Genomic DNA, 113,201 nt, shown 5'->3' with positions numbered 1-113,201 from the left:
CCCAGGGCGGAATTGGAGGTCGGAGATCCCATATAAGTCACTTCAAAGTAGGGGCTATATGAGGGGTTGGGCTCGGCCTCTTTTCAACACAGAGCGGGCTCTATCGGGAGGTAGCGGCGACCCTCCCCTGTTCAGAGCAGGGCCATCAGGGGGTTGGGTGCTTCTCCCTGTCACTCCACAGAAGAGGGCCGGTCAGGAGGTGAGGGTGCTGCCCCCTGTCAACTCACAGAGCAGGGCAGATCAGAAGGGTTGGGGGCGCTGCCCCCTGTCACTCACAGAGCAGGGCCCATCAGGGGGGTTGGGGCTCCGTACCCTGTCACACACAGAGCAGGGTCGATCAGGGGGTTAGGGAGCTCCCCCCTGTCATGCACAGAGCAGGACCCATCAGGGTTGAGGAGCTCCCCCCTGTCATGCACAGAGCAGGGCCGATCAGGGGGTTGAGGAGCTCCCCCCTGTCACTCACAGAGTAGGGCCGATAGGGGAGTTGGGGCACTGCCCCCTGTCACACACAGAGCAGGGCAGATCAGGAGGTTGGGGTGCTGCACCCTGTCACACTCAGGGCAGGGCCAATGGGGAGGTTATGGCTCTCCCCCGTCACACACAGAGCAAGGCCCGTGGAGGGGGGTTGGGGCGCCACCCTCTATCACCCACAGAGCAGGGCCGATCAGGGGGGTTGGGGCGCCGCCACTGTCACACTCAGGGCAGGGCTGATGGGGAGGTTATGGCTCTACCCCGTCACACACAGAGCAGGGCTCGTTGGGGGGGTTGGGGGGGGGTTGGGGCACCGCCCTCTATCACCCACAGAGCAGGGCCGATCAGGGGGTTGGGGCGCTGCACCCTGTCACACACAGAGCAGGGCCCGTGAGGGGGGGGGGGTTGGGGCGCCGCACCCTGTCACACACAGAGCCGCAGGGGGATCAGGGGGATGGGGGAGCTCCCCCCTATCAGGCACAGAGCAGGGCTGATCAGGGGGTTGGGGCACCTCTCCCGGCACGAACAGAGCAGGGCAGATAGGGAGGTTGGGGCCCCCCCCCCTGTCACACACAGAGCCGCAGGGCGATCGGGGGTTTGGGCGCTGGCCCCTGTCACGCTGATCCCGGTGCCGGGAGGATATTACCCTTTTACTATATAGGATAGAGGCCTGGTGCATGGGTGGGGGCTGGCTGGTTTGCCCTGAAGGGTGTCCTGGATCAGGGTGGGGGTCTCCACTGGGGTGCCTGGCCAGGCTGGCTGAGGGGCTGAGGACTGTTTTCCGGCTGGCGGGTGACTGAAGCTCCCAACCGCTCCTTTTTTCTTTCTTTTTTTTTTTTTTATTCTGGGCCAGCTTTAGCTCTGAGGCCTTGCTGCTGAAAACATTGATACAATGTTGCGGTCAGGCTGGCTGAAGGCCAGCCGGTTTCTGGGGTTTTGTTTAGCTTCTATATTTGCAACATAGTTGCTTAGAGTTGCAGCTGAGAGGCCGGCAAGTGTGGGGAACGTTGGAGTCTGCCATCACTGGAGCAAGCAAGCCTCCCTGTTTGCTTCAGTGCATGGCTGCCCACCGCCATCCTGGCTGACAGTTAATTTGCATAAGGATATGCTGATTAGCCAATGGGAAGGGTAGCGGTTGTACGCTAATTACCATGTTTCTCTTTTATTAGTGTAGATATTATTTCATTGGTTTTCCATAACCATTTATCCCCCCCTATATATTTTATTATTCTTAAAAATTTTTTTATACTTTGATTTTTGGAATCTAAAGTTGACAATTCATAAATATGTATTTGAGATTCTAATTGTTCCCTTACATTTCAATTCCTCTTAATCACATTATTTTGGGTTCCTAGACAGCATACTTAAATCCTATTTTTAATAAGTGGGAGTAAAACTCTTCTATTTTAAGCATCTTATAAAGACTGTTTCCATTGGAAGTGAGTTTATCTGTTTATCTTTGAGCCATTATTTTAAATTCCTAGTGTTAATGCTTTACTATGTTTTATTTCAGAAATGAGCAGTATTTAATTGTGAATATCTGTTACTCTGTGACTCTGTTTGTTTTTTTCACCTCCAGAAACTGGCAGAACTAAAACAACAGACTATACCTTTGAAGAAAAAATTGGAGTCCTATTTAGATTTAATGCCGGTAATCATTTTTATGAATTAAAAAAAGATGTCTTTTTTAGTACACACTAAATGATCATGAATATAGTGAATCCATGCTTAAGGATTTAAAGTTCAAGCTGAATTTCAGTGGGTATACCCTCTGTAAGATTTTTGACTTTTAAAAGGATCATTGCATTTTTTCCCCCTTGAGCCCTAAATGAGGTGATATAACCTTTCCTTGTTTTGTTTTCCTTTAAAAGGATCCATCTCTTGCTCAGGTGAAAATTGAAGAAGCAAAGCGAGAATTAGTAAGTCCCATTTTTTTCTTCAGCTCTTAAAAAAGAAATAAAATAAATGCTGATAAGTTAAAGCTCCCTTCATCCTTCTTTCTTCTTCCTCAAAGCTAAACCATAGACCAGCGGTTCTCAACTTGTGGGTCGAGAACAATGAAAATACATCCTGCATATCAGATATTTACATTACGATTCATAACAGTGGCAAAATTACAGTTATGAAGTAGTAACGAAAATAATTTTATGGTTGGGGGTCACCACAACATGAGGAACTGTATTAAAGGGTCTCGGCATTAGGAAGGTTGAGAACCAGAGTTGCTGTGTATCATTCGCATGCATCTTTTAATACTTTTAGCATATGTATATATGTTCTTTTCCACAAAAAGAATACATAGTGGTCTTTTATGTCTTTAAAATTCTTGCTTAGATTGTCTTCGGTGGAAAGGGTGGGCAAGTGAGACATAGAATACTCTAGGCAAAAGGAATTGGCCAATGCTCAAGAGCCAAAAATGGAGGGCTTTTTCAAGTTTAGGGAAATGATGAGGCCCAGCTGCCTGGGAGTATTCAATGGAAGATAGGACTGAAGAAGGCCAATTGGTTTATGATGTAAAGGGCCTTTAGTATAAAGAGGGTGGGTTCTGTAGGAGACCAGGAAAGTTGCTGTTACAGGAAGTTACAATTACGGAAGTACATTGTTTAAGGAGTAAAGGTTAGGAAAATCTACTCCTGTATCATATACTAAATCATCTCTCTAAGGCTTTTCCCCTCTTTAGATGGTGATTAGAATGAAGAGTCTGAAAACTTCTGGGGCTTGGAAAAGGGGAGAGATGTTAAAGGGAATGTCTAAAAGCATGTTTAATATTTATACTAGTAATGTTGTTTTTTTAATTTGTTTTAATGGGGGTTTTTTATTTCCCTTATTTTAAATAGGGGTAGAAATTAGAGCACCTGGTTTCTGTCATTCTTTATAGTATTTTAGGTGTTCTTTCTTCCTTTAGGATACCATTGAAGCTGAACTCACAAAGAAAGTAGACATGATGGAATTGTGACCAGGGCCAAATAAACTTTGTGCTCCCGAACAAAGTAAATTAAATAGGACTTTAATCTTAAGATTAAAAACACCTTAAGAGTAATAAAATATATAGGGGGAATAAATGATGATGGGAAAAATAAAATGAAAAACATATATTTAAAAAGACTTTGTTTCCTCTTGGTGTTCCTTGATAACTTAATGTCTGTGTTCTTAGCTGAGATAATGTCACTATTGATGGGATAGTGGTTTCTGCTATGTATTGCATTTTTGTGCCCAAATACATAGTTCTCATAATAAAAATGTTGGTTTTCTATATTATTGGTGGTTCAGTGTCCTTCAGTGGCCCTATTAGGTGAATACGGTGACAGTTGTCATGTAGTCACTCATTAGGTCAGTTAAGCGAAAAGAAAAGGTTCTCTGACTCCAGTTGTTTTTCTTCCCTCTCCAAGGGTTTGCTTTCTGATCAGCTCACCTGCCTACCTCCAAATGTTAATATATGCAGGAATTTAATTTATGAAAAAGATGGCCTTTAAAGTCAGTGATGGAGACAAGCCAAATAGAGACAGACTCATAGATAGAGGACGGTCAGACAGCTCTGGGGGGATGGAGGGGTTGAGCTAAAAGAAAAAAGAACTCATGGACATGGACAACAGTGGTGATTGTGGGGGATGAGGAGGGTGCGTGGATGTGGAAGAGGGGATAAATGGTGATGAAAAAAATAAAATCAGTGGTGGACAAATGGGTAATTGAACACAGGGTGTTGAATCCATAGTCACACCTTATATCAGGAGAGTTACAAAGGATGAGAGATTTAAATATTTTAAAAAGTACAGGAAATCATGGAGGAGTTTTAATGTTTTGACTTTTAAATAATCATAGAGTCAGAAACATGACAAAAATCCAGGAACCATAAATGAAATTTTTGAAATATTTAAAATTCCTGCATGGCAGAATCTTTCATGGATATGACAATGTGCAGGAAAGAAGGAAGAGAATTTTTCACTGTGTACCTTTTTGTATTTTTAAACATTTCATATCATGTGATTAGGAAGCAATTAGTTTTTTGAAAATTATCTAAATGACCTTCAAAATTTAGCTGGTTTGGCTCAGTGGATAGAGCATTGGCCTGTGGACTGAAGGGTCCTGGGTTCAATTCTGGTCAAGAGCACATGCCCGGTTGTGGGCTCAATTCCCAGTAGGGGGCGTGCAGGAGGCAGCTGATTAATGATTCTCATCATTGATGTTTCTATCTCCCTCTCCCTTCTCTCTGGAATCAACAAAAATATATATATATTTAAAAATTTCTTCTTTTCCACAAATATGTGGCTAAATATAATACAAAAAAATTGCATTTTCATTTTTTGAAACTGTCCATATTCTTTAGCCATTTAGGTATCATGGTTTGGTCTTTTAATTTATAGGAGTTCCTTAGATAATAGCTAAATTAATCTTTTAGTCTACCAGACTGTATTCAGGATCCCAAACTTTCTTCGAGGCCCATTTGTGCCCTTCCTTGTCAGACCTACTTCTAGCAAGAACTGTATAACCAGGTAATATGTAGTGAATACTGAATTACCTTCTGGGGGAAACAAAGTCAGTAATTTCTGGCCAGACAATTCATATACGCAAATGAAGTTCCGTAGGGTTCAAAGATTCAAACATAACAGATGAAATAATAAGTATATTAGAAAAGCCACTGGGAGAATTTTGAATCTTAAAGAAGTGGCATTATGAGTAATAGGTATGTTTAAGTAATATACTGTAGGTCTAAAAGGTTTCAAAAATAAGAAGACAGATAAAACCAAACAAACAAAACTGAAAAAGGGAGAACCAAGATGGCGACATAAGGTATAAACCTGTACGTGCTGCCCCCCACAACCACATTAAAACTACAACTAAAAGACAAAACAGCTATCATCCAGAACCACGGGAAAGCTGGCCGAGTGGAAATTCTACAACTAGAAGGAAAGAAAAAAGCACATTGAGACCGGGTAGGAGGTGCAAAGGCACCAAGAGCAGAGGTATGGAGGCACATGCAAATGCGGGCTGCAACTGGGTGCGCAGTTTTTTTTCAATCAGAAGGGGATACAAGCTCCTGAATGCACTGAACTCGTTTAAGGCGAGACTCTGGGGACCCAGACTCCTACGAGGAGAAACTGGACTGTCTTGCAGCGGGTTGGAAAGTGAGGGTGGCTTTCTCGCAGAGCTGCTTGCAGGGATCATTGTTACTGTGGGGGAGCGGGACTCGGGGGATGCGGAGATGCTAGGAGTCGTGGAGACAGCTGACGACAGCCATTGCTGTTTGCTCTGCCCTGGTGATTCTCTGAGACCCCGCCCCACTCAAGTTACATCCCCATCCAAGCTGTGCGCAGCAGGGCAAAGGAACCGCCTGCCCTTTTGCATCCTAACCTAACAAACTGCAGCTGCGTCAGAGAGCTCCAAAACTTCCGAACTCCAAACAAAGAGGAGAAATCTGCTGATATCGCTGTAGCTCCTGCTGGGTGGACTCACACAGTGGTTGACTTGGAGATCCAGGAGCCAGGGTACCCAGTGGTCAGATACCAGATTTCAACTCCTCATATCCATAAGGGACACAATCAAGAGGCAGACTCAGTGAGCACCAAAGCCCCACTGAAGCAAGTTCTCCATAAGGGTGTCTCCAGCACAGCAGTTCTTCCACTATAGACACAGCGGGTCCTCGCAGTCAGCCAAAATGCAGAGACAAAGAAACATGTCACAAATGAAAGAAATGGAGGAAAGCAAACTACTGGACATAGAGTTCAAAACCACAGTTATAAGGTTACTCAAGAATCTTCTACAAACCTCCGAGGAACTTAGTGAGACCTTCAAAGATCTTAATGAGAATGCCAAAAAAATGGAAAAGGACCAGTCAGAAATTAAGCATACACTGACTGAAATTAAGAATAATATACAGAGATCCAACAGCAGACTAGGAGATCCCAAGAATCAAGTCAAAGATTTGAAATACAAGAAAGCAAAAAACACCCATCCTGAAAAGCAAAATGAAAAAAGAATCCAAAAATATGAAGATAGTGTAAGGAGCCTCTGGGACAATTTCAAACGTACCAACATCCAAATTATGGAGGTGCCAGAAGAAGAGAGAGAGCAAGATACTGAAAGCCTATAAGAAGATATCATGACAGAAAACTTCCCCTACCTGATGAAAGAAATAGAATTACAAGTCCAGGAAGTAAAAGAGAACCCCAAATAAGAGGAATCCAAAGAGGACCACACCAAGACACATCATAATTAAAATGCCAAGGGCTAAAGACAAAGAGAGAATCTTAAAAGCAGCAAGAGAAAAACAGTTAGTTACCTACAAGGGAGTACCCATACAACTGTCAGCTGTTTCTCAACAGAAACCATGCAGGCCAGAACGGAGTGGCAAGAAATATTCAAAGTGATGAATGCCAAGAACCTACAACCAAGATTACTCTACCCAGCAAAGCTATCATGTAGAATTGAAGGTCAGATAAAGAGCTTCACAGATAAGAAAAAGCTAAAGGAGTTCATCACCACCAAACCAAGATTATATGAAATGCTAAAGGATATTCTTTAAGAAGAGGAAGAAGAAAAAGATAAAGATAAAAATTATGAACAACAAAGTGACAACAAATAAATATCAACAAGTGAATCTAAAAAGTCAGAATAAACTGGTGAATATAATAGAAACAGGGGCATAGAAAGGGAGTGGACTGACAATTCTCGGGGGGAGGGGTTGTGAGGGGTGCGGGAAGAGATTGGACAAAAATCTTACACCTATGGATGAGGACAGTGGCAGAGGGTAAGGGCATGGGGTGGGGTGGGAACCAGGTGGAGGGGAGCTATGGGGGAAAAAAAGAGGAACATCTGTAATAATCTGAACAATAAAGATTTAAATAAATAAATAAAATAAAATAAAAAAGCAATGCACATACCTTAATTTAAAAAAAAACATACAAGTACTTTGCATAAAAATAAGACATCAAATTTAAGGACGGGGGTCCACAGAGCAGGGTTAGTTTAATTGCTACTGGTTTTCACAAGATAAAATGGTCAGAGTGTTTCTTGCTCTTATCTGGTTTTGATCACAGATTTTTTTTTCTTCCCAGCCCATTGAGATAAATTGGCAACCAATTTTCACTCAGCTTTCCAGCTTCTCTATCCCATGCCATTTATGACTTAGCACATTCCTCATGGGGGAAGACCCTGCTCAGCTCCTAGAGTTTCCCTTCTCTCTGGAATCTTGGATCCTCAAAGTCTAGCTGCCTGGCAGTTCTCTGATGCCTTCAAACAGAATTTTCTTTTTTCATTTTTCTAGCTTTTCTAGTTGTTATCAGCAAAAGGATTAATGCACCACATGCATTAATTACCACTTTAGTTTACATTCTTTCATAGGAAGCAAAAGTCATTAACAACCATGCTGTCAATCAGACAACTATATGACAAAAGCCCAAGCGACCATTACGGTGGAATGACCATAACGACCAGTTGCTATGGTGTGCACTGACCACCAGTTGGCAGACACTCAATGCTGCCCACTGGTGATCAGTGCGCTCCCACAGGGGGAGCATCACTCAGCCAGAAGCCGGGCTCATCGGGCCTAGGCTGGCAGGCAGATATCCCCCAAGGGGTCCTGGACTACGAGAGGGCCCCTCCAGTGCACGAATTTCGTATGGCATTCTGCTCAAAAGAACAGCTTGTTGTGTACCTGAGTTGAGTGGAAATTCTTCCACTAACAGGGCTTTACCTTTAAGCCTGGGTTCAGATTTATTTTATTTATCATGTCAAGTAAGCCTTTCTGTTCTGATTTTATTGAGTTTTTTTAAACTAATAAATAATAGATGGTGAATTTTTCAAATGCCTTTTCAGCATCTATGAAGATGCAGCAAAATAAAATAAAAATGAATGAGGTTGTGGTTGCTACCTCTGAGGCATGCCTGCAGTTCATCCATTCATTCAATACATATTTCTGAGCATTTACTGTGTGCCAGACATTCTGCTGAGCACTAGGATAGACAACGCTGGGCCCAAAGCGAGGTGATTCCCAGCACTCATGAAGCTTATAGCCAGAAAGATCCAGATCCAATTAACTACCTAAAGTCTGTTTTTTTTTGTGCCAACAAACACAGAAAAGAGGTATTACCTCCCACTCCCCCACCCTAATCCCAAACAAACTCAGTAATCTGATCCAGCAACTCATTCCTGTGACACCAAATCACTTACCTGGGTCTTGTTTGAAGGGGATGGGGCATTTACATATATAATTTTAGCCACCAGAGGGCAGTCATCTTTTAAAAATACTTTCAAAGGGGAAGAAAAAGGGCAAATCCAGTTTGTGAAAGGCTATACCTGGGGTTCTAGAGCCAGAGTGAAATCACATGGTGGGATTCACTCCAACAGGGGCTGAACACCAGCCAAACTCTCCTACTTCAGGCCTGGCTGCTGCACCAATTCATCACAAGGCTCTGGTACCTGGAGTGGAGGAGGATGTGATGAAACTTGACCAGACCATAATGAAATAGAGCAGAGGGTCTCCCAAACCAAACACTTCAGAGGAAGTTAGCTGCCCAGGAACCACCTTCCAGTTCTCTCTGAAGAGAGTTGGAGCACATGCATTGTGTACTGCCTCCTCCATTCAACAACCAGCTCTGTATTGGGCAGCAGGCAGGCTTGTTCTGGCTACAAAGTGAGGTCTCGCTTGCCCAACATTCTGAGAAAGCAGTAAGGACAGCCCAAGCCAAACAGTATCCAGTCAGGCTGCCCCTTCCCACTGAGAGGCCACCCAAGACTCCGGCTTCTCTAGATGCAGCGTGCAGCCCTGACCCGTGAGGTCCGGCCAGCATAGGTGTGCTTCCAGGGGCCCCAGCCCGTTTCCCTGGCCTAGGATGAGGGATGTATATCCAGCTTTTATTTTGTTGTTATTTATTTATTTATTTATTTATTTATTTATTTATTTATTTATGCATGCTCGTCCAGAGTGTTTGTCAAAGCTCCACATTCCCTCCCCTATCTGGCTGGGGTCTGAGCAGCTTTGGGAAACCGTCAACAAGACTCTCAGGTTCTTTCATTCCCCAGCCCCCCCCCCCAACCCCTCATCAATGACTGCAGAGCTCACATCAATGTGAAGAAGGAAAGGGGAAGAAAATAGTTAACATCTCAAAAACATTCTCCTTCTGGTAGCTTGTGAGAATGCATAAGACTTAGGCCAAGTCTGGCACAGGGCAAGAACTCAGTAAGTGGTAGGTACACATCCACATTCCTTCCTGGAATTTCTGAAGCCCCCAGAGTTCTAAAAAGCCAAAGGTCTTCCATAATTTATTTGGCAAAACCTAATCTGACCTGAATTCATTTGGTGACAAAATCTCACCTCGCACCGAAGGGTCTCGAATTCAATTGCCAGTCAAAGGTATATACCTGGGTTGCAGGTTCAATCCCTGGCCCTGTTTGGGGCATGTGCGGGAGGCAACCAATCAATGTGTCTCTCACACATTGATATTTCTCTCTGTCTCTGTCTCTCCCTCCCTTCTATTCGCTCTAAAAATTAATGGAAAAATATCCTTGGGTAGGGATTAACAACAACAAAAATCTGGAACATTCTGAATTCTGAAACTTAATTGGTCCCTGGGACCTATTTCTATGTGAATCTAGATTCCATATCTTATCTCTGCTACTATATAGCTGTATGACATTAATGTGATGGACAGACCCTTTGATGGCCCTAGGATTCATTCATTATTCATCCCTTGGAACGTGAGTGGGATCTGTGACTTGCTTCTAACTAACAGAATATGACAGAGGTGAAGAGATTTTGAAGATGAAAGATCTCAAATCAATTGTTTTATTTTATTTTATTTACTTAATGGGGGGATTGTCCTGGGTAGACACACCAAGGAAAAGCTTTTAAAGGGGGGAATAGGCCCTCCCTAAGATCAGGGACTCCCAGTTGTTGGCTCTGAATAAGTGCCATGCTATGAGAGGGCTGTGGAGGGAGCTATTTGGCAAGGAACTGTGGGTAGCCTCGAGTTGCTGAGGGCATCCAGCTGACCACCAGCAAGAAAATGGGGCCCTCAGTCCTGCAACTGTGAGAAGATGAATTCTGCCAATACGTGAGGAAGATTGGAAGAAGACCTTTCCCCACTTGAGCCTCTGATGAGATGGCAGCCCCTGCAGATACCTGGACTTCAGCCTAGCGAAACCCTGGAGAAGGGAACCCAGCTAAGCCAGGCTCAGACTCCTGACCCATAGAAACTGAGCTAATAAGTGTGTGTTGTTTTAACCCACTAGACTAGGGTCATCGGTTATACAGTATAGAGAACTAGTACATTACAGACACCCCTCACCCTCCCTGGGCTCCAGTTGCTCATCTATAAATTGGGGAGAAGGTTGGACTAGGTCACACCAAGGAGTCTAACTTTTGGAGACTGGATGATGCAGATGCTGGGCGTTCTGGTGTTGGGAGAAGGGAGAATGGTCCTGTAGGGAGTGGATAGAGGTGGGGCTGGGTGTTAGGGGTGCCAAGACGGTGTGCTATTGAGGCAGATGGAGCACAGTCAGAGACAAGTGCAGACACTGGGGACTCACCCTGCGTTCCCACTGACCCATCTGCCAGGCTGGATGCTGACCACAACTGGCACCGCTCCTGGCTGCAGAGACAATCAGCTTCCCAAAGCAGAAAAACAAGCGTCCTCTTTTCCCTGCTCTGTAAGGGAAACTGTAAGAGAAGCTCCATCACGCTCGGCACCCGCCCCCATGTCTGCCAGTTTAGGAGGGGGCGCAGGGCCCATTCTCAGCAGTCTTCATCTTGAGACACCTAAAGCTGGTGACCACAGGAACTGATCTGGGGAATTTGCAGGAAGCTGAGTCAGGGAGGGCATCAGGTTTCCTGTGAGCTCTTGGTAAACTTCTGCAGAAGGTGAGGTTGTGCTTCTTTAGTCTCCCACCAGTGGATCTGCCATGTCTCCTGCTTTCCACATCCCTCTGCCTGTCGCAGGGGTCCCAGACCACCAGCGGGTCCCAAAGGGGGAGCATCAAATGGCTGTCTTCCTCCCCCAAGTGCTCCCTCAGACACAGAGGACAATCTACTGGATGGAGGGACTGTCCTTTATGCAACTCCTAGGGGGAATGATCTCATTAAGTCTTGTTATGGGTCACTTCTATTTCAGGGAGAATAAATTTGTGAGACTCTTTCTATGGGTACCGAGTTAATTGAAACCTGAAGTAAGGGTTAGGGGGAGGGGGAGGCTTGGGTGGGATGGTAGAGAAAGCCTGAAAGGGTGGGGAGTGGGACTGGCTGAGTAAGGAGCTGGGAGCTAGTTGAAAGGAGGAGCTAGCTAGAGGGTCCATATGAGGAGAGCTGATAAAGGAGGGAGACACAGGCCATGGAGGGGGAGGGGAGACAGAACAAGCGTCCACTGCAGCCTGATCTGCTGAGCTAGCCTCCTAGCTGCCTCCCAGCCCTGCCCAGACACATGAGTCCAGACCAGCATGACGTGATTAAGGGCCTAGGCCAGGACATGGCAATAGAGATGGAAAAGAAGGAGATAGGAAAGAACTTGGAAACAAATTTGATATAGAGATGGAGGAGAGGAAAGATCCCAAGATGACCTTAAAAGATCCCTGGAGAAAGTGGAGAGGTGCCAGAGTACAAGCCCAGCAGTGGCCTAGGATTAATGCCAAGTTCACAGCTCCTTTGAAGAATCCCTCTTCATCCACTTCTGAAAACATGGCATTTCTTGTCTCTAGTCTTCTGACGCTTCAATCACTCATTCGTTCATGGGTGTATGCATAAATGCATGCAGCTAACATGAATTGAGTACCCACTGTGGATCAGACCCTATGCTAAACACTGGGGACTGCAAATATAAACAAAGACATTTCTTTTTTTTAATTTTAAAATATCTTTTATTGATTGATTTTAGAGAGGGAGAGAGAGGAAAGGAGAAAGAGAGAGAAACATCAATTTATTGTTCCACTTATTTATGCATTCATTGGTTGATTCTTGTATGTGCCCTGACTGGGGATTGAACCCACAACCTTGGTATATCTGGATGATGCTCTAACCAACTGGTCAGGACCTTGAAAATACCCTTCTTAGGCCAAGGGACTTGAATCCATTCAGAGCAGTTAGCTGCTCTCAGAAGTTCTTTTACTTAAATTACCTTTCAAACAGTTGTGCTGAGCTTTAGGACAGGGACTACAGAGAAGATATAAAGATGGAAGACAGTTTTGTGTTGGGAAACTTAAGTTAAATGAACTTGTGACCTTTGGTAATGCTGGAAGACAGGTGACAACTAACCAATTAGGTGGCTCTTGGCAGCTCTCTTCAACTTCTAGGACTGTATTCTTTCATCTGTAAGAGGAGGGAGGAAGGTTGGGTGATTTTTGAAAACTCTTGTATCTTTCTTTCTATGCTTTGTTTTATGGATGTGAAAGTGCTTTGAAAAGTTTGATTTGTGCATAAGTGTGAGATAGCCCTGTATTTCTGAAAACAGTAATAACTAATGTGAGTACACAGAGTGGATGTGGGGTGTGCCGTGGAACCTCCAATTGTACTCCTGTGTTTCCATGTGGAGGGGGCTCCATTGAGCCATGCTCCTAGAGTCTCTGTCTTCTCTCCTGGGAAGAAAGACCTCTCTGATTGGAAAGTCTGAGGGAAGGAACTGAGTGTGCTCTGCTAACACCTGCTGGGTACTTGCTATGGGCTGAATTGTATTTCCCCAAAATGTATAGATTGAACCCCTCTCTCCTCAGTACCTCAGAATGCGACTTTATTTGGAGATAAGGCCTTTAAAGAGGCAATAACATTAAAATAGGGTTGTTGGGGTGGACCCTAATCCATAATAACTGGTATCCTTATAAGAGCAGATGAGGACACAGACTGATGGACGGCCACATGAAGACACAGAGGGAAGGAGGCCATCTGTGAGCCCAAGGAGAGAGGCCATAGAAGAAATCAAACCTGCTGACACATGGATCTTGGACTTCTAGCCTCCAGAACTGTGAGAATAAATTTCTATTGTTTAAACTACCCAATCTGTGGTACTTTGTTATGGAAGCCCTAGCAAACTACTACAATACTCTCCAGGACTTGAGAACTAATACAATACTCTTTTTAGGATTTGCCTGCCTACTGGGGGTAGTCGGGGGGGGGGGGATATTCTGGGCTGTTCATAATGTAGCAAACCTGCTTTTGGGGAGAAGGGCTGAAGTTGTCCCAATCTACCTGAAGCTGGCTGAATATCTCTGCAATGCCCATGACATATTAGGATGTCCCTGGGGACTGCACCATGTCCATGGGGACATGTTTGCATCATGTCCTCTAATCTAGCTTTTATCTACCATAAAGGTGACATTTAAATGTTCGCCTATTTCCTATGTCTTATTTCTCAATTGTTTCCAACCTTGAGGAGAGGAAGAGAGAGGGCTATTTATTGCATTTCCACTCCCACTCCAGCAGGAAAAAAAGGAAAAGGAAGGTTTGGGGATTTTGTTCTTTTTTCCTAAACTTCTTTCTTACTATTGCCCTCACCACTCCCAAATGAGCTGTCTTCCTCCAAGTCCACCTGTTCCCTGGAGAATGGCTTCGCTCTTTGATTCTACTATGACGTCTGCCTAGAATGCCTTTCCTTGTCTTCTCTTTACTGCAAAATTCTCTTCATTCTCAAGGTCTTGGCTCAGACGTCTCCTCCTAGGTGAGTACTCCCTGGGGCACAGGCCAAGTTTGCAGCTTCCTTGTCTCAGCTCCTATGACTCTGGGCACATATTTCCATTATGTTGTCATATAGTCTAATATTAGATGACCTCCTATCTGTCTTCCCCACTAGGACAGGCTAGTGTGAGTGTGGAAGAACTTCCTCTGGTTCCATCTGTTCCCAGTGCTGGCATGCTTGGCTCCAAAGTAGGTGTTCATAAAGTGCTAGAGAATGAATAAGTGGCAGAATCATAGTTTGACATATTAATTTGTATGTTTCTCATAGTATTTTGCCCACTCTTCTATTTCAAGTGGACTGTCTGGTTGGTAATTTCTTGTCTCAGAAATTTGCGCTTGGTGCAAAGCAGAAGGAGCCCGAGGTCAATGACTCCTCCAGCCGTGGCAAAGATTTCTGCTCCCCATATTTAAGATGAAAACAGAGCCCAGCTACTCTTTCTTCCACTGGGCGTTGGAAAATGACATATCTGCATGGATAGAAGACTATATACTACCCTAACTTTTCAGGCATTTGGGTTCTGGGGGTCAGGGGTGGGGACAGGAAATGAGGCTTCAGCAATGACTGATGTGGACTTTGCTGCCAGGTGGGGACCTTAGCATAGAAATGAACTTGATTTACAGTATATAAAGAAAGTGATGTTTTTTGCATACTTGAGTTGGAGTGAGATAGGGTGTGTGGCTAAACAAAACTGCTATAACCAATAAGGGCTACAGGGACTATCAAGGAGATAGTAAAACCAACCCCCAATGGATTTATGTCTTAGAACCAGCAGAATCCAACAGGGTAACTAATTGCACCTAAAGGTAACCCTGAGTCTCATTATACGCTCATTGTAATACATTAGCATACAAAATGACACACCCTGTGCCCACCAAGACCCTAAAGAGAAAGCCCACAAAAGGTCACAAAATGGCCCTTCTGAGAAATCTCCACCCCTTTCCCAGAAAAATCTTTTTTTTAAAATATATTTTATTGATTTTCCACAGAGAGGAAGAGAGAGGGATAGAAAGCTAGAAACATCGATGAGAGAGAAACATCGACCAGCTGCCTTCTGCACACCTCCTACTGGGATGTGCTCGCAACCAAGGTACATGCCCCTGACTGGAATCGAACCTGGGACCCCTCAGTCCGCAGGCCAATGCTCCATCCACTGAGCCAAACCCGTTTGGCTCCTAGAAAAATCTTGAATATTCCTCCCTCTTATCGAATGCCCTCTCACTCGCCCTCGATTCAATGAGCTTCAATAAAAAAAGTAAATCCCATTAGGGAGGGGCTGCTCTGCCTGTGGAGTAGCCTTCTCTGTCCCACTGCCTCACTAGTAAACTCTCTTTCACTTTAAACTCGATGCTGGCTCTTATTTGAATTCTTTCCTGTGCAAAGCCAAGAACCCACAGTGGGTCACAGACACTCAAGTGCCCAGACCCCCAGAATGCCTGCATTCTTTTACTTTTTCTTTTTTTTTTACATCCTGATATGTTGTTCCCACTCCCCTTCTTTCACCCCAGAAATTTTGCCAAGGCCTGAACTGTCCCAGAATTTACTCTATTTTCTCTCTTTTTAAAAAATATATATTTTTATTGATTTCAGAGAGGAAAGGAGAAGGAGAGAGATAGAAACATCAACAATGAGAGAGAATCATTGATCAGCTGCCTCCTGCACACCACACACTGGGGATCCAGCCTGCAACCTGGGCATGTGCCCTGACCTGGAATCGAACTGTGACCTTCTGGCTCATAGGTCAATGCTCAACTACTGAGCCACGCCAGCTGAGCACTCCATCCTCTCTTTACCCATTGCCTAGAATGTGGCAGTTTGGGGAGTGTTTTATCGTTTTCTAGACTTATGGATGGTAATGTGTCCGCAGCATCCTGGGACAGGCCCAGAAGGGGAACCCTTCAGCTGATGGGTATTTCCTGCCAGAGACTAAAGGCCCCAGTAAAGAAAGTTCTACTGTTGCCTCAATGAGGATGGAGAATGGAAGGGCTGCTCAAGGTCAAGCTGCAACCACTGGAGGGAAAGGCACCCTGGGGAGGCTAGAGGAGAAGCTTCCAAAGAAATGAGCCCAGGTGAGATGGGGTGGGGTGCTGGTGGGGGAGGTTGTAGGGAATGGGAGGGATCCCTCCAGCCAGCATCAGGCCTACCTGCTGGAAGCAAATTCATAATTATGCAGGAAGTTCATCAGAAGGCTGATGGATCTTGGGGCTTCAGCAGGGCTGAAGATCTGCATATTATTACCTGCTGCCAAACAGGTGAGGGCAATTCCCCTAACCTGATGGTCCTTTGTTATTTAGCAGGCCTTACCTTTGATATGTATATCTGCTTTACTAAAGGGCAAAATGTGTGAATAACCTCTGGCTCCCCCATGCCTCCCAAATTTGTATTTCTTGTCTAGTTATTCATTTATGCGCAGCCCTTGAACACTTGCTGCGAGAAAGACTGAGGCACCTACCTCCAGAGAATAAGGTGTCCCAAAGAACAGGAGGTCAATAGATCTCTCTCTCAGACCCAACCGTGTGAGGGATCAGAATGAGTCACCCCAAGGTGTGCCAGTCTGGCATGCAGATTATTTCAAACTGAAAACAGTCAAGGTACAGAAGGCTCAGGAGGAAACTTTGACTGCTTCCTGCACGCTCCACACTGAGGATTGAGCCCACAACCCAGGCATGTGCCCTGACCAGGAATCACACTGTGACCTTGTTCATAGGTCGACTCAAACACTGGGCTATGCCAGCCGGGCTTAATTTTCTCCTATTAATCTGTTGTATGTCATTCAACCAGCCAGAAGAACTAAGAGGGGAAGGGGAAAATTGTGTTTCAGCCCAGGCCCGGGAAAGTGGAAGGGCCCTAGAGACCACACTCTCACAAAACCAGGCAGAACGATGCCATGGTTGACATCAGGACTTGATGCAATGATCAACTACTCCCTCCCTGGCCTCAGCCAATCAGTAGAGTCTCCTACTCCACTCACTCAGTCACCATGATGAATGATTTTTCCTCTATATCGTCCAACCTCTGGAAACCATCAGATTCTAGTACTAGCTTACCTATGACTCCAGGCTTGGTACCATTTCCTCGACTAATAAACCACTACTTTCTTTGCAGTACATTCTTGTTGACATTTGAGCTTTGATGCACGTAGGTGAACGAACCCTTTTAGTCTGGTAACAGAAACAGCCAGCGTCTCTCTCCTTAGCCCCTCTCTTGTCCCTGCCTCTCTCCTCTCCCTTGATGATGTGATGACACAGAGACCAAAGCTTCCCAGGAACTGTGTGCTGATGGAATCTCTGATTCCTCACACTCAGTCGGCCAGGGGACACACTGTCTCCAAAGTAGATGAGGGAGGAAAATATACATTGAGAGAAGAGAACAGCGAAGGGAAGAGGGGAAGCCCAGTCGGGACTGGGGAGGAAAGGAGAGAGGAAGAAAAGCTGTGGCTTGGGTTCCCCCAAAAGCAGAGTTGGATACAAGAGCTTGTACACCCGCAGTCGGTTTGGGGAAGTACCCCAGGAATAGGAGGGAGGGTCAGGGAAGAGCTGCACAAGAAAGGAGGGAGGGCCATTCCCAGGGTGCCTGTATTACCAAGTTAGTTGCCATGGGGAACACCTGGGGCGTGGTCCTGCTGTTTGCCTCCGAGGAGCTCTGCAGAACAGAACGGGCTGTAGAACTGTCCACCCAAAGGAAAGACCAGACGTTTCTCCACCAGTTCTCACGCTGCTGGCCATGGGTAACTCTGTGGCCCTTCTCTCTTCCAGGTTTATCCACTCCCGTCCCAGTGTCCCAGGAGGGAAGTTCCAGGGCAGGTGACATCAGCACATAGATGGAGTGAAGATATGAACTGGAGCACAATACAAGAGAGGAGCATGAAGAAGAAATAGCAAAAGAGAGATAGGAAGGAAAAGAGGGTGGTGACGAGGAGGGGAGGACAAGACAAACATGAATAGTCCTGTTTTGTGGAAAGATACAAGCAGGGCAGCTGGGGACCCTTTGCAAAGCTCCTGGGACTGGCTGGGGTAAGTTCTCAGTGTCCCAGTCTTTTCTGATGGGTATTTCCTCTCCCAAATGCTCCTTCAGACACAGCAGACAATCTCTTAGCCTCATACAGACAGGCCTATGTGCAGGGACAGAGTAGCCTTGGCAGTGACTGCACAACCCCACCCCTTGTAGTCAGGGGCGAGCTCTTTTGGGCCTCCCAGGAAGATAAGCTGTCCCCTTTGTGTTCTTGCCTCTTCCAGTTCAACAACATTGAAGTTAGGGTTTCTGGACACAATGATTATATAAGGGGATCATGACCTGTCAGAATGAAAGCAAGCATCCTACAGTCCTTGTGGCAATGGGCAATCCTGTTTGGGTTATGGCTGTCCTCCCTCAACTCCTGATGTTGGGTGGATTGAGGATATAGGCTTTGAAGCTTCTGAGGTTTAAGTGGAAATCTTGGGAAAAGAAGGGCCTTTTGCCCTTCTGGTGACTTGAAGGCCTCAGGGCAGAAACCACAGCAGAATTAAAAGGCAGAACAGCTCTACTAAGGACTTTAAGTGACACATTTCTCCAAAAAGTAAAATTAGTAAGAAAAGATACCATTTTTCTGCAAAATAAGAGGGTGATTTCTAAGGCCCCCTTCTTGACCTGATGGTTAATCATGGTTGCCAGTAAATGACAATTACTCAAGAGGAGGGAGGCCTTTGGAAGTTGGTTGAGGTTCTGCTGTCCCAGGGGCTTGCTTGCCCTTCTGGTAGGGCCCTCCCAGCCAGCTGGCTCCACACCGATTCTGTAAATCTCTGCTTTGTCTTTCTTCTAGGGAGCCCTGTCCTGTCCCCCAAAGCCTGGTGCCTTTGCACTGACTCTTCAGAGGAATCACATGAAATACTTTGCTTCTTTAGTTTGAGGTATTGTTGCTGCTGTCAGTCTATTGAAGTCCTTTGACAAATGCTTGTGTTGTTCTTATACCCAGAGCCTTTTCCAAATGATCATCACATTAAAAAACACAATAATAAGCCCAAGCCCCCTCCCCCAACATACATAAACAACGGTATTGCTAAGTCCCCCAGATATATAGGTACAGTAGTGAGAAGAGTCAAATTGGTGACAGTGTTGCAGAATTTACCAGGCAACCGGAAAACATACAACGGGTTACTCAGAAGATTCTGTCAGGAAAAACCCTTTATTTGCAGATGTACTAGTACAGTGACTAGGGGAGTCGGTTTCCAAAGCCTGAATGTGGAGGGTCTCTCCCATTTATCCCTTTGGTTTCTTCGTCTCCCCAAATATAGACCAGGCTTCTGGACTTTGGGATGGGGGAAGTGAGGTTACACCCAAAGGCCTGGCCTGGGTGGTGCCAGTGACCTCCCCTCTGGCTGAGCTGTTAAATTCTTGGTTTGTGGCCCTTGTGAACTGGGAGTATTTAGGAAAACAGATTATTGCCTAAGGAAGAAGCAGTGACTTAATTATAAGCTAACAAGAATGTGCATTAGGATACTGTTTACTGGCACAGATTCAGATTGCTAGCCCCCCCCCCCCCCCCCCCGCCCAGGTTGCCCCTATATTATCCTCAATAGCAGAGCAAGATTTGGTCCTAATTTTCCCATTTAGGGCATGTTATTCATTCATTCATTCAGAATTTATTCATAATCGCCTTGTGTCAGTCATTCATATAATCTCTGCAAAATGCTAACAATACCCACCCTCACTACCTTTCAGGACTGTTTAGAGAAGCTAATAAAATCATGCTCTGAAGTGTTCAAGGTAAACTCTATACAAATATATGTTGTTGGTATTAATCAGGCAAACAGATAAAAACAAAATTGGAGGGGTGAGGAATGAGAGCCCAAACCATAGCACTTGATATACCAATTCTATGAGAAAGACACCTATTCTGGGCCCTTGGGTTGTGCCCTGCACTCAAGGTATCTCTTCGTCTCTGTCCTTGGACACCCTGCTCTTTATCCGAGGCCCTGGTCAAAAGCCTCCTCTCCCACAAAGTCCTTCTTGCTCTTGGGGATAATTTCTCCCTCCTACATGTCCCTCGTCTGCCTCAGAGATCACCATGTTCCACCTGTGAACTATTGCAATTTGTTTCCATATTGATCCCTGTTGCTAGACAGACAATGTTGTTCTTGAGGGAGGTGACTGTGTTCTCTTCCAGGAACCCTCCCTCTGCCCCGTTAGCTCATATGACCTTGAACTTGTGTACTGTCTCGTCCAAGCTTCAGTTTCTGCCTTTGTAAAACTTGCCTATCCTTGCTGACTGTTGTGAGGATTGATGAAATATCACATGTGCACCTGTGTTAGTGGGCAGGCTTCCAATAGATGTCTTTTAAACGAAGTTGAATGGCATGCATACTTTGTTGGGCCCTCCTAACATGCCCATAGAGGAGGTGGCCACTTAATATTGCAAACGAGGGATGTTGGGACCATCCTCACCCAGTAGTATTTTCCCCACCAGGATTTGGTACCTGTAATATCACCAGGAAAGATTAATTCCTCCCCAAAGACACTCTTTTATGTTTCAGTACTACTGGGAGAGGCAAAGCATTAAACCAATCCACCTTCTGAGCTTTGGGTGATGGGAGCTTTGGCTGCCAATGAAAAGGTGGACACAGTCATAGGGAAAGAGGAATCTGAAGAGAGACTTGGAAGAAAGGACTCAAGGCTTAGCACTGGTCTTGTTTAATGCAACATGTTTATTTAAAACTAAATATAACATACTTATTGAAAGCCAAAGCTTTAGGATCCTGTGTAATTATTTTCTGACACCAATTCTCTGGAAATGACTGGGTATCCAACAATTCAGTTCAATTCGGACACCAGAGTTAATGCAGACGCCACAGGTTCAGGGCTCAGTCCCACCAGACGGTCCCACTTCAGATGCCAGTCACAAGTGTGATCCCCAGGCTACCCACACTTATGCTCTGCAGACTATAAATTTGGGATTGCCATGACTCCTCCTCAAGTTCTATACTTCTCTAGAATGACTCATAGAACTCAGGAAGTTACTTAACTTCTATTGTTGGTTTATTGTAAAGGATACAACTCAGGAGTAGCCAAGTGGAAAAGAAATGTGGTGGTGGTGGTGGGTTGGCACAGAGCTTTGTGCCTTTTCCAGGTGAACCAGACTCCCAGCATTTCAATGTGTTCAACTTGGAAGCTCTTTGAGCCCCAGCATTTAGGGATATTTTATTGAGGTGTCATGATGTAGGCATGGTTAATGAAATCACTGGCCATGGGTGATTGAATTCAGTCTCCACCCCTCTCCCCTTTCCAGAGGTGGGGGTGGGAATGAAAGTTCCAACCCTCCCATCTTGAGGTTGGTTCCTCTGGCAACCAGGCCCCATCCTGAAATCATCTAGGGGTCCAGGGGAAGGTAGAGGTCAGGGGACGTTCACCATAAAGTTGGTGTTTCAACGGCTCTGAAGCACTTACAAGTCCTTGAGTCCTTTCTTCCAAATCACAGTATTCCTTTGGAATGTGTCCTCTCTGCCACCCACAAGAAAGGCCCCTAGGGCTGCAGGCACTTCCCTTCTTTCCTAGTGCTTCCCCTTCTTTCTTCTCTTTGAGCAGTCCTCAGTTTTAGCCCTTTCCCCTCCCAGAGACCCACCTGCCTGCTGGTGTGGTCAGCCTGGGATCAATCACTCTCCTTCTCCACGTTGTCAGTGGGCCAGGGAGGGACGGCTTTCTGCTGATCTTGACTACAACACTCAGTAGAAGCCTAGGTGAGAATGTCACACCTGCTTGCCCTTTAGTGCTTAAAAAATGAAGCCCACACTCCTTACACTCACATTCAGCTTCCCACCTCCCTCTGGCCTTCTTGTCCTCTGCTGCCCAGCCTTGCCCTTGAGTTGTCATCCTCCAAACATCTCAAGGGCTTTTCCACCTCTTTCCCTTTCCTCTAGTGTCAGCTTCTCTGCATATTTGTTCTTTCAGTCACACATATTTACTGAATGTGTCCTGTCTGCCAGGCTCTATGCTGGATGTCAAGAGGACCACGAGGAAGGACGGCATGACTCTTCCTCCTAATAAACACCTGTCTCCAGGCTTCAAGTCCTCCCCAAGGCGTTCCCCAATTGCCCTCCTCCCAGCCGCTCATCAACTTGGCACCTGGCACCACTTCCTTGTTTTGACATCCTTTCAGGTTTCTATGTCTCCCCAGCTAGATGCTTAGATGGACTTCCTCCATGCACTTCCCTATACTGCATGCCTGCCCCAGAGCAGAACAACACAGTCTCCAGTGGTTCTCAATCTTCCTAATGCCGTGACCCTTTAATACAGTTCCTCATGTTGTGGTGACACAGGAAGGCAGGTGTTGTGAAGGGAACAAACTGCCATGATGGGCAGTGGGCCTGCTGGTTCAGATGGGGTATCCGAGGAGCCCTTGCCCCTCCCATCCCCGAGGTCCCACAAGGTGGGTGTTGTGTCATACAGAACTGTTCTTTTCATTGAAAAATGAAAGGCCAATACATTCTTGTTGAAAAGTTTAAAACTGTCTTTTGCTTTTATGTCCAGTTTTGATTAGAAGTTGGTTATAGACTTTCAATATAGAAGCAATATTAGTAGGATCACCTGATTGAAAAGAGGGACTTGGAGCCCAAGACAGGGGAGCCTCAATTATCCATCCCAGAGGATGGAGGGAGCTGAGGGAGGTGCCCCTCCCATCACCCTCGGCCACCAAATGGCTCCACGTTCATGACATCCTTCTGCCCTGTTCTATTCTGGTTCCACATGAACTTGTTGCTCTGGAAAAATGAATCCGTTGAGATGGCAATGCCCCTGTACTTGACCGGTGTGTTTGTGTCTGTGGGAAGTGCTAGCCTGGAGTGTCACCATCAGAATAATGGTCCTGTTTATAGAGCATTCTCTCTGAGCCAAGAATTGTACTGAGAGCTTTACACACATGACTTGTTTCACCCTCACCTCTCACGAGAGCCTGTGAGGTTGTATCAGGGGTCAGCTGCATTTGACAGGTGAGGACGCTGAGGCTCCGTGAGGTTATGGAACTGAGGGAGAACCAGATCCAAATTCAGATCTGTCAGATTCCAGAGCCCCTGGTCCTGACGAGCATGCCACCTTAGAATGCTTCTGGCTGGCCTTCCATATGAGCACGTAATGAAATCCTGTGGAGTAATGCTCTGAGGCAGAGCAAGTAATGTTAACTCTGGAAGTGGTGACTTGTCTGAGGTCACGTGGCCACCTCAGTGCAGAGGTTCATTCCTGTCCCCAGCCCCAGTTCAACTGCCAGCTTGAGGTGCTGGGAGATCTAGTGAGTGCTGGTTATGCTGGGAGGGGGTGGTTATGCCAAGAGAGGGCTAGCCCAGTTTTCAGCAATCTGATATGGAAAAGAAGAGGTGGCCCAGAGCCCAAAGATAAGGGTCCTGCTCCTCAGGCCTCCCCCCATTTTCCTCATTTAAAGAGTGATTCTAATAATAGTGTCCACCGTACAGGGGCCAATGGTGGAAGTAACCTGCTTGGTCAGGAGGGAACAGACTACAGAAGAGTCAAAGCAAGGCCAGTGACATTCTGATGCTGCTGCTCAGGTCACCATTTCTAACAGGCACCTGCTGCAGGCCCAGACCCATTCCAGGTGGTGCATCGTGAGCAAACAATAATGCTGACAGGCCTGGCCTTGGCCTCCAGGGCTTATAGCAGAAGTTGAGAGGAGAATGACCAATATGATTCAGTTGTAATACTGCAGAGAGGCCAATGGGTAGACATTTGTAGGACAGTGCCTGTGAGGAGAGGAAACTTGACAGAAATTTCTGTAGAGGCAACGGGTGAAGGGGGATGGTAAGGGTGGTGGTGATGTGGGTGGTGTCAGGGCTGGGCTGGGCTGATTTTATGGAGGTGGGGTTTCAGGAGCTGGGAGAGATGAGTATATGATGCACAGAAGATTCTAGGAGACAAATCCAAGGCAGCAGGAGGATCAACTGTCCAGCCCTTCTACTCCTACAGGGGGTAGAAGAAAGCAATTGCTCTTTTTAGCTATCTAAATATGGCAGTAATAGGGATAATAAGTAGGATATCAAATGCACCATCCTCTAGCAATATGCACAGTCCATTCACTATAGGGAATCGACTTATTGGCATTAAACAGGAACAGCCAAGATGGTACATCAGTAGTCAGGGTCCTACATCAGTATCTCTATAGCATTGACAAAATAAGACCGTCAGGAATTGTTTTAAAATGTAATGTACTAGTCCACATTCATTCATTCATTCATTCCAAGACTGACCAGCTATGATCTGAGTAGTTCTTTTCTTTTCTGTTTCTCCTGAAAGAGCCTGGGCTCCTGTGACCACTCACAGGCTCTCAAATCCCTTGAGGACGAAGGTAGCAGGGAAATAAATAAATAAATAAATGAACAAACAAACAAACGAGTGCAATAACCTACATAGACACAATGTGTATCTGGCACCCAGTATGTTCTCAGTTAATTTCAAGGAGGCAGCTGGTGATAGTGGTTGAGAAAGCAGGGTCTGGAGTTGGGCTGTGTGGGAGTCCAGTCTTGCCACTGATGTGTGACCTTGGGCAGGTCCCTTTACCACTCTGTGCTGCAGTTTCCAGCTTTGTCACCATGGGCTAGTCACGCCACCACATTCATAGGGTTGTGAAGGTTAAATGAATGAATCCATTGAAATGCATAGTCCAGTGCCTGGCATATAGTAGGTGTTCAATGAAAATTAGCTATTATTATAAAATTATTTTATCAGCTTATTCCTTTAGTTCGTGATGGAAAACTCCCAGGCATACAGGCAGTCGGAATAAATAAATGATCTGGGGGGAGCTTAAAGGCTGGGTCTAAAGGGGAGACTGACGCTAATGGGAGTATAGGGCCAGCGCCGTTTTCATAATCTCCTCCCAGGGACTGTCACACCAGGTCCCAGCACAGCTCCTGAAAATGTAAATACCTTTTACATTTTCCTCCTCAAACCCCATATTTAATTATCTCTCAAAATCCAGCTTGTAGGGAGCTCAGCCTCTTGGCCATACTTGAACAGTGTGGTTTGTTCTCAGCACCGCTTCTAGCTGCCCACTTCACCTTCCCTCCGGGTCCCGAGTCCCCCACGTTTCTTCCAACTCAGACCACGACACCCTCCCCTGGGAGAACTGCAAGTCAGAGGAGTGACTCTGGACTCCGCATGGAGTGCCCAGGTGGAATTTGGGGTGTCTGCAGCGCGCCTAGGGGTGGGCGGAGCGGCTCTCCCTGGCGCACCCTGTATCGCCAGCAGGTGGCGGTCTATCTGTGAGGCCTGCAAGGTTCCCGTCCAGAAACTTGAACGGGATGTTGACCGCACTGCGTGAGAAGAGTATAGCCGAGTATCCCCGCGCCGAGGTGGGCATCCTCGAAAAAGTGGGGAGAGAAAGCTGCTTCCTGTTGGAGTTACTCAAGCTTTCAGACGCCACGAGCTTCGCTCAGGAAGGCTTCAGGAGGGGTGAGTACGGAGCAGCGCACGGAAAAGGTAGCTGTCCTTTTCTTAGGGTATTGCCCATAGTTTGTACTGGCTGGCTTTTCGAACCTCCAAGAAAGATTTCTGGAACGGAGCTGCCTAATCAGGTGGAGGGAAATGCGGGGGGAAAATCCCGGGAAGCCGCTGACTGCGCGCCCGGCTCTCTGCAGCGGGAGGAGCGCACGCTCCTCGCCGCCAGATGGCGCTGTCTGGCTTGCCTTTGGCTTCCCGCTCCGGCCCCTGGAGATTCCCGCCGGTGCGGCCGCTCTAGCCGACCCCGCGGGCTCTGTGGTTCCGGGCGGAAGTGAGGCGCCGAGCGGAACGGCCTCTGGTGACATTTTCTCCGGGCGGCGCGGACGAGTGCTGGGACTAGGTGGTGGTGGACCCTGCGGAGGCGGCGAGATTCCCTTTGGCCCCGGCTGGGCTCTGACTGCAACTCTGCGCTCGCCGCCGGGGCCTGTGCTGAGGAGGAGAAGGCGGCAGTGGCCGTCGCGGCCCGAGTCACCGCGGCCCGGAGAGTCCCGGCCGGGTCGGTGCGTGCCCCGACGGGGCGCGCGGAGCGGACGCGGAGGTGCGGCGCCGCCGCGGAGCGCAGGTGAGGCGGGAAGGGGCGCGGGGCAGCGGCCTGGCCGGGTTCTCGGAGAGGGTCGGTGTGAAATCTGAGGGTATTTGCCCGCGGGTGAGGGATCTGCGGCGCCCGCCGGGTTTGTAACGGGCCCTCTGGCGGGCGCCGGGTGTTCGCACCGGGACTTGGCGGCAGCCGCGGCCCGGGGAGGGACAGACTAGAGGGGTTGCTCGCTCTCCCGCCCGCCGCTGGTGACCCCCTTGTCCTCCGGCTCGGCCGAGTTGGCGGAACGAGCCCCCCTCCCGTTCCCGGGACCGCTTGGGGCCCGGGCGAGGCGCGTTCCCGCCCGCGGCTCTGAGGGGAGGCTGGAGGTGCCGCAGTCCGTGGGCCGCGCGGCGGAGGGACTTTAGGGCCCTGGAGTTGCCTTCGCGCAACTTTCCGGCGCCCGGGCGGGCGGGGAAAGCGGCGGCAGCTCTGCCAACTCCGGGGCCCCGCGGCCGGTGCCTGGCGCCGACACCTGCCCCTGCCCCTGCGAGCCAGGCAGCCCGAGCGCCGCGGCTGCGGTGGCCTCGGAGGCAGGAAAGGCTGCCCCGGGCTCGGCGCCGGCTGCCTCCGGGCGCTTTCTTCCCGTCGGCAGACGCCTCTGGTCCACGGGAGGGATGCGTCAGTCTCCAAAATGGGTGTCTTCGGGTGCGTTTGTCAGCTTTATTTAGAAAACCGGCGAGGATGTGAAGTGACGAGCCCCAAGTGAAAGATCATCGTCTTCCCTGACTCTTCCCAGGGCGTTCTCTCCTTTCCCCCATAGCACTTCCTACGGTATGCCTCATGACGCCGACCTCAGTGCACTGTCGAAGCAGCAGCCCCCCCCCGCCCCCCCCAAAAAAGCACCAGCTTGCACGTCACTCGTTCTGCCTGGGAAATCGCCCCCTCCGCTGTCAGAGTAGATGCTCCCTGGTCGGAGGAGTGAACGTCTGTACGTGTTCTCCCGGATGGCACCGCTGGAGCGGTTTATCCTTGGATGTGCTTTGGTTTCTTGCTTGAACTTTTGCTTTCTGAATTCTTCCATCCAGTCGGATGCAGATCCCACCGATGGTGCTGTGTCAGGGTTGGCCCGCTTAATGACAAATTCTCCTGGCAGTTTTGCTTAGGCTTTTGTTGTGTCGTGTCGTGAGGCACATGCTAACAGTTTGAATCGCTCCCTCTCTTCTCCTGGGATATCTGAGGACGGAGGTTCCTAACTTTCTCATGTAGTTTTGCTGGTCCTGGCAATCTGGGTTCTTCCAGGCAGAGCGTTGCCTTTTGGTTTAACAGTCATTTTTAGGGGCCTACGATTGATAGTTGTTACCCGAAGTCCCGAGGAGTCACAGCACTAACGTTTTTTGTTGTTGTTTTTATAGGAAGTGTAATATTTTGGCAGAGTGACCTGGCTAATACAGTGTCTAGTTGAGTACTTTATGTTCAGTAAATATAAAATTATGAATTAAGTTTGAATTCAGGAAACTAGATGAGATTTACTGTGATAATCTGTATGTTACTTTAAAAAGAGCTTAAGTGAAATTTCTTGCAGTTCCATGAAATGAGAAATAATATTTTTAGACATTTCTAAATTAGATTCCTTTTCGCTACTACTATAATCTTAAAACTTAAAACGCATCCTTTTCATAATGTAAATATTATAGATGTAAACTTCAAAATAGGTGTATACAATTAGAAAGGGAGGAACATGGTAATTATACCTAGAGCATCAGCTAAATATGATTTCTTAATGGGAAAAATATTTTTCCTGACATCTTTTAGTGAAAAAATGGGAGGGACTGGATTTTGGAGCTGGAAACTTTCTCATTGTTAATTAGCTTCATATTAAGTTCACAGTGTAGCTCTTAATATTACTAATTCATATTAATCTTAAATGCATTTATGAAAGAGTCACTATACGTTGTTTTAAAGTCTTCATGATTTATCCAAGACTGATATATTAAAGATAAACTAAGCTTTAGGTGTTTTTTAAAAAATATATTATTTATTGATCTCAGAGGAAGAGAGAGGAAGAGAGAGATAGAAACATCAGTGATGAGAGAGAATTATTGATCGGCTACCTCCCGCACACCCCCACACTGGAGATGGAGCCCACAACCTGGGCATGTGCCCTGACCAGGAATTGAAATGTGACCTGGTTCCTAGGTCGACGCTCAACCACTGAGCTACACCAGCGGGCTAAGCTTTAAGTTTTAATTTAATGCAGTTTTCTTAGAACTGAGTGCATGTATGTCCTTTAAAGATTTCTTTCTTTTTCTTTTTTTGGTTAATCCTCACCCGAGGATATTTTCCCATTGATTTTTAGGGAGAGTGGAAGAGAGAGGGAAAGACAGAGAGAAATACTGATGTGAGAGAAACACATCAATTGGTTGCCTCCTGCACGGTCCTGACCAGGGTCCGCTGGGGAGGAGCCTGCAACCTAGGTACTTGCACTTGACCATAATGAAACCTGGGACGTTTGGTCCGCAGGCCGATGCTCTATCCACTGAGCCAAACTGGCTAGGGCAAAGGTTTCTATTTTCATAAGTGACATTGGTAGCTTAAGTCTCCTAACTATATGACTAGCAACTTCTGGGAGCTTGTGTAGTCATTATTCAAGGAGTCATTTTGCTGGGATCTTCGATTTTATATGATTTATCCAAGACTGATGTATTAAAAATAAACTAAGCTTTATATATGGGCAATTAAGATGTTTTTGCTTTTTGTCTTTAGAGTTTGGAATTGGTATATGCCAGAGACCTAAACCCTATGTTTGTAACTTTGGTAAATCACTTTAGAATTTTCTAATTTTTCTGCATGTAACTGGGGACACGTTTACTGAATTGACAATACTTGAGAAAACCTGTAACAGATGAAAAACGTACAATGGTATGTTTTCTTTTGAACCATACTGATTTCAGTCTTCTCTTATTTAGGAAAGAGTTTGGGGCCAAATAAAGTTTCTTGGGTAGCTGTAATTAAATAGTAAAAATGAAATAGATACATTAATAACCGAGTAGAAAGCCGAGACTATAGAAAGTGGGAAGAACTTTTGAGAAAACACAGACAACAAAACATTCAGGTGGCACCTCTTTATTCTTACAGTACTAACTTATTGATCATTTACTGTGTGGCAGTAGTACTCTAGTTGCTAGAGCTGTAGTGATGAATAAGACTGACAGGATCCTGATGGTATAGGAACTTACACATTTAAACCTGAGGTTTGAAGTAGATTTCAGGTGTGCATTCCAGGCTAAAGAACAGCAAAGTCATGAGTATTAATGATCTTGAATGGTTAAGTGTGTCCAAGTGCCTTGAGTTTACAGAAGGATAGGTAGGGTAGAAGGAGGTAGGGCCAGGTTGTGAGAGTAACAGCACCTTAGTCTGCTAATGAGTTATTATTTCTTTGGGGGGAAGGGGTGGAACTCAGGAGGAACATAAAAGATGAGATAGGCATTCCTGTTGAAAGATTTTTCTTTTTTGGTGAATTTCTTTTCTCTTTTTAAAAAATATATTTTATTGATTTTTTACAGAGTGGAAGAGAGAGGGATAGAGAGTTAGAAACATCGATAAGAGAGAAACATCGATCAGTTGCCTCCTGCACACTCTTTACTGGGGATGTGACCGCAACCAAGGTACATGCCCTTGATCGGAATCGAACCTGGGACCCTTCAGTCTACAGGCCAATGCTCTATCCACTGGGCCAAACCGATTAGGGCTTATATATATACTAGAGGCCCGATGCACGAAATTCCTGCAAGAGGCTTGGCCCCCACCACCAAGGTAGCTGCCTCTGCCTCAGCCCCCTCCTGCTGTGGTGGTCACCTCTGCCTCAGCCCCCACTGCTGCGGCTTCATCCGGAAGGTCGTCCAGAAGGATGTCCAGAAGGGTATCAGTTTAATTAGCATATTACGCTTTTATTACTATAGATGTGTGTGTTGATTTCAGAGAGGAAGGGAGGAGAGAGAGAGAAACATCAATGATGAGAGAGAATCATTGATTGGCTGCCTCCTGCACACCCCCCACTGGGGAACAAGCACACAACCCAGGCATGTGCCCTTAACCAGAATCTAACCTGGGACCCTTCAGTCTGCAGGCCGATGCTCTATTTACAGAGCCAAACTAGCTAGGGCGAAAGATTTTTCTTTAGCCTTCATTTCAGTGAGTAGACATTTTATGGTTTTATTATTTTTATTTTGGGTTGATTCTTTCAGTTATTTTTTAGTTGTCAAATATCTGTTAAATTTAAATTTGACTATTATCACAGAACTTTTTAAAATCCTTAGCCATTATCTTTAATTTTACCTACTTTACTCTTTAAGGACTCATGATTGCATTTAAGGGAAGTACAATAAACAGTGTTTTCAGCTTCTTGTGTGGGCAGTTTTTCTCAGTAGAAGTGGGATTGATGTTCATTTAGTCAGTTTTTTCACACTCTGCCTACATGTCCTTGTGGTAAAAGAAGGAGCAGGGTGAAACTAAAAAGTAAGTATCTTGCTTTCCCTGGCCAGTGTGGCTCAGTTGGTTGGAGTATCATCCCATACACCAAAAAAGGTTGTAGATTCAATTATCAGTCAGGGCACATACCTAGGTTGTGGGTTTGAACCCCAGTTATGGCACTTACAGGAGGTAACCAATGTTTCACATCTATGTTTTTCTCCTCCTCCTCCTCCTCCTCCTCCAAGAAATAATTTCTGTCCAGGGAACTCAAATGTAGTGATCTAGATGATTTTTAAGTTTCTTTCCTGCTCTAAAATGTAGAGAAGAAAAGTAGGAGAAAAAAGTACTGTATAATAAAACAGCTATAGTATGGAGTTAGTCTTTTCCTTTGTAAAATCATTTTAAATAAGGTATTGGAAGATAGCTCTTTTCTTAAATGGGTCTCTAAGCTTGAAATGATTGGAGTCTTCTAAAAAAAATTAATTTCTTTTTTTATTGTTTAAAGTATTACATATGTCTCCTTTAACCCGCACTCCCCCCCCCGCCCCCCCCAGGACAAGCCTCCACCGCCCCAGTGTCCATGTCCTGATTGGAGTCTTGAATGTTCTTTTTGAACTGCCAGTTCATTTACAAAATACTTTTTACTCTGCCTGGAATTCTTGTCAATGTATTAGTAAATCAGTTCTGATTGTTGTTCAAAGAGGAATGAAATTAAATCTGTTAAAACTTATACAAAAAAAACCCCAAACACTTATACAGCCATTCCCATGAATCTGGATGAACTAGGATGTGTTTAGGTAATATAGAAATTAAAGTTTTCATTAGCATGGTTAGCATTAGGGAAACAAGATATCAAAGCAATCAGTGGAAGTTGTTTTTTTACTGAGTTGACTGGTTAAAAAACAACAGCACTTTTATGATGTCCAGAGTTAGCGTTTTGTTAGTGCCTTATAATTACAGAAAGGTATTGTTGGGGAGAGGGAAGTTGGGTGTGGACTAAAACTCTAGGAAAACAGGACTGTTTTTGTTTCTGTATTAAGAACAAAAACCTCATGTGGTTAAGATTTTAAGTAGTATCCTGTCTGCCTTAGTTTTAACCCAGCATATGAAAGTATAGTGTATTCTTCAATCAACATTTTATCATCAAAGCTTTCCCATTATTTTTCTGCACTGTAATCCACTAAATAATTTGCCATGAGCCTGAGGGCATGTATAGTGGATAGATTTTTGGCAACATGTATTTTGGGGACCTCAGGTCCCAGCATGTGGTGATCCATCTTTATGTGTACTGTCTTCTGAGAGAGATACAAAATGGCCTGAACAGAATTCTAGGAGGAAACCTAGAACCTGTGTTTTAAATTATTCTTGATTTACACTATTGGTGCTTTTGAGTTTTTAGAAGTCCTTTCATTAGCCACTGTGCATTTTTTGCATTTGATAACACCCTTGCCTTCTTATTTGATGTTATTTTATACGCAGTCCTGGTACTGGGCCAGATACATGTCAGTAGTAGTAGTATCTGCCATATGAAGTGATTTGAGCAGCCATTATCACTCGACCTATTTATAGAGCTTATATCAGTGGAGAAAAGTTGGTTGGCAAGCAAGCAAAACTCTCTTCCCATGGTTGCAATCTCAGAATTTATATTTTAGTTTCGCTTAAGCCAGATCATTGAGCTGCATTAATTTTTAGTGATCCCTTTCTGTACACTAACTTTTAGCACTCCAGTTTCTTAACTCCTGAAGGAAAAAATACCAAATAACTATTATCACACTGAAAAATAATTGGGGCAATAATTTCTTAATATCATGATATTTGGGGTTCAGATTTCTCTACAGTGGGGCCTTGACTTATGAGTTTAATTCGTTCTGTGACGGAGCTCGCAATTCAAATTACTCGTATGTCAAATCTTAAAGTGAACAAGTGAGACACATGATGCTGGGCTGATGTTGTGGCGTTCACTGTGACGTTCGCTGCGCCAACTAGTGGTGGGGTATCTGAAGCTGGCTCGTAACCCGAATTTTAGCTCGCAACTCAAAGCAAAAAATCGGCCGAGAGACGGCTTGTATCTCGAAAAACTCGTTAGTTGGGACACTCGTAAGTCAAGGCCCCACTGTATTTTATAAATGTGTTTTTACAGTCATTCAAATCACAAATAAGGTCTGTGCATTGTTTTTTTTAAAAATATATTTTATTGATTTTTTACAGAGAGGAAGGGAGAGGGATAGAGAGTTAGAAACATCGATGAGCGAGAAACATCGATCAGCTGCCTCCTGCACACCCTCTACTGGGGATGTGCCCGCAACCAAGGTACATGCCCTTGACCGGAATCGAACTTGGGACCCTTGAGTCTGCAGGCCGATGCTCTATCCACTGAGCCAAACTGGTTAGGGCATGTGCATTGTTTTATAATCTATAGGTTCCCTTCCGTTTCTTATTCCTGGCAAATTATTTGTTGAATAAACAAGAGTTTTCCCAGTTTGAATTTGCCACTTACATTCCTATGGTGTTATTAAACACATTCCTCTGCCCCCCCCCTGGGTTTCTTGTTAATTGGTATTAGGTTTAGAGGCTTGATCAAATTTGGTTTCTATGAGGTATATTCTCTCTCATTTTTTCCTTTGAGGGAAAAATGCTTTATAGATGATGTTGAGTACTTGTATCAGGAAGCACATAATGTTTGGTTTTCTGTGGTGTTAGCAGCTGTTGATGCTTATTGCCTACCTCCATTAATTTATTACTCATAATTTCTCTAAATGCCTTTTATCATTCCTAGTTCTGAGTTTTTTATATTGTATCTTATTTATAGCCTGTTCAACCTCTTTGAGAGCTAAGTGAAGGGAAGAGTTGCTTTGGAGAAAAGAGCCATTTTCTATATTGTAATTCTGTAGTGTTTTTAATTCAGTCCTGATCTTTGGTTCCTGCGCTGTTCCACATTATCCAGGCTACAACTTCTCAGTGAAAAAACTAACCCCAGATCCTGACTCAAAATTGGGAAGATGTCCTTCGAAATGAGAATTTTTGTTTTGTAATATTGGTGTTTGTTTAAGATAAGAGTACTGTTGTCATTAAGTTAGTATTTATAATAAGAATTAAAAAGGGGTTAATTTTTATATTTCAAAAGATTTGGGAACATCACTGTTACAGATGCAATATAATCTTCTAGACCAGTGGTTCTTAACCTTCCTAATGTCGCGACCCTTTTATACAGTTCCTCATGGTGTGGTGACCCCCAATTTCATTGTTACAAATTGAACATAATGAAAGCATAGTGATTAATCACAAAAACAATATGTAATTATATATGTGTTTTCCAGTGGTCTTAGGTGACCCCTGTGAAAGAGTTGTTCGACCCCCAAAGGGGTCGCGACCCAAAGGTTGAGAACTGCTGTTCTAGACCTAAATATCTGGGGAGGTGGGGCTTAATTTTGTTTCTTAGTAAGATACTGCTCTTCTTCGGTTTTGTAGTGTCTGTTTTTTGCATCTTTATGCATAAATACACAATCATTTTATAATACATATAAATGTAAGGAAACAGCTTTATTAGACTATTTGCAGTGTGTCAATTTTGTCTTATGGTTTTACTAGAGGCCTGGTGCACGAAATTCGTGCTTGGGGGGGGGGTGTCCCCTCAGCCCAGCCTGCTCCCTCTCCAATCTGGGACCCCTTGGTGGATGTCTGGGACCGCGGGACAGGCGGCTTGTCCCTCTCCTGGGCCGCAGATGCAGGTGCAGCCCCTGGCGCCCGGGACTGTGGGGCGGGCGGCTTGTCCCTGTCCCGGGCCGCAGCCGGGGCGGGCGGCTTGTCCCTGTCCCGGGCCGCAGCCCCAGCCGCTGGTGTCTGGGACTGCAGGGCATGTGATTCCTCTCTCCCCAGTGTTGAGTGTCTGAGCTGTTACAGCGTGATAGTGTGAGGGTGTGATGACCAGCTGTTACAGCGTGATAGTGTGAGGGTGTGATGACCATTTGCATATTAGCTCTTTATTATTTAGGATGTGGAAAGATAAAAGGAGAGTTCCTGTCAGAAATTATGTTGATTCTTTGTAATGGGAAAACATATCTATATATTTAATATGTTTTTATAGATTTCAGAAAGAGGCGGGGGTGGGGGAAAACATCAATGAGAGACATCAACTTTGGTTGGCTGCCTCTTCTACATGTCCCTCCACTGGGGATTGAACGCAAAACCTGGGCATGTGCCCTGATCAGGAATCGAACAGTTGACCTCTTGGTGCATGGGTCGACACTCAACCACTGAGCCACACTGGCCGGGCTGGAATATATATATATATATATTTTAAAATATATTTTATTGATCTCCTACAGAGAGGAAGGGAGAGGGACAGAGAGTTAGAAACATTGACCAGAGAGAAGCATCGATCAGCTGCCTCCTGCACCCCCCCTACTGGGGATGTGCCTGCAACCAAGGTACATGCCCTTGGCTGGAATCGAACCTGGGACCCCTCAGTCCGCAGGCCGACGCTCTATCCAGTAAGCCAAACCAGCTAGGGCTGGAATATATTTTTATATGCAAGTCAGTAGTACTTAGTTTTAAGCAAACAAAAGATTTCATTAGTAGTCTTGGTGATTTTTAAAAGTGATTGAGTTCATCAATTCAAATACTTATTAAATACTAGAGGCCTGGTGCACAAAAATTTGTGCACTCGTGAGGGGAGGGGGGTCCCTCAGCCAAGCCTATGCCCTCTTGCAATCTGGGACCCCTCGGAAGATGTCCACCTGCTGGCTTAGGCCCGCTCCCTGGGGGGGATTGGGCCCAAGCTGGCAGTCAGACATCCCTCTGGCAGCCCGGCAGCCCTCGTGGGGTGTCCACTTACCAGCATGGAGCAGAACTAAGCTGTAGACGGACATCCTTAGCGCTGCTGAGGAGGTGGGAGAGGCTCCCACCACCACCGCTGTGCTGGCAGCCATCAGCCTGGCTTGTGGCTGAGCAGAGCTCCCCCTGTGGGAGCGCACTGACCACCAGGGGACAGCTCTTGCATTGAGCATCTGCCCCCTGGTGGTCAGTGTGTGTCATTGTGACCAGTCATTCTCAGTCCTTCTGCTGTTAGGGTCAGTTTGCATATTACCCTTTTACTATATAGGATAGAGGCCTGGTGCACGGGTGGGGGCTGGCTGGTTTGCCCTGAAGGGTGTCCCGGATCAGGGTGGGGGTCCCACTGGGGTGCCTGGCCAACCTGTGTGAGGGGCTGATCGGTGTTTGCAGGCTGGTCACACCCCCTTCAGGGTGGGGGTCCCCACTGGGGTGCCTGGCCAGCCTGGGTAAGGGGCTGATGTCTGTTTGCAGCTGGTCACACCCCCTTTAGGGTGGGGGGGTCCCCACTGGAGTGCCTGGCCAGTCTGGGTGAGGGGCTGAGGGTCGCCGTTTTCAGGCTGGCCAAGCCCCCCAGCGATGGAAGCTCCCAGCCTCTCCTTTTTTTCTTTTTTCTTTTTTTATTCTGGGATTTATTTACCTTCTATAATTTAAACTTTGTAGCCTTGAGTGGAGCTCAGAGCCGGCCAGGGCAGGCGGGAAGCTTGGCTTCCTCCATCACCAGGGTCAACCCAAGCCTCCTGCTTGCTCCAGCTCCGTGGCCACAGCCGGCTGAAAGCAGTTATCTGGGGTTTATTTAGCTTCTGTAATTGAAACTTTGTTGCCTTGAGTGGAGCTCAGAGCCGGCCGTGGCAGGCGGCAAGCTTGACTTCCTCCATCACTGGGGCAACCAAGCCTCCTGCTTGCTCCAGCTCCGTGGCTGCCGGCCACCATCTTGGTTGGGTTAATTTGCATATAGTCACTCTGATTGGCTGGTGGGCGTGGCTTAAGGTGTAGTGAAGGCACAGTCAATTTGCATGTTTGTCTTTTATTAGTGTAGATTATGTGTTAGGAACTGTGAGTGAACTGAAGATGATTAACATAATAATCCCTGTTTTAACCTAATCTCCCTCTAAGGAGTTGGTAATATAATGGGGCTGAGGGAAGTGAGTGAAAACATTTACATAATTAACTTGGAGGCAGAAATTCTAAGGTTAGCTATATTCCTGTAGGCCAGTGTTTCTCAGCCTGTGTGTCGCCAACCTGGGGGTCGAACAACCCTTTCACAGGGGTCGCCTAAGATCATCAGAAAACACATATATAATTACATATTGTTTTTGTGATTAATCACTATGCTTTAATTATGTTCAATTTGTAACAATGAAAATACATCCTGCATATCAGATATTTACATTAGGATTCATAACAGTAGCAAACTTACAGTTATGAAGTAGCAACGAAAATAATTTTATGGTTGGGGGTCACCACAACATGAGGAACTGTATTAAAGGGTTGCGGCATTAGGAAGGTTGAGAACCACTGCTGTAGGCAGTTTCATGGCTTTCTTTTGTTTTAAAAGTCCCATCCATTTAAGAAGTAAGTGGGTTTTTTTGTTTTGTTTTCTTTTTTTTAATCCTCACCTGAGGATATATATATTTTTCCCATTGATTTTTAGAGAGAATGGAAGAGAGGAAGAGAAACAGTGAAAGAGAAACATTATGTGAGAGAGACACATCAATTGGTTGCCTCCTTCATGCCCAACCAGCACTGGGGATTGAGCCTGCAATGTGGGCACATGCCTTTGAGGGGAATCAAACTCACGACCCTTCAGTCCTTGGGCTGATGCTCTGACCACTGAGCCAAACCAGCTAGTGCAAGAACTAAGTGTCTTTACAGCAGTTTAAAAAATAGTCCAATTGCTTTGATTTTTAGTGCTAGGAGTGCATCATTTTTGACTCAGATTCAGCAGTAAACATGCATAGTTGAATATTTAAACTAAGTCAGCTAAGGGTTTTGAAGCTAAGCCCATTAAAAAATAACTTTTAAAAATGTATTTATACTAGACTAGAGCCCCCCCACCACCCCTTCGCCCACACTGCCCTCCCCTGCCTACCTGATCGCCCACAACCTCCCTCTCCTGCCGTGACCTGCGATGCGGAGCCGTGGGACCCCCAGGCCTCACTGTGTGGAGTGGCTGCCACGCCCCGCCTCCGCGCTGCGCTGCCACCATCTTGTGATGGCGAGGGCACGAGGACCACTTAGGCTTTTATTAGTAGATTGTTGGAGGCTATTTAAACTGCAACTCTATTGTTGAATAACTACTCCCTCTTTATTTTTTAATTGAATTTTAGAGAGAGAAAAGAGAGAAACATTGATGTGAGAGCAAAACATCAATTGGTTGTCTCTCACACACCCTCTCCTGAGGATTGAGCCCACAACCAGAGCATGTGCTCTGTCCAGAATTGAACTGGCAACCTTTCCGTGCACAGGTTGAACACCCATCCAACTGAACCACACTGGCCAGGGCAACTCTTTCTCACTTTATATTGCATAGTTTTTATTTTTATTGATTAACCATTTGGTGTGCCTTGGGCATAATTTAAAATAAGCACATGGGAAACTACAGTTTTCTTCCAATATAAAGATAACAAAAAATGGTGGTTGTGTAGTTTGTATAAAATTAATCAAAACAATGGATGTTTTGTTTTTAGTAAAAATTTTCAAAGAAGTTTTGTTTACTTTCTGAAGTGTAAAATGTAGGTATGCCTTAATTTATATACAATATATATTCTTGTATATTTTTTGGGAAAGCCAAATTTTAAATGACAAACTTCAAATACATTAGGAAAATGTGTTTTAAAGGGGTCTATATTAAAACCTTACCTTTTAAATATGTAACCTAATTTAACTTTTGTAAAGATTCAGAGGTTCAGAACTTTTATTTTGGTTAGAGGAAGCTACTTGTGTAGTGTGATCTAGTCTTAGCTTAAGAAGCAGGTTGGAAATTCAGAAACTGTTCTAAATATACCTGTCTAAATTTATCTAAATATATCGTGGCTATTGACCTACATGTTCTTTTCTTAAAAATGAGGATTATACTTTTCAGGTTAACTATGAGCCATAATTAATAAAAATAATTAAAGTGTTCCCCCAGCCCTAGCTCATTTAGTTCAATAGATAAAGTGTTGGGGGGGGGGCCTGTGGACTAAAGGGTCCCATGTTCTATTTTGGCCAAGGGCACATGTCCTGATTGCGGGCTCGATCCCCGCCATTAGGGGCTGTGCGGGAGGCAGCCAATCAATGATTCTTTCTCATCATTGATGTTTCTATCTCTCTAACCCTTTCCCTTCCTCTCTGAAATCAATAATAAAAAAAAAATGTTCCCCAAACCTAAATAGAATTGTTTAGATAATGTTAGTATGGATAGATCACTTTTAAAATTACAACTTAGAAAAAAGTCCTACAAATAATGCAATAACACATTCATTGATTTAAAAATATATATGTTTTTATTGATTTCAGAGAGAGAGAGAAACATCAGTGATGAGAGAGAATCATTGATTGGCTGCCTCCTGCACACCCCACACTGGGGATTGAGCCCACAACCTGGTTCTGGGTGGGTATATGCCCTGACCGGGAATGGAACCATGACTTCCTGGTTCGCAGGTTGACGCTCAACCACTGAGCCACGCTGGCTGGATCAATTTTATCTTTTTTTAATCACTAGTGTCTGAAGCAGTCTTTTAGTGGGTTTTATTTTAAGCTGAAATTGCCTTTTATCTTTTTGCTTTTTAAAATATCACTTGAAACTTTTTGAAAACTTTGAGGTCTTGGATAATTAATTCATGGTTGAGTATTTATGCTGTATCTAAAATTGATCAACAGCACCAGTAGTGCCACTTAGAAGCACTAGTTTTCCAATGCTGAGAAGCAAAGGCCACGGTAATGCGAATTGTTCTTATGTTGCCTTTTTCATAAAGTCTATAAGTAGAGCCATTAATGCAGTGGTTTTTCTGTATGCTATGACCCTAGCTCCTATGAAAATGTTTATGCAGAAGATAACTGTAGTGTGTGCACAGACACATACACAGTAGCTTTACATGCCTTTTTTAAAAAGCAAAAATGAGATTTAGTAGGTTCATTTAACTGTGATAAGTTCAATATGCAACTGGCTTCTGGCCTAGTTGGATCTAGGAACTCATTTGATAACAGCACTATTGTTCTCCCTTTGTGTACTGGCTCTTTACTGCTTTTTTTTTTTTAAATTCTCATCTGAGGATATGTCTTTATTGATTTTTGGTCCAGCAGTTGTGACTTAGTGGTTGAGTGTTGAACCAAGAGGTTACCACTGTTCAATTCCTGGTCAGAACACATGCCTGGGTTGTGGGCTCCATCCCCAGTAGGGAGCGTGCAGGATCTATGATCCTCTCTCCTCGATGTTTCTATCTATCCTCCCTTTCTTTCTCTAAAATCAATAGAAACTTTTTTTTTAAAGGTCTGTGTCTAGATTAATTTTTTTCCATGTGGCTGTTCAGTTGTCCTAGCACCATTTATTGAGGAGACTTTTTCCATTGAATTACTTTGGCTCTTTTGCCAGAGGTCACTTAACTATGAGTCTATTTCTGGGCTCTCTATATTCAGTTCCATTGATCTATGTTTTTGTTCTTTGGCTGGAATTACACTGTCTTGATTACTGTAGCTTTATAAGTCTTGAAGTTGGGTAGTGTCAGTCCTCCAACTTTCAGTATTTTGTTGACAATCCTGGGTCTTTTGCCTTTCTACATAAATGTAGGACCCATTATCTACGAAATTCCTTGCTGGAATTTTGATTGGGAATACATTGAATTTATGGATCAAGTTGGGAAGAATTGCCATCTCAGCAATAATGAGTCTTTCAATCCATGAACACAGAATATCTCCCCATTTATTTATATCATCTTGAAGGTTAAGAACAGGAAGAATTGGTTTGTGATAAAGGTCAGAGTAGTGATTACTTTTGAGGGGCAGGTAATGAATGACCAGAGGTAGCAGGAAGGCTTTAGGATTTTGGAAATATTTTGTATCTGTGTGCTTACTAAATAGATATGTGAATTTAAATAAATACATGAAGTTACACACTTCTTTTTTTTTTTTTTAAAAAAAAAGATGATTTTAGAGAGAGAGGAGGTGAGAGAAACAGCCCTTTATTATTCCACTTATTTATGCATTCATTGGTTGATTCTTGTATGTGCTGTTACCAGGGAGTCAACCTTGGTGTATGGGGATGATGCTCTATCCAACTGAGCTACCAGGATAAGTTGCATACTTATGGTGTGTGTAGACTTTTCTATGCTAATATTTAATAAAATGTTTCTTAAAAAAGAAAAAAACTTAGAGGACAGAATCAATTTTGGTTTAAAGAGCAGAGAACTTAGTACCCAAGTTTGTTTTATAGTGGCCTAACACCCACTTACTGGTACTTTTGAAAATTTGTGGGTATAGATTTTTTTTGGGGGGGTGGCGGGAAGTGGGAAAGAATTTAAATATTGAAAATAAGCAGACTCATCTGAAAGGTAGAACTTTAGTGTGTTTCTTGTGGACTGTTTTTATGTTGGATACTTCTGTTGGTCACAGATATAGACAGAATTTTTATTATCAATTTTAAATAAAATAGACTACAGTAAACTTAATCTTTGAAAATACTATGCCATAAATTCAATTTGAAATAATGTTCTCAAGGGAAGTTGGTATACGTAAGCCCTATCACTTGTTATTTGAAGCTTGATTAGATAAAACAGGTATTCTATTTAGTCCATCCTGAATTGCAAGGGAATAGACAGGATCTCTTATAAGGTGTTTTTTTGTTTTGTTTTGTTTTTAACTTAAATTTCTTTGACGAAGTGTTTTAGCCTCTACTCTAGTGGGAAAAATCATTCTTGTTTTGTTAGTAAAACACTGACCCTCTCCAAAGTTGCTTTTTTTGTCTAAATATTAGATTAGAATATTGTTTTGTGCAAGAGAGCAAAGTAGGAATTCATGAATTTAATACTACATGTGAAGAATCAGTGTAAGTTAACTGGTTCATATATATCGTGTTTGAGGTATTAGCTCTTTGTATTTCTTAAGAGTTCTAGGGTCGTGATATGAAATAAACAGATGCAGGAATGTTAGCAATTAGCAATTCCCATTTTACATGACTGTAGAGCAAAATCTTGCCTAGAAGCAATTTAATTTAATGGGCTGTGCTTGTGTCAGCTTGTGGTTTCAACGGAAAGTGCCTGTAGCAACATAAACTTGTAACAAAAAATGACTTCAGTTTGCATTTGTCACATCAGGAAGGACAATACAGTTTGTTTATTCATTCATGTTTGTGTCAGGGTAGTGGTGTTAAAGAATGGTTAATGATGGTTGTTGCTCACAAGGGGTATAATTGAAAGTGGTAAAATTGAAAGGCAAGGCTTTCTTATGTTGAATGCTCAATGATTTTATACATTGCTATGTCAAAACCCTCAGGAGAGTTTCCTGTATGGTTGCTCTTAGATAAGATCCCATTAATCATGGTCCTTTTTTACAGTTCTGAGTCTATAGGAAGTTATTAAACATCTGAGAATATATCTAAGAAGGAAGTCTTCTGTACGTGCTTTTTAAAAAATAAATATTTTTATTGATTTCAGAGAGGGAGGGAGAGGGAGAGAGAGAAACATCGATAAGAGAGAATCATTGATCGGCTGCCTCCTGCACACCGCCCCCCCCCCCCCCCCGAAGATGGAGCCTGCAACATGGGCATGTGCCCTTGACTGGAATCGAACCTGGGACCCTTCAGTCCGCAGGCCAATGCTCTATCCACTGAGCCAAACCAGCTGGGGCTCTTCTGTGCATGCTTTCAATGGATATCTTTATATTTTTTTTCCCCTGCAAGATAAGATAATTCTTACCTATTTTATACAATAAAGCAACTCATTTGCTTTTTAAATTTTTTATTTTATTTTAAAGTCTTTTCTCTGTTCATTTGATGCTTTTTCCTCTGGATAAACTGTTATATTCAGCTACTATCTCTATTTTTATTGATAATGTCCAAATCTGTATTTCAATTTTATATGTCAGTAACTATCCAAGGAATGATGTGTTCGATATATAATTTGTATGGGTTGAGTTGGTTGATAATGTTCAAGTATTCTATATTCTTGCTGATTTTCCCTCTAGTTTTATCTACTTAGAATGAGGAATTGAAATATATTAGTGTTGAATTAGCTCTGTCCTTTTTATTCTGTTAGTTTTTGTTTCATGTATTGTGAACCTGTTAAGTGCATATATTTTTATATGTATATATGTATAATTATTATATTTTCTTATATATTAAATCTTGTATCATTATGAAGCGTCCCTTTTTGTATCTAGTAATGTCTGATGTTGATATAGACATTTCTGCTCTCCCATAGTTGCTCTTTGCATAGTATGTTTTTCCATTATTTCAGTCTAGTGTATCTTTTTTTTTATTTGCTTATTTATTATTTAATTTTTTTGTCTAGTATATCTTTGAATTTAAGTTATGTCTATGTAGAATTGGATCTTATTTATCTAGCCTGACGATCTCTCCCTTTTGATTGGAGTGTTTAGGCTACTCATTTATGTAATTATTACTAAGGTTGGATTTACATTGCCATTTTGCTATTTATTTTCTAACCTCTCTTTTTTAAATCTAATGTCTCTCTCTTTTTTGTTTTTTAAAAAAAGATGTTTGTATTGAGTTTTTTTTTTCCCCTGAAAAGATGCTTATATTAGTTTCCTAGGGCTTCTGTAACAGAGGACTGTATACTGGGAGGCTTAAAAACAGTAAAAATGTATTGTCTTACAATTCTGGAGGCCAGCACTCCAAAATAAATGTGTTGGCAGGGCCGTACTCCCTCTGAAGGCACTAGTTTGTTCCATGCCTCTCTCCTAACGTCTGGTAGCCTCAAGTATTCCTTGGCTTATAGATACACTAGAGGCCTGATGCACAAAATTTGTGTAAGGGGCTTGATCCTCGCAGCCCTTGCAGCCCCAGCTTCATCCAGAAGGACATCTGGAAGGTCATTCGGCTGTCCAGTCTAATTAGCATATTACGCTTTTATTATTATAGATTAGAGGCCCGGTGCACAAAAATTCGTGCACTGGGGGTGGGGGGTGTGCCTCAGCCCGGCCTGTGCCCTCTCGCAGTCCGGGACTCCTTGGAGGATGTCCACCTGCTAGCTTAGGCCTGCTCCCCAGGGGATTGGGCCTAAGCTGGCAGTCAGACATCCCTCAGGCAGCCCAGGAGCCCCCAGGATATGTCTGACTGACGGCTTAGGCCTGCTCCCTGCCCTAAGCTGCAGTTGGACATCCTTAGCGCTGCTGAGGAGGCGGGAGAGTCTCCCGCCACTGCCGCTGCACTCGCAGCCGTCAGCCCGGCTTGTGACTGAGTGGAGCTCCCCCTGTGGGAGTGCACTGACCACCAGGGTACAGCTCCTGCGTTGAGCGTCTGCCCCATGGTGGTCAGTGTGGGTCATCGCGACTGGTTGTTCCCAGTCATTCTGCCGTTATGGTCAATTTGCATATTACCCTTTTATTATATAGGATGATATCACCCCAACCTGTGTCCACACATGGCATTCTCCTTATGTTTCTTCACATTGTCTTCTTTCTGTATACGTTTGTTTGTTTTTATTGAGTTTAGAGAGAGAAAGTACAGGGGAGGTAGAGGGGGAAGGAGATGGAGTGAGAGAGAGAAAGACAGACATTGATGAGAGAGAAACATTGAATGCCTGCCTCCTGCATTCCCCCACTAGGAATCAAGTCCACACCCAGGGTTTGTGCCTTGACCGAGAATAGAACTGGCAATCTTTCTGTGCATGGGATGAAGCTCAATCTGCTGAGCCACACCAGTCAGGGCATCTAATGTCTCTTTTTTGTTTTCCCTCCATATCTTCTTTACTGTCTTTGGGGTGGAGGGTTAAACGATATTTTTGAGTTATTTTCTTAGTGGTTGCTTTAGGGATTGCATCTGTACCTTTAGTTATCACAGTCTTCTTCAAATTAATACTTAATTCCAATAAAATATAGAAACATTGCACCAGTATGGGAGAACTTGACCTCCTTTTATGCTGTTATTTTAATACTAGAGGCCCAGTGCATGAATTCGTGCATGGGTGGGGTCCCTCGGCCTGACCGGCCATCAGGGCCGTCTCGCCCAGTCCATTGCAATAGGGGCCGGCCAGCCGGGGGGAGGGACTGCAGGAGATTGGCCGGCCTTGGGAGGTTGGCTGTGGGAACACACTGACCACCAGGGGGCAGCTCCTGCATTGAGCGTCTGCCCCCTGGTGGTCATTGAGTGTCATAGCAACCCGTCAACCCGTCGTTCGGCCGGCTGGTCATAATGGTCGCTTAGGCTTTTATATATATAGAAGGCTTTTTTATATATATAGATATGTAACATCGATGTATATTATAAACCTAGCAATACAGTGTTATACATATTGCTTTGTACAAAGCTTTTTAAAAGATAAGAAATATTATTTGTAGAGTCTTTATGTTAATGTACACATTTACCACTTTTTGTTACTGCAGTTTTATGAATTTGAGTCACAGTATGGTGTCATTTTCTTTCAGCTTAAATAGTTTTTCTTATATTAATTCTTCTAAAGCAGGTCTGCTACCAATGAAATCTGTTAGTCTTTGTTTAGCTGGGAATTTTCTTAGTTGTTTTCCCCTCCTTCATTTTGAAAGAGTAGTTTTGTTGGATATAGAATTCTTAGTTGATAGTCACTCCCCCTCCCTTCTGGCTTGAAGAAGGATGGGTAAATGATTCCTTGTTTCTCATTGCCACCTTTCAGATAATTTTTCTCTTTCATTTTTCCCCATATTGCTGTTTTCTTTTTAACACTGACCTCTTTGTATTGTGATTTTTGTTCCTTGTTTAGTGTTATTTTGTCCATATTACTCTTAAATCTGTGTGACTTTAATATACACATAGATAATCCTTCTGACACTGTCCATTCATTCTGTGAACTTTCCCATAATGATTTTACTTTCCACCCTACCTTAGCCAAAGTACTTCCATAGTCATACTTTAACCAATACTTCTCGAACTATCTGTTGTGAAGGAGCAGTATATATTTATTTTTAATCCATTATTATTAGTTTTTTTTTTAAGTACAGTCAAAGTCAATTACTAGAAAATTGAAATGCTCTTTGGTTGTCATGACAATACTAAATGGCTGTAAATTTCTAACTTTACTCTAATTTTTACACTTCTTTCATTGCAGACAGTCAGTTATTCAGGGCACCACTTTAACACTATTTTGAGATCTTGCTAGTTACCAATAACTGCAACCCTTCTCGTCTCAATTTCATTCACAGTGCTCTTGGATTTCCACCTTCATCTTTCTAGCTCACTCTATAGTACCCTGACTGCACTGGATTTTCTGTTTCATTGTTCCTACCACAGCTTTCACAGACTTGTACCTTCTTGATATGATCATTAAAATCATTTCCTTGCACACACATTTCCTTGCTTCTTTCTTGCTTTGTTTTACTAGCTTGGCAAAACTACAATTCTGGTTAAATCCAGTTTCTACCTCCTCTGCCCTTGGATTTACACAGCTGAACTTGAAAGAAGAGAAAAACACCCATGGTTACCAGTCTCACTCTTAAGTTCATGACTGCAACCCTTAATATGGGGGCTTGTATTGTTTGGAAATAACATACTTCCAGTTTCTTTATTTTCTTACTACTGTTTCACACCTGGTCCTCTGATCAGCCTCAACACCACCTCATTTATCTTCTCTTTTAACTGATGATCTTGCTGTCTACTTCCACAGAAGAAAAGTCCTAGAGTCCCATTAGGCTTATCATCATTGGGCATGCAAGATTAGAATGACACCTTTTGTCTTTATAATAATTTTTGCCTTAAGGTATGTTTTTGCCTGTTAATCATTGTGTTAAATCAGCTGGGGTGGGGGGTTAGTTATATAAATTTCTTTTAAAACTTTTTATGTCCTTATGTGTGGGGGATGGGCATTAAACAATTACTTAACTACAGTTATGCAAAGTGTTTTGAAGGAAAGTAGCTGTGTAAAATGTTTATTATGGGAATTTTATTAGTCTGTAAAGTACCAAAGGCCGCCCCAAGGAAGTAATATTTATTCTGATATTTGTAATGAGTACCGGCAAGAAAGCAGGCACAAATATAATTGTGAAAGATCAGAGATCTGAAAAAACTATGTATCATTCTTTGTAGCTGGAGAGAGGTAGGGTGTGAGTGGGCCTAGGTGAAAGTGGAGAAGTGGCAGAGATTTTGAGCAGGGGAGAGCAATCTCTTCTCTCCTCCCGCAGCCCCTTTAGTTTGCGAAATGGTCCATTTGTAGTTTGGAAATTGAGTATCGTGATTTGTTCTTTTTTGTTTGTGTTTTATTCTCTGTTAGATTTTCTGTGACAAATGTTCCACTTTTCACAAACTCCCAAACCTGCCTTCTGTTTCACCTTGTATTAAGCTTTGTTGACCAAGAATAAGGTTTGACATGAAACAAACTTCCTCCAGATTTTCACAGTAGCCTCTTTCAGCCTTATACGTCCCACTTCCCTGTCTCCTCAGAGGGGAGCAGTATACTATTCCTTTCTTTCTGTGACTTAACTCTCCTACCTGTCCTCATCTTAGTTTTTTAGATCAAGTACAAGGACTGGAAAAAAAAAAAAAGCTCTATTTTGATTGTCCAGAATTAGCTGGTTTTAAAAATTATTGCATGTAACCCTTTTTAAGATACAGTTCAACTTGCCTTTAACTACTTTCTGCTTGGTCATCCCCCCATCTTAACCTTATATGGTATTTAAAAAATACTTTCTATTTATGTGTAATTTAAAAAAATGCTTTTTCATATTAACATGTCACATTTACCTTGTGAAAATATTGTTCTGCCTGCTGTAAGGAGAACAGGTCATACCAAGACAATACAGAGACACAGGAGATGATTGTCAGTCATACCACTGGAAAATAAATGGCAGAGGTTGTGCTCAGAGTGATTGATAATGGAGATGAATTATAGTGGACAGGCTAGAAATTTAAGGAGGTGGGATTAATAGAAATTAGTGAGTGATGGGATACAGTGAGTAAAGGAGAAAGCATTATCAAAAATAATGCTTGGGTTTTTGACAAGAGCAATTGAGATAATAGTGGTGCTATTTACTGAGCTACAGAGGCCTTAGATGACTAATTTGGTTTTGGACATGAGATTGTGGTGCTCTTGTGAAATGAGATGTCAGGTGGCTATTTGGTGGACTTGTATAGAGCTCAGAGAAGGCCTGAGATGGAGTAACAAATTACTAATATAGGGATGGTATTGGAAACTAGGTGTAGAAGAGGTCACTTGAGTGGGTGAGTAAAGGACCTAGCAATAGGACTAACTACTGACATTTGGTAGAGGAAATTAAGCCTATAAAGTAGGCTGAGAAAAGGTATAGCAAGAAGAGTAGGAGACCTTGGAGACAAAGACAGTTTAAGGAGAGGGAGTGGATTAGGCATAGGATACTGCTTAGACATTAGGATGAGGGCCAAACTGTGTGTTGGATTTAGAGATATGGGGGTTTTTAATGACCCTGGTAAGAACTGTTCTACTAGTTTTATAGAAGCAGATATCAGATGGGACTGGGTTGGAGCGGGAATGTGAGAGGTAAAGAAATAGAAGGAGGGTGTTTAGACAGCTCTCTTAATAAGGGCTTTGAAAGAAGAGTGGTACCTGAAGGGTGCAATAAGAGGTTGAGATGATATGCAGAAGGAGGATTTTAAAAAATGAAAGAACAGATGAATGGATGGATGGATGTCTAGTTGAGTGTGAGATGCTGATGAATGCCAAGGAATAATCACTAATGTAGGGTTCTAGGGAGGTGAGAGGGGGATGATAATATAACTAGAGGCCCAGTGCACAACATTTGTGCACTGGGTGTATGTGTTTGTGTCCCTCAGCCCTGCCTGCACCCTTTCACAGTCCAGGACCCCTCGCTCCTTATTACCCACCTGCTCGCTGCTTCTTACCTCTCGGCTCACTGCTCCCTAGCACTACCGTGGAGGCGGGAGAGGCTCCCACCATCGCTGCTGCGCTCGCCAGCTGTGAGCCTGGCTTCTGGCTGAGCAGCTCTGCCCCTGTGGGAGTGCACTGACCACCAGGGGGCAGCTCCTGCGTTGAGCACCTGCTGCCTGGTGGTCAGTGCGTATTATAGCGACCGATGGTTCTGGTCGTTCTGTGTAATGGTCGCTTAGACTTGTATTATATAAATATCTATATAGAAGAGTATTGTCTTTAGATTAGAGGGAAGAACAGCATGGGGGAGGTGTTTTAATCTTATTTCATTGTAAATTTTCTGTGAACAATAAACCAGAGGGTTAAGAACATTTTATCTCTCTTTTTTAAAAAATATATTTTATTGATTTTTTTACAGAGAGGAAGGGAGAGGGCTAGAGAGTTAGAAACATCGATGAGAGCCGAAACCGGTTTGGCTCAGTGGATAGAGCGTCGGCCTGCGGACTGAAAGGTTCGATTCCGGTTAAGGGCATGTACCTGGGTTGCAGGCACATCCCCAGTAGGGGGTGTGCAGGAGGCAGCTGATCGATGTTTCTGACTCTCTATCTCTCTCCCTTCCTCTCTGTAAAAAAAATCAATAAAATATATTTGAAAAAAAAAAAAAGAAAGAAACATCGATGAGAGAGAAACATACATCAGCTGCCTCCTGTACACCCCCCACTGGGGATGTGCCTGCAGCCAAGGTACATGCCCTTGACCAGATTCGAGCCTGGAACCCTTGAGTCCGCAGGCCAACACTCTATCCACTGAGCCAAACCAGTCAGGGCCATTTTATCTCTTTTAAAAGCTGCAATTTCCATTTGATAATTATCATTTTTTTTACTGCCTTCTACTTTTGACTACCTCTACCGGAAAAATACTTTTTTCCCTCTTACCAAAAACAATAAGTACTCCCCCCCCCCCCCCCCCCCCAATAAAAGCAGTAAATCTGGTTGTTTGGGAAGATTAATTGGTATATATGACATCTTTTCCCCCGTGTTTAGGGCACTTTATTTTTTGTTTTATTATTTACTGATTTTTTACAGAGAGAAAGGGAGAGGGATAAAGAGTTAGAAACATCAATCAGCTGCCTCCTGCACACTTCCTACTGGGGATGTGCCCGCAACCAAGGTACATGTCCTTGACCGGAATCGAACCTGGGACCCTTGAGTCCACAGGCTGACGCTCTATCCACTGAGCCAAACCGGTTAGGGCAGGGCACTTTATTTTTATTCCATGGTAGGGACTTATGTCAGAGCTTGTATTCCCACTTCCTGTGACTTTTCCCCCCTGTGTTTTATGAATTATAACAAAATTCCACTATAGGGGAAAATTCTAGTAGAATTTACTGACCACATTTGACCTGAATAGTAGTTGGTGTTATGAGCAGAAGCATGGTTTCTTTTTCTTCAGAAGACTTTTCAGTAGACTATTGTGTAAGAGTGGATTTTAAAATAGATAATCTTGTACGTGATGCAAAATTCAAGATGTACAGAACTACATCCAGTAAGAAGTCTTTGACTTCTGTTTCCTGATTTTTTTCTTTTGTTGCCAAGGTAGCTGGTGTTACCATTTTCATCAGGATCCTCCCAGAGAGACTGTGCATCTACAGACAAACTTACATATAATTTTGTTCCTTATATACACAAATGGTATAATGTACCTCTTTAATTTATTTAACCTTACATTGAACATTGCTCCTTATTAGTATATAAAGAATCTCTTCATTCTTTGTGGCCACATTGCATGGACATACCATGATAAGCTAATTATTTGTGTCCTATTTATGGTTGTTACCAGTATTTTTGATAGATTTGGACATATGTAAGTGGTTTTTAGGTAGCAGAAGTCATTATATATGATGTTTTTATTACTTTTTTTTTTTTAAAGAGAGAGAGAGGAAGGGAGAGGGAGAAGGGAGAGATGGAAACATCGATGAGAGAGAAACATCTATCGGCTGTCTCCTGGATGCTCAACTGCTGAGCCACACCAGCTGGGCCCGATGTCATTATAAACCTTAAACACTTAAATTTAAGGAAGTTGAAATGAAAGATAATTATTTGATTGGTGTGTCATTGAAAGACATTGATATTGTAATGTTTTCTTACAATAGATTCTAGATTAATTTGTGTTACCCACACAGAAGAAATAAAAGAAATAAAAGTTTTATTGTTATTTAATAAACTTACTTTTCAACTCAATGTTATATTTTGAAAAAGTCCATTGCCTTCTGCCTTCAGAGGTTAATTTGAGACTTGATGCTTGTGCTTTATGGCTTACGTTAATTTCATACATTTCCCAGATATTTCAGCTTTAAAAAATGCTTTATTCCGGAATATATAACTTCATTCTTACAGAATAATTAACTCTCATTTTTATTCAATTAGAAGATCTTGGTTTATTCCTCATTCCTGGGGGTATTTCATATGTATGGTTATTTTTCTTTTAAGTTTTGAATTTGAGATCCTGTAAGACTACTTTATTTTTGTCCTGGATGTTAATAACATGTTAATAAATTATCTTGTATGTAATACAAATGTCTGTTGGAATCCCATCAAAAGTATGGCTAGCTTTCTCCTTAATATAATGAGTTTATGATTATTTTTTAAAATAGTTTTTATTGATTTCAGATAGAGGAAGGAAGATGGGGGGGGAGAGAGAGAGAGAGAGAGAGAGAGAGAAACATTGATGAGAGAGAAATATTGATTGGCTGCCTCCTGTATACCCCTACTGGGGATGAGCCCGCAACCGGGGCATGTGCCCTGACCAGGAATCAAACTGGTAAACTCCTGGTGCATGGAATGACACTCAATCAACTGAGCCATACCGGCTGGGCAAATATTTTATTTCCTGTTTGTGTTGCCAGTATGCTTCATTTATGACACTGGCAGTTTGTTGGTTTAACTTTTATTCTCTCTGTTGGCTTTCAGAGGTGTAACATTCCTTTTGTAATGGTGTTGGGAATAACATTTATGCTTATTTTCATTTAATTTAAAAACTAGAGGCCCGGTGCATGAAATTCGTGCACTCGGGGAGGGGGGTTCCTAAGCCCGGCCTGCGCCCTCTCGTAGTCCAGGAGCCCTCGGTGGATGTTTGACTGACAGCCTAGGCCTGCTCCCCACCTAGAGTGGGTCTAAGCCGTCAGTTGGACATCCTAGCGTTGCCTAGCATTGCCGCGTAGGTGAGATAGGCTCCCGCCACCGCTGCTGTGCTTGCCATCTGTGAACCTGGCTCAGGGCTTCTGGCTGAGCGGTGCTTCCCCTGTGGGAGTGCACTGACTACCAGGAGGCAGCTCCGGTATTGACCGTTTGCCTCCTGGTGGTCAGTGTGTGTCATAACGACTGGTTGTTCTGCTGTTCGGTTGATTTGCATATTAGCCTTTTATTATATAGGATTAGTGGTGATGCAAATATGCTTATGAAATAGGCTACACATTGGGTTGTTTTAAATTAATCAAAACATTCATAGACACTAGGGACATTTATTTTCATGAACTAATTAAGGAAACTTCCTTCAAATGCCTGTTTTATCAGTAGCTCAGATGAGGGCCATGAAAAACAAACAAACAAAAAACCCAGGTATAGCCCAGCTGGTGTGGCTCAGTGGTTGAGCATTGACCTAGAAACCAGTAGGTTTCGGTTCAATTCCTGGTCAGGGCACATGCCCGGGTTTCGGGCTTGATCCCCAGTGTGGGGCATGCAGGAGGCAACCGATCCATGATTCTCATCATTGATGTTTCTATCTCTCTTTCCCTTCCTCTCTGAAATTAATAAAAGTACATTATAAACAAAAACAAAAAACCCAAGTGTATAGAAAATTTGTGTTTATATTAAGCAAAAAGTAGGCTTGGCATGTTAGATTAATAAAAGGTTTTTTAGATATTTTCTAGTTGCTGCCTACCATATATTTTAACTGTCAGGTAACCTGGAGTCAAATGATGGAGATGTCTTTTTACTGATTAATTTGAGAGAGAGAGAGAGAGAGAGAGAGAGAGAGAGAGAGAGAGAGAGAGACAGACATTGATTTGTTGTTCCACTTAGTTATGCATTCATTGGTTGATTCTTGTATTTGCCCTGACTAGGGATGGACCCTGCATCCTTGGCGTAACAGGACGATGCTCTAACCAACTGAACTACCCGGCCAGGGCTGATGATGTTTCATTGCACCTGACTAGCATACCACCTAGCTTAATATTTTGTCTGTGACCTATGGGACATTATGATAATTGCCTTCTTTAACATCACATATTACAGGGTGAGGTATTTACTTGCTTTGCACATTTTTAGCATCCTCTTAAAAACTGTCAGTTAATGAAGTTTATACTGTATAGGTACCAACTCTGGTGGCTAAAGATTATGTCCTGTTTCTCCATGATTAAGTGGAATTGTAGCACACACAGTGAATAGGGTAAGAATGTTAGGTTCTAAAGTTAGCATATAAGGTGGAAAATGTGCGTAGGGTATTTTCTCTTAAACCCTTTAAATCATTCTTGGAATAGAGTGCATTAGGTTTTCTGGGTTCACAAAGTAGTTAAATAAAACATGTTTAAACACTAAACTCATATTCAGCATGATAGTACTGTGGGAACTAGGAGTACTGAAGAAAAGCAGAGTCAGGCCTTTCATCTTAATGCCCTCTAGAGCAACTTCTGTTGGGAGGAATGGCAGACAGGTTCAATGCATATAATTACTTTGTGCATTTGCCAAATGCACCTAGTTGAAGGTTTTTTTTGTTTTTTTTGTGTTTTTTTTTTTTTAATATAAGGGTACATTGAATGCTACTCTACTGTAATTTTCCCTTTGCCTTTCTTTGATGATTTGAGTGTAAAAGTAATCATTTCATTTAACTTGTTCTAGACCAGTTTTTAAGCATTCTTTTTCATTTGTATTAAACCCAAAATGTACATATTAACTATATCATAATTTTGAGAATCTCTTTCTTAAACACATGAAATTAAGTTTTAGAGTTGAAAATCCTTGTTTAATTGTTTGCTGTCCATTCAAGTTCAGGAATAGAGGATTAAATTGTGTCATTTTTGGTAGCTGTGTATGCTAGTATTTTGATAGTTCTAAGTCTTTTGAATTTGACCGTTGATGAATATATGAAGGCATATATATTTGAAAAGCCTGTATGATGATAACTTTTGCTACCCACTTAGAAAGGTAGGCATATTGTGTTAATTAAGTAATTTGCCATTTCTGTTTGTTGATTTTGTGTGTTTTTGCCCAGGTTGCTTTCCTGTTGCATCTTTGACATAGTTTCCTTGACCCTGCTCCATGATTAACTCAAAAGTTTGAAATGAAGATGGAGGAGGCAGTGGGAAAAGTCGAAGAACTTGAGTCTGAAGTCCCACCAAAAACATCCAAACAAGAGACAACTAAGGAGGAAGATGTATCTGTAGAACTGGAATCTCAAATTCAGAAAGATGGTGTAGTGGATTCTGCAGTTCTTTCTTCAATGCCTTGCTTGTTGATGGAACTGAGAAGGGACTCTTCTGAGTCTCAGTTAGCATCCACAGAGAGTGACAAGCCGACAACTGGCCGAGTTTATGAGAGTGACTCCTCTAACCACTGCATGCTTTCCCCTTCCTCTAGTGGTCACCTTGCTGATTCAGATACATTGTCTTCTGCAGAAGAGAATGAACCCTCCCAGGCAGAAACAGCTGTAGAAGGAGATCCTTCCGGCGTGTCTGGTGCCACAGTTGGGCGCAAGTCTCGACGGTCCCGATCTGAAAGTGAAACGTCCACTATGGCTGCCAAGAAAAACCGGCAATCTAGTGATAAACAGAATGGCCGAGTCACCAAGGTTAAAGGTCACCGGAGCCAAAAGCAAAAGGAGAGAATCAGGCTACTGAGGCAGAAACGGGAGGCTGCTGCACGTAAGAAATACAACCTGTTGCAGGACAGTAGTACCAGTGATAGTGACCTGACTTGTGACTCAAGCACAAGCTCATCAGATGATGATGAAGAGGTTTCAGGGAGCAGCAAGACAATCACTGCAGAGATACCAGGTAGAGGATGTTTTTTAAACTGACTGTAGAGCACCTGATGGCATTTCTCAGCTTTCAGGCTCAGTTAAATGAGTGACACTTGAAAAAAATCCAAGAGACCTGCAGCTCTGTGTAAATTTGAAGACTGCAGTGTATTAACAAGACATGGCCAATTTAAAAACCTATTCTGAGGTTTCTAGTGCACTTTAGCACATTAGCAAAAAAAAAAAAATTCAGTGGTTAATGATAGGGACAAGATTATTTTTAAATAACGGAATTTCTTATGTCTCTTTCTCTGTAACACATTACCTGAACTTTCATCATTGCCTTTTTAGCACTGCTTAGATTTAATACTTACTGCTCAGCATTATTACTAAGTACATTATCCTCAGGAATAGGCACCTTGCTTTATTATATAGCCACTGCACTTGAGCTTATGGTGTCTGAAATCACATGTCTTATCGTTCGTTAAAGTTCTCTAATAACTGTTTCTCCTAATACAGTAGTTTTATGTGCTTTTCCTCATTCAGTGCATGATAAGCTAGTTATACCTTGTTGCACATTTTTCTACTCTAAGTTGTCACTCTCATCAAAAAGAATGTTGTTGTTTTTTTCAAAGTTTCCCCCTTACTTCCTAAGCTTTAAAAAGTTTGCTAGAAATTTTCTTGTTCAGCTCTCACTGGTGTAAGGATCTAATTTATTACATGTTTGACATCCTGCTTTCTTCATATTATCACATCTGGTACTGTGCACTACAAAGGTAGTATTGAGATCTCATAGTGGGAGAAAGATGAGGTTTGAATTGTTAGTAATTGGTGGATTCTTATTATTAAAGAGACTTATGATTAGGAACATTCTGTAAATTACATGGCACTTATAGATCACAGCAGCATTACTTATTACTACATTAAAGGGGGAAATTTTGGTTTTATGGTTGACTGTTTTTCCTTCTATTTTTCTGAAAGTTTTTTGTTTCTACACATGAAGATAACATATTGCTGATATACAAAGAATATTTGAAGAAAAAATATTGGTTAATTATACCAATAGCTAACTAAACTTATATAAACTCAATAACAAGAATGATTAGTTTTAAAGCTAACCAAACATAAACTCAGTAACAAGAATGATTGGTTTTGAAGCTCTACAATTTATAATAAAAAACACATTCATATGGTATGTTAGAGTTTTACAGTCATTAGACATGCTTACTGTTTTAATATCTATTGAATTCCTATGGTAGTTCTTGTGCTAAAATTAATGGTAAAGGGATTTAATTGAAGCTCATCAATTGAATGCATGAGCGAAGCAGACTTTGGAGTTATGAGGCTGGTTCTAGGTATATTTCAGTTTTGCATTTAATAATTTTAAAGCTTTTAATACCTATAAAATTGTTTGATCATGCATTCTTATGTTCTGTACTAATCTGTTAACCAAGATAATGATGGATCTCTTGATACAGCGCTTAATTTCACTCACTAAACAAATTTTTATGTAACCACCCCAATATTTTGCCTTTTTTTTGGAAGGTAGAAGAAGTGGGTGAAAAAAAATTCTCTTTGAAGATAGATGCTATTGTAGAGGTAGCAAGGGTAGCATGAGAAAATGTCTTCATGGGCACTCTCCCTGTTTGGCTTATAAGTTAGGTGTGCTTTGTTTATATTTTCCAAATCTCTTTGACTACCTTGACCAGTGTTTAAAACTGAAACACCGTTGGTTTGTTTCTTGTCTATTCTGAATTGTATACTAACTAAAACCTCAAAGTAAATTAACTGGATCTATAATTTAGTTTCTGTTGTTCACACCATTTAGTAAGTTTGTGGCTTTTGAAAATATGTAGAGTTTTCTAAGGTAATCATGGAGAATCAAATGGTAGGGAAGGTGCAGGGTCGCTGTATATGACTGCCTGTGCTGTGCCTTGCACAGTTTCAGGAGGTGCTGTTCACACAAGACATATATGAATGGTCTTCCTAGAATTATGCAAAGCAGCAAAGTTAGAACAGCCTAAGTTTAAATATTAAGTTGACATATCATTTACACTGTCCATATTGTTATCCCAGAAAAGTTGCGACATTGTGCATTTTTGATATAATAATTTGTACTTCAGGTTTCTGAGTCACATGATTGGAGAAGGGGGATACACCCAAACTTATAGCAAGGGCAGTTGAAAAGTTGTGTAAATTGTAAAGATGGGATAAATTATGAGCTGACTTGAGTGCAACAACGTGGACATTTAGATGAACCTTAAACTGGATGTGCCTAACAATCTCTTGGATGTTGAAATTTGAATTCAGCTGTTACACAGAATGGAAACCAAGAGGAAAAGTAAAAACTGAGATTCTTGCTATAATATTTTATCAAGGTAATCTAATAATTCAGAAAATGCTTCATTTAGAAGCTGTTGTTTGGCAGCAGCTTAAATGTTGAAGGAATTATGCTAAATGTTCTCTTATGCCAAATAATTTAACAATTAATGTGTTTTCTTATAAGAGTGAAAATAAGTAATGATTAGGCTTATATAGTGCATGATAATGCTTAATAATTGAGTTTGGTATCTGGGCAACAGTGTTTATGAAGACTTTTTTGGTTCACAGTTAACTAGCAGGCAGCTTAGTGTGCATGTATATTAGATCATTCTCTTCTTTGAAATCTTCGAAAAATATATTACTGTTTTAAGAGTCTGTTTGGAGGTATCATACCAAGACAATTTTGGCAGTTCTTTCAGTTGGGGGCCTTGAAAATGAGCAAAAATAGAGTATTTTGTAGTGCATCTACACTAATAAAAGAGAAAGATGCAAATTGACTGTACCTTCGTGATGTACCACCAGCCAATCAGTGAGTGTGCAAATTAACCCAACAAAGGTGGTGGGTTAATTTGCATACACAGGCACCAAGTGGCCAGGGGCGGGGCACTTGCATCGTCGCCATGGCAACGACACAGGTGTTCCGCACCGTCCCAGCCGCTCCAGGCCTCTGGGCAGCGTGGGAAGGTGGAAAGGCGGTTCCGGGCCCGAGCGAAGGCGGTGCCAGCAGACAGGGGAAGGAAGGCCCATTCTTCCATGAATCTTTGTGCATTGGGCCTCTAGTATTAATATAAAATACTATGTGATGGTCTTGAGTGTTCAGGGCTGTTATCAAATGTCTCATTTATTTTTATAGATTATCTTTTTTTAAAATATATATTTTTATTGATTTTAGAGAGGACGGGAGAGGGAGAAAGAGATAGAAGTATCAGTGATGAGAAAGAATCATTGACTGGCTACCTCCTACATGCCCCCTGCTGGGGATTGAGTCCACAACCTGGGCATGTGCCCTTGATCAGAATCAAACCCAGGACCCTTTAGTCTGCAGGCCAACGCTCTATCCACTGAGCTAAACCGTGTAGGGCTATTGATTATCTTTTTATACTATTAACCACCTGTCAGTTTTTTGAGTAGAACATTTTTTCTTGGGTTTGGGTGAGTTTCTCTTTGTAAAATCACTTTAAGTTGAGACTAGATCTGGAAAGTCTGCTCTTACAGGAAATTTTGATTTTAGTGAATATGAATAATGGACATCAGACTTCATTCAGTTCAAGAAATTCTCTGAATAGACTAACATGCATCAGTGTACATGGCAGTGGGGAAAAGTTTTTTCAATCCTTGTTTTTCATAACTATTTACCCTAGAGTAAAACTATAGGATTGCTTCACCGTGTCGTGACTAAAATGACCTGCTTTTGTGTGGTTTAATAGTCACCATGTAAATGCCTGCTCAGACTGAGGTTCCAAAAATTGTACCCACTTTGGTAGGAAGGGTTGCATTTAGAAAATCTAATTGGTCTATTTTGGAGCATGTCAGAGAGGCTGTTGAGGACAACTGTTTGAGATCACCTGAATTTTCATCTGTGGCCAGGTTAGAACAACTTAGTCCCGTTGAAGCCAGGATCTCACCACCCATTATTCACCATAAACATCTGTGCACTGAAATGCATCATGATAAGGTATCATCTTACCTCACAGTTTTTCTGAGGTGGAGACTTATGTTTGATTAGTTAACTCTTGCTTGGAAATTTAAAAATGAAATGTTTGAAGTAGTAAATCCTTTGTAGAAATTTTTGAAAGTAGAAAACTCTGAAGTAGAAGATTAAAATCACTCAAATCCTGCTTTTGTTAACATTGAGTATATTGCTTTCCATAATATGTAACAAAAAATTATCATATTGTGTATACATCTCTTTTCCTTTCCTCTTAATTGCATTTTGAGCATTTAACCAAAACATAATATTCTCTCTAAAAAAAAATAAAAATAAATAATTTAGCTAACTAAGAGAGCTTCCCTAACGATGGTTCTTTGGGCTGTTTTTAGTTTTTACTTTACGCTTTAAGGCTTTTGACACATACTGTCAAACTGCTTTTTAAGAATATTTTAAGTTTATTCCATCTAGGAGCTTGAGTATTTGTTGCATTACATTCTTGATATTGTTTTTTAAAAATTGCTGATTTGATGGAAGAATTGTATCTTAGTGTTAATTTGTATTTCTTTGATCACTAGTGAAATTGAAAAATCATGTTTGGCCATTTGTATTCTTTTGGTAAACAGTCTATTCATGTTCTTTGCACATTTTCCTGCTGCCACATTTGTTTTTCTTATGATTTGTGAGGGTTCTTAACCTATTGGAAATTGTATTACTTGGAAAAAAATTAATATTAATTTAAGCAGTGGGGACTCATGTTAAAAGACCACAACCCATTATGGGAATACCATGACCTTTTTCCTAGATTGAATATGAAGTGGCTGAAAGTCCCATATCCCCACTTTAGCCTTTTATTATCTGTTTGTATTTTAGTAGCTATTAAGGAGACTCACTAAATACATTGGTAACAAAACACTGAGACAGAGTAATCAGATGATAAATGCCTATTTTCAACTTAGTAAATGCAGATGAGTCAGGCAAAATCCATGCAGTTTTTAAACTGGCTCTATATACGTATTAGAATCACCTGGGGAGCACTTAAAACTTAGGATGCCCAGACCCCATTCCAGACCAATTAAATAAGAACTTCTGGACCTGACCCAGGTATCAGCATTCTCCCTTTCCCCCCAGCTTTTTGGTGATATTATATATAAATAAATAAAGCATTGTGTAAGTTTAAGGTGTACAACATTGAATATTTGATAAATGTTTATATAGGGAAATGATTACCACAGCAAGGTCAGTTAACATATCTATCAGTTCACATAGTTATGATTTGTGTGTGTGTATATTGAGAACGTTAAGGTCTGCTCTCTTAGTTATTTTCAAATATACAATATAGTAAGTATTGTTAACTATAGTTACCATGCTGTGCATTGCATCCCTAGAGCTTACTGTCTTATAACTGGAAGTTAATATCCTTTGATCATCTTTATTCTCTTCCCACCAACTGCTCTATCTTTATGAGTTCAGTTTTATTCCACATATAAGTGAAATTAATACAGTATTTGTCCTTTTCTGTCTGACTTATTTCACTTAGCATAAAGGCATCAGAATTTTTAAAGTTCTCCCAGTGATGACAGTCTGCAGTTGTGACTGAGAACTCAGTTGAGCCAGTGATGTTTTAAGTCCGAGCTAAACATCAGTTGTGAAACTTGTAGTTCTGTTATGGCTAATGGGTATCAAATTCTGAACATTGGAGTCTGGTTTTAAAAAATCTTATTAGTTATAAAAACCACAGCACAGTTCTATATTAGTTAGCAAGCATAAGCCCTTTTATTTTTACTCCATTTAAGTGATAACTTTAAAAGCATGTATTCTTTAAATGTGGTTTTCTCTATGCTACAATGTCTGGATAATGTTATGTTAAATTTAGAAGCTATCCTTTGGCAATTTCTAATGTTTAAAGCACCAAAGTATTATTTTCAGCGTGCTTCCTCTAACTTATTTCCTAAAGTGAGTACCTATATTAACTTTGTACATGCAAAAGCATTAGCTTTGCTTTCGATATAATTCTTTTTCTCAAAGTAGGATATATGTTAGTGTCAATAAAAGAATAAATGTGTATTTAAGGTGAGAATATGGTCCTTGGTTTGGTGTTTGTTTTTTTTTGATAGATTTTATGTTTTAGAGCAGTTTTAGGTTTACAGCAAAATTGAGCAGATGGTACAAAGATTTCACATATACTTCCTGTCTCCACTCATGCACAGCCTCACCCCTGATCAACATTCATCACCAGAGTGGTATATTTGTTGCAGTCAGTGAACCTACATTGATACATCATTGTCACTCAGAGTCCATAGTTTACATTAGGGTTCACTCTTGGTGATGTAAGCACTATCAGTTTTGACCAATGTATAATTAATCCCTGTTTTTTAAGATCTGGAATTATTTTGCTTATCAGTATTTATTGTTGGTAGTCATTTTTATGAGGCTTCTTGGATCCAGCATAAGTATTTTCAGAACATTTTCTGAATTCAGCTTTTAAATATCATTTTTCCTTGAAAAATAAGCAATGCCAGAATCTGTAACAGATCAAAGTAGCTATCTGATTTTCTGTCCTATACAATTAGGTTTACCCAACATTGAAAATGGGAATAAACTGCTTAAAGAAAGTTTAATATTCTTTAAATTCCACTTCTTTCAGTAAGCTAACTATACTACCCTCTGGTGAAAGGTAAGTCCGTCTTGAAGTTTATGTATAAAAAAGATTTTTTAAAACATGAAGAAGGGGATAGACTAACTAGGGGAAAAGGAATAAGATGAAGTTATTGGGAAAGATTGGCAACAGACTTGATGAGGTTTTTATTTTCTAGGTAGAATGGAGCTAAAATTTGTCTCATAGCTTTTTAGGCATTGAAAAGAGGTGGCATGATGGATTAAGCAGTTCTCATTGTCTAAGAGAAACACTTAATACTGAGAATTGATAAGTTTTTCTCTTGCATCTTCACAAAAAGTCACTGAGATAAATTGAACCACATTTCCAGAAATATCTAGGATTAGTTACAATAGAGCATTTCATAGGATTATTCTTTAGAAGACTTTATGGTACAAGTAGATGATATAAGGCCAAGATTGATTGATTCCATCATTCTTTTATTCAGTAAATATTTGAGCACCTCCTATGAAATAGTGAATGTAAAGTCCCTGCCCTCATGGAACTTAATTTTTTTTGAGGAAAACAATAAATGCTTTATCATGCTATCAGGTAGGAATATATACTATCCTATCCTCCTATATAATAAAAAGCTAATATGCAATTTGACCAAACAGTGGAATGACTGGTCGCTATGATGTGCACTGACCACCAGGGGGCAGACGCTCAATGCAGGAGCCTGCCCCCTGGTGGTTAGTGCACTCGCCCTGTGGGAGCTCCGCTCACCAGAAGCCGGGCTCATGGCTGGCAAGCACAGTGATGGTGATGCGAGCCTCTCCTGCCTCCGTGGCAGCGCTAAGGACCCCTTAGGGGATGTCCAACTGCTGGCTTATACCTGCTCCCCACAGGTGGATATCCCCCGAGTGGTCCCAAATTGCGAGAGGGCACAGGCTGGGCTGAGGGATTCCTCCCTCTCTCCCCCAGTGCACGAATGTCATGCACCGGGCCTCTAATTAGTAATAAAGCAGGATAGAAGAGATAAAGATTGACTAGGAAAGGTTGCAAAAGCCATTTTAGATAGTGTAGTCAAGTGGTCTGAGGAGATAAAATTTTTTAAATAGCTCCCTGAAGACATGAAGAGTTCAATATAATTAGATGCTTTTTTTTTTTTTTTAAGAGACCCAAATCAAAGATGATCTGGCCTAGTTCAAGATAAAACAGTGTATGTAGAGGAGCATATCCTAAACTGAAATCCTATGAAACTGTTGTTCTGCCTGTACACTATGTGTACATTGGGAAGTGCTGGATCAGGTTTCTTTCTTTCTTTTTTTTTTTTCTCATATATTTTTATTGATTTCAGAGAGAAAGGGAGAGGGAGAGAGAGAGAGAAACATCAGTGATTAGAGAGAATCATTGATTGGCTGCCTCCTGCATGCCCCACGTTGGGGATTGAGCCCGCAACCCAGGTATGTGCCTTGACTGAGGATTGAACATGACCTCCTGGTTATAGGTCAACGCTCAACCACGGAGCCACACTGGCTGGGTGAAACAGGTTTCTTTACTGCAAGACAGATCAGCCATTAATGTGCTCTCCAGAGGGGGAGATGATTTATAGCATATCCCAAACTTAAACATAAAACTATTTTTTGAGACAAACTTTGTAACACATTGCACAGAGTAGGGTTTGTAAATAGCTGACTCAGAAATATACACGGATTGTGTATATCCTTTACGTGGTTTTCCATAAGGAATTTAAAAAATATATATACTTTTATTTATTTCAGAGAGGAAGAGAGGGGGAAAGATAGAAACATCAGTGATGAGAGAGAATCATTGATTGGGATGCCTCCTGCACACCCCAGCACGTGCCCTTGACCGGAATCGAACTCAGGACCCATCTATTCCCAGCCCGATGCTCTATCCACTGAGCCAAACTGGCCAGGGCTCCATAAAGAATTTTTAAAACCTAAAAGGAGCATTTGATAAAACTTCCAGCTGAGAATTATTGTATACTGATTTATTATGGGTCAGCTGCCAAAATGACTTTTAGAATTTTAAAGTCAAAGCAATAAAATATTCAAGGACACTGTGGTTCTCAACCAAAGTTGTACATTTAAATCACCTGGGGCGCTTAAAGCAAAACAAAACAAATCTACAATGCCTTGGAGCCCACCTAGGTTTTGGTATTTGTTAAACACTCCTAGTTGTTATTTGTTTATTAGGAAAGGGTTGAAAATCACTGTTATAGGTTAATAGTTATATAGTTACCGAATATGTGTTCCCAACCAGATACATTGAAGCTATGAAGAATGGTAGTGTTATGTTGATATTTTATTTTTCTTGGAATTACTTTTGTTTGGTTAATTTAAGTGCTGCTTAGCAGTGCTGTATATGGCTGTTCTTAGAAATGCTTATGTTATTTTCCTGAATAAGCATGTCTTAATAAAAATGCAATTTTCTGAATTAATGATGTTTTATCAAATGGCCTCAATGTCTTTAAAGCTGACATCAGTCGTGCTTGGGGATCTGAAGGAGCGCCCAGGGAAATTCCAGGATTGCTTGACAGGGGTGCTGTGTGTGATAGGAACCGCATAGGCAGTGTCCTAGAAGAGGCCATGAGCTGTTTTTCCGAGATGCAGAGGCAGACAGAGGAGAAGCTCCTGCGTGTGGATGGAAAAGTTAACTCATCTTGACACTGGAGAAGAGAACAAGCCACTACTGGAATCCAGGGAACTGAAAATGCAGCTAGTTGGCCTTGGCCAAAGCATTTCCCCATCAGGTGCTTACATGCAGGTGCCTGGTTCCCGAGAACAGCCACAGCAGCCCTTTGATTCTTATGTGACTTCTTGCCTGAATGTTGGCAGTACATTCCCAAAGACTTGTAACAGTTTTTCAGTTAACGTTGCTGAAAATGGGAATATTTCAGAACAACCCTTGAATCTATCACAAAATTAATTGTGTTAACTATGTTTTTTTGGATTATGTAAGACAGAATATGCTTTTGCCCATTGTAAGTTTCTTTTGATGATGTTTTAAAAGTTATAGTAAACAGTTTCTTTTTAAAAATTAGATATTCAAAACACAGTAGTCTGACAAATTTTATCTTGAGTTACATATGGTTGGAACATAGAACCATATTTATACAATAATAGCAATGATCCTTATTTTAGGCCTTTTCATGCCCAGAATATAAATAAGTAAAATGAGGAATCTTAGTGAATCCAAATAGGTAAGTATTTAATTTCTTTTAGCATTTATTTTCTATAAACACTGCTGACCCGCTTCTGATTCCAGTGGGAGGGAATCACGTAATTAATTTCATATCGGAGATTATGAATGGATATACTATATGAATGTTTTCATATAATTCTTCCATATATCACTTAATGAACTAGTTTGTTCCTAGTCTTTAATTAATTATAATATTAAATTGCATTTGTATGTAGGAAGAATGAATTAATTTTTGAGCAAATATATACCCTGTACCTATTATGCAAGATACTGTAAGGAAAGCAGATTTAGACTGGTGTTTGGTGTCATGCATGAGAAAAACAGTATTTTCCACTGCTACATAGATGCATTTTTATCTTGAGCTTTAATTTAAAGCTCGGTGCCTGAATCAGTAGCCTGGTAGACATCATCCAGGGATGGTACCAGACAATTTCTGTATTGGAAGAAATATTGTGAGAAACAGCTAAATTAGGATGAAATTTTTCAATAAGAATACATAATTTTGCTAAACTAACACTAATTGGTTTTTTAAAAACTGTGCTTTCTACTGAATTTACTTAGAATAAAATTTTATTAGTCTTTCCCTTCAGATTTATAACAGTCATTTCTCAGTATGAAAAGGTTATTTTAAAATTTAATGAAGTTGCAACTTTGGGGAAAATGTAATTTTATGTTTTTAAGTGGAAGGATAGGTAGTGTATTTGGAGTTTCATATATAAACAGTCAAGACCTTTATTTTAATAATAATTTATCTGTAACTTTACTCAGAAAAATTGTCACCACTTTTTTTATTCAGTTCTATTTCCAAATATTTGCAACTTACAAATTAACTGTAATAGACTGAGCCCATTTTTTTTTCTTTTTCTAATTTTGACTGAAAAATAACTGTGATTTGGTGTTTCCTTTTTAGAACTTGGTGTTTGAGAATTGGGAGTTAACTTTGGCAAAGGCTTATTAATGTGCTCAGTTCTCATTTAAGAATATGTATGAGTTGATGAAAAAGACTAGTCATTGTATAATGGCTGTCAGATTTCCTTTATGTAAAATTTGACAAATAGGGGTAAGGTTTGAACACCAATGCAACTTAAGATAAATTTCTTAACATTTATACTAAGCCCTTGCATAATGTTAGTATGAATTTTCAACATAAATATATAGGAGTTTATTATAGCCAATAGATTTTTTTCTCTGAAATGACAGTGCAAGATTTGTAAACTACTTCAGCTACTATTTTTTTTTAAGTTGTTTTATATCAATGGGAAGAGCATATTGGTTTTGGATGACTGACCAGATTTTAACTAATTTCATAACCTTTACTTGAAGTTGAGATGTTTTCAGGGACGTTTGTTCTGTCTTCCAACTTTTTCCTGGTGTCAGAGATTTTTTAGATATGGAATTTTAGACAAAAGAAAATATTAATTTCAGCATATTAACATGACTACTTTTCTATGCATGTATAAACTGCTTTAAACATTTAACAGGTTTCTTTTTTTGTTTTATGATTTAATAGTTGATGTATTAAGCATGTTCTGAAATGCTTTTTATTTTTAAATAGAAAATATGAATTTATATTTTAAGACTAACATATAGACAGATTATTCCTAGTAATGCTCTAATTTTTGTTAGATAATTTTGTGTGTGTGTCATTAAGAGAAAAATGAGCCCTAGCTGGTTTGGCCTAGTGGATAGAGCGTCAGCCTGTGGACTGAAGGGTCCTGGGTTTGATTCCAGTCAAGGGCATATGTCCAGGTTGTGGGCTCGATCCACAGGGTGTGCAGGAGGCAGCCGATTGATTCTCTCTCATCATTGATGTTTCTATCTCTTTTTCCTCCTCCCTTCCTCTCTGAAATCAATAAAAAAATATTTTAAAAAGGAGAAAAATGAAATGAAAGATTATAGCGGAAAATTACAAAGGTTATATTTTATTGAGGTAAAATTGACTTACAACTTTATATTTAAGGTGAATAACATGATGATTCAATGTTTGTATGTAGTTAACATCTGTCACAACACATAGTTAAATAATTATTTTGTGTGATGAGAACTCTTAAGATTTACTTTTTCAGCAACGTTCAGATATACAATACAGCATTATTAACTGTAGTCACCATGCTGCATATTATATCCCCATGACTTACTTATGTTATAACTTATACTTTTTTGATTCCATCCATATACCCTATTCCATCTCTCTCCCCTTACCCCTCCCCCTGCCTCTGGTAACTATCAATCTATGAGCTTGGTTTTGGTTTTAATTTTTTTTTAGATTTCACATAGAGTAAAATCTTGATATAATGGACTAATTTGGGCGTGGGGAGGAGGGGTGTCAAAGCCAAAAGTCTGTTATATAATAAAGTAGGTTTTCCAAATGCATAGTTACAAATTTCACAAGTTAGTTTACTTGTTTTTACTTATGTAGACACATTTGTGTAAGTATGTATGCAAAGTTTAATTTCACAGAAAAGTTTTCCATGTGTACTACAGTAATTTTAAATTTATACTGAATAGGTCTAGTAAATTTGTGCATTCACCAGTCACCAAGAGTAAACAAATGCACACGGCTGGGGCGTGGCTTAGCGCATGTCACAACATTGGCGGGCATCTGTTAAAACTGCTGCAGAAAGTCACCCCATGGGACAACCCCAAGAGTAATGATGTGATCACATGCTAATCATTTGCCTAACATTGTTTACAAGCGGCGACTCTTGGATTTAAATATTTAGACTAAAGTTGTAGACATGTAGTATTTATTTATGTCAGCAAAATTACTACAGTGTTTTTTCCCCAACATGGCCTATTTGCTAAAACTTGTTAAAAATAAGTTAAAATTTGTTAACAAAAAGATAACCTGTTAATATAATTGTAAGCAAATCTTGGTTAAAAGCATTTAAAAATTAATAGGGTGTTAATTTTCACATTTAAATCCGAAGTCCGTTTCATTTATCCAGGGACACTTATTTCCTTGTCTAGGCTATCCTATACAATAAAAGGCTAATATGCAAATTGACGGAACAGTGGAACTACCAGTCGCTATGTCGTGCACTGACCATCAGATGCTCAATGCAGGAGCTGCCCCCTGGTGGTCAGTGCACTCCCGCTGTGGAAGCTCCACTCAGCCAGAGCACGGCTGGTGAGCACAGTGGCAGTGGCGGGAGCCTCTCCCACCTCTGCAGCAGTGCTAAGGATGCCCAACTGACGGCTTAGGTCTGCTCCCCGCGGGCTCCCGGACTGGGAGAGGGTGCAGGCCGGACTGAGACCCCCTCCCTCTCAAGTGCAAGAATTTTGTGCACTGGGCCTGTAGTTATAAATAATGCTGCAGTGAACATGGGGGGTGCATATATCTCTTCCAGTTAGTGTGTTCATTTTCTTTGGATCTGTACCCAGAAGTGGAATTGCTGGATCATATGGTAATTCTGGCTTTTTTTTTAATATATATTTTATTGATTTTTTAGAGAGGAAGGGAGAGGGCTAGAGAGTCAGAAACATGGATGAGAGAGAAAGATCGATTCAGCTGCCTCCTGCACACTCCCCACTGGGGATGCGCCCGCAACCAGGGTACATGCCCTTGACCGGAATAGAACCTGGGATTCTTCAGTCTGCACGCCGATGCTCTATCCACTGAGCCAAACCAGTTAGGGCAATTCTGGCTTTTTTTATTATCTTTTTGTGTGTGTTTTTTGTTGTTGTTAATCCTCAAGGAGGATATTTTTTCACTGATTTTTAGAGAGAGTGGAAAGAGGGGAGAGACAGAGAGGCACATCGATTGGTTACTCCCACACCCACCCTGACCAGGGCCTGGATCAAGCCTGCAACCGGAATCGAACCCAGGATCCTTCAGTCCTCAGGTTGGCGTTTTATTCACTGAGCCAAACCAGCTAGGGGCAGTAGTTCTGTCTTTAATTTTTTGAGGAACCTCCATACTTTTTTCGATAGTGGCTGCACCAATTTACATTCGCACCAACAGTACACAAGGGTTCAAATGTAGGTTTTAATAATTGATATTCAAGGTAGGAATAACATTTTGAATATTTAGGAGGTGTTAAATGTTAATAATTTTGGGAAGCCTTTCTACATAATTTTGGATAAAGATTTTGTGGAAAGAAGTTTTTATAAAAAGAATTAGAATACCAGAATACATTGATTTAATTCATAGAATATATGCCAAAATATTAAAGTTAATTTTAAAGTACAATTTGGTATTTTGTGGTTTGGAGAATTTAACCATAAGAATAATACAGCAGAAGCATATGTATAAATTTTATCTTGATTTTTAGTTTCTCAGGGCCTTGAGGTGTTGCTGTCTTGAGTATTGTTTTGAAAACAATGTTTTTATGAGTTGTGCTTTAAAATGATTACACCTTTTCCAGATTGCACAATTTAAAAATTGCTCTTTCAAAAAAAAAATTGTTTCTGTATTGTGGACATTTAAATAAGCATCAAGTATTTGAAGTAGTTTTAATACTATTTTTTTTAACATGACTGCTTTTGAGGATTATTGAATTCTCTTTCACTTAGGCAAAGTCTGTGTTCTTAAGATTATAAGTATTTATTAATACTAAGCAGTGGGAATTACTTTTGCCTTGTGTGGTGGCATTTTTATGTAGGTGGTGTTTTAGAAGAGCCTAGTGGTCTTCCCTTAATTTCCCTTGAATTCCCTTTATTTTTCTGGAACATTAAGCAGAATAAGGAGTATATCCTCTTTGGACTCTTTTGTAGTCTTATAAAGGGTTAATGCTGGAAAGAAACTTCTTTCAACCTATAATATTAGGTCTTTCAACCTAGACATGATTGACATGCTGTTTATTTAAGAATAAAATTCCATATCTGGATTATTTTATTTCTCTTAGAATTTAGTAGGTGTTTACCTCACTAAAGGTAAATGTGTTTTCTGATAATCTGCCTGCAGGCTGCTTTCTGCCTAGTTTGTACTAATTTGGTGTTCTAGGACAATAGATACCTAATCATTTTAAGAGAATTTAACTAGGGAGGAGGTGGGTGGAAGTGGGAGAGGATATAGATGGGACAAATGGTGATAGGAAAAAAAAATTTAACTAGCAGATGAGAATGATCTGGTTGTTTGAGCTACTTATTATATAATAATAATACTCTTAATTATATTGATGTATATATGTGTGTATTATTACAATTGAGTGTAATAAAAACCCAAATAAAATTTTAATTTGGAATACAACAGGGAGACTAAAATCTTAAGATTTAATATTTTGCATGAAGTGGGTTTTTTGCTACTTTTCCACTTTGAAGTAGAATAAAGGATAGTGTCATTTTGGGGCTCCAAGAGAATAGCCTGGTTTTTTGTTATTAATTCAGAGGTATGAGCCTAGTCTCAAGGGTGTGTGTGGATCTCCTTCAGAATTATGTAATAATTTTGTGTTTTTGTTAACATTATAGTTGACAGGCTGCTAGAGACAGATAACTATGCAATAATCTACATGGGTTTTAATAGATTCAGGTCATTAATATAATATCCAATCATAGCTTCCTAAATGTATGTAAAAAAAAAAAGTATTGCCCACATATAAACCTAATTAGGATGACTAAATTGATGGGGGGAAAACGCCATTTTGTCTTTTTCTTTTAAAATTGTCAATGAAGGGTTTTGGACCTCTTGTTTCACTAGCAGACTGAGTAAAAGAATATAGAAGAATTTATTTACTTATTTATTTTAATATATTTTTATTGATTTTTTTACAGAGAGGAAGGGAGAGGGATAGAGAGTTAGAAACATCGATGAGCGAGAAACATAGATCAGCTGCCTCCTGCATACCCCCCACTGGGGATGTATCCGCAGCCAAGGTACATGCCCTTGACCGGAATTGAACCTGGGACCCTTCAGTCCCCAGGCCGATGCTCTATCCACTGAGCCAAACCGGTTAGGGCGAATATAGAAGAATTTATTTTGTTCATCGCTTTTGTCATTTCCTACTGGTATGTAGATTTAACAGCAAGGAACTCTGAATATAGGTGTATCTCAATTTACATAAGATTTATTACATAAATCTGTATGCAAGCCAGAATATTAGAAACGAAATCATTTGAAACTGTTAATGAAAGAAATGCTATAGGGATCCTTCTATTGAGTTAACAAAGCATCAAAAATTGATATTACTGATAATTTTCATTTTTAATATTAACTGAATTTGTCTAATGGTACAGTTACATGAAAATTGGTATAGGAAAGATGGTGTGCAGGCTTTATGCTATGCTTATTTGTTTAGAATAACAAATTATAGGCAAGTTATCTTACAGACCTTTTAAGTGATTGTACCTGTTACAGTTGTTGAGCTTATACTGATTTCCTTCTCTCTGTTTGTATTATTTAAGTGCTACAGTGAGGGCATAATGAAAAATATTTTGTGGAATGCCATATGGCAGAAAACAGTATCAAAAAAATTTCAGCAAATTTATTAAAGTTAATTTATTGTTAAATTTGTTACATAAAAATTGTTCTCAAATAAATATTCTTCTTAAAAAAAAATCTTCTTCTTAAAATTCTCTCCAAAAATGGCACATATGTCCTCAGTCATTGTATAGTTAAGAAATTTATGTTTTAAATGTCTAGAAAAGTTATATGGGTATATGAATTTTAAACAGCATGAGTAACTTTCAAGTTTCTATGTGTACTTTTTTTTTTTTTTTTTTTAAATATATTTTAGTTTAGGAAAGTTAGTGGGAATTGAAACCAAATTTTAGTTTAGTATTGAGTTGGTCTTTTTTTTTAGTGAGAGAGAGGACGGGAGAGGGATAGAGAGATAGAAACATTGATGAGAGAGAAACATCATTCAGCTGTCTCCTGCACTTTCCCACAGGGGATTGAGCCTGCAACCCGAGCATGTGCCCTGACCAGGAATCGAACCAGTGACCTCTTGGTTCATGGGTTGGTGCTCAACCACTGAGCACAGTGGCCAAGCTTGAGTTTATCTTTTCATATTATATTAAATTACCACAGCACAGAATAAAAATACATCCTAAAGAATGAAGGAATAATAATCTAGGAGAAAGTATATTCTTCGGCAACAAAGTCTTATTCATATAATCTTAAAATTTGGGAAGAATGTTATCAAATTACTGTGATTTTTATTTTACTGCATTTCCTTTATAGCTTTTATTTAACTGTGTATCCGAAGTGTAACAGCTAACCTAGATAAATAAAAATTTTAAAAAGGAAACGTTCCTTGTTACTCTATTGAGAGCAGTGTTGTTATTTTAGTAATTCCCTATGAGTTAATGCAGATTAGGTGTTCCTGAATCAAGAGACTTGCTTTTTTCCATAATGAAATGAATGCTATTAGTTTGTAGTTTAGTATAATAATAGACTTTATATGTTTTGGGGATAATTTTCAGTTTTTTTTTGTAACTGGTATATTGATAAAGGAAATAACAATACCATTGTTAACATATAAAGGAAAAGAATCTTTACCTTTAATGCCCTATAGGTTATGCAATTAAAAATTGAAGAATATTTGGAAAATAAAATTTAGACTACTTTGTGTAGTTGTTAAAAAGCTGAATGGATGAATCTTTAGTAGGATGCATCAGACATTTGGATGTAGTTAAAATCATGCCTAATTTTTATGTTTTTCTTTCATGTATGTAGGTGCGAATATTTTAGTTTTGTTCTCTATAAATCTGAATCCTCAAAACAGCAGGTCATGGATCTGTCCCTGAAATAGAAAGATATTGATAGATGGTGACCTCTTGCAGTGCCGTTTTCGTGTGTGTGTGTGTGTGTGTGTGTGTGTGTGTGTTTTAAGAATGCCATTTTATTTCATATATATATAAATTGATTTCAAAAAGGAAGGGAAAGGCAGAGATATAAATTGATTTCAAAAAGGAAGGGAAAGGCAGAGAGAGAGAGAGGAAAACATCAATGATGAGAGAGAGTCATTAATCGGCTGCCTCTTGCACACCCCCTACTGGGGATTGAGCCTGCAACCTGGGCATGTGCCCTTGACCATAATTGAACCTGGGACCCTTCAGTCCACAGGCTGATGCTCTATCCACTGAGCCAAACTGACTAGGGCTTTCTTGTGTTTTTATAGGTTCTCTTGATTATCAAGACAAATTACCTTAGTTATCTTTTTTTCTAAATGTATTTTTATTGATTTCAGAGAGGAAGGGAGAGGGAGAGAGAGATTAAAACATCAATGATGAGAGAGAATCATTGATCTGCCTCCTGCACGCCCCCTACTGGGAATCGAGTCCACATTCCGGGCATATGTCCTTGACTAGAATCGAACTCAGGACCCTTCAGTCCACAGACTGATGCTCTATTCACTAAGCCAAACCGGCTAGAGCCTGAGTTATCTTTTGAATAACCTCTTGATTTGGTTTTCCCATGTATGTTGTTAATGGTGAAGGGTTAAATTTAAATTGTTTTTCTTTCTTGTGATTAACACTCCCCCCCCCCCCCCCACAAATATATCTTTATTGATTTCAGAGAGGAAGGGAGAGGGAAAGAGAGATAGTAACATCAATGATGAAAGAGAATCATTGATTGGCTGCCTCCTGCACGTCCCCCACTGGGGATCAAGCCCGAAAGCTAGGCATATGCCCTTGACCAGAATCGAACCCGGGACCCTTTAGTCCGCAGGCTGATGCTCCATCCACTGAGCTAAACCAGCCAGGGCTGATTAACTTTTTAAGTACCATGATTATCTGAAATATTTGCTTTTACCTTTTCTTTGATTTTTCCAAAATTAACTCTTCATCAGTATCATAGGTAACTTTTCTTGAGTGGACAGAATGACCTGTCATTTACCAGGATGATATAAAGACAGACATAATCCTTAAAATTTTATATTCTGCCTTGGAAATTTTATATCTAATTTTTTAGTAATTGAGATGAGTATAATGGGAAATGCACAAAACAGACATTGATTGTTTTATTTGAAAAAAATGACTTCATTCCCAAACAAAATTTCAGTGCACATTGCTGTATGTCATTTCCATTTAGCCCCGTGTTCTTGACAGTTTTCTTTTTACTAAAATCACTTTATGATGTTACTCTGAAGAAAGTATACACAGTGCAATTTTTTTGTATTTAAAGCTATATTTTCTAGAGAGGTGCTTTTCTATACAGATTTTTGTCTCTTCTGGTTGATAAATTATTCATCTTTTCTAAGAGATACTCTAAAAATAATAGCTTTCTATTTCAGATTCTGTTTATATTTTATTTTTTGATTGATAGTGAAAATACAGCATAAATATTCTCATATTTTTTCTCATCTGCAAATACAAATTTTCATCTTGGTGAATATTTTGGTGTGTAATGAAAAAGCTGTTTTTTCTTGGATAAGTTTTCCTAAAATGCAAATTCCCTTCTGCAGCTCTTGAGGTTCTGCTGAGAACTCCTCTTTCAGATATAACCTTTTTTTTAAAGTGCATTTAAACAAAATATATATTTTTATTGATTTCAGAGAGGAAGGGAGAAGGAGAAAGAGATAGAAACATCAATGATCAGAGAAAATCATTGATCAGCTGCCTCCTGCACGCCCCGCCCCATACTGGGGACTGAGCCCGAAACTCAGGCATGTGCCCTTGACCGGAATCGAACCCGGGACCCTTCAGTCTACAGGCTTACGCTCTATCCACTGAGCAAAACCAGCTAGGGCCAGGTGTAACTTTTTAAAATCTCAATATCTGGATTGAGGCTGAGTGTGATTTCTACCCTCTTCCCCTTCTCTTGATGTAGAGAATGGTACTGGGCCCAGGACCTTTAGTGACTGGGTGCAGAGCCTATATGGGGTCCTTTAGCAACAACAAAATAGATTTTTCCTCTCCCAGTGAGGGGTTTTGGGAGGTTGGCTGTAGGGAGGAGAGAAAGAATTTTCTCTGGGCTTTATTGTATGTTATTGTAGCCATGGAAATGGGAGTTGAAGGGGGAAGCCATGTATTGGTTCATTAGCCCACCTTTCCTTGGGCCTAAGACTTGGAATCAAGAGAGGAGGAAGAGTGACATTTTCAAGTACCTCAGGGATACTAGAGCAATTCCTGGATCCTAGAACTAATTAGACTTCATACTGGAATACTGACAACACTTGTGTTAGTGCAAGGGTTGTGTAGGCAAGGATGATGCTAAATATGAAATAATCCAAAATAAGTTGTATTTGGCTTTGAAACACTTTTATATGAATACATCCAAGCTGACATTTCACTTGAAACAAATAAAAATAGGAAAGTCACATTTGTGATGATCTCATTAATTCCAGCAAAGCATTTTCTTAACAAATTGGGTTAATCTATAATATAAGGCACCAGCCCATGCAGTGATGTTTTTCTCAAAGCTTTCTTGCATGAATGCCTTGGATAGCAGAGTTTACACGCAAAGATAAGCAAATAGATAATGAAGTAGAGCAAGTACTAATTATAATGGAAAGGTGGGGCAACAGACCAATATCTGAACTCCTATGATATTCTGTGTTTTATCTTCTTTAACCCTCACCATAAGCCGTGAAGAAACTGAGTCATACAGCTAGGAAGTAGTAGGCAGGACTTCAACCTGTGTGTTCGCTGCCAAAAATCTGGGTGTACTTCTATGCTGCTCCCATTCTCATCTTGTATATTCCTTGTTCCCTTGACAAGGAGAACTGTAATCTCTTCTGATTCCACCTCACTAAGATTAAAATTTCTTATCTGTAAAATGAGTGGTAAATTATGTAATTACCTTGTATAGTTTTAAATTTGTGCTTTTGATTGTTAAATTTGAAAATGGCGGGTTTGTCAGGGATAAATGTAATAAAGGATATTAGGTTTTATTTTGCTTTGTTTTTATGATTCAAATTGTTTCCATGACGTTAAGAAGAGAACATATTTGAAAGAAAACTAACTCATAAAATTAAATATTTGATGATAATAGTACAGGAGGTTTAAGGTCATAAAAGGGTAAATCTCACTGTTAGGAATGTGATGACACAGATACATCTGCATTTTGGTATTTGAAAAGTTAGAACCTATTTATAGGCTAGGAGGTCAGCAAGAGGGTGCAAACCTATTTCTAGCATAAAATGGATGAGTTGATGTTCTTAAATAAAACAAGTAGCCAGTGGATTGTTCAGCTTTTAATTTTTCTTGCCTTGTAATTGTTAATGAGCAGCAGAATTTCAAACTATCAGGAAGAAAAATAGGACTTGGATTAAGCACAGACCAAATAATTCTTAACTGACTGTGTTAAATTTACTCTTATAGAGAGGTGATTTTAATGATTGTAGAAAAACTAGTGAGTTCATTATTGTAAATTTTTGTTTTCAGATTGTGACAGAGCAGATAGGAGAATGTGGAGTATGAATAACATGGAATGTGCTTAACATTAATGATAACTTTAAATCGGAAATGTTTCCATGTTGAAGTGACTAGATGTTGCTGAAAGTTAAAATCTTGGTAGTAGTGCTGTTGTTTTAATAGCATAGAGCAATAATCAAGTGAGAGGAAGGACAGTATCTCCATGTTTATTCCATCCTGTAATGAATTGGCAAGCATCATATTGAAAGTATAGATCACTGCTTATGATATTAGTGGCCGAGTTTTCCTAGCTTCTCAGTGCTTTGATTTGTTTCTTTAAGAGTTACTTCTTTTAAAAGGCAAATGATTTCATTATAGGACCTAACCTGTTTCTTAATTCTGTGCAGCAAGTCATTTTTTTAAAAGAATGTTACAAATTGTCACCATTAATTAACTAATATTCATTTAGTGCTTTAAAGTCCAAACCCTGCTGCTAAGTGCTTCAAACAACTCTTAGTTAATCTTGATTTGCTATTGATAAGTGTAAGATGACCTTGGAACACAAGATTCTTAATTGTGGTTTTCTGTTGAAAGACAAAGTCACAAAGGCAACTATTCCTTTACTTTATTAAAGTTGGTATAGTATTGACTTGTCATCATTTGAATATCCTAGAAATGAGAAAAATGACAGTGATAATCATTTGTTTTAACTGTTAAGTGCAATTAAAATATGAAAATATTACTGTCTTTGTTTGTGATGAATACTAAATTTAAGCTAAGCTATAAGGTGTGCTGTTTGGAAATATGGAAGATGCAAGAATGAAGCCAGATAACAAGTTTATGCTTGTATTTCCTACTGATGAAGACTTTCAGAGAAGTTATTTCCTTGGGTAGGTGATATCACACTGCATGTACATATATACTTAATACTTTTTTTTTGCATGATTATACATGTAGGAGTGGTACAATTTTGACTTGACTGTTGACCTGTTGCCTCAATTTGGTGATTGTGGTGGGGGATGTGGGGCAAGTGGCTCTGATTGGTATTAGTGATATAAATTTTAACATAAATAACTTTTTTTTGTCAACACAAAACACTTAAAGCCCTTTTAAAAATAGAACATTTGGTCAAATAGTCATTATTGTACTTGACCTTCATATCTTCTGCACTCAAGAATTTGGACATTACATAGTATCTTTATTCCATAATCATTTTGAACTCTGATCAGAACTTCATAAATTATACCATTTTCTTTTATTTATTAGAAAAGAGAAACCTCAAACATGAGCCAACTTTTTTTCCCATTTGAACTAAAATCCATTGCCAATTGATACTGAGGCCACACTTGAATTTTATGAGCTTGACTTACCCTTTTGGGAGAATTAGAAATTATTTTTAAGTAGTGAACAAACTGTTACGGTCGTCAGAATTTCATATTGTGACATGTCCCTTTTACAGTGACACTTAACTCATTTGCATTTATGTTTGGTCATGTGTTGTTTTTTAATGTTGCTATGTAAACCAATGGTTTAGGAACTTAGTTTTAAGGGATAAATATCCAAAGTGTGTTCTATGTTTTGTTCAGTGACAATTTACACAATGTATTTTTGTATTAAAACAGTAGTCTTTCATTGTGTTTTAGTTAAATGATTCATTAGCATATGTATTTCTTATAATAAAGAGTCTCATAAAATAGGTGTATTTAATATTAATTTGTTGGATGATATTAAAAAATCTTTATGGAAATAGATTATTTGCCTGCATTTCATAGATAGTTGTTGGGAGAAAGAGCATTCTGTTATTTCTGCTTTCTTCTAAATTGGAGGTAGAAGTAAGGGATGTGTTTCATACTTGATTGAAAACTTTTTGCTGTTGTATTAGAAAAAGGGTAACTTTAGCATTTTTAAGCATGCATCTATTATACAAGCATGAATATTGAGTTATTTTAGCATGAATTGCTGAAGTGTAATTACTTTGTAACTGAGCTGCTTTTTTTTTAGATAGTTAGGGTGATTTGGAGGTAGAAGGGATCTCTTATTTTTCCGGTAAGAACTTTATCTTCCTCTAAAATGACCTGTAAGATTGCATATCATTTCCTTGAGGTGTGAGTTGCTTGTCTTTCTCAGGGAAAAGAAAATATAAATATCCCTCACAAGACATCCAAAGCAAAATCCTGAAGATGGATTTTGTGTTGTCTTTTTGTAGAATGTTGTAAAATGTGTAACATCCCTGATATTTTAAAGGGCTTCCCTGGAAATAAGTCAGTCAGGTAGAGCTCTTAGTGTTAATCTTATTTCTTTAGAGAGTAGAAAAATACATATTTGATTTTCTTTGACTCTACTGGGGAGTTTTAGTATTAGCTACTAAGAGAACTAGATTCATTCTCTTAAAAATATAAGTTGAGTTTTAATAGTTTGCATCTGTTTTTTCCTTTAAAAATCAGTTTCACTTTCTCTGTGGAGTCTTCCCTTTTTTCTTAATCTTTTGCTCTTTAAGAGTATGGTGTCAGTTCAGTGTAACATTGTTCAGTATAGTCCTGTCTTCTGTTCTTCATAACTCACCTTTCCCTCCTTCCCTAATGTGTCCCTTATCTTTGTAAGCTTGAGTTATCTTTTTAACTTTTACATCATGTACAAAATATTAGATGTAAATATTAGCTTTTCTGATTAGCTAGAGTAATAAGATAAAGGCAACTGGCATTTAGAGGGCTCTTAGTTTCAGAAGTATTTTCACCCCACAAGTTAGATACAAGTATACATTTTCTTTCCTCCCTAGATGGACCTCCAGTTATAGCTTATTATGATATGTCTGACACCAGCTCTGACCCAGAAGTGGTAAATGTGGACACTTTATTGGCGGCTGCAGTAGTTCAAGAGCACAGTAATTCTGTAGGAGGCCAGGACACAGGAGCTACCTGGAGGACCAGCGGGCTTCTAGAGGAGCTGGATGCGGAGGCAGGTTGGTCTCCCTCCCCTTCCCCTTCTCTAATGTAATGTGCATGTGTCCTGGCAGTTGTTTCTCATAGTGGGCCCTGCTGAGGTGCGCAGGCTAACCAGAGGCATCCAGGGTGTCGTTTATAACTGACTGTAAAGGAGTTTGGGGTAACATGTCATTCATCTTTCTTAATCAGGAGGAAGCAAAAATGACAATATATAAGACATTAATTGTAGGCATAAACAGATTTTAGTATGCATATTTCTTGAATTAAAAATGCCTGACATGTACAAACCACCCAGATAACCTAATACTTTCCCATCCCATCCCCACTTCTCAATGGTTTTCCTCACTTAGCTGCACAGCAGCCTTGCAGCTTGGGGGAGGGGCCTGTTCATACTTGCCCTGAGGGGCTGTTCCTATATAGTGCTGCACTGTTCTTCCACCTCTTGGTGTGAAGTGCCCCTGTTATTTCCTCTACTGTAGTTTTCATATTTGTCTTTTCTAATCCTTTTCTTACAGTTTCTGCCTCTATTATCTCAGAAAAATTTCTTTCCTTGTCTTGCATTATTCATCTTGGTTCTGGATGATTCTTAAGAGTGATATTTATTTGCTAAAATACCCATTGCTATTACCTTTGAAACCTTGCACAGATGCCTCCAAGTTTCCTTCAATATGGTTCTCAAAACTCTTTCAGTATTCTCATGTAAGCCTTTTTTTCCCTCTAAAAGTACTAGCACTTAAATTTAAGAAAGGAGGAGGAAGCTGTTGACAGACTTTAGGTAGTGTATTTTCTTTCATGTTATAGAAAGATTATAATTTTCTATTTAAATTATGAATTGCTTTGGCTTTTATGAGCGAATCTAGTAACTTAATCACTACCTAAAATGTTTATGGGAAACGAGTTTTGTATTACACAAATAATGGGTTTTAGTTTAGAACTTTTTATATTTAAATTGTCAGGAAATAAAGACAGCGCCATAGATCATTGTCCTTAATTCTTCCTTTCATACTTTTTGATGGAAGCAAATAAAAATCTCTTGTTGTTGAGCTTCTAATTAATTTATTTTGACTAATTTTGGAACAGAGCAGGACCTGGACTTAATTTTAACTATGTTTTGACTGCTAACTGCCTATTTGACCTTAGACAAGCTGTTCTTTTCTGGATGTCAAATACTTGCTTTGCATAACAAGGGTCTTTTAAGGATTTATTAATATGTATAAGTACTTTAAAAAGAATTAAGTAGTAATACTTTGTATCAAAGGAGAATAGTTTGACATTTTCTGCAATATGTGTTTCTAAGTTTTATAATTTGTTCTGTGTACTGGGTAGTTTATCTTCATTTTTCATCCATTGACAATTAAATGGTTCATTCTAACTTCAGTTTTACTAGTATTTCTTTGTTTTCTTAGTTTGCCATTAAGTAGACCACTTTATTGTAAATGCTTGAGAAAAACATGAACAATTACTTCTTTTTTTTTGCTTTTCATTTAGAGAATTTTAATATTAGTTTGACCTAAATTGTTAATATTTGACTTTTGACCTACAACAAACCCAGCAGTTTCATGTGATTCAGCCTAATAGTACAAGGTTTGGGGTCTTGTATCATTAGAGTTACCAGCTTTGGGGATAGCATCACATTTTCAGATTCAAGTAATTGTTAGCTTGACTATTCAAAACATCATTAGCCTTTGTGTACTTAATTCTGTATTTGATTATCTTTTTGAATTTCAGTCACTCAAAGTTAGAAAGACAGTACCATTCAGGTACCTACCACTGGTCTTAAGAAATAAAACATGGCAAAAATATGTGAGGAGGGAAATACCCATGGCTTCAACTTTATTCACCTTATTTTTCCCTTCCCACTCCAAAACTGTCATGATTTGGTATTTGGTGTTTGCTATTACTCTGTATTATTTTATGTTTTTATTGCATTTGTTACGTATCTGTAAACAAGCATGTTTTAATACTAATTGATATTATATTGAAGATAGTCACTTGCAACTTGCATTTTTAGTTGAACATTTTGTGAGCTTTGTTTTTGGTAATAAATATGATTCTAGTTAATTCATTTTTACTGTTACTTAGTATTCCACTGTATTATTATATCACAATTGACGTACCCATTTTCTTATTGGACATTTAAGGTACTATTCCAAATGATACTGCCACTAACATTTCTTGTGTGTGTCTCTTGGTACATATGTGTGATGATTTCTCTAGGATAAAAACGTATGCTTATACCAGGCCATAAATTATGTGTAGATTTTTGTACATCATAGGACATGGTCATCACTTTTCAACAGATCCTCATGACATTTTCTTGTGAAGCCATTTATTGACTCATTCAAAGTGAGTCGTTCCCCCCCCCCCCAAATATAGTAATGCAGGTATGTGAGTAATAAATAAAACTTAGTACACTCGAGGTTTAATGTAATTGTTATTGAAGAAACTCATTTTGTGAATTTGAATGTACTTAAAATGTGTAAATGTTAAAAGAATTTATCCTCAGTGGCCAGTTTATAGTTTAGAGACTTGAGCTATTATCAATTGAATGGTCATTCTTCTGGTTTGAATTTAAGATAAATGTTCTAAAGGTTAATTTTCTCTCCCAACAAAATAAAAACCCAGCCACTGAACAGACTAGTCAGGGGTTAATTAATAGCATCTCAGACCAGGTCAGCAGCCCGACTCCATTAGGATCACATAAGTAATCATTGGAGATAGAGTAGTTTTTCTCTTTTTCCAAGCATTTAGGTCATGTTCTTGTATGCAAAATAGTTATTACTATTTATTTTTAACTTTAACCAAGGCAAAAGAGTTGAAATTAGGAAGGCCCCCTGGTCAATAAATGACTTAAACTTTTCATTTCAACTGTTGCCATGTGTTTACTTTTTCTTACTTGATGCTAGAATTGAACAGTATAGGAGGTGGCAACAAAACATCCTGGTTTTGAACCAGCAGCCACTTAAAAACTGTGGGACCTCAGGTAACTTATGTAAAACCTCAGTTTCCCAATTTATAAACTAGTATCCATCCCTAAAGGTTAGTACCATTAATGTGAAGTAACATATATAATGTACTTAGAACAGGATGCAGCACACAGTAGGCCCACAGGAGTGCTAACCAGCATGATGTTAATGTATTTATGCTGAAATAGACCGAATAAGGAGGTGATTAATGGGCCCAATTAATGGATTGCTAATTTATGCCCTGCCCTGGCATAAAGTTGCTCTTGTTACAGTATTTCCTAAACTTTGTCTGAGTATAGATATTACCTGGGGTGCTTATAAAAGTTCAGACTCCTAGGGTTTCTCCCCAAAGGTTTTGTAAAGTAGATCTGAAATGTAGTCTGTGAATCTGTTTTTTTAAAAATATATTTTATTGATTTTTTACAGAGAGGAAGGGAGAGGGATAGAGAGTTAGAAACATCGATGAAGGAGAAACATCGATCAGATCAATCGCCTCCTGCACACTCCCCACTGGGGATGTGCTCGCAACCAAGGTACATGCCCTTGACCGGAATCGAACCTGGGACCCTTGAGTCCTCAGGCCGACGCTCTATCCACTGAGCCAAACCGGCCAGGGCTGTGAATCTGTTTTTAATAATCACCCCCAGTTAACTCTTGCATTGGATATGTTTAGGAAACAGTACCAACATATCTGATATTTTTGTTTATTGCTAGTAATAGCTCACTGTAAACGTGTAGATGAGGCTAAGAGAAGCATAAGTCTGAAGTTCTTTTGGTGTGGAAGACTTATAATTATGGTAAACTGAATTTATTTAGAGTTTTCCCCCTGGGAAATTAAAAATTCTAAACAAATGATCCTATCCCCTCCCCTAGCTCCCATTCCCAGCCTTCTTGTTAAGAAGGTAAACATTGAGCATTTTCTCATTCTTAAAATAGGGATAGTAATCTTGATATGTCCATTATGCAAGCTTTGTTGTAATGCAGAGAAACAAATCTTGGGTTTCCTGTCCTTAGTGTAGGGCTTTTTATAATCAGACCAGAACGGCCATGTTTCTATTATTAGCACTTTAAAGTCAATATATCAGTCTCGTGAAGGAGGTCAAGTTTGGTCAGGTTCCTCATGTTTACAAGCTTCATATGGACTCTTAAGATTTTAGTTTCTAACCTCCTTTCCCTTTTTAAAGTAGCTTTTAACATTCTTAAGCAAACTAAACACAAGCTAATAATTTGTTTGTTTTAAAGCTAAATGAGTAGCACCTTAAGATATTAACCTATTTTATAGCTAACATGCTGCTGCCAGTATGTAATAATTTTCTTTAAGTGCTACAAAGAGGTCCAGGACTAGTTCTTAAAACTAGTGATTTAAAAAGTAGCTACAGCTCTGGCCCGGGTGACTCAGTTGATTGCAGCAGCATCCCGTACACCAATAGGTGGTGGGTTCCATTCCTGGTCAGGGCATATACCCAGGTTGTAAGTTCAATCCCTGGTCAAGGTGCATGCCAGAGACAACCGATCAATGTTTCTCTCTCACATGGATGTGTTTCTCCTTTTCCATTCCTCTCTCTGACATCAATTAAAAAATAAAAGAGCTACATTATTTCTTTTGAAGGCAAAAGAAATATTTCCCATGATAATTTAGTTACTACTTTTTCTATTGCTTCTTTCTGACTTATGTGTTGAAAAGGTCTGTAGTGGGAGGACAAAAAATTTTCAGTTTAATACATGATAATTGTGGTATTGACACTTTTTGTACAGGGCTTATTCTTGTCCTAGAATGGGAATAGATTACAACCACTGACAGTATTTGAAGAACCTCATATCATCTTTGCTCACTTTTGTGTATTCTTTAGGCAGTGTTCTGCCATTGGATTCCTGTGAGGGCATGGGGTGGGGAGGCAGTGGGGAATGGACCAAAGGCCAGAGAATGTCAGGCTCTGCACAGGAGCTCTCAAAGGAATGTGACATGCTAAAGAGGGTTACATTGAGAGAAGAGGACTAATTGCCCTGGGTCTGAAATAGACAGAATGGGGGATTCATTCTTGGCTATTGGAGAATGCCTTGGTGTCTCTTGAAGAGCATGGCATTCCACAGACTTGATGTGGATCCCAGCTGACTTGTTATTTGAATAGCATACTTTATCTAATGGCTCTGACAGGAAATGTGGCAAAACTTGCACACCATTAGCCTAGAGTTAACATTCACCAGGAAATTTGTATTTAGCTCACTCTAATTTAACCTCATGTGCTGTATTTTGTCTTGCACTGATTTTTATTTCATTTTTTAAATTTATTTCAGAGAGGAAGGGAGAGGGAGAGAGAGAGAGAGAGATAGAAACATCAATGAGAGAATCATTGATCAGCTGCCTCCTGTATGCCCCCCACTGGGGATTGAGCCCACAACCCAGGCCTATGTCCTGACCAGGAATCAAATCATGACCTCCTGGTTCTTAGGTCAATGCTCAACCACTGAGCCAAACCGGCTGATCCCAGCAAACTTTTATACCCTAACCTAAAGGGTAATATAGTGTTTCTTATGTTACTTCTTACCTGTGCTTACTCCTTCCTGAGAGTTCAGTTTCCTTGATTATCCTCTAGTCTGGGAAATGTTCCTTTTCTATGTGTTTCCAGGGACTCTCTACCTCCTTTTCAGAGCAGTTTTCAAGCCACCTTGCAATGGACTACTTTTTATTATCCCCAGATATATTGTAAGCTTGTTGAGTTTAGAGAGTACACCTGTCTTGTTCCCCATAGTATTCTTAGCACTTAACACAGTGCATAGCATATTATAAACAAGTATTTATTGAAGAACAAATCGATGAAGTAAACTGTTATAGTTGCACAAAAGCAAAGCTGCTCAAAATAATTGAAAAAAGAGAGACTTGTCAATTTGTATTCCTTTCTAGAATTGCAGTAGAAATAGTATACATGACAATAGTGATAACTATAACACTGAAGTAGAAATTGGATAAAAGACTTGGCCACAAGCAAAGTATTAGAGTCAGAACAAGAATCTAGGTTTACCAAACCTAGACTTAACAAAAAACTCCATTTAAGCAGCTACCCTAACTTTAACAAAACTGGGTTTTGTCTGGTGGATGCCATCTCTTGTATGTTTGTAAGGTTCAAAGGTGAGTGCTCACTGCCACTGATAGAATCCTATCTACACTGTAATATCTCAATCACCAGTTGTATCTAGAAGCCAGTTTAAGCTTTTTAGTCTTCTGTTTTCTCATTTATGCATTATTTTCATAGAAAAAATACTGTTAAAGAATTGTAAAAAAGACCCACAATTATATTCAAACTTGATTACTTTTCACAGCTTTTACCCAGCACCTACATATCTTTATAGCGTTATGTGAGATACTTACATGTTCATACATTTCCCCAGGTTTTTACATAGCACTGTAGTGTTTATCTTTGGACATCATAACATTTTGTTTAAAGTTTTTTTTCATTAGGCTGAATTGTCATGGGTGGGATTACAGGATCAAAGGGTATAAAAATGGTAAAGTGTTTGTTTTGGGACCACCTATAACTTTAAAAAGAAAAAATCGTTTGCAGGAGTATGAAAGTATAAGATTGCTCAATGACCTTGAAAAATTGAAATAAGTGAGATTAGGGGAAAGGAGAGTTGTATTTATGTAAACCTTACTGGTTTAGTTTATATAAGGTGTCACAAAGGATTTTTTTTTTAATATGGAGAAATTATTTGGTATTAGATGACAATATCCTATATAATAAAAGCCTAATATGTAAGTATGACCGTTAGACCGTTCAACCAGTTGCTGTGACGCACACTGACCACCAAGGGGCAGACCCTCCAACCAGTAGGTTAGCTTGCTGCTGGGGTCTGGCTGATCGGGACTGGGCAAGATGGGCCAGAATCGCCCTGGAGTCCTCCTGTGGTCTCTCCCTGGTCCCTATTGTGCACCTGGCCTGTGCCCTCTCGCAATCTGGGACCCCTTGGGGGATGTCGGAGAGCCAGTTTTGGCCCTATCCCTGCAGGCCAGGCCGAGGGACCCCACTTGTGCATGAATCCGTGCACCGGACCTCTGGTATTTAAATAAAAATCCCTTTAAAGAATAAATGCAAATTTGTACCTGTTGTAACCGCTTATTCATACTAACTCCTAGATATTCTAAAATTCATCCTTTTATGTCAGAACATTCAAGATATGGGAAATAAGCTGAATTTTAACTCTTGCTAGAATTGTTTATAGAGCTATGTACTTTGATGCTATGTCATTAGCTTTTCTTGAGAGAGAATTCTGTGGAAGCTCATGCTGTATGTGATGTTGGAGAATGTGTGTTTTTTTGTTTGTTTTGTTTCTTTGGAGAATGTTTTTTATTGCACTATGTAATAGAAGCTTTATTAAGACCCTTGTGAAATAATCCTCATGTGCTCCAGTGCCACAAACAGTTGTTTTTCCCAGAGTTGTGTGGTTTGTGTCTGTCTAATGAGAACTGTCAACACCATACAGGTTATGTTTTAGTTGCTCAAAGCAAAAATTACAATCTTCACTTTTATATGTGGTTTGGGGTTAGATTTTTTTAAATCTGCATTTCTTTAGAGAAAATTGTTAAATTTGTTTAAAATTTAGTGAAGAGTATTCCATTTATGCCTTTGAACTTTTCTGGTAGAATTTTGTTCTATTGAAATGATAAGTAGCAGAGAGCTCCATTGCCCTCTAGGTAGTGGCAGAATTCTTGTGTGAGTTAAATGCAAAAAGCATTATGGAACTAAACATAGAGTATTATTATAATTTATATTTACCTATATTTAGATATACTATACATACTTACCAAAATACTCTAAGTTTTTCCTCCTAAGGAATATAAGTAGAGAGTGAGACTTGGAATTCTTACTTTTATGTACTTCCATGTTGTTTGAACACTCTTATAACTATGAGCATGTGGTGTGGTCTGTTTAATTTTTTTGTGTTTTTTTTTTTTTTTTTTTACTAGAACACTGCTTCTGTTTATTTGACATGGGTAACCGTTTTGTTGTGGCAAGATCTCATAAGACCATTCTCTTTCTGTGATTGAACCTGGATGAGAAGTCTGTCAATGAGTTCTCTCTGCTGTTGTAAGAAATCAAAATGTAGTGCTTATCTCCCTCCCCCCTCTTCTCTCTCAGGTCATTTGGATCCAGGGTTCCTAGCAAGTGACAAGACATCTGCTGGCAGTGCACCACTCAATGAAGAAATTAATATTGCCTCTTCAGATAGTGAAGTGGAGATTGTGGGAGTTCAGGAACATGCAAGGTAGGATATTTTTTGGAGTATTCTGATACTTTACATTGTGAATTTTAACTAGAAATCAAGGGAGAAGAAAATGGTAGGCGTCACAGTATGGCTGGCATGAATGGTGGGAGCTACCTCAGCTTCCTTTGGCTTAAGAAACACTTTGATTAGACATGATATGAGCTTCAGAGTGTGTTTCATATTGTCTCATATCGAGAACAGCGTGACCATATGTGTATGTGAACTAGAACTGATGTTTTTCTTGATTAGAGTACATGACAGATTTTTCTCTTAGGACATACTTTCCCCCCCTTATTCATATTTTCTTGCCTTTCACTTTATCTTGAAATATATTGGAGCAAACAATTGGGAAATATGCATCTGGTGACGTATCTCTTTTGCTTATTTCTTAGAGTACTTCTTATCTTTCATTAAAACTTGCAAGTTACTTTGGTCTGTATCTAACAGAGGATATTTCTAGTGTTATTTATGTGACTCAGAGAGTTCTGTTTCTTAGGGTAAAAAAAAAAGCTACAGCCCTAACCGGTTTGGCTCAGTGGATAGAGCGTTAGCCTGCGGACTCAAGGGTCCCAGGTTCGATTCCAGTCAAGGGCATGTACCTTGGTTGCAGGCACATCCCCAGTAGGGAGTGTGCAGGAGGCAGCTGATCGATATTTTTCTCTCATTGATGTTTCTAACTCTCTATCCCTCTCCCTTCCTCTCTGTAAAAAATAAACAATATATATATATTTTAAAAAAGCTACAAGGCAGTCAATTGTGAAAATATTTTATGAAGTTTGGCATTTTTAAAAGAGGTCAGCTAACTAGTCCAATGGCCAAATCTGGCCTGCTGCCTGTTTTTGTACGGACCTTGAGCTAAGAATGGTTTTTATATTTCTAAATGGTTGGGGGGAGGGGGGGAGAATCAAAAGAAGAATGTTTTGTGAGATGTGAAAATTCTATGAAATTCAAATAAAATGTATTCATGAATTAAGTTTTATTGGGACAGAGCCATGCTTGTTCATTTACATATTATTTATGGGTGTTCTTTTGCAACCAGTGGCAGAGTTCAGAAGTTTCAGCAGATACCTTATAGCCCTCAAAAGCCTAAGATATTTACCATGTAGCCCTTTGCAGAAAAAATTTACTGACTCTTGCTTTACGATAAGAATTGGTTGCAGCCCTCAGAGGTATTCTTGGGGAACATTTAACACACGTAGATATAAGACAAAAATTTAGACTTTGGAAAATCTGTATTCTATATAGCAAACAACTTTTCTCCTATGTTATAGAGTTAAGTTGTGGTTTCCTGATTTCCGCAATATCTGCATTGCCTTGTCCTTAGATCTGATTTTACTCTTTGGTTAGCAATAAAACATTTACCAGCATTTCTTCTGTTATAAAAGGTGAATTTAGAAGTGGAGAGTGGGGCAAAATATGCATGGCGCAGAAATTTAGGGTGCCTTTTTCTAATGAAAACTGACTATACTCAGAGCATTTTTCAGTTAAACAATTGAGACTTTAGGAATACAGAGTTAAGTCATAGTTTAAAGTGCCATCTCTCAAAAGGGCCAGTTGTTTTTACTAGAACTAGTATTATCCTAGCATTTCATTCTCTATCTTTATTTATGCATAAATATTCCTGCATAGCTGTTTCCTTTTCCTTTTTTAATGGTTATTTTCCCTATTCTCATGGGAAGGAATTTTCATTCTTTTTTTTTTTTTTTTTTAAATATACTCCATTGATTTTTTACAGAGAGGAAGGGAGAGAGAGAGAGAGAGAGAGAGAGAGAGAGAGAGAGAGAGCTAGAAACATTGATGAGAGAGAAACACTGACCAGCTGCCTCCCGCACATCTCCCACTGGGGATGTGCCCGCAACCCAGACACATGCCCTTGACCGGAATCGAACCTGGGGCCCCTCAGTCCGCAGGCCGACGCTCTATCCACTGAGCCAAACCGGCTTTGGCGGAATTTTCATTCTTAATCTTTTCTTTATCTCATATTTTTCCTCTTTTTTCTGCCTGTTCTAAAACTCTTTTCCTTTTTTCTTCTATTTTTCGGTTTATTCCCTTCAAGCTGACTTATCTATTAGATGAGGAAGTAGAACTCCTGACTTATTCCTTTACTTCAGCATGTGTCTGCTGTTAGTTCATTTTACCATTGTTCCTTATAATATAGAAGACATTTTCCTTTTAAGCCCCATGTCAGGATCTTTCTAGAATATTACAGTATTTTTTTACTTCAGATTTCCTCCTATAAAACTTACTGTGCCTATTGACAGATTGATGTCAGTAAATTATCTTCATTTGTGCCAGGAACACATTATCCATTCACCAACTTCCTCTTGAGTTACATTTCAAATTTTAATTCACTGTTATTATTCATGTGTTCCTACTGAAGTAGGAAAGAGTAGATAGTGACCTATGTTGTTTATCTAATCTCTTATTCTGCTGAGACATATCACTTGGTCCAGTTCTCTAGTAACTCCTCCCACGTCTCCCTTCTTGACTGTCTCCTTATGCCTAAAATGTTGTAGAGTGAGCCATCTTTCTTTTCAGCTTCTTTGTTCAACTGTTCTTCCATCATGAAAATTTTTGCTTCTTTTTCTACCAATATTATTGCTATCTGGAGTTAAAATTATCATAGTTCTGTTAAAAATTGGAAATGTGAATTCTAAGTCCCTCATCACCTCCAACATACACACAGATGATCTCTAGTACACCCTCTTCTAAACTTGTTAGGTCTTTTATCCAGATTGTCATTTTATTCTATAGATAATGTTTGTTTTACTTTAGTTCTGACTTTAGCTACATTTTAAATGACATGCTATAATATTACTTTCAAGGACTTTTTCTTACAGGATCTGAAGTGTAAAGATGTGTTTTATTCTGACTCTTTGGTTTGAATCCTGGGGAAATCATATCTTAGAGGTGGCAATTCCATTCTGAAATCTCAGTGGTTATATTGTCTGAACAATGGAATGTAGAGTTAACAGATCCTGTTGGGGCTGTCTTTTGTTTTGGTCTTTGGTTACAGACTGAGTGGAGTCTCACTGACTCTTCTGTCTTTCTGAAAAAATTTCAGCAGTTTCTTTAGAAAAGAAGCCTGATAAGCTTTTAAACATTGAGATTAAGTAGCTGAGAAGCAGGTGGGGGAGAGGCTTTCCTGGTTGCTTCAGAATTGCCCCTGTGGCCGCCTGTATCTCATCTGGAATTTATTTCTTTTACAGGTCTAGGGTTGCAGTTATGAAGTATTGATGGGCTTCTGGCAGGGTTATCGCTTGGAAAAAGGTTTTAGGTTTTGATCAACATCTTTTTGTTCTAATTTGCTTTGCATGCACAGATGTTTTGTTTGAATTTAGTCATCCTTTTCTTATTTTTTCTTACGATATTCTACCTTGTTGTGGGCTTTCTGAGAGGTTTTTTAAAACACGGACTTGGTCCTTGAGTTTTCTTTGGAATTGTGGTTCTGGATTGCTTTGGGTGCCATTTTTCCATATTTGGAAGCATTTTGTTTGACCTTTGTACCTAGTAATTCTAGTTGTGATGTGCTTTAAAAAAAACAAAAACCAGTTGCTTTTCTTTTCTTGCATGTTAACATCTTTCCTGCTCTTTTACTTTCAATTTTGATATGTTCACTTCTGTGTTTCTTCTAGTCATAGACTAGAAAGCATGCTTTCTGAACTAATAATTGAATGCATATTTTATGGCTGCTTTGTATTGCTGTGAAGAACCCCTGACCTAAATGTTGTAATTTCCAGGTGTTTATTGTTGGACAGTCCACTTTCACAAGATGTTCTTTGCCAGTGAGAGACTTTTCCAACACCTCTAGTTCTGTGCCACTTCATTTTGCCAGCAGTTTTAATTTATGACCCCTATGCCAATATTTTTCTTGGTTCTTGGTCCCTTTTCCTTCTTTTCTTCTACCAGCCTCATTGGTAATTTCCCTAGGAAATTAAATGCTTATAGCACAGATCTTCCTGTCATGGAACTGTGTTGGAACAGTTCCTTCGGTACCTATTCTCTGAAAAGCCTTTGTGATAATCAGACCCTTACCTCATGCACTGTGTAGTCTTTGGTTCTGTGGCCATTGGTATCAATGTTTGTTCATCCCTCAGCAAAAGAATAGATGTGAGAAGCGTTTTGCATTTTAGACTGGTTGCTTCCTAGAACCCAATTGCTAACATCCTAAAAAATCAAGGGAGACAGACAAGTATTTTCCTAAAGCCACAGGATTCATTTCATCCTCAATTAGGAAAAATAAGTAGGAGTATTATCTAAGAGGTCACCTTCAGGCTCTATAAATGACAGCAAGAATGATTAATTTTTAATGTCATTGCTGTTTTTGTTTGTTTGCTTTTTAGAATGTAAGTTAACTGTATCAAAAGCTGACCATCAGAGCCTGCCCCCTTTCTGTGTTCTTTTTGTTTTTTGTTTGTTTGTTTGTTTGTTTTGTTCTCTTCTACTGTAAAGTCTGTCCTTTATTGGTTTTTTAGTGTATGAAGAGCAGGAAATTATTCTATCAAAAGTTATTGTTTATGCTCTGGCCGGTGTTGCTCAGTGGATAGAGCGTCAGCCCACGCATACTAAAGGGTCTCAGATTTGAATCCCCGTCAAGGGTACATACCTGGGTAGCAGGTTTGATGCCTGGTTTGGAGCATGTGCCGGAAGCAAACAATCGACGTCTTCTTCTTCTTTCTTCTTCTTTCTTCCTCCTCCTCCTCTTCCTCCACCACCTCCTCCTCCTCCTCTTCCCTCCCCCTCTCCCTCTCCATCTCCCTCTCCCTCTCCATCTCCCTCTCCCTCTCCCTCTCTCTCTCCCTCTCCCTCTTCCTCTCCCTCTCTCCCTCCCCCCTTCCCCTCCCCCCTTCCCCTCTCCCTCTCTCCCTCTCTCCCCCTCTCCCCCTTCCCTTCTGCTCTCTCTAAAAGTCAATGGAAAAAATATCCTCAGGTGAGGGTTAACAACAACAAAAAGTTTTTGTTTACAAAGGTTTCCCCCCCTCCCCAAAGTAAGGCCTAAGCATTTTCTTGGTTATATGACTAGGTACTGTTTTATACCTATTGCCAGTCATATGGATGTGAGAAAGCCTGTATCTGCACTAGAATTGGGATTGGAACAATTAAAAAATAGCTGAGTATGCTCTCACCCCATGCCTTTCATAATGTAGAAAAAAAGAATGTGTGATAATACATGAAAATCTGTGCTTTATGTTAGTTGCCTTACAGTATTTTGAGCCTCTCACATTTTTCTTTATAGGACATCTCTTTAGGGCTTATAACAATTGGGTTCTATTTCCTCCTGAAATAATGATGATAAATTGAGCTTTCCTGCTTTCCTCTCATTTGAATCAAAACTTACTCAGTGGTTTAAACTGGAACCTTACAGTCCTATCATTTGACCAGAATGTGAAATGATTTGTCAGTACTTCTGAAACAATTTTCTTCCAGTGAACCCTTAGGTTCATCAGCAAGAGGCAGTTCTGTTCTTCTGATGGAGTACTTTTAGAGAATCTAAACTGAGTACTTGTTACTTTTAGAGAAACTAAACTGAGTATTTGTTACTTACACTGCACTAAAGCATAAGAAGTTCTGAAGAAAGAGTCAGGTGTTTCTGTTGTCACCTTCAGAATGAGGGAAATTGATCCTTTATAGACTTTTAGAAATTTAATCCTTAAAGGGATATTACTATTACTGTCTTTGAAGGTGTTATTACCAAATATGGCACAGAACTTATTTTAAGAACAAGTTTCACTTATATTTCTTACTGTTTTATTTGTTCGGACTAAGATTATTTGGGCATATTCATTTTGTTCTGGATTTATATGGTGCCCTGTCCTGAAGATCCAAAGGTTTAAATGAGTTCAGAGAAATATATCCATTGTCACTAACAGACCTACACATAACTCAGGAATTGTTTTTTAAAAAATATTTTTTATTGATTTCAGAGAAGAAGGGAGAGGGAGAGAGAGATAGAAACATCAATGATGAGAGAGAATCATTGATCAGCTGCCTCCTGCATGCCCCCCACTGGGGATCGAGCCTGCAACCTGGGCATGTGCCCTCACCGGGAATCAAACCGTGACCTCCTCGTTCCTAGGTCAACGTTCAACCACTGAGCCATGCTGGCCAGGCAACTCAGGAGTTTTGAATGAGACAAAACTCCTGGCTTTTTTAGGCTAAACTGAGGGGGGGGGGGGGGCAGACAGATGGACAGACATGGAGGGAGGGAAGAAAAGGGCTATTGGTTGTGGGTTTCATGATCTTGCATAGTAGATCTTAGTAAAAGTATTGATCAGTACGAGTGAAGCTGTATTGCCTTCTATCTTTCCAGTAGTACGGTTAGCCATGCTTTTTCTCTTCATCTCAATTGTAGGTGTGTCCATCCTCGAGGAGGTGTGATTCAGAGTGTTTCTTCATGGAAGCATGGCTCGGGCACACCGTATGTTAGCAGCCGGCAGACACAGTCATGGACTACTGTGACTCCCCAGCAGACCTGGGCTTCACCTGCAGAAGTTGTTGACCTTACCTTGGATGAGGATAGCAGACGTAAATACCTACTGTAATACAATGTCACTGTGTTCCTCCGCACTGTTCCCTTCCACTCCCTCCTGCTCCTCTTTGCAACATGGAAGTTCATTGTCATAGCTTCAGCCTCAGAAGCTGTTTGTGGCATTTGTATAATCAAAAATCATGGAAAGTTGCTCCCCTCCTTTTTCTTTTTTCTTTTTTGTAAATCAAAAGAAGTCAGGAAAATAACGTAATCACAGAGAAAAAGAATTTCTTCTTTCCCTCAGTAGGAATATGAGAATGATGAATTTATTAGACAACTTCATTTTACTTGGTGAGTTTTTTCTTAGGAAACTCTGCCCTCCTTTTAATTACCAGGTGAAATGAATTTCAGTGTTTGAATCTTGTATTTATTTTTCTGTGTAATAAAATTAATATCTAGACTTGACCTCTGTCAGCCCACCCATTGGCACTCCCACCTTAGGGCATTTGCACACATATTAGTTAGGTCCTTATTGGCACCTAGTAGGGCATGTGCATTTGAAACCTGTCCTTAGAAATAGAAGACAGAGTATTATTTTCTTTTAGCTTAAATCTTCTAACTTCTTTCCTGACTTAGCTCCTGGCTGACTTCCCACAACACAAATAATTGACATGTCCCTTTGTGTTTATAAATACTGCTAAGATGACTTAATTTGTCTCTTTGTTGCAATAATTCATAACTCTTTGGAAAATGTCTCCTTTTGTGGCCGAGGCATTTTGGATAGATACCCACCACAAGGTTTTTTGGGCATTTGAAGAGAGTACTGAGAGATCAGTAGGAAAAATCTCTCGCCCTGAACTTTTTCCTGGTTTATTCAAATAACGGGCAAACATAGAAACCTGTTACTACTTAGGTAGAATATAGAGTTGTGTGGCTTCTAAGGCTTTGGGCACTTGCAAATCTGAGAGGAAAGTGCCTTTTTTCATAGCTGGTCTCTCTATAAAGGATGTACAACAACTGTTCAAACTTGAGCTGAAATTGACCTGATTCTGTATTTGGGTATTTTTCTCCAATACCTTCTAAAATTAGAAAAACCAAAATACACCATAAGAAATCAGATGCAAAGCACATTAATGGCACTGTAAGTTTTACAGTATCTAAAAGGTATGGCAAAGAATAGTAGGAGCTTCAGGGAATTCAGGAAATACCAGTGTTGGAGTTTGTGGCATTAGTTACTACCTTTTTCCTCTGACATGTTGCAGTTACTAGTGCAATTAGTTTACAAACAATACCTAGAGTTAAAACACTATGTACTGTGCACAAGGAGGAATGAAGTAATATTGGCTTAGAAAACCTCCTTTTGTTTCTCCACAGTTTTTGTTGGCCTTTGGGGGGGTGGTTTGGTTCCATTTTTACCATATAATATTGCTAAAGCCCTTTGCCTCCCTCCCCAAATACCTTGCTGGCTCTTCCTTATCATAAGAGCATGAGAACTACTGTTTCTTAGTTTCATTCAGTGGACACTTATTTAGTAAGTGCCCGTTTCACATAAGGCACTTGCAGGTTGGGTGCTGTGGGGCCGCTGAGATAAATGAGACACCCCGTGCGTGCATGCACCTGAAGACCCCACCGGTGTGGCTTCACCTGCCTGGCCTTTTCTTCTATGTTTTGAAAGACTCAATTGTTCCTTTACCCTTCTTCCTGCTGCTTTACTTCCATACACCTCTTCCCTGGGAGTGTATTTAAGCATGTGTTCTTTGAGCTTCTCTGATGTCTCATTTGATCTGGCCTCTGTTCTTCATCAAGTTTTTATTTTTCTGTCATTCTACTCCTAATAGATCAAGCCTTTTAAAAGATCACTAACTTCCAGTTTTAGCACCTCATATCCCCAGTCTCTCACATGGCTACAGTTCTAGACAAAAAACCAAAGACCCAGAGGCCAGAGTGAAATAGGACCTTCTGCAGATTCACTTCACATTATACTTTAGGATTAATTTATTAAATTTTACTGTTACACGTTGTTTGTGACTTGAATTAAAATGCTAGACAAAGCAGAAATGTAGTTTCTGGTCTGTGTGTTCCAGGAAAATAATTGGAAAAGAATAGAATGGATTATTTGACTTGAAGTTTTTGCAGCTTATTTTGTCCCCAATATCAGGGCAGAGCTCCGTTTTAAATAATGTTTTGCAGTACATACCCATGTTAATATGTTTGTCCAGTTCTGTACAGCAGGTGATTTCCCATGACATTTTCTTTAGCTCCCAATAGTCATCCTCTAAAGAGAATTATTTTATTGTGCTGTGTGCACTGTAGATTGGGAGCAGAGTGAAGTTGTAACCAAGCTCTTTTCTGGCCTTTGCTTTTATAGCAGGTTGCACTTTGCCTTCACCTGTGCCTCTTCCAGCTCCCGGCCTCCTGAGTTGATGCACCAGAACAGAGATTTAGAAATTAAGATGCAAAAAAGGAGAGGAGAAGGGATGGTAGAGACAGTCATCTTTTCCTCCTACTAGTTTGGGACTTTCCCACCTATTAACTATAGAGAGTCTATGCTTCAACTCCTCTTTCATTGCCAGATCCAGTAGAGCAGGGATGTAGTTTCTGGCAAGATATTAATGACAAAATTCTGTGGTAAAAAACTCCTGTGACATTTGAAATTTCTTGTAAGGTGATCTTTTTTAACCAAAATTTTGCATTTGGTAGCATAAATACTTCTTTATGCTTCATAGAACATTGTCCATTCAAAATAATATATCTGCTAAATGGTGCACTTGGGTCACAGATGGTTTATGGCACTAATTTGGTTAAGTCTCCTCTCCACCCAATTTGAAACCACAGAGCAGTAACCAGCTATTTATTACATCATCACGACTGCCTGTAACATGTAATTGCTGCTCACTGTAGTTGTCCTTTCATTTTGTTGGAAGGAGCCAGACTGAATGGACTCCATTATCCTTTACAATTGAGCATCCCATAACTGTTTTTATTATTATCAGTTGTGAATATGAACTGTCTGATTTGCTAATTTAGTCAATTGTTCATTGTTACTTTGAGCAGATTAGCACCATAGGTAACTTCAAAATGAATGTGTTGCCTGCTTTTTTGTACTGTGTCACAAAGTTTTTGAAAAAGCTTGGGACACAATTTTGTCTTTTAGTTTAACTTTTTTTTTTTAAAAGGCAAAGAGTCCTAATCCCTGTTTTCCAGTATGTGTATGATGTGACTTCCATGTATATATAAAAATGATTGCACCCTAACCAAACTTCCTCAGATTGTGCACTGTTTGTTTAAAATAATCACATATTTTAGTCCAATGCTGTTGTATTTTTCATTTTATTTAAAACACTATGTACCTATTCTTTAACAAACTTTAAAGGGTAGTAATCTTTAAAAAAAGTCACTGGATAACTAGGAAATATTCTTTTGTTGTTGTTTTGTTTTTGTTTTTTTTTAAAAAGAGTACAAAGGTCATTGAAGCCTTTTGCTCCTCTTACCGTGAAATTGAAATGTTAGCCATTGTATGGCTAGGAATCAATGCACTTGGTGGTTAACAGATCTGCTGTTGCTGGAGTGTGAGTGTGGACTTGATGCAGTGACGACAAATCATTGCTTAGAATTATGTTTTAAAATGTGCAACTCTAGTTTTTAAAACAATTTGGTTCTTTACATTCATTATTTAGTTTTTGTTTCCTTTTAGTATTTAATGGTCTTTGGAGAAAAAAAATAATAAAACAGAGTGTTATATATATATTTTTTGGTGCAAGATAAGATTTTCTGTTTTTTTGAAATAAGTCTGTAGCATAAAGGTTAAACTATTTTAAGACAAAAATAAAATAGAGTGTATTTAAACAATAATAATTTCTAAGGATTTTTTTTTCTATATGCTTCAGTTAATTAGGTGGTGCCTAGAGCAGCTCCCTAATTAGCTTTGGATGTGAAAGTGGATTATATTTTGTCAACAGAGTTTACTGTTATAAGATGTCTGATTTTTTCCAAGTAATAACTGTATCCTGCTTCCAAAATGTTTTGCAAGTGGCCTTTGGTATGTTAGATGTAGATAAAAATAGCTTTGCATTAGCTTTCCTGTTCTCCCCGCCCTCCACCTCCCATGAGATTTCAAAGAGGGTTGAAGACTCCCCAGTGCTAGGCACCTTTGTTCCTGGGAATAAAATTCAGCTGACAGTTACTTCCCAGAGGCCAGAGCACCAGGGTAAGACAGGGTTACTGCATGCACTTTGCAGGTGCTTGAACATTGAAGCAAATACAGGGTGTTTCAGAAATAGCCTACATAAATTTTCTGCACTAATTTGGTTCTATTTTCAGATTTTTTATTTGGTTATCAAAATTATAGGAACTACCATATTAACATCGGGTTGCTTTTGTAATTTCACGTGAAGGAGAATGAGGAACCAGGGAGAGGGAGGCCTATATTTATTAAAACATACACTCCTGTATCTCTTAGTGTTGCTAAGAATTTTTAGTTTTACTTACACTAGAACAAGATCTGTTAGCAAATAGGAAATGTTTTTAGTTCTTCTATACTATTTTGTATTTCCGACATAGATATTTTAGTGCCGTGAGACTCCTTTACACAGGCTTGAGAAGACAATACTTAAAGTCTTGCGTTTTAACCCTTTTGCCCTGGGATGCTGTGCTTTTGAAGGTTAGACAAGGCATGAGTAAAATAATCAGTGGCTAGTATTTAATCTCATTCTGGCTTCCTCCTCCTATCTTTGCTGCCTTTTGGCCTTGCCTTCCCTTATTTGTATGTTTGTCACAGTAGTTGACAGCTATTTATAACTTCAGTCTAAATAGAGAAAAATTATAGGTAAATCTTTATCAAATATGTAAATATCTCTTCAGTTCCAATTTTGCAATCAAAGTGAATTTTTTCTAGGTTTTGTTTTAACCATGTTACTGATCTATGAAGGAGCAATCTTAGGAGGTATGATTTTTTTTAAAAAATATATTTTTATTGAATTTTTACAGAGAGGAAGGGAGAGAAATAGAGAGTTAGAAACATCGATGAGAGAGAAACATTGATCAGCTGCCTCCTGCACATCTCCCACTGGGGATGTGCCCGCATCCAAGGTACATGCCCCTGACCGGAATCGAACCCGGGACCCTTCAGTCCGCAGGCCGACGCTCTATCCACTGAGCCAAACCGGTTTCGGCAGGAGGTATGATTTTCTTCACTTGCTCGACTCCATGTTTGGGAGCACCCTGATTCACAGAATTGAAGAAGTCCTGGGCCGCCGTGGAGCTTTGACTGGGAGAATCCGCCTGAGGAAAAGCAGACAGTAGTAAATACTGGAAGGAGCGATGCGCTCAGTAAAGAAATGCATGTGATGATCACAAACCTTGTAGAGATGCAGAGAAGCACCCATTGGCTCAACAGAGGTGGTGGGACTGTTGGCTCAGTTCAGCTGCCACGCTGTAGGTGGTGTGCCTTCTAGCTGGAGATGGGTTTAGGCAGCAGGGATCTCTTTCTGCCAGGCCTCAAGATCCCATTTGGTGGTGGGGGGATGTGAGTAAAGGATGAGTGTACCTGTTGGCAGAGAAGTCAAACCTCAGAAGGAAGGTGTGGCAGCAGCAGCTGGTATGATATCCAGATCCTGGCCTGCTGGTTAAGGGCACCCCTTGGTTGTAAATTATATCGACCCAGCTAATTATTCTTTGGTAAAGGAAGCTGTTCGGAACCAGCTTTTTCCTTTGTGATTTGGTAATTGACATCTCAGAGCAGCCATTTGTTTCCTTCCCGTGATTGCTTCTTCCTAAGCATGGGAAGGTGAAGTGTAGTGGACTCTTGAGCCCTCACTCTTGTGACTGAGTCTAAAGCAGGTCTGACATCAGGATGGATCTTGGCACCTGCAGCATGAGGGGGATCAGACCCAGAGAGTGGGGTTACTAATGTATAAAAAGCCCAAACCTGGGAACGGGAGGCTCCAGAAAGGCCATCTGCCCCCTGACAGATTTGATTTCCATGCCTGTAAAATGAAGAATTTCTTCTCTGACACTGAAAGGTAGGGCTGTGGATAGGATATAATTGCCTAGGAGATAATTCATTGTTCTGCAGAGCCATCGGGCTTTTTAGGCAGGAATTCGGGAGAATTGCTTATTCCAAAAAGCTGTTCAGAGGACTACAGTTCTATCCTCTCACTTAAGCTTTTGGAAGGCATTGTGTGACTAACGCTCACAGAACTTTGAATTTCTGCAAACTTTATTTTCAAAGTTTTAAAAGAATGTTTATTTCAAAATTTCCACATGGGGATAAGTGGTACAGATTGTTAGCCTGATTGTGCAGATTGGAAGACAGAACAGAAAAACAGCTTATTCAGATTTATATATCTAGACTTTACAAGAGAAGATTTTTTCCCTTGTGATTCAAATTAGGGCTTTTTAGCTTTAAGAAAAACAAAACCTCTTTACCTGGCTTTTCTTCTTTCCCTGCTGATTCTACTCACACTGGCCTGAAAACAAAGTGTTCCTGAGAAGGTAATGTTTGATCGGCTCCCTTTTCTCTTCGGCAGTTGCAGATTTAAACACCAGAACCACACACCTGAGTAAGCGTTCCAGCGCAGGCTCTGGAATAGCCATGGAAAATTTTCTGTGGGTAGATCCATTTCTTGTAGTATATGGAAAAAGAAAATATAGATGGCCAGTAAACATAGGACTGATGCTCATGCTCATGGAAATGCATACTTAATGACAGGATGCCATTTCACATAGGCAGAATCAGATAGGAGTACATTTAAATCCACCAAGGAGGCAGAACAGTGACAATTTGCTTGTCTTTTTTTGAGCATAATTTGCTACAACTATTTTGGGAAAGAGTGGAATTGTTTAGTGTATACTTCAAGCTATGGACTGAATGTTTGTCATCCCCCTGCCCCCCCCCACACACCAATTTATATGTTAAAAAGCCCTACTCCCCAATGGAGGTGGGGCCTTGGGAGGTAGTTACATTTAGGTGAAATCATAAGCGTGAAGCCCCCCATGATGAGATTAGTGCTTTTACAAGAAGAGGAGAGTTTTTTTTTTTTGAGGAAAGTCTTAATGGGAAGACAAAGTAAGAAGGCCTGTAAGACAGGAAGAGGACTTTCACCTGAATCCAACCATGCTTAGCACCTTGATCTCTGGCTTCCAGCCTATAGAACTGAGAAAAAAATATGTCTGTTGCTTAAACCACCCATTCTGTAGTGTTTTGTTATGGCAACCCAAGCTAAGACACTCCATGACCCAGCAGTTCCACTCCTTGGAATGATACTCTTGAGCAGCTTTTAAACTGTGATGGTAGCCTATACAGAGAAGTCATGAAATCAGTTCAGTGTCTGTAAACCATCTTTTTTGTTATAATCCTCACCCAAGGATATTTTCCATTGATTTTTAGAGAGGGCAGAAGAGAGGGATAGAGACAGATGTTTGATGTGAGAGAGACACATTGATTGATTGCCTCCTGCACTTGCCCTGACCAGGGCCAGGGATTGAGCCTGCAACCTAGGTACGTACCCTTGACCAGAGTAGAACCTGGGACCCTTCAGTCCGTAGGCTGATGCTCTACCTACTGAGCCAAAACGGCTAGGGCTATAAACCATCTTTTGTTTATGCATTTAAGGAACTATAGCAACATAAAACATGGAGACAATGTCATGTGAACCTTTTGTTATATACTGAATATACATCTACACATAAACGTGTGCATAGGGTTGAGATATAAAATGTATTTTTTACTGTGGGCTTTGGTCAAAAAGATATGGAAAGCCATGGTTGTAGGGCAGTGGTTGGCAAACTGCGGCTCGGCAAACGGCAGCTCGCGAGCTACATGCGGCTCTTTGGCCCTTTGAGCGTGGCTCTTCCACAAAATACCAACTTCTGCGCATGGGCCACGAAGTTTCAATCGCACTGTACGTGCGCACCCGCACGTGGTATTTTGTGGAAGAGCCACACTGAAGGGGCCAAAGAGCCACATGTGGCTCGCAGTTTGCCGACCACCGTTCTAGGGTAACTAGTTTATGTGCTCAAAAATGTTTAGTGTCATTTTCCTAGTTTTTAGGTATTTCAGCATGGATATCCATCTATAGGATGGATAAACAATGTATTTTACAATGTTCAGCCACTGTAGACGTTAATGAACTAGAGCTATATTTATATACTTATACCAGTAATAACATGGACAAATCTCAACAATGTGGAGGAAAGCAGTGGCAGATAAAAATTACATGATGCTATTTATATGAAGTTTAAAGAGACAGATCAATACTACTTATTGATAAAGGGTACATGCACATGTAGTAAGAGTATGAATATGAAGAAATGCATGAGAATAATAAACACCAATTTTAGGATAAATGCCTACCTCCTGAGTGGAGATAGGAAGGGGACACAGGGACTTTATTGGCAAACTTTCTTAAGTTGGGTAGTGGGGACACAGGTGTATGTTGTTCTTTGTACCTTTATATCTTTTTTTTTTTTAAATATATTTTATTGATTTTTTACAGAGAGGAAGGGAGAGAGATAGAGAGTTAGAAACATCGATGGGAGAGAAACATCGATCAGCTGCCTCCTGCACATCTCCCACTGGGGATGTGCCCGCAACCCAGGTACATGCCCTCGACCGGAATCGAACCTGGGACCTTTCAGTCCGCAGGCCGATGCTCTATCCACTGAGCCAAACCAGTTTCGGCTGTACCTTTATATCTTAAATATTTCATAATAAAATTAATATTTTTCTTTGTCTCAAATAGAATGACTAAAAGCTCTTTATGACTTTCCAGATGGTATTAGTGGGCATGAATAAGATGTGAAGCTGATTCCTTTTAGTGCCCTCAACACTTACTGGATGTATCATCAAAAGCACAAACAGCAACGAAAATAAATGTGATAAATTGTACTTTATGAAAATTAATTTTGTGCTTCAAAGGATACTATCCATCAAGAAAGTGAAAAGACCCCACATAATTAGAGAAAATAATTGGAAATGATATCTGATAAGGAATTTGTATTAAAATATACAAAGAACTCTTACAACTTAATAACAAAAAATGGACAAAGAATCTGAATAGATATGTCTCCAAGGAAGATAAACTATATTTATAAAACTCTAATATACAAATAGACCGAACGGCGGAACAAATGAACAACCGGTCACTATGACGTGCGCTGACCACCAGGGGGCACATGCGGAACATGGCGGGCATCAGCAGCAGACGGCAGAGCGTGGAACATGGTAGGTGTCGGCCGTGGCGGGATGGTGGAACAGGTGAGCGGGGTCGCCGACCAAGGTGGGGCTGCCAGTCGCTGTCATCGGGGTGAGCCTCTAGTGCTTACTGAAAATTCTTTGCTCCCGCGCATTGTGTTCCCATCCAGCACTCACACCTGCTGCTGGCGCTGGACCCACTCACACCCGGCCCCAATCACTCAGCGGCAGCTGCTGCCCTGATCACCCCTCAGGGCTTCTCCACCTCCCCCTGCTCCTGAGGGGCAATCGGGGCTGGCAGCTGCCTCTTGCACCCGCTGCTGGTGACAGCCCCGCTAGCACCCATTGCTGGTGCCAGCCCTGCTGCTCGCAGCCGGTGCCGGAGCCTCTGCGAGGACCTGCTGCCGATGCCAGTCCTGATCACTTGGTGCCATCAGTGGGTGCGAGTGGTGGCTGCTGGCCCTGATCGCTCCTGAGGGCTTCTCTACCTCCCCCTACTCCTGAGGGGCGATTGGGGCAGCAGCTGCCACTCGCACCCACTGACGGTGCTGGCCCCGCTCGTATCTGCTGCTGGTGCCAGCCCCAATCACTCTGCACCGTCAGTGGGTGTGAGTGGGGCCGGCACCGTCAGCGCGTGGGAGCAGGAGCGGGGCTGCTGGCAGACGGGACCGGGGGCTGTGCCAGAAGGGGTCGGGTGGGGGCACGGAGGATGGGCCGAGACCCACCCCTGTGCCCACTGCAGCCTCGCGGCCCACAGTTCCTTTCAAGGTGCATGAATTCGTGCACTGGGCCCCTAGTTGGTCAATAACACATGATGCTCAACATCATTAGTCAGTAGGGAAGTGCAAATCAAAATCACAGTGAGCTATAACTTCACATTTATGAAGTTAAACAACAAATGATGAAGTGGCGAAATCAGAACCCTTATTCATTGCTGGTGGGAATGTAAACTGGTGGAGCCATTTTGGAAAATGGTTTGACTATTCCTCAAATGGTTAAACAGAGTTACCATATGACAGACATTCCACTCCTAGGTATACACCCAAAATAAATGAAAACATCCACACAAAAACTTGTACACAAATGTTTATAGCAGCATTATTCATAGTAGTCAAAGGGTGGCAGCTACCCAAGTCTTCTGTAACCATACCATTGAGTATTATTTATCTATAATAGGAATGACATACTGATACATACTACAGCATGGATGAACCTTGAAAAATGCTTAAAGAAAAAACAATTACAAAAGATGTTTGTTTGTTTTTCATTTATAGGAAATGTCCAGAAGACAAATATATAGAAAAAAGTAGATTCATGGATGCCAGGGACTGGCTCGGGGCAGGTGGAAAATAGGGAGTGACTGCAAATGGGTAAGAGGTTTCTTTGGGGGAGGGGGCAGGTTTGAAGAAAATATTTTTAAATTCCATGGGTAATGGTACACCATTCTGAATATACTAAAAATCATTGAATTGTGTACTTTAAAAGGGTGAATTTTATGGTATGTGAGTTATATATCAACTAGAGGCCCGGTGCACAAAATTAGTGCACAGGTAGGGTCCCTAGGTCTGCTCGCACCCGCCTTGGCTGGCCTGGCCCTGCCCCCTCTTCAGCCCCCCCCCCCCCCCCGCCACCGCAGGTCAGGGCCTGTGGGCTGGGGGCAGCTCCTGTGTTGAGCGTCTGCCCCCTGTGGTCAGTGCATGTCATAGCGACCAGTTATTCCGCCAGTTTGTTTGATTTGCATATTAGGGTTTTATATAGATAGAGAAAGCTGTTATAAAAAAATGCCAATTACCTTTAGAATAGAGAGTACTATTCTTTAAGTTGTTAATCTGCACAAAATGGGTTTAAGTAATGGGATATTAAAGAGTAGGAAGTTGCAACCCAGCTATATAAAGGGACTCAGGAGACCAAGATGACAATAACTGAAGGCAAGAATGACCAACTTCCTCACTGAGTACAGACAGCCCTGACGTACCACCCAAGGGTGAAGATTATTCAGAAAGAAACCAACCATTGCCCACTGAAATGTGAGTGCTTGCCTTCAGGGCAAGGTCAGGACCACGGTCTGTGAGCTCCTGGGACTTGCCCCTGGCTTTTGCCCAGAAAGTTTGCAGCTACCCTGAGGGACCATTTCTGATGCTGACATCCGCCAAGTGGCCCTAAATGCATCCTTTGGGCAGTGAGTCACACTGGAATGGGGGTGGGGCAGTTTCTCACTGTACATGCCCCTTTCCCCTGGGAGCTTCTGCTATGAGCTGCCAAAGTCACTGTCCCTGTCACTGCTGAGAGTTTGTGTTGTCCTCAGAGGTACTGAGGCAGAAAATGTGCTTTAAGCAGTACTGGGTAGTGCCTCTTCTCTTTCATCCATTTAGTAGTTTTCCACCGTAGATGGCTAAATTCTCATAGCTCTTTGGGCTTTTGGCAGAGTACATTCGTTAGTTGTAACATTGAAAATGTGTACCATTAAAAATGCATACTGATCACTCAGTGGTGAAATATCCCAAATCTTTTCGACACAGACACCACCCAGTCAGAACTAGCACTGGGGGTGTGGCTGGCACAGGCTCCTGTGCAGGTATGAGAGTAACCCAGTCATTGCTCAGCTGTGATCCTGGGGGAGCCGCCAGGGTGGTGGGGAATGTGCTGTAGAGGCTCAGGCAGGGGCTGCTTGCCAACTGCCATTAAAAGATGTAACTATTTTAGCCCTAGCTGGTGTGGCTGGGTCGGATTGTTGACTCCCGGTCAGGGCATGTACCTAGGTTGCAGGTTCAGTCCCCGATTGGGTGTGGATGGGAGGCAACTGATCAGTGTTGATGGGAGGCAACTGATCAATGTTTCTCTCACACATTCATATTCTCTCTCTCTCTCTCTCTCGTTCTCCTCTCTCTAAAATCAGTAACATGTACTATAAAATCAGTAAAATGTATCCTTAGGTGAGGATTTTTTTAAAAGATGCAATTATTTTAACAACTGATAGAACTAAACTAGTGTATACCATTGGAATATCAGTCTTGCATTCACCTAGCCTCTCTGCCTCAGGTTCCTCACCCATAATATGGGGGTGATAGTATCTGCCATGTGGGATTATTATAAGGAGAAAATATATGAAGGCCAAGTCCATGCCATCAGTCTTGGCCGCTGGGAAGTGTGTAGACCAAATGAAACTTGTCTCTACCTACCCCTAATTGTCTCTAATTATGAGAATTGAAGTACTTTTTTTTTTTTAAATCCTCACCCGAGGATATTTTTTCCATTGATTTTAGAGAAAGTAGAAGGGAGGGAGCGGGTGAGAAAGAGAGAGAAAAACAATGTGAGAGAGAAACACTGAACACATGCACCCTGACCGGGGCTGGGAATCAAACCTGCAACCCAAGTATATGCCCTTGACCTGGAATTGAACCCACAGCCCTTTGATGCATGGGCTGATGCTCTATCCACTTAGCCACACTGCCCATAGCCAGAAGTGAAGTCCTTTAAAGCAAGCAAACAACCATTTGGGTATATAACTGGCAAGGGGTAGGGGAAAAGAAAGTGCCAAGATCTGGATTTTAGTCCTGCCTTCAGGGCTAACCAGCTGTGTGACCTACTAAGATCCGTTACCTCTCTGGATCTCACCTTGTTCATCTGTGAAGGGAGAATACTTTCAGGCCCACCACCAGGTGGGGGCGAGGCCATCGCACAAGGTAATAGAATAGCACAGGATGATTCCAAGCCTCACAGTGGTTCTCAACCTTCCTAATGCCACGACCCTTTAATGCAGTTCCTCATGTTGTGACCCCCAACCATAAAATTATTTTCGTTGCTACTTCATAACTGTAATTTTGCTACTGTTATGAATCGTCATGTAAATATCTGATATGCAGGATGTATTTTCATTGTTACAAATTGAACATAATTAAAGCATAGTGATTAATCACAAAAACAATATGTAATTATATATGTGTTTTCCGATGGTCTTAGGCGACCCCTGTGAAAGGGTCGTTCAACCCCCAAAGGGGTCTCGACCCACAGGTTGAGAACCACTGCTCTAGAAGTTAGGGACTCAAGTGGCTACAGGAGCAAGGCTGACAGTGGAAGTAATGCATTGGGCCAGACAAGCGGGAGTGCGGCAAAATGGAGAGAGCTTGTACTTTGTCCACAGGGGAAAGCTGTGTCCCTGGCCATGAGAGAGTGCAGGCTTGATGCTGTCAGATCTATGGATATTTCAACAGAAAACAGAAATCGGGATTTTAAAATATAAACAAAATTTCTGACTTGTAGACGTTCTTGTGTGGCCACAGTCAGACCTGAAGAATGTACAGCTTGAATAAACTTGCTATCTATCCCCTCGTCCCTCCTCCCCATCCCCTGGTTCCTCGCATGGGATAAAAAGCAGAGGGCATTCTGGTGCTCCCACCCTCACTCTGTACAAGCTCCTGAGTCTTTGGAGCTGCAGGTGAGTCTCTGCTGTAAGGGCCAGAGTGTACCCCAGAGAGCTGTGGCCACTTGTATCCTTGGTCTGGTGCATTGCCTGAGTACCTCTCTCTGGTTAGTCAACCAAAGGGAATGAAGGCCAATTCTGTGCCTTCACTCTCACCCGCCCTGTAACCTGATCAATCGTACTTGGGCTTGTTCAGCCAGGAGGTGTGTGGGCCAAACAAAACTTGTCTGTGATCCTGATTTAGCCTGCAGGCTGCCGTTTGCTACTTTTGTACCATGCAAATTTCACTGGTTTGGCAAACTCTTAGTAAACACTTGCTGTGTTCAAGGCACTGAGCCAGACCCCCGGGACAGGAAGGTGACAGGTGACTGGAAGCCAGTCCTCACCCTCAAGTAACTTGTTCTGTCTGGTGTCACAAACCATTGTCACAAAGCCTGGCAAGCACTAAGACAGCTCAGTGCAGGAAGGGGGTGGAGAAGGCGCCAAAGCCAATGTTGGGGTGGAATGAGCAAATGGGAGAAGAGTCATTCAAGGGGTGATGGTTGCAGGATTGGGAGGTTTGCAGGATGGGGAGGAACTATGGGTCAAGGGAAGTAGAGAGTGGAGGGTGTGAGGGTGTCATTCCAGGTACAAAGCTCAGGAAAGCATATAGATGAGACAGAGCATGGCTCAATAGGCAAACTGCTAGTTGGGTAAAGGGGTGAGTAGTGGGGAGTCAATTGGAGATATGTTGGGAGCCATGTGGTAAAGGGCCGTGAATGCCTCACTGACCTCCCAGACACTCTGGGTATTGGTCTCCACCAATAGAACATGTCCGATACGCTCAAAAAGTCTGCAGTTAGAGGCAGAAAATGAACTAATACATACATACATGCAATAAAGATGGACCTCTGAAATGATGGGAGCACTGAGGTATTGTATGGAGGAAAGGAATAACAGCAGCTCTTCCTGGCAGGAAAAGGGGGGCATGATTTAGAGGAGAATTGAGGTTGGAAGTGGGGAATTTGGTTAGGAAGCTCCAAGGTGATGGGAAGGAGAGCAGCGAGATCAGAATGAAGAAATAAATTTAAGAGGTATCTTCAGGACTTTGTGGGCAGTGTTGGGGGCTGCAGAGCATGTGAGCAAGGTTGGCTAATTCTTGGAGGCATTCTGTGAATTCAGGAGATCGCAGTGAAATTGAGCCCCCATTGCTCACAGCAGTACTTTTGATAATGGACCTTATATTGGCTTTTCCTCTTCTGCTCTCTCATTCTCTTCCATTCCTTACTCCTATTTCCTGAGACCACCTCCCAATGAAACCACCTACAGCTGAGTTCTTACCTCAGGCTCTGCCTTTGGCTGAATCCAGAGACGGGGAGAAAGAGATGGTGTTCACTCTGAGCTTAGTAAACACTGGCCATGTGCTAGGCACTGAGCCAGACACCAGGGACAGGAAGGTGACAGGTGACTGCTGAAGAGACAGCGAGTGGAAACAGGAGGCAGACAGTGGCCATGTAACTTTAAAAGATGTAGACCTTATATGTTAGCAAAGTGGCAGAAAACAACATGGGGAAAACTTATATTTAAGGGGCCAGTGGAAGGGGATCACCCTTCTAAGTCAGTGGTTCTCCCCCAGGGGCCCTCTGACATCTGAGGACAGTTTTAGTTATCAGATGTGGGTGGAGGGGGAGAGAATGCTGCCACTGGCATCCAGTGGGTCGAGGTCAAGGATGCTGCTAAACACCCAGCAATGCACAGGTCAGATCCCAGTAACAAAGAATCATCCACCCCAAATGTCAACAGTGGAGAAACTGTTCTATGAAGATTGCAAAGGAGCAGTAAGAGTGGTAGGAGGAAATCCAGGAGAGAGTGGTGCTGTGAAAGCCAGAGGGCCAGCAGGTCAGCACTGCAGGGGATCAGGGGACGTAGGAACCATAACCATCCATTTAGTTTAGCAACAAGGACCTTTGTTCAGCAGAAATGGGGCAGCAGTCGGTTTGGAGTGGGGGAAGGCATGACTGGAAGGCAGTGAAGACAAGCACTGGCTCTTTTCAGGAGCCTTGAGATGAAGGAAAGGAAGGAGTGTTTGGATGAGCTACAAGGAGCTATAGGCCAGAGGAAGAGTTCGGAAAGATACTGTAGAGACAAACATCTGTACATGGTGGTGATGATGATGAAGGACCAGTAGGGATACAGGAAATGGGATGATTGATGGAAGAGAGAGCCCAGGGACATCTAGGGTATAAAAACCCAGAGCACAGGTCCACTAACGTGGTCAGCTAAGGAAGCCTTCCTTCTGAAGCTGGGAGGAGGCAAGGGTGGGCATAGTTCCACAGACTGTTGAGGGGTTCACCTGGGGCCTTTTTGTCCTTTAGCTCTTCCTGGGGAGATGATGTGATTTAACAAAGCGAAGACTGAGTGTGGGTCTGATGACCAGGGCAGTGTTTATTTTGGAAATTAAAATGAATTAATACTTTGCTAATTAGTTAGTTAATTTTTGTATTTTGATCTGGTCCCATGAGAAAATTGGTACCACCTCTCCAGACTCTCACACCCAGTCCAGGCTGTAGAAGGCTCCTGGCGCAGTGCTGGCAGCTCCCAGCAGGGGGCGGCCTCACTCTTCTCCGTCTGTGGCTCCGAGCTGCTTGGACCGTCTGTGGCTCGGAGCTGCTTGGAGATTTGGTGGAGGCTCTTTCCCTAAGCTAGGGTTTGTTTTTTTTTTTTTTTTACCATGACCCACAGTTGGACCTGCATTTTACATCAGTGTAGTTTATGCACATGTGTATTTTTCTAAGCAATACTTACCCTTACTGCATGGGTGCACTCTGATCTTTTTCTAGTTTGTTCAGTTCTAACATTTGGTGATTTTAAAAAAGCTGCTCACACTCGCCAATAGATGGAGACCTGTATTCACAAACCCTCTGGGAGTCTAAGCAGGGGAGTGTGTGCATGAGGGGGAATTTGGGGTCACTGAGGAAGGGCCTCTCAGTATAGCAGTGAGGAGTGTGGGCTTGGGAGCCAGGCTGCGGCATGGAATCCGGGCTCAGCCTCTTCTCCATCTGTGGCCTGGGTGACTTACTCCACCCTCTGTGCTCAGCAAAAGACAGCACTGGTTATAACAACAGCTCCTTTCCAGTCAGAAACAAGATCGCTGCAGAGTGCCCATCCCCTCGGCAGCCTGCCTGGAATCTCAGATTCAGTGATCCAACATGTGTTGACACCTGTTATCAAAGATAACAGAGCAGAAAGCTGTGGGCCTGGCCAAAGTGGCCGAGGAGCACACAGTTACCACGGATGTGGTAAGGGTGGAGGTGGTGATTGGCACTGGGCGATCTCAGACACATGGGCACCTGGAAGACTCCTTAGCTCAGTGGCTAAAACCCCGATGTACAGGATCAGAAACTCCGGGGATGAGCCTGGCTGTCTTTTTCAATAAGCCCTCCCACTGATACTGACGCCTATTCTAATTTGAGAATGGTTGCCAGTGGTTACCAGAGTTTGCTGTACTTTACAGTCATCTGGGGGCACCCAGTATCAATTTAATCACAATGTCTGGGACGGGGCGCAGCACCAGTTGTTTTTACAAGAGATTCCAAGGTGATTCCAACATGCAGCAAAGTAGGGGACCCCATGCCCCAACCCAAGTCTGGGGTGTGGGGCACTGAGAAAGCTTCTCAAGGGTATCGTGTAGGCAGAAACCTCACATGCACTGGGGGCTTACCAGTGAGCAAGGGGTAGAGGGGAATATGGAGGAGTGGGGGGCTGCTGGTGGCCATAGGAAGTTCAAAGGAACTGTAATCAGTTCAAAGGAACTGAAGAAGCTGGGCTCTGGAGACAAGTGTAGTGGGTGCAAGTCCTGCTATGTCCTTATAGCTGGTGTGGCCACAGGCAAGTGACTCAACCCCTCTGTTCCTCTCCACGTGGGTTTCCCATGAAAACGTTAGCCTGGCCAGCGTGGCCCAGTGGTTGAGCATCGGCCTATGAACCAGGATGTCATAGTTTGATTCCCAGTCAGGGCACATGCCCAGGTTGCAGACTCGATCCCCAGTGGGGGGCATGCAGGAAACAGCCTATCAATCATTCTCTTTCATCATTGATGTTTCTATCTCTCCCTCTCCCTTCCACTCTGAAATTAATTTTTAAAAAAAGAAGAAATGTTATTTACTACTATTGGGATGGGATTGTAATTATAAATGGAGCTAAAGGCCCAGAGATGAGCAAGGGAATGGTGGGAACTTTGTGTGATGGGGGATGACACTGGAGAGAAGGAGAACAAGGTCACAGAGGAATTTATCACCATGCTCTGGATGTAAAGGCTCCACCGGAGAGTCAGATGTGGGCAGCCCTGTGCAGATGTGTGTGGAGAATGTACCAGAAAGCAACAGGGCTGGAGGAGAGTGGTCAGGGAGGGGCTGGTTGCCACAGGATGGGGCAGATGTGACGGTGGCCCACCTGGCAGAGGGGTGATAGAAGGGTGAAATAGGCAGGACTTGGAGATGAGGAAATGTCATGTTTCTGGGCTGCACAAACCAGGTGGTCCTGGGTTGGGGCACACCCCTCTACACCCAGCCCCACAGGTTTCTCTTTGTTCTGTAGACAGAGGCTTAGTGATAGTCATGGGCCAGTGGGCCCCCACCCCTCCCTGCACACATTCTTCCCAGGGACTGTGTGAGTGTTCTGGAGTCACTCCTTGGTTGAAGACAATGAAGGCCCATCACCCAGGCTCAGGTCTTGTCACTCAAATGTGTGATGCGTTTTCCTGTCTCCGGGCCTTTGTCCATGCCTCTGCCTTTCCTCCTTGTCTGTCAGAAGCCTGCTCTCCATCCATCCCCTCCTCCTTCCACGCTGGAAGCCCTCCTAACCACGGCGATGGTCCTGGAAGGGACAGCCGTAGGGATGTGCCACTCAATCCTGTCACCGAGTCCTGCACCGCTAGCAAAAGAAATATAAGCGCCTGCAGGCCAAGGAGGGTCTCCATGCCTCTGCCCCACCCCAGCTGCCGGGCCCAGTATTTTGCAAAACAGACGTGGGGGTGAGGCCCCCTGACTGGGTTGGGAGGAAAACACAGAATTTAATTACCAGCCAGGAAGGCCTGGTTGAGAATTAGATTATCAGAATTATCAGCTGGGGCCTCAGCCTGTAGGGGCTCAGTGGGAGAGAACAGAAGTGGGGAACTTCTCACAATGTCGTCCTCCCGTGTTCAGGGGCTTGGGTCCATCCCTCTGGCTTCTGCGATGTGGTCTGTCCTTTATCCTGCAGTGAGAGGTGGAGACCCCTGGGCCGGGCCCTCGGTGCACCCTGCCCAGCCCCCTCCAAGGCAGCTTCTCCCAGCGCCTGCTGGTGGAGATGACGGATGCTGCCAGCACCCAGCCTGGGGTGGAACCAGGCATTGCTCAAGAAAAGCCACTTGGCGGCCAAGGACCCACTGACTGTACACCTATGGCCATGTTAGGTGCTACCCAGGAGGAACCAGAAATATTAAGATGAAAGCCCCAGAAACAACAGGAGAATGGCACACCATGAAGGGCTGAATTGTGTGACACAGATGGTAATACCTGGGGGTAAGGTAACTAGAGCTCTGACTCGGGACCCAAACAAATCAGAGATGTTCATCAGCTGAGGGATGGTGAGCAATGCAGGAACCCGAACCTCTGAATCTCAGTTTTCTCATCTGCTAAATGGGGATGCTAACAGCACCTGCTATTCAATGATTAAAACTTTAATCCTATGTATTCAGAAGTATGATGCAGTGATAATTGGGTGATATGTGTGATAAAGTATGTAAAGCCCTTTAGCGAAGTGTCTGGCACGCTCACTAATAAGTGGTACCCGTTACCATTGCTGGTTGTGAATGATTACTGGAGTTCAGGAAGGGGCGGAGCCACCAAATGATCCTGAGGAGACAGGACCTGTCAATTGGGTTAGAGAAGAGGGGAAGGATTAGCCAGCCAGAGGGAGCAAAATGTTCCGATTTTCAAAAAGAGAATATGGTGCTGGGATGTAAGCTTAATGTCACTCCACAGCATTGTAGAATTGTTAAACAGATGGTCTGGGAGCACGTTACAGAGAGCCATGCTTGTTCCCGAATTAACTCATTAAATCACATCAAACCAACCTCCCAGCGACTTTCATTAGCAAAGGGGTTTTATTTTACTTTATTCATTCAACATAGTTATGATCAGCATGGTTGGAAAAGCAGAGGATATCTTGGCAATGCACTGAATGACGTTTCCCGTGCTCCCCATGTGGACGGGAGAGAGAAATGTGAGGGGGTGGAGGGGAGATACAGAGTTAGGTGAGGTCTGTAACAATATGAACAGTTTCCCCCCAAGAGCTGGGTGAGTTAATCAATTTCAAAGAGCTGTCCCCATTGGCAGGCCACGGGGCAATCCAGTCATTGTGGAGCCTGGGGAAGCACAGGGTGGGGAGAGATGGCACAACAGAGTCTGTCACTGGCACTTAAGGTCTCAGCTAATTAAGAGCAAAAAATACCGGTGGCGGGGGGTGGGGGGGCGGCGGGGGGGGGGGGGG

The 113,201-nt window shown here is 41.3% G+C and overlaps 2 protein-coding genes across 7 annotated transcripts in view; both read left to right on the top strand.

The window, feature by feature from the left end:
- The window catches only part of HAUS1 (HAUS augmin like complex subunit 1), a 12,888-nt gene extending 9,162 nt beyond the window's left edge, over positions 1-3,726 (top strand). Inside the window, exons 8-10 of the mRNA XM_006085139.3 lie at positions 2,051-2,122; positions 2,343-2,390; positions 3,374-3,726. Of these exons, the coding sequence (XP_006085201.1) occupies positions 2,051-2,122; positions 2,343-2,390; positions 3,374-3,424 (171 nt within the window). The 3' untranslated portion in view covers positions 3,425-3,726. The remainder of the gene's footprint in view (positions 1-2,050; positions 2,123-2,342; positions 2,391-3,373) is intronic.
- Positions 3,727-25,389: 21,663 nt separating this feature from the next.
- CUNH18orf25 (chromosome unknown C18orf25 homolog) lies at positions 25,390-96,928 on the top strand. 6 transcript variants are annotated; one of them, XM_023750864.1, is made up of 6 exons: positions 25,556-26,151; positions 52,513-52,685; positions 53,661-54,309; positions 78,216-78,398; positions 86,483-86,609; positions 92,962-96,928. In XM_023750864.1, the coding sequence occupies exons 3-6, from the start codon at positions 53,730-53,732 to the stop codon at positions 93,149-93,151; spliced, it is 1,080 nt and encodes a 359-aa protein (XP_023606632.1). In that variant the 5' UTR covers positions 25,556-26,151; positions 52,513-52,685; positions 53,661-53,729; the 3' UTR covers positions 93,152-96,928. The 6 variants fall into 6 exon arrangements, with proteins under 6 accessions (XP_006085195.1, XP_023606632.1, XP_023606631.1 ...); XM_023750863.1 differs by having other exon boundaries at positions 25,557-26,151; positions 53,661-54,441; XM_006085133.3 differs by lacking the exons at positions 25,556-26,151; positions 52,513-52,685 and adding an exon at positions 25,390-25,541 and having other exon boundaries at positions 53,661-54,441.
- Positions 96,929-113,201: the final 16,273 nt, after the last annotated feature.

Source organism: Myotis lucifugus, unplaced genomic scaffold (genome assembly GCF_000147115.1).
Source record: "Myotis lucifugus unplaced genomic scaffold, Myoluc2.0 scaffold_16, whole genome shotgun sequence".
In the NCBI taxonomy this organism is placed as follows: Eukaryota; Metazoa; Chordata; class Mammalia; order Chiroptera; family Vespertilionidae; genus Myotis; species Myotis lucifugus.
The sequence above is the reverse complement of the archived record's forward strand: the minus strand, read 5'-3'. Positions and strand labels throughout refer to the sequence as shown.

What these genes read in the sequence shown, in the direction of transcription:
- CUNH18orf25 (XM_006085133.3), top strand. Translation starts at nt 53,730, where the DNA reads ATGAAGATGGAGGAGGCAGTGGGAAAAGTCGAAGAACTTGAGTCTGAA. An exon ending in AATCACTGCAGAGATACCAG is followed by an intron (nt 54,442 to 78,215) that starts GTAGAGGATGTT and finishes TTTCCTCCCTAG; the next exon opens with ATGGACCTCCAGTTATAGCT. An exon ending in GGAGTTCAGGAACATGCAAG is followed by an intron (nt 86,610 to 92,961) that starts GTAGGATATTTT and finishes TCTCAATTGTAG; the next exon opens with GTGTGTCCATCCTCGAGGAG.